Below are 118518 nucleotides of genomic sequence, written 5' to 3' on the forward strand. Positions count from 1 at the left end.
TGACCTGGTGAAACCAAAAATAACCTTAAGATTGAACATAACTTTGAAGTCTTAAGTGTGTATTGTTGGTATGAAACACACACACACACACACACACACACACACACACCTCAAATGAATAACTTTTGTTGACCAGAAATATTGAAACAGAATATTTGCACATATAACTGGAGGAGTGTGTGGAGATGAGGATACAACCTTGTCAGCAGCTGTTCAGCAGCTACCTGTGGTTCAGGTCTGGCTGGGATGACTCCAAGACTAAGGAAAAAAATAAGATATATATATATATATATATTAAGTTAAGAAAGTATCATGAAAGCACGTGTGTTCTCATGGTTTTGGTTTATTTTATATCTTGGATTATTATTATTTTCTTTATAGTTCATGCCATGTTTCACTGTCTGTCCCATGGCACTGAATAATCATATCTACCCACTGGCGAGACACACAGGGCACATCATCATTTTGATATCTGTCCTCACACAACATATTCTTCTACAATCTACTCTGGACTAATCTGATTAAAGAGATTAAACTTTTAGTCACAGAGCTGCATCTTATGACTCAGTGTTCATCATAATTTTCTTTTTTTTAACTCATTTTCCAATTCAAGGAATTTCTTAACATGATAGAAAATACACACACACGACAGCGTGTACTGTAAGTTCAGTATGTATTTTTTAAGTCAGGAGCCTACATGAACACTGACACAGGTTCCGCTTGCTGTAATCATTCCTCCTGTTCATACTGGACATATCTTTCTTTGGTGTCTTTGTTCCCTGGGGCTAACATGAGACGTCTGCAGTCTGAGCTAAATGAATCAAGTGGTTATCTTTCTTTAGAATGAAATCCCCTCTTTGTGTTCCTATCCTTCCACTACATCACAATTCCACAACATTTTGTACCGAAGAGACTGTAGCTTTTGGTGGAGCTAGCCTTTAAGTAAAATTGTATTTGCACTTTAAATAAAATGTCAAATTTGGTTTACCTGCACTCACACTGATAATGATTCTCTAAGCACATGTCCAGTCTTTTTTCATGCACCAGTTTTAATTCTATTATAACAACAGCCTTCACAATGACAAAAGTTAAGGACGAGATAACTGGACCAGAGGCAAAAGCAACACATCAGTTACCGCTTAGTGAAACCAACAGCAAGACAACAACATTGTTATGGCGCTATGTACAGGTGTCACTGTAAGGAGCTCTCCTAAAGTGTAAACAGGTGTTAAAGTCTTGAATGAAACTTTAGCTTTTGATGTTTGATGTTTTGTATTTGGCGAACTTTGTAATGAACAATTGATCTTTTAATTTTTATTTTCACATTTCTTTGGACATGAAGTTGCTCTTTCAGTCTGACAACAATGACAAGTTGTAGAAAGTTTTAACTTGCTCAAACTGTCGGTGCGCCCACACTCTCCTCTTAATCCCTGCTTTTTCTGCGCGCGTCTCTGCCAGACTTCAGCTCCATCAGCTCCACTTCGTGCTTTGCTGCAGTCTCCAGTACTTTCTGCTTGTTGTAGAAGACAACAAAGTTGTTAATGATGGGGTGGATGGGCAGAGCGATGGCTATCACGCCGCACAGAAAGCTCACGGCAGCGTTGCATTTGCCGAGCGTGGTTTTGGGGTAGATGTCTCCGTAGCCCACCGTCGTCATGGTGATGATGGCCCACCAAAAAGACTGCGGGATGCTCCTGAAAAGGGTCTCAGGGTGGCTCTGCTCCATGGTGTAGGCCAGCGCTGAGAACACGAAGATCCCCACGCTCATGTACATGAGGAGCAGCCCCAGCTCTTTGAGGCTCCTCTTCAGCGCGTAGGTCAGAGTCTGCAGTCCGGAGGAGTGGCGCGCCAGCTTGAAAATACGCGCGATGCGCATGATGCGGAGCGCCTGGACAGCCTGCTGGACGTTCGCCAGCTCCATCATGGATGAGGTACCGAGGTAGGTGAGGGACAGGACCACGTAGAAAGGCATGATGGCCATAAAGTCGATGACGTTCATGATGGAGAGCGCAAAGTGTAGCTTGTTCGGAGAGGAGGCGAGACGCAGCAAGTACTCCGCCGTGAACCACAACATGCACGCGGTCTCGATCGCTTCCAGGGTCGGGTGCTCCACGAGTTTCCCCTCGGAGTCTGTCACCTGGAGCTCCGGGATGGTTCCCACGCACATCACCACCGCCGAGACCAGGATGGAGAGGAAGGATGCGATGGCGATTATGCGCGCCGGTAGGGAGGAACCCGGCTTCTCCATCAGCCTCCACAGGAACCTCTGGCACCGCTGGGTGCGCGTAATGCACTGGTCCACCTCCAGATCCTCCAAAATTACTTTCACTTTGTTTGCAATCTCTTTCAGCTCATCCTCCTTCTCACTTAAGTAACTTTTGCAACATTCATCTAACACACTTTGGTCTATTTTCCAGAACTCCATCTCCTTGATGAAACAGATGGGGCAGATGCCGCGTTTGATGTGGATTTCATCGAAGTAGTAAACGTCGATGATGCACTTGAATGCATCAGGATCTCGGTCAAAGTAAAACTCTTTTCTTCCCGGATCAAAGTCATCACAGAGCGAAGAGATAACTTCAGAATTCTGAGTTGAGCAGTTGACCAGCTCCGCCAGTCTGCTCTCCGGGTATCGGTTCAAAACGTCCCCGAAAAGCACCACTCGGACTCCGCCGATGTTCACAGCAATCTCCCCCTCGGCGCAGAAACCAGTCCTGTAATTTGGCTTCGGAATTGTCCACATTTTACCAAATGTTTTTCTGAATCAGTGTTAATCCTGTAATGTAGAACTAAAGCGTGCTAACCAGAATTAATGTCCATTATCTCCGTGCGTAAAATGTTTCCTCTTCAGACTGTTTCATGCACTGAATGGCACAGCTTGAGCGGCCAGCTTTTCCTAACACTTCCCACCTCTCTCTCTCTCTCTCTCTCTCTCTCTCTCTCTCTCTCTCTCACATACACACACACACACACACACACACACAGTGGAAAGAAAGAAAGAAACACTGCAACATACACCCCTTAATTATTATAATTCGCAGTGTTGCTAACATACAGAGGAAATCTTCCAACATAAAACATAATTTATGACATCAGTGACAAATATGTAGTGTAGGACAGAGGTAGTGCACTCTCTGGTGATCATGTGATGCATAACAATCATTGGTACAAAGAGATACTTAACTGAGATACCTGAGATACTTGTACTACTTGTACTTCAATATTCCATTATCTGTCACTATACCTCTACTACATTTCTGAGGGAAATATGGTATTTTTTACTTCACTATATTTATCTGACATCTGAAGTTACTGCTTAGTTTTAAGATTAAGATTTTACTTAATCTTACTCTTGGCTGGTGATCCATCACATAAAAAAGCAGTGTATGTTGGACCTCCTGTCATGTTTCAGTGGAACAAATGAATTCAGTTTGGGAAGCAGTGGACTAAATTAACTGATTTACTGTTGCACTTCTTTGGGCCTATTTCCTGTCATTAAGTCTCTTTTCTTTCATTTAGGCAGTGAATCTACAATGCTCACATTCTCCAGTATCCAGAGGCTCCAGTAGAGGAGGTCATAGCCATAACAAACAGCCAGTGTCTCTGTGTCTCATGTTCAGCTAGCCTCTCTTGGTGGGACAGAAGTATTGAGCATGATACTTTGTTCAGAATTAGGTACGCAACAGAAACTTATGTATGACATAAGTTAAAAGCTTTTTACAATTTTATTTTCACTTATACAGTCATATTCCCTTAGTCCTGTAAACAGACTTTGATTGAATTCCACTTAGACCTTGCATGACCAGATCCTGATCAGCAATGGTTCAATGCAACTTCTTCACTGAAACATCAGTATCGAAGAATTTAATAATTTATAACAACCTATCACAGGAGGGGATTTTTCAGTATAATGACAACCTTAACTTTAGGTACAGTTTTCCGATGATGCTTGAATTTCTACTTAAAGTTACAGTATAGTCCTTCAGATTTCAGTGCTGGTTGATCTGGTGACACCTGGTTGCAGGTGGTGACAGCAGGTGCAGGAGTGACAGACCGCACCACTAACAATGAAAACTACAGATAAAGACTGAATGTAAATACACTGAATAAATATTATCAGAAATGATTTCTGATTTCATAAAAATGTTAAGAATTATAACTTTTGACTCTTTCAGCATTGATACCATCGCATTTGACAATATGTTTGATTAAATGAGTTATGAGAGAAGTGTTGTATACAGAGTCATGATATGCTTTACCTACAAAACATACTGTATGTGCTGAGAAATGTATTGTACAGGAAATCTGCTTCCTTATATTGTGATGGCTTTAAGATTTCTAGGAAGAACGGCCTCACTTAAAATGCTTGAGGCTGTACACTGACATTAAATGTTACAGTACATGTTCTTTCAGAAGAAAACACTGAACAACATTTTTAGATATTAAACGTATTTAAATGGTTCCACAATTCCATGGGCAGCATGTCACAAAGTGTAGTCCGTGTGCAGCTGGCGCTGTAGCGAAGAGAACCCAAATCCATCCACTGTTAACCTGACAGGATTATTTACATCACCGTCTGAAGCAGCCAGTTCTTTCTGACTGAGGAGAAATGTTGAGAAGACATTGAAGGATACATTCTTCATTAGATTTATTTTATTTTGGTGTTGAGGGTCTTTCTGCGCCTGGCTCTGAGCAACTGGCCTGGAACAACAGCTTCAGAATGAGCGACAGGGCCCTCATTGCTTGGTTATTGTGTGGGTTCTCTTTGCTGACTGCTAGCTGATCTCCAGCAAATTGGTGTTGATGTAAAAGCAGATGTAGGAGAAGTACTCCTGCTGAGAGAGTCCTGGGATGTCACAGTTTACCTGAGAGAGAAAGACACAAAAAACCCATCATTTTACTATAGGAGCATCTGTGCACCATGCAAATTCAGTTCACTTCACAGGCACGTCTGTGTGCATGTTATGCACCATAGTTATTGTGCCCTCATTTGCGTGCAGTAAATGTACGTGCAGCACTGTTAACCACAAATTCTCTTTTCTCACTGCAGTCTGACAAGGCCGTGGATACATTTGCATGTGACAGATGTCATTTCAAGTAGGCTGGACAGCAGATGGTTGCTCTTCTCTACTCTGACATCAACATGAAATCTTTACTTCACTTTACTCGCTGGTCATATGAAAATGGAAAATCATCTACAAATTCCCCCCAAATGATTCACTGCAATCAGTTTCTAAATATATTTGATTTCAGGTGTTTTTTTTTTTTGTTTGTTTTTTTTTTTTTTTTTTTGCCTGAGTAACAAATCTTGATAGCAAAGCCAAACACCAAATTTAAGACACAGGCTAAATGAAGAAGCTTTAATGAGCTGGCTTTGGGCAGAGGTGGAAGGTATATTCATACACCTTAATCTAAGTTTTCATATTAACAATGGATCAAATGACGACCATTTTGCAAATGTATTAAAACAAAAACTAAAATCTCACATTTACAAAAGTATGTTGTATGATACAAGCAAACAGGATGCACCTTTTGTAAATTCTAAATGACTAATGAATAAATTTGCAAAAACTTCTGAAAGTACGTTTTCACTTTGTCATGATGGGCTATTAAGTGTAGATTGATGGACAAAATTAGCAATTTTATCCATTTAGAATTAACAGTAAAGAGTGCAAACGGCGTCACCTAAGCCATTTCTGATTACTGATTAAGACTGTCAGATGTGGTTGAAAGCTACAGAGAAGCTTAGAGGACCTTAGACCTTAAGTTAAAAGTTTTATCGCTCATACAGATCACAAGGTCAGAAGTGAACTTCCATGCTCAAGAATTTTTATGTTTGTGTCTTTATGCCTTTTCGTCTGTGCTTTAGATGAAATATCAGTGTAACAATGTCATAATTATGAGTGACATTTGAAACAGTGAAGGTCAGCTTGACCTCTTACATCGGTCTTGCTGGCAGTGGCAGTGGGGTCAAGATGCATGAACAGTGAGGCGAGTTCTTCTCTGAGTTTCTTCGAGCGTTTCCGGTCGGTCTGCAGCAGAAGAGCCTGATAGTTCACAGGTAATCCATACCTGCCGGGATATAACATGAGTCTACTCACACATGAATCACATGCTATTTTTTATTAATGATGGGAGTTAATAAGAGAAAACCACTTATCTCATCAGCACTGACCTGAGGACTGATTCCACAAACACCCTCAGAGCTTTCAAGTGAATCCAGGCAATGAACACCTGACTGAAATTAACCTTCAGCCAGCGTACAAAGATTCCCTGTGGAGGAGGCATACACATTTAAAATACACAACAACACACACACTAAAAAACTAGCGAATATACATGATGTTTGACGCACATATTGTTCTTTCTTGTGGACACTTAGCTGCTTCATCTCCTGCTGCTTCTTCTCTTCCAGATCAAAGCTGTACTCACGCACAGTGAACCTGTGTGGATCATAGGCTACACTATGGTAACTGACACAGACAACACAGCTTTGACTTGATGGGGTCATTTTCTGGCAATCCATCCTGCTTACTTGCTCTCCTTGGCTTTGGCTTTGAATTCACACACAGCTCTTTTGAAAAGTGTAACTGAGAAAACTCCCGCCTCTCCATCTTCATACAGCTTCCTGATGGTAACACAAAATAATGAGAGAAAATTTGAGTAAAACATGGCGACATGCAACAGCAGGTCAAATTGAAAGACAACAAAAGAAAATAAAGTGAACAATTGTGCCATTGAAAGCTGGGTGATATTGACGTACTGTAATAGTGCAGCCTGATGGTTAAACTATATATCGTGCATTGTGACACGTACATGGTTTGATGATGTATCATCATATTTGCATTAGCAATGGATGTTGTTTGTTGCCGTTGTTTTTAGCTATGCTAGCTAGCTGACATTTATGTCCTCCTCAGGATGAATTGGGATACCCCTGGTAATCTGTTGATTTTACCTCTAGTGCCATCATCTGGTCAAAAATTCAATTTATGTCACACTTTATGATGAAATACCTACAAAACTAATAACATACAAATCATTCTATGTGTGCCTATGTCTAAATAAATGTAAAACACATCTTAGAAGGTAAAAGCTAAAAACAGTTATTTAGCTCTTTGTCTCATAACTGAATGACTTGTTTTTCGTTGGGAGTTTTCCATGCCATGTTGTCCAGCAGAGGGCAGCATAGACTTGCCAATTTTACAAAGCATTGTTGTCATTAGCTCATTCGTTTTCTTGAGGAGGTGTAAGGCATGTTTTTCTTTTTTGAGATGGAGACATATCATCAATGCCAAAATGGGGCCATAGGCAGGGGTTTATAATTAATGAAACGAGCTGATGGGAGCCGTGATAGCTTTTCATATTGCAGTTTCTTTTGTGTGAGCCTGTCCTCTGCTGGACAACACTGACATGCAGAATATCTCTTCTCTTGCTTCCTGTGTTGTAATTTGATTTTAACGTAGCATGGAAAATTCACAATGACAATCAATTCATTCAGTTATCAAGGACAAAAAGCTAAATAACCGTACTTTTAAACATTTGTTTTTCATTTAATTATAACACAGGGAATGCATACATAAAAAGGAAATATATTCTAATATGAATTGTGGTTCACCTTATTTATTTGAATGAATTTGTTTAAATTTAAACTTTTTGAATCTTCCATATTTAAATGCCCCTCACACTTGCAAAGGTGTTATCTTAGCTGATCGGATGAGTTGAATGGAACTGCAAATAACATGCGGTCACCAAACTCAGTGTCAGAATCCTAAGTAAGTAATGTATGTAAGTGGTTTAACCTTAACAGGTTGAGCAAAGTCTGAGTCCTGAGACCAGGAAAAGGTAAAAATACCTGTGGCGGTGAAGCATATGTAGGGTCTTTAAAGTTTAATTCCAAAACACTGTCATTATATAAAGAAACACTATGTAACTTTTGCTGAGCAGCAGCAACAGCACCCTCTGCTGTCACAAGTGGTAATTACAGGTCACTGGCACATTAAATTCTGTTGGGTTCTGTGCTCCTCAGTGATTTTGGGTACTGGAAGCAGCGCACCTCTAACAGCTCATGTACAGAAAACAACACCTACCAACTACTCAGGCAACACACAATTCATCAAAGGCGTTGAATGAATGAAAGAAAGAACAACCGGGCTCATGTCTTCTGTCGTGCGATGTAAAGCATTACACACTTTATGCAAGCATTACACACTTCTCACAGGAGATCGTACCCACCCAGCTGTCATTAGCTGTTTAACTATCTAACTTTGTCATTAGTCTTGGCACATTCATTACCTACAAGGCCCTGTTCACCCTCCCTGGTGTTCTCAGTTACCCTGGCTGGTTTGTCCTCTAGTCAGAGGGCAAGGTGGTGATGTTATTTATTAATATATCTTTTTCAAGGAAGTCCTGTGCTTTTCCTACACGTGCTTTTCACAGAAAAAAAAGCACAGGTGTAAGCAATACATGAGGGATGGAAAGTGATCTTATTAGTAACATCAATGTAACTTCTCATGCATCAAGGTCTGCTGTGATTTAATAAAACGTTAAAATATGAAATACTTCATCTGAACACATTTTTCCGTCGGAAAAAAGATTTACTTCCCTGCTACTGATCCAAGCTACACAGACTCTTACTTTCTGCTGGTAATGGAACACCTGTGGTTACTTAGCCTGACCTTTTGGATGCTGAGAACAGATACTCAGAGCTTTGCCAGTGCACTTGTACCTGGATCAAGTAGAATGGCTTGTCTCATAGCCAGAAGTGCATAAAGACAGCTTACCTGCTTGACCGCGGAACCACAAAATTTGACAAAGATTCATAGGTCCTTTCCCACTGCAGGTAGCTCCCTCTGTGACCAAAAACATATGCAGATACACATTTACACATGAAAAATATCACAAGAATATATACACGCACAAACATTGTAGCACTGACCTGGTGACCACTACCAGTAGAGTGGTGAGGTACTCTGACACCACCAGGTCTTCTTTTCTTACGATGTCATTCAAACTGCGAGTTTGCAAATTCCCACTGGAAAGACAGACATTCCAATTAATTGGAATGTTAATGGAATACATTTCCATTAATTAATACAATGATGTATTTTTACTTAATATGCATCTGATGTTACTCACTCTTGTTTGCGCTCAAGGCTTTGCAAGCTTGTTTTCACACTGTTGTACGCCGCAGCTTGAGATTTCAATTCTGTCTCCACCTGGGAAACTTCCTGGCACACATGCAGGCATCAACAGCACATGTAAAAATCACAACCTCAAAATTAGTATGAGAACTTGGAACTTTATACACTGTATATATATATATATATATATATAGATAGATAGATAGATAGATAGATAGATAGATATAGACATATATATAGCAAAAATATCCTTTTCAAATTCAATTGGATTTGCTAAATTCACCTCACAGTTTCTTTATATTCATGCTGGTTGGGCATTAAAGGGGCATTCTACTGATTTTACATATAAAAGTTTATTTACTAGTCCTGGTTAGTACAATTTTGCCTTTGAAAATATGTCTTCTGTGGCTCTGGAAGGAGCTCTCCATAGTCTGAAAAAGTCATGATGTCATCAGGGTTAATTTTTTCAAGCTACATTATGGATATGTAGGATCCAGTATTTTTGGACTAAAATGCTAAGACACAGCAAAATTGTAGTTACATTTTCCAAGTTCTTATCATGTATCCCTGTGTTAATTGTTCATTTATTTCTTGTTATGTTCTAGATATGTGTCACAAAATCATACCTAGCACCCAAATGTGATTTGGGATGCTAGCTAGTACTGCCAATCATATAAAAAAGTGCACTGTGACTGTTAGTTAAAGTAGCTAACAGAGCAATACATTTGGAAGTGAATGCTTGGATTTGAGTAATCAAAAACATATTTTTACATCTCCAAACAATGTGGTTATGGTCTAATTTTTCAGTTTAATCTTTATCCTCTTCCTGATCATTTAACATCATGGGTGTAGGCTGTGGGGGTGGAAGTGAACAGTCCTGGCCACCGCCCTCCATCAGGTTGTGTTTACTCAGCTATGCCAACAGAGGTCCAGTCAGATTTGAAGGATTTCATTTAAATCCCTCTAGTAACTGAACTGTTTCACTAAGTAACATGTCACATTACAGAAACTTAAGACTCTCTCATTCATGTTTCATTGTGACTTTAACTGTTTCTTTTGTTTCTCACAACTTTTTGAAAGTACAGTAATAAACTGATGGAGTACCCCTTTAAGGTGGTTTTGACTGTAACAACCATATTTACATGTCACTTATTATTAGCCTCATTTTCATTAGTCCATACCTTGTTGATGATATCTGCCAGGCTAGAGAGAGGCAGAGCTGTGGGATACTTGGCTTTGTCCCACTGAAACTTTGTCATATAGCTCATCAGGTCCACTGAGAAACACACACAGACATAGGTCATAAAGAAAGCAAAACTTGGGAGTTTGACAGGAGTGTCATTCAGAACACAAGAGAGCAAAAACACTGCAAAAATGCACACTGCGTCACACATCATTGCACTCCAGCTCAAAGAGCAAACTGCCAGCAGATAAAATACCCCTCAGAGACTTGAAGTAAGCTTTCAGGGGTGACAGGACGGCTCTCTGATTCATGCTGTGGTCTGATGGGGTAAAGTGATCAGAGACAGGGTTAGCCTGCTTTGTGCTGTGCAGCTGTTTCCCTGTCCTACTGCCCATAGGCAGGAGGCTATTACAAGGTAAAAGGGGTGAGTGCAGGCTGTGTCATCTCTGAGCGTGTATGTGGGAGTGGATGTTTGTGTGTACACATATGGAGCTTGGTTTAAGTAGCTCTTAGTCTCATTTGCAATGTGCATGTACCCTCAGGCTTCTATGCACTTACTTAATGAGTTTCTATACAATGTAATTAACACCCTCAGCATGTGTGTGTGTGTGTGTCTGTGTGTGTGTGACTCACCTCCATTGGCTAAGGCGTTTTCCAGCACTTTGTCAGTAGACTGCTCCATCACCTCCCTCATACACTGACATGTTTTTTTGACCACACTGACCAGGACGACAGGAAAAATAGCACTGTCATATGTTATTTATACATTTTCAATAATTTACAGCCCTCACTACTGGAAATCCAGGAAGGTTTGAATCGAGCAACTGGATTTGGTTGTAGATACTTGAGGACATTGTGTTGACTCATGTGTTTGTTTAACTATTACACAAACACATGGATCAATACAGGAGGTTACCTAACTAAACAACCATTTAACAAACGCATGGCTCAGCACAGGACTCAGCAGTTTACCTACACCTGAGGGGGTAAGTAACATTCCTTAGAAGATGACCATATACATATTTTAGATCATGTGATTCCAACGACTCTGGTGACTGTTGTTAAAACAGCCAAGAGCACTAATAAACCCAGACGGTTAAGTCCCTGGGTCTCCCTACCAGTCAGTTAGAACTGAAGAAGCCTCTTGGGCACTGGTCATACCTGGAATTAACATGCATACTGAGTGATCCGATCACAGGAGGACAGATCACAGTTCACAGGTGTGAATGTACAGGTGTAAATGCAACCAAGAAGCAATATCTCGAGAAGGACCCAAGGGGATTTCTACAAATTTGGCACATTTGTTTATTGCGACTCAAGGATATATAAGATTTTGGTTATAAAAGGTCAAAGGTCAAGGTCACTGTAACCTCATGTCTGTTCTATTCTTGTGAGTGAATAAATCAGGAATGCCTGTGTGTATGTGAGTTCAGATACACCAACAATGAATTTAAAATCAGGAGGGAAAACTAACCGTCAGCTGCCCCTGACTATCAATTAATCATGGTGCAGACCGCACACAAGCTCAGGGTTACTAGTCTTAATTAAGAACAAAGGTGCACATTAAGTTACAAACATGCAATGACCACAGAGACAAACAGGTTCCATGTGCATCAACAAAGCATGGGCAACATTTTCAGTTTGGTTTATCCGTCTTGGATGTGTTTACCTTTCAGTCAGTGTGTCGAGCCTGGAGAGATCATCTGACATACTGAGCAGACTGTCCAGTATTCCCACCTGAGGCCACAGCATAGACAACACCGTTAGTGCTACTGTGGATTATGCATCATCCACCTGACATCAGTGAGAGCTCAAATCATGAAACATGAGCAACAGCTCTGCATGTGTAATCATTTGTCAGCTTACTGGCTTTTAAGATTCAGCCTGGAGCTGCCAATATAACACATTCAATATGGGGATTTTCATGTTTGAGCTCTCGATAGAATTTTTTTTTAAAAAGCTGTTAAAATGTGCTTCCTGGCAGCCAAGGTGAACATTGATCACGTTGAGTGAAACGGGTCAGATGGAAATTTTGCCTCAAACTGTAGAGAGCAACCTGAGCCTTTATCCCTTCACCAGAGAAGGACACCAAACACCATCTTGCTCCTCAACTACACTCTACTGTACTGGTATAAACACAGAGCTAACATACACTTACAATTCTTCTTGCTCTTTGTTTGTTTCACAGGTCAAGAGGAGAGACTGTTTAATATCTGGTCCCTGTATTTATTTACTCTGTATGCTGTATTTGGCCCCATCAGGCTCTTCATTGGCCTTGGCGATAAACAGCCTCACCTTGAGATCTGGAATGGAGAACTTGCAGCAGGAGGCCAGGTTGGTTTTGGCAATGGTGCGCTTGAGTTTCTCTACACTGGTTAAACTGGTCTTGTCCAGTGGGACAGAAATCAACCATAAGTCTGTCATGACTCCCAGTGTTTCACATAGAGACGTCAAGTCAAAATCCCTCCCACAAGAACAGGCGTTTGGCACCAAATAAACTGTTATCCAGAACAAACAAACATACAGTAAGATTAACTCCATCATCATAAAAGAACATATGATCTTTTGTGCTAAGCTGACTAAAATTACATGTAATGATCTTACAGCTGTTTATATTATTTGATCTGTTTCCACGAAGTGTCCTGTGATTATATTAACATTTTCACTGGTATAGTTAAATAAAAGACACACAAAAAAATGAAAATAAACTTTCAAAGCAGGGACTCTTACCGTCAGGTCATCCTGTGTCAGTCCCACTGTGAGTGTTGGGAGAGTCTGTGCAGTGGCTCCACCTGAGACTGACTGACAGCCAGTCCACTTTTTTTTTTTTCTTCAGTGCACTGTCTTCTAGGATCACAAGAAGCTGTAACAGCACTCCAGGTGATTTGAGCAAATACAAATATACACTGGGTTGCCGAAAATAGCCTTTGGCGCTGCATGTACATTTACGAGCTGTTTTAAATTTTTCTAAACTTTGCATTGATGTGTGAGCAATTTAAAAACCATAGCAGCTGTAGCCCAAATATACTTAGCATATAATTTAAAGTAAAAATATGTATAAGTTTATCCTTATTTATCATCTAGATTGCATGGCAGGTTTAGTCTTGAAAACTGTCATTCTATTATACTATCATTCTCAGTAATTTGTTACATGCGACATACGGTTAACGTTACTGTGAGTTTGTTAATGTGGCTGCAGCTAGCTAACTCAGTTGACCTTATAAGTAACAGATACAATTACGCGTGACATGAAAATTCACCTTGTGCTGTGTTTTAACTTTATCAATTACATTATTTCTTTAATTGTTTAAACCTAGGATAACTTTAGCAGGGAAGGGGACCGTGTTCAGTCAGTGTGGTTTCTACTCGGACCTATTTCTGAAAAGCCACCTTCACTTCCTGTTTTTGCTTCGAGGCAACAACGTGGATTCAGTGCAGTTCGCCGGTGTGTAGTAATAGTGTTATGTGTCACCAGAGTCTTGTTCACTCTCTACAATGCAGATATCTAGTGTGAATGATGTGAAAATTTACAATTTAAGCCATGGAAAGTCTCTTCCAGAGGTAAGAAGCACAACTTAACGCTGTTACATTTCATAAGCTATGAGGTTACTGCTTATTTCTAACCAAGCTAGCTAGCTAACACAACTAGCTAGCTAACACAACTAACTAAGTCAGCTAACGTGACAAGAGCACCCCTAAACTATGTATTAAGACTCCTCAGCTCAGCCTTTCTTGAATTATATACGATACCACTAAATTCAGAAAAAGCTGTAGCTGTACCGGTAATGGTAATTGACCTAAGTTAAAATGAACTACAAACCAAAAAGTATTGCCACAACTAAGCACTGTATTGTATATGTATTCGCCAAATCCTAATCCCCTCTACTTTAATGCAGTGGCTGTCAGATCGGAAGAAAAGACAGCTACAAAAGAAAGATGTTGGTGAGTTTACAGCTACAATTTCAGTATTGCAGACTGGTGAATTTTCTTCAAAATACATGCCATTATCTTTAACCTGTGTTCCTGAGCATTATATATATATTTCCAGATATCCAGCGTAGGATTGAGCTTATCCAGGACTTTGAGATGCCCACAGTGTGCACCTCTATCAAAGTGTCGAGAGATGGGCAGTTCATCCTGGCAACAGGTAAGATGCAGCTGTGGCACGCAAACCTTCCTTATAAGTGAGACTGACAACAGTTGTCAGAACAGGCCTGCTGTTCAGATGGCCATTTAATTTCTTTTATTTTTTTCTATTCTAATGATTTACTTACAGGCACTTACAAGCCCAGGATTCGCTGTTATGACACCTATCAGCTGTCCCTGAAGTTTGAGCGCTGTCTGGATTCAGAAGGTAAGTCAGTAGACAGTTGTTCTTTGGCTTCTGTGTCATGGATGACTACATTTGATGAGTTTCTTTTTCTCCCTCGAAGTTGTGGCCTTTGACGTCCTGTCTGATGACTACTCGAAGGTAAGACATTACTGTACCAGTGCTGTTGGAATAGTTTGCTTTTTATATGGTCTTTGTTGTTATGTGTGTTTATGGTTTGTAAAAGCACACTATTGTCATGCCCTCATATTCAGGAACTGTGAGGTCAACAGAAACAGTGGCAGTGGCATTTGACTTACCTGAAACTTGATGAGATTATAGGCTTCAAAATCAAACCAAGTGTCCGAAGGGATCCCTAGTTGTAAGAGTAGTTATTAGAAGAGCAAACCTTTTTGTGCTTATAACATAGTATAAGCTTATACAGTTTGGGAAAAAGGCAATCACTCTGTATCACAGATGCAGACAGGTTATTTTTTATAGTCATATAGTTAGAGTAGTCATATTGATTAACTGTATATACACTCAGTGGCCACTTTATTAGATACACCTGTATAATCTAATACAATTCAATACAACAGCCCTGCTGTAACATCTGTCTTTACAAAGCTCTCAATATTCAGTTTTTCGTGACATTGTTGAAACTGTGTAAATGTAAGTAGATGTTTATCACTCAGTGTCCACTTTCTTGGGTCTAGCACAGAGGTCAGAGTTAGTGATGGTGTTGTACTGGACTGTATTATATCCAGACGTGCTCTCGCCTCCCTCATGTATATAAAGGTGAAGGGCAAAAAATGTGTAATACCTCTCATTATAATGTAGTCCAGTATGAAACCACCTTTACCTCTGTGCTAGACCCAAGAAAGTGGACAGTGAGTGTATATTAATCTTTACAATTTCCCAGCATCAGTCATATTCACGTCCTCTGAGAAAACACTCACTAATATACTAATAAGCACATGTCATCAATAGTACTGTTCTCACAAAACTGCCAGATTTGCACATATCAGTATATTTGACTACACTTTTAAATTTACTTTGTGTTTCTGTGTGTGTCTGTGCAGTTGGTGTTTCTGCACTGTGACCGTTATGTAGAGTTTCACTCCCAGCACGGACACTACTACAAGACCCGTATTCCTAAGTTTGGACGGGACTTTTCCTACCACTACCCCTCCTGTGACCTCTATTTTGTGGGGACAAGGTGAGAATATGATTAAATGATAGAAGTTGAGGCACTCTGTCATCCTGGTGTGTTTTTTAGATGTATCCTGTGCCTGTCTCCTGACTTAGCTGGTTTCATGACACTGTAATTGTTTTTGTTTTCAGTTCAGAGGTGTTCAGACTGAATCTGGAACAAGGGCGCTTCCTCAATTCACTCCAGACTGATGCTGTGTAAGTATTTTCTGTGATTGTTGATATGTGGAATGATACTTGTATGATCTAGTAGTAGCGGTGGTTAACTCCAAATTCAGCCAGGTGAAAGTTGTTGTACCACAGTTTGACAAGCTCTTTGCTGTCACCGCTCTCAGCTGATGGTCATGATGCCTCTTTTTCTTGACTTCTAAACCAGGGAGAACAATGTGTGCGACATCAACCCCGTCCATCATTTGTTTGCCACAGGAACCTCTGAGGTAAGTGCCATAGCAGGCTGTGTGTGAAATGAGGCACCAGTTCTTAGCAGACTCGAGTGAAACAGTGACTGTGTGTGGCTGTTTGTTGCTAATTGCATGCTAGAATATATTAAGACTTCAAAAAGTTAGTCTATTCTTCAAAATAAATTTCCTCAACAAGGATAAAAATGTATTTAGAGAAAATGTTAGAAGTTATTTTTGCATCTTGCAGTATCAGGGTTCATGAGTTACATGTGCTTAAAGTGAAACAGAGCAATTGCACAGTTTTATACATTAGCATTCTTTGTTTTTGGATCCCCTGATGGTAGATCTTTCTCCCTCCTCTCTCATTTCTTTGATATTGTTTGGCATAAAGCATCACGCACCAGCTGGGATGATAAAAATAAGCCTGTTACATGATTTCAGAGTGTTAAAGTTGAAGTTTTTCAAACCGTTACCTCTCACTTACATTAGGAGCTGCCAACACAAGAAGTTACCCACTGCAGCTTCTAGTGACTGGTCTTAAGGCTCTCTAGTTTTAGAGAGCCGTGAGCTGTAAGCTTGCTAAAATCTGCAGTTCGTGCTTTTAACTGACTCACTGACATTTCTTCCATTTGGTCGCCAGGGAAGGGTTGAATGCTGGGACCCTCGTGTCCGGAACAGAGTGGGCATGCTGGACTGCGCCCTGAGCAGCCTCACTGAAGGAACAGAGTAAGTACCAAGCTGTCACACCTGAGATGTCAAATGATTTCGGCTAATCTCAGCCTGACGATGCATATGTAGCCACATGGCACTTTTATTCAGCGCCTGTATCTGTGCTGCATAAAAACAAGCTGCAAGCTGTGCATCATTATGGTACAGTGTAGAAATATTCAGCTTTTATCTGATCACAGTGAGTTTATTGTCCTGTCACAATGAATCTACATTGTGTCCAGCATTATTACTTATTTTTGCCATTGGGTCTCACTTTGCCCTTTATTATTATTTATTATTCTGTTAATATTCTTATTGTGTTTTTCATGACAGAGTACAAGGTTTGCCCTCAATCAGTTCACTGAAGTTTAATGGCTCGCTGACGATGGCAGTAGGCACCAGCACAGGACAGGTGAGGGAAAACACTCACACAATATTCTGCTTTTTTTTTACTCCATTAACGTTGTTTTTGGCTGATTATTAAAAGAAATGCAGCACACAGTATTTTGAGGATGGCTGCCTGGACATCAGTCCTGTTTGAATCTGTTCAGCTGTCAAGCTGTGGTTAGAAACTCTCTAACACTGGTCTATGGCTACATGTTCTGCTTCCTCTCTGTTTGTTGTTGTTGTAAACTCTCAGCTGCCCACATGGCGTGACATTCTGCCTCTTCTTCCTGTGATTAGTCAACTCACAATGAATTGACTGATGTCAGGCATCCTTTCCTGAAAACTTACACTGTTTTCAAAAAGGGCTCAGTTTTGACTGAAAAGGTCAGGTGCAGCCAGGAGGCCATGTGAGGTTGTCTCCTTTGGTTAGATGTGCCCATTTTTGCTGTTGGTTTTGATGTAAAAGTGACAGTTGCAGTTGGGAATAATATGGTCTTGAACACAACCTTGTTTTTTTATATTGTTATAGCATTTGGTAGAAGCCTACTTCTAACAAAGTGGTGTTATCCACCCATTGCTTTGTCTTGAAGGTGCTGCTGTATGACCTGCGCTCCAGCCAGCCGCTGCTGGTTAAGGACCACTTCTACAACCTGCCAATCAAGTCACTCAACTTCCACGATCCACTGGACCTGGTTGTGTCTGCTGACTCCAAGATTATAAAAATCTGGAACAAAGACAATGTAAGACCCAGCTTACCTGACTTGCTCTGCATATGAATGATGATGTATTAAGTGTTGATTTTTTGCTTAAGTGAAGTCAGTGTTGGACTATCTGGATCTGTCTAGATTCTCTCTTGATTCTGTTCTTCTCTTATGTATTCTATCTGTTCACCACAGGGCAAGGTGTTCTCCTCCATACAGCCTCAGACCAACATTAATGATGTGTGCATCTACCCTAAGTCAGGTGAGAATAACTTCAACAAGATCAGAAGATAAGACGAAGTGTATTGGTCCTATGTAGAGAAATACCAGCATCACAGCAGCAGAACAAGTGCATAGAAAAGTAAATTTAAAAAACTTTTAATAAAAGTAGAGTACTATGTACACAGTGAACATTACAAATTACAAATTGTATATTCCATCATAATAAAAGTGTATTTGGACAAAAATCAGTCAGCTTAGTTAGCAGCTCATATTCTTCTATGCATTGTTGAATCAGCAAGATTTAAAGATGAATAGAAATTATTGCCTTATGTTAATGTGGCAACAAAATGGTTAGAACTTAGAAATTAGTTCATAAATGCACCCTTGACACAACCTGTAGATTTTCTGCAGTTCTTGTCTACCTCCAGGTGGCACCACCACCACACTTGTTCGACAGTTTGCAGTCATTTCATGCCAGCCAGTTTACACAAGATACAAAACTGAAGTTGACATTCACATTGAGGTCATCATTGAAATCATGATTTATTATTATTTAGTTTTTCATATTATCATCTTATTACTGTATTTAGTTTTGAATGTAACTGATGTTTTTATTAATATGCCCAACATTACTAGGCTCACAAATCTTTCATTTTTTTTCCTTTGTCACTTTTCAGCTGCCTAACAGCTTTTTAACAGTTTTCTAATTCCCTTCAAATGTACATGACTTTAACTGAATTGATTTGAACTACATTCAGTGTTCACACGACAGATAATCTGTCCTTTCATCTACATTGTTTTGCCTGCATCCTGTGTATTAGGTATGCTCTTCACTGCCAACGAAGATCCCAAGATGAACACATTCTACATCCCCGGTGAGTACATGGCCATTTACATTCCTTAGCTCTGACTTTACATGCAACGTCATCACACAGGTCACATTCACATTATATTCATTAGGTGCTCAGCTCACAGGCATACACAATGAATTCAGAAATTGTTCAGACTCCTTCACCTTTCTGATATTTTGTTATGTTATTGTTATATCCATATGCCCCCCCAAAATTAATCTACACTCAATACCCCAGAATAATAAAGCCAGTCTTCTCTGCAGATTCTCTCAAGCTCTCTCTGGTTGGTTAGGAACTGTCAGTGCTCTGCCATTTTCAGGTCTCTCTGGAGATGTTCATTTGGGTCATGTCAGGGCTGTCGTTGGCCCCCTCAAGGACATTCACTGAGTGTTCCCAAAGTCACTCCTGTGTTGTCTTGGCTGTGTCCTTACAGTCACTGACCTGTTTGAAGGTGAACCTTCAGCCCAGTTTGAGGTCCAGATTTTCATTAAGGATATCTTTGTACTTTGCTCAGTTTTCCCTCAACCCTGACCAGTGTCCCAGCCACACAGCATGATGCTGCCACCAACATACTTCACTAATGGGATGGACAGGTGATGAGTGGTACCTGGTTCCTCCAAACATGATTCTTAGAATTGATGCCAAACAGTTCAAGCTTGATTTCATCAGACCAGAAAATCTCACAGTCTTTGAATCCTTTAGGTGCTTTTTGCAAACTTGAATGGACTTTCATGTGTATGGCAGAGAGGCTCCACCATAAAGCCCAGATCAGTGGAATGTTGCAGTGATGGTTGTCCCTCTGGAAGCCTCACCATCCTCCACACAGGATATCTGAAGCTCAGCCAGAGTGACAGCAGCTCTAGGAAGAATCCTGATTGTTCCATATTCCCTCCATTTAAGAATTCTAGAGGCCACTGTGCTCTTGGGAACATTCAGTGCAGTAGAAAGTATTTTGTAGCCTTCACCCGATCTGGTGAAGGCTGGTGAGCTCTTCCTTCAACCTCATATCTTGGTTTTGACTCTGATATGTGTAGTCAGCTGGAAGACCTTATATAGATAAGAGAGTGTCTTTCCAAATCATGTCCCGATCAATCAAGCTAAATATAAAGCAAAGGGCAAAGACTTCTAAAATTCTGTTTTCCCTTTGTTATAATGGGGTATTGAGTGTAGATTAATGAAGAAAAAATAATTTCAATGATAAGATATATAAGAATAAGACTGAAAATACAGAACAAAAGTACTTCTTGTGTGCACTGTATCTGATACTTTTGCAATATACCAGCATACTTGTTGCCAAAGAGCAGCTGTGTGTACAAGCTTTGGTGACGTAGGTGATTGTTTAAGAACATTTGCAGGAGCTGGCAAGCAATAGGGTGTGTGAGCCCTTAACTTTCTCTATCATTAATCTCATGCTCACAAAGCTGCTGCATGATGAGTAAAGCTGGAGAAAGCTGCTTGTCATCAGCAGTTCATCCCATGACTCTGATATGATCTTCCAGAGTGTGTTAGTCCAGAGAATGTGTGTGTGTGTGTGTGTGTATACAGTAAACTAGACTTTGCTTTGTGTAAACTGGTAAATTCCAGACATGATGGACACGGATGTGCTGAACTTTGGCTCTTCTCTGCGTTAGAGAGAAGGGTTAGGTGAATACATCACTTAACTCTGTGAATACATGTCAGATCTCCAGCTGAAAAGACAGTTTGAATCATTGATTAATCGTTTGAGTCATTTAAAAGAAAAAAAGACTATTTCCAGCCTCTTTTTCTTTGTCTTATGTGATAATAAATTCAGTATCTCTAATCACATTGAGTAAAAATGACGGTAATTGTTAATTCCAGTCCTAGTTGGATAAGTGGATCAGAAAAATTTTTGTTTTGATAAGAAGAATTGTAAAGGAAAATGTACAATTTGTCTCAATTCTTAATCAGGAAGGAAATGTCTTCTGTGACCTGAGTTGACTGTTTTGTGGGTGTTGGCTCCATGTTTAAGCCACAAGTTTCTGAGAAATGCAGCCTTTGTGTAACTCTGATGTGAGCTGCACGTTCTGATTTGGCCAAGTACCTCCTGTCTTGAGAACTACGTTTTTTGTGATAGTTTATGGTGTCAGGAAACAGACTACTTGGAAAAATCATGACGTGCATTCAGACTTGTTAGGGCAACCTGCCATTTGTGTTTGTGCAGTATTCCTGTGTAAGGAAACCTGTTCTCAGTCCTCCACTCCTCACATCACACAGACTATCTCTGTCGGGCGACTTGGAGCTTTATCAGCTATGAGCTCAGTGGTGATGAGAGTAAAGAATGACAGGGTGCTGGACACTGAATTCTGTTGACTTTGGCCTCAGTGTATGACACCATGTGACGTCATCTCATATGTGGACTGAGCAGATTCCACAGAAACGCTTTAGTTTAGTCTCTTCCACAAGACTTCAGTCCACCCATCCACTGATTCCAACTGAGTGAAATGTCATGGTGTATGAGGGGATCTTTGATCTGCTCTACCTTCAACTTGTTAACCCTCACTTTGCTTTGTGTGTTTTTGTTCCGTGTTTTCTATTTCCACATATGGGTGAGACAAAAAAGATTTGAACATAAGAGATAGTGGCATAAAACAAAATACAAATTGGTATGATTTGACAGACATTACACTCCAACGTGGCCTTGTAGCGTACTGGATGACACAACAAATTGGAGAGTACATGGACATCTGCACAGAGCCTCATGCACAGAGCCTGATGACCAAACTTAAGCTTAGCTTAAGACAGTTTTTGTGAATCCTTAAAGGAGAAGCTTGGATTTTTTTCAAATCTGACTTAATACAGCAGTTACATGCCGTACGTACAACAATGTGCAATTCATATGTTAAAGATCCATGGTTATTGTTCTGAGTAACAATGTATTCTTCAGCTCAGTTGAAATTAATATGAGGCTTCAACAGACAAGTCAGACAAGTCAAGTGGTTTTCTTCTAGAGTCACTTCAGAATGAAGTTTTCTATTTTTATCTTCCAGTATAGTGTTTCCTTGGTGAGACTTGAAGGAGAGATTATTCCTGGTACTCACATCTACGTTTGCTGCACAGAACAAGAATTATGAATTTTAGCAGTCTCTTACAGTGACTAAGAATTTTTAATAGAATTTTCTCAATCAGTTACAGTTACATACAACATGTTAACAATCAATGTTTATTTTATTATTTAGCAAGTGATGCAATACAAAATGCACCTATTATCATAATAGAATTTATATGTTTTTTAAACTACTGGTGTGTTCGTAATCACCAAATTAAATAACCATATTTAAAACTATAGTGAGTAAAATTGCTTTTTGTTGCTAACAGATAGCCAGACGAGTTTGAAATATTAAATATAGCAAATATTGCTGTGCAACTTCCAGGACATAAATTGGATGAGACTAAAATGCTTTTCAGCGCTCACAGTGTTTCGATTGTGGAAGTTTGTATCATGGTTTCAGAGTTTTATATGCCTAGTGTTTCTAAACATGGGCATATTCCAGCATAGAAATGTAGCTGTGACAGTGTTATGAGAGTCAAATGCAACTGCTGCTTATTGCTGCTTCCTAAGAAGGAGGTGAAACTGTTGCTTTATCACCAGTGTTGAGTTACATGTCAACACAGCGCCACAGTACAAGGAAATAAAAGGATTGTGATTTTATTGGAATGGAAACAAAACCTTAGACTGTCCATCTAGTTTTGTGTCAACAAATATGTGACAGGTTTCATACTTACTCTGTGGTTTTAATCTGAACCAGGTGTGAGTGCGTGTGTGTGTTGTGGTGTTTTACAATGTGAAAAATGAGTCATTTTGCAACATACATGAAAATGTGCGTAGACATAGATAACAATGAGAATTTATTAGCTTTTCACTTAGAGAATGACTGACACACACACACACAAGCCTCAGGAAAACACACTTCCTGTCACATCACACATCACAAAACATTAAACCACATCAGGAAAATCTAAAGATATAACACAGTCAGAGATGACTGTGGATGAGAACATGTAGGCGAAATCAGCCTCAGTCATTAACTGTAAAGGAACAGCTCTGTAATCATCCAAGGACATTCATACCTGCAATCTCAGTGTTGAAGTTTGTTCCAGGTATTTGGCTGTGTTCCCTGCCATGTTTCATCAACACGAGGGAAAACAATTCTAGTTCATCTCTAAACTGGTAACTGAGGCATAAATGCAGAGGGATGAGTAGGCAGTACTGGGTCAAGTGGAGGATACCCAAATAACAGCTAACTCAGAAAGGCATCAGTACACACAGCTGGGGTATATACACAGGCTTATCATGGAGGCCAAAATTCAGGGGGTATAATTAGAGCAGGGAGCAATAATGACACAATTCTCTGCAGCTTGACATCTATATCTAAAGACGTTGGTGATGACTGTTTTAAAACTTGTGCCGTCACGGTTACTTAAAATGACTGTCACTCATTTGCTCACTTTTGTGCGAGCTTCTACACTGCTGTCACTGCTTCATCCAAAACTTAAATAAATTTACATAGAAAGACTATATCCTCCTATGCAAATGAAATTAATGAGCATAGATAATAAAGCCACAGATAAAAGGACCTGCTGACACGCTCACATGGAAGTTGCTTTGGACAAAAGAGTCTGCTAAACGAGTAAATGTAAATGGTAAAATGGGAGCAGCATGAGTTTAGGTGAAACGTGCTGACACTCTGATTTAACAAATATACATGGTCCCATATGTTCCCTGTTCTCACACAAGAAGTAGTTGACATTAGATGGAGAGACATCCATTCCAGGGAACTTGGAAACAGTTAAAGATGCTTAGACAGCCTCTGGAAAATAAATGGGAAGACCTCAGAGGAATGTGATGAAGTCCCTGCTCTGTGTGTGTGTGTGTGTGTGATTTCAGGCTCTGGGCCCTGCACCACGATGGTGCTCCTTCCTTGACAACCTGACAGAGGAGCTGGAGGAGAGCCCGGAGAGTACAGTGTACGATGACTACAAGTTTGTCACCCGAAAGGACCTGGAGAATCTGGGTGAGACCTTGTTGCTTCAATTTCTCCTCACAAATGTCATTGCATGTGCAAAAAAGAAAAAAACCCTTTGTCACAGGCAGTGCATGCAGTTAGTTAGTCATTTAGTTTTTGGTGTAAAAACACAGAGGGCTAAAGAGATCACTGTACAAAGAGGGGCTTTATCCCACCTCTGCAAATTAAACAGATCTGTCTGAGCACTTTGCCGTCTTGGGGGTTAGCACAGGTGGCTAGACTATAAGTAGAGACCTAGGGGATGATTGAGAGGCTTTAGGTAAGGAAAGTAGTGTGTGGGGGTGGGAGGAAGGAGGGTTGAGGGAGTGGACACTGGAAGGGTTGAATGAACATTGGAATGCAGGCTCAGCAGTAAAGAGATCAAATGACAAGAAGCAGAAAGGTGGTTGGCTGATGTGGAATAAACTGAGAGGAGGGGGCAGGCAGGGGAACAGGGGTGTTGATTTACAGGAGCCGCGTGGTTCGGCCCTGTTATGTAACCTTGAGGCAGCATGGGCGGACTAATGGAAGATCCCGGGAAGAGCAACTTACTCCACATTCTCTGTGTCCCTTCAACATGCACCCACATGCATGCAAGCTTTGACTCAACAAAAGTTTTTAAACAGTCAACACAACCCGTGCTAATGTGCTACTGTCAACTGACACCTGAGAATGAGTAATCTAGGGTGGAGATTCTCAGAGCACATTTTCTCTAAATTACTTGTTCATCTTGGTCTGTCATAGACATGATGTCATGAAACTAATGAAAATAAATATATAATTGACAATTGGAGAGGTGCTGGTATGACAGCACAGCTAATGGCAAGGTGTGCTGGATTTTGAAGAAAAACTCAAAATTAGAGAAGAATCTTCATTCTGTGTCAAATACACTATCTTTCAGATAGATTTTTTCTCACATATTCCTGTCTTTATCATTTCTCTATGTATGTAGTTATCTTGAATCTTGAAGTCAATCTTGGCTTTGTTTGTTTTCCTTCTTTGTGTCAGGTTTGTCTCACCTGGTGGGATCATCTCTCCTGAGAGCCTACATGCACGGCTTCTTCATGGACATTAGGCTTTATCACAAGGTATGGTGTTCATTGCCATATCAACCTTTTGTTGACATATCTTGAATATTTAGTTGTTAAATTAAGGCTGATCATTGTATAACAGACAAAGCTTTTTATAGAAGTGTTGTTCTGGAAGAGGACTGTTACGATTTGATCGTTGGTTTGGCCACAGGTGAAAAGCATGGCAAATCCTTTTGCATACGAGGAGTATCGAAAGGATAAGATCCGCCAGAAGATTGAGGAGTCCAGGACTCAGAGAGTACAGGTTAAGGTGAGAGGTCCTGACAAAAATATCTTGTCTTTCCACTCTTTCTGGAAATTCTTCTCTCTATTCTTGCTGTTGAATAGCAGTTATTTTCTTTATACTTTTTTCACTTTCTCTTACAGTTGTTGTATATTCCTGATTGTGTTGCATATCAGTTACATTAAGTAGAATTTCACGTTAAGTTTTTTTTCACATTCTTTCACACTCGTTTCAGAAGTGAAAAACAAATTACCTCTAGCAGCTGGTAGGCTTTTGTTGATGTGAATAAAAACTTGTGTATCGCTTCACAAATTAAGCTGATTATATCATATGGTCCACTTCCTGTGTTTGTAATCAAATGTACAATTTGTTCTGACTGAGACAGAAGTTGCCCAAGGTGAACAAGGAGCTGGCTCTCAAGCTGATGGAGGAGGGTGATGATGAAGCAGAGCTGGCTTCCAGGAAAAAGAAGGGCAAGGTAAGAGAACAGATAGATAACAAAATCAAGTTGTTTTGTGTCCATTTGTGCCTCCTAGGTCTCTTAAATTATGAACTCTGAAGATATTGTCTTCATTACAGGCAACTTTTCTTAAAACCTCACCTGGTCTCTCTGTTTTTGTTTAGTCTTTGCATCTTTCCCAAAGGAAAAGAAAAACAATCAGTATTGCATTTTCGGAATCTGTGTAAACTGTAACTTAACCATCAACCCAATTATTTCCACCATCTCAACTTTTCAAAACTGCAGGCTCTTCCCAGCATCTTGGGCGATGACCGCTTCAAGTTGATGTTCGAAAACCCCGACTACCAGGTAGACGAGCAGAGCGAGGAGTTCCGCCTGCTCAACCCCATCGTCTCCAAGGTCGGACAGAAGAGGAAGAAGAAGCTGCGTCTACTGGCTCAGCAGGCTGCAGCTTCCCAGCAGGTAATGCTTTGCTTAGCAGTGACATTTTGCTGCACAGGTGTGGAATCTTATGTTTGACTCCAGGCCTTTAGAAATGCAAGTATGAGTCCAGAACATCAGACTTGACTTTTAATTGGTTTGAGCCAGAGGAGAGTAGTATAACTAAATAGTGGCTTTTCACATTTAGTTCTTTTATTGCAAATAGTGTGTTAAGTGTAATATTAGCTTGCAGCGCTCTACAGTCCCTCCGGATATGGTCATTTGTTTCTCTAATGTTCACAGGCCTCTGGAAGCATGCTGTGTCGGGTCATACTGTATTTTCTAGACATGCTTTAGGATGAATGGTCAGGCCTGAGCCAAGGACAAATATTTTTCAAAACACATTTTTCAAAACTCTGTAATATATCTGTCCAGGCGGCTGAGGATGAGGAGGAGCCCGAGGGGCGAGCCAGCTCCGAGGAGGAGAGCTCGGACGATGACAAGAGCTGGGTGGAGGAGGTGAGGGAACAGCGGAGGTTACTACGGCAGGAGGACCGGGACCGACGGCGGCAGGAGAGGAAGGAGGCAGACCGCAACACTGTCCTGCTGAAGAGGGAACAGAATGGAGAGAAAACCTCAGACATGGCTGAGAGCAAGAAGACAAGTCAGCCTCAGTTTTATCAGATCAAAGCCGGGGAGGAGTTCAGAAGTTTTAATGACATGGCCCGCAAGCAGAAACTCCAGAAGTATGTCTATGGAAATGTATTATTGTATAATGAAACTCTTAGAGTACTGCCTTATTGAGTGGAACGCTCTTTGACACTCAGATTATTATTCACACTACTTTAGGGGTGCAGCTGTTGCAGGCAGATATTCAGCCTGTTTGTGTTGTTACACACGGAACTTTGTGATACATGTTTTTTCAAAATGAATACATTTACAAACTTAAAGAAATAATATACACAACCATACCTAAGGTGAAGGTCAGCACATTACAGAGCCATAATAATGACAAACTTAGTGTATATCTCTGTGCTAATACTATCTGACTGTGTTCTATACTAACTGTTTGATATATGGCATCTGACACGTGTGTGTTCTTCCAGGGCTTCTCTGGAGGATCGTCTTAAGTTGGAGGAGCAGTCTGGAACCAGCAACGTGTCTGACACTGCAGTGGGCAGTAAACAGCTAACGTTCACTCTCAAAAAGGTAAAACTGCTCATGTGATATACTGTAAATCATAAAAAAAAACCACAATTAACTGTAATAATATTTAGCAGAAATAAGAAATAATTCTGTCCTCCTTCGCAGTCGGAGCAGCAGAGGAAGCAGCAGCAGGCAGAGCGGGAACACCATCAGGAGAGGAAGAAGCTGAGGCGCTCAGCCGGACACCTGAGCAGTGGCCGTGGAAGAGGCTGGGGCGGCGGCAGAGGAAGAGGAGGAGAGGAGGAGGAAGAGGCCGGTACTGAGGAGGGAGGCCTAGGCCGCTCCCAGGGCCTGGGTTCTGAATGGACAGCAGAGGCATTTCTGGCAAAGTCCTCCTCTAAAAATCTTTTTGTACTTTTGTAGTTTCCATTGCCTCAGCCCTGAAAGATGTCTGCAAGTGTTGAGGAACACTGCTTTTAAGCTTTAGGGACATTCTGGAGCCATTCTGCACAAGACAGAGACTGACACCAGTGATCAGATTAGCCTGCCCCCACTCCTGGGTGGTCTGAGCCATGTGTTTAGCTGCTCTCTGCAAATTTAGAGGACATTAAAAAAAGTTTACTTATGTGGCATATAATGCTCATGCCATTATCCATTATTAAAGTAGCTTGACTGCATATTTTTTAGCAGGAATGGCCCCAGGAGGAATTAGCAATATGAAGAGCTGAAAGGACTTGACATGACCTGCCTTGTCTCAGGCATCTAGTTTCTTACTACTGCTCTTCAGTGGAGCCTACTGTTTCATTTAATGGATTGAAGAAAATGTGTGTGTGTGTAAAATCATTTTCTTACAATTGTATATTGTTAAGTCAATATTGAATTAACAACTCTTGTATAAACATTTGCTCTTCTACCTCGTTTTTATTGCTGACAGTTGTAATATACCATTTTCTTCTGAGTGCCACAATGGTTTTAAGATGTGTAAATACCCAATCAAACTAGAGCATGCTTCCTTTGCAGAAGATTACTACCTACTTGCGTCAGAAGTAAGAGGAGGGCCGGAAAAAAATGTGAATGAGGAAAGTTTTTTTTTTTTCCTTTCCCCCGCCAACAACTGCAGTTCTTGGAAATGGAAGGACTGCTTGGGTGTCCTTCCCATCCCCCAGTGTGCCGATGGTGTGAACCTCCTCTGCTCCTGCATTGGCCCATTTCAAATGGGAGGGGAGGTGCGCTTCAGCACTCGGCATGCCAAACTGGCCCCCAGGCTCATTTGAACTAATTTGATGTCACCATGCTTTTTCACCACCACCCATCTGCCATGTTTTGTGACAGCAAAGAACAACACTCCACTGAGGAGGAATCCAGCATGCACAAATTCCTCCCCGGGACATTTACCACAAGAGCCGAAGGTACTAACAAGTGTTGTAAGATTTAAAGGAACAGTTCAAAGTTTTAGGGAATATCTACTTTATTTTGCTTTCATGCAGAGTTAGATGTTGGATTTACATAACTCTCACATCTGTACGGTAAGTATGCAGCGAGAGCTGGCAGTTGGCTAACTGACAACTAATCTCATTTGTTTAAGACATATAAAATATAAAACTTTAAAAGGACATCATCATTTTACAGGTTAAGTTCCAAATCACACTCAATGGACAAAAGTATTGGACCACCTACACATTACACCTACAGGAGCTTTCATTACATCCCATTCTAAATCCAAAGGTTTTAATATAGGAGTTTGTGCAGCTGTAACAGCTTCCATTCTTCTGGAGAGGCTTTCTACAAGATTTTGGAAAGTCTCTGTGGGAATTTTGCCCTTTAAACCAGAAGAGCATTTGTGAGGTCAGACACATGTTCAAAAGGGCCTGGCTCACAATCTCCGTTCTAGTTCATCCCAAAGGTGTTTGATGAGGTTAAAGTCAGGGCTCTGTGTGGGCCAATCAAGTTCTTCCACACCAAACTCATCCAACCATGTCTTTATTAACCTTACTTTGTGAGACACAGTCATGCTGGAACAGACTAAAACTAAACTGTTCCCAGAGTTGGAAGCACAGAATTGATTTGAAGATTTCCCTTCACTTGAACTAAGGGGCCTAGGCCAACCCCAGAAAAACAACCCCATAACACTATCCCTCTTCCACCAAACTTTACATTTGGCACAACGCATTCAGACATGTAACATTCTCCTGGCATTAGGATAGTCATTTATACTAAATGTTACTCTGTTCCTTTGTGTATTTAACTTCCTGGCAAGACTGCAGAATGTCATTGTGCAGCTGCTGCAGGTTGTTTACTTGGCTCTGTTTCTGTTGGGCATATTATGTTCTGTCAACAATGAGCAATGATGAGTAATTAACCTAAGGTGTGAATGTTCAAATTTTTTTTTAAATTTTTTTTTTTAGTGAATACTGAAAAGACAAACAAAAGCAAGAGTGTCTCTTTTACTGATGGTAGTCAACCATTCATAAGAATACTGCACAGTGCAATAAAAAGGGTAAACAGTATCAAGAAAAAGTAAAGTGATCCTGTTTGGAATTATCTGCAATTATGTATACATTTGTCATAAGATATGGTCAAATCTTCATCTAAGTTACAATAATACCACTTACAGTTGGTCGTGGAAGAAATTTCACAAACTGACAATCGTGGCATCCAACCAGCTAAATAGATTAGGGTCAGGGTTTAACATATTTTTTTTAAAAAAATTAATTGGTACACACCTTTTCTTGGATGAACAAGTAAACCAAGTATTTGTTGAGAGACTTCTATCAGCATTATTGAGGCAAGATCAAGTCAAAAACAAACTCAATCCTAGGTTACTCCTTTGTGTTGGGAAACCAGTGGTCCTTCTATAGAAAAAAAAAAATCTTTTAGCAAAGTGTCATCTGGTATAGTCCTTTAATCTGGTTTCCAGGCAAATTGCCCCCATTTTCTCCCACGATGCTTTGACTTCACCATGACAACAGGCGATCAGGCTACTGGAAGTGGGTCAACCAAACCTGTCACAAAGAATAGGGAAACAAACCGAATTTCCACAAAAGCAAGGATGTGCTATTTGATATACAGTACCTTGTAGGCCAAACCATCACATAAACCCACTGTACGCCTCGTGGTTCTAAATTTCAAAGGAATTCTGTCTTGTAGAATTTATCAAGGCATTTTTTCACTTTGGAATGAACATAGATATTGCTTACTCAAATAAATGCATATCAAAGCTTGGTTGCAGTAGGACATTGGGACAGAACATAATAGCATATCAGTGTGTTTCACATTATAAACACAGACGAAGTGAAAACCAAGCATTCTTGAATGTGACTGAATCTAAGTGTACAGTATCTGATGACCATTCCCTGTTTCCGCTAGATAAAGTTTTGTGAGCAAGGGTTTGGAAGCAAGAGATTCAAGACTCAATTTAATTATCATTATGCAACACAAGATGGTATAACAAAATTACACATGCAGTCTCTTTGTACTACTCACAAAAAAATAAAGTTAGTTATATAACTGAGTGAATAAATAGTTAAATAATAAAAATAAAACTATTCTCATGGTGAAGTGTGGAGAATGAATTCAGTAGTCTCACAGCCTTAGGGAAGAAACTGCTCTAATGTCTGGTGGTCCAGCAGCGGGTACTTGTGTATTGCTTGTCAGATGGCAGTGGGGTGAATGGGCTGTGGCGGGGGCAGGTATTGTCTTTTAGTATCTTTTAAGCACTGCGCAGGCACCTCACCCCACCACATCACTTATGCTCAGCAGGTACTCATGATGTTCTGGGCGGTTTTAATCAATACTGTGAAAGCTCAAGGATACAGTGCCTGCAGAAATACACCGTATGGACAAAGGTATTGGGCCACACCTCTTAATCATTGAATTCAGTTGTTTCATTCAAACCCATTGTCACAGGTGTATAAAAACAACCACCTAGCCATGCGGTCTACCTTTACAAACATTTGTGAAAAGAATGTGCCGCTCTAAATAGCTCACTGAATTCGAGCGTGGCACTGTAGTAGTAGGTGTCCACCATTGCAACACGTCAGTTGAAGTCAGTGAAATTTCCTCCCTCCTGGATATTCCTTGATCAGCTCTAAGTGATACTACTGTAAAATGGAAGCCTTTAGGAACCACAACAACTCAGCCACGAAGTAGCAGACCACATAAAGTTACAGAGGAAGGTTGCTGAATGCTGAGGTGGCATAAAAGTCACCAAAGCTCTGTTGACTCAATAACTGCAATGTCCTGAACCTCCTCTGGCATTAGCATCAATACAAAAGCTGTGCACTGGGAGCTTCATGGTATGGGTTTCCATGGCTGAGCAGCTGCATGCAGGCCTTACATCACCAAGCACAATGCCAAGCATTGGAGAGAGTGGTGCCAAGCATGCTGCCACTGGACCTTGGAGCAGTGGAAACAAGTTCTGTAGAGTGACAAATCACGCTTCACTATCTGGCAGTCTGATGGAGGAGTCTGGGTGTGGAGAATGCCAGGAGAACATTACCTGAATGTGCTTTGCCAACTGTAAAGTTTGGTGGAAGAGGGATAGGGTTATGGGGTTGTTGTTTCTGGGGTTGGCCCAGGCCCCTTAGTTCAAGTGAAGGGAAATCTTAATGGTTCAGCTTACCATGACCTTTTGGACAATTCTATGCTTCAAACTCAACAGGGAAAGTTTGGGGAAGGCCGTTTTCGGTTCCAGCATGACTGTGTCCCAGTGCACAAAGCATGGTGCATGGTTGGACCTCTCATCCAACATTAGTGTCAGACCTCACAAATGCTTCTGGATGAATGAATAAAATTCCCACAGAGACTTTCCAAAATCTTGTACAAAGCCTTCCCAGAAGAATGGAAGCTGTTAAAACTGCAAAGGGTGGACCAACTCCCTATCAGTGCCTATTGGTTCAGGATGGGATGTGTCGAAAACTCCTGTAGGTGTAATGTGTAGGTGGTCCGGTACTTTTGTCCACTAGGTGTGATTTGGAACTTAACCTCCTGTAAAATGATGATGTCATTTTAAAGTTTTATATTTTATATGTCTTAAACAAATCAGATATATGGACCAAGCCAACTGTTTCCCCATTTCCAGTCTTAATACTAAGCTCAGTGGCCAACTGCCAGTCCATATAGTGTATCACTTATCATGGATGGATGTATTGGCATGAGAATCCTTGACAACATTACTGTATATGAGCTCATACAGTTTTCTCACAAATTCATGCCAACTTGCTGTGACTTGGCAGGTATCCAAAGGATGTCTAAGATGTACATGAAGTGATTCTTTCTTATGGTTCTCCTTTCCTCCTAAATTTCATTGTGTTAATGGCAGAACCATGACACCTAAATGTGAGGCAGTGAGCCTTCTCTTCAGCATTTTTTTCTTCAAAAGGATCAAAGGAGTGAAATGTGCTGATGTAGCCTGTCCTGCGTCAGGCCAATCCAGGAAAACACAAAAGATGTTCCAGTGAAAATATGATCACACTTTTTTTTTTTTTTTTTTTTTTTTTGCCTTGGTCTCCACACTGCAGGGCGGACTAACTCTGGGCAACTCAACCTTGAAAGAAAAAGAAATGATGAGTCAGCAGAGAGCTAGATTAAACAAACTCTCCCTTCATCACTCCAGGGACAGAGCTGACAAGTGGGCAAGTGGGGCAGCTACATGGTCAAAGGCTAATTTTGATACAATGACCTTTTGATAAAATTTAAACTGTAATTAGGCTCAGTTTAATGATTTTTTCAAGGAAATAAAGTATTTTGATAAATTGATTTGCATTTTTTAAAAATATTTTAGCATTTTAGTTACACATAGGATAGTCATTTATAATGGATAAATGTTCCTCTTTGTGTATTTAACTTCCTGGCAAGACTGCAGAATGTCACATTATGTGCCTGCTGCAGGTTATTTGCCTGGCTCTGGTTCTGTTGGGTATATTATGTTCTGCCAACAAAGACATAGCCAGCAGGGACAGTATAATGAGGGATTAACATTCACAGTTTAACCGTTTTCTTGGTGAGTGCTCAAACATTCACACTGTAAGTTGGGAAAAGTATATGAATCCAACAAAACCTTACTGGAGTCAGAAGTTAAAAAAAACCTGGAGTACAGTCAATGAAATAAGATTGGAGGTTTGAGTGATGCAAAATGCCCCAAGAACTGCAAAGAGATCTCAGAATACTTACGATCAAGAATTCTAGCATTGCATGGACATCTCAAAGAGTTTAGCTATTCATCAGTCTATAATCAGACAAACTGTCTATAAATGGAAACAATTTGGTCCTGTGGCTACTCTCACTAGAAGTGGACACCTAGCTTAGGTGACTCTTAATGATTAACCATCCATCCATTATCTATACTGCCTATCCGTAAGGGTCATGGGGGGCTGGAGTCAATCCAAGCTGCATTGGGTGAGACGGGGTACACTCTGGACAGATTCGCAGGGCCAGCATATATAGACAAACAAACACTCACAGTCACCTACAGGAAATTTAGTGTTATCAATTAGCCTAACTTGCATGTCTTTAGACTGTGGGAGGAAGCCAGAGTACCTGGAGAGAACACACGCAGGCACAGGGAGAACATGCAAACTCCACACAGAAAAGCTGCGGGCAAACTGGGGTATAAACCTGGAACCTTCTTGCTGTGAGATGACAGTGCTAACGCTGAAGAGTTCCTATACTTTATCTGGGTGTCGTTGTTCAAACAGGGCCCTTTGAACAATGTAATTTCTGCATGTGTGTGGTACAGAGATTGACTACATGTATCTAAAATTAGATTACCTAGACAAGATGTGAAGAAGGCAGCAGTAGTGTGCTTTGTGAATGAACTGACCATGGATTGAGTCCAGTCAGCAGAGACCCACAAGACCAAACATTCAATTTACTTTTTTTAAAGATATTGCGTTAACATGCCAGACACTACAGTGGGACCTGAATTACAAGCCACCTATTGTCTGTGTTTTTATGAAAATTCTGATCTTGACATTTACTCTTTCCTCGGAATGTCTTTGTCACAATAGTCTCATTCTTGTTTGATGTGTTGGATCTCTGTCTCCTTCCTTGCTGACCTGCACTGACATAACAAAACTGAGACCAGGTTTGTATCTAAATTCAGAGATTGCACCACAGTTTACAACAATGTGTTTCCTTTCTGTGGCTGGCAAGTGCTGGTTCAGTGGTTTTAACTCTACCCAGCTGTCTGGGTGTAGTCGTTGGCGTCATCAGAGCTTTAAGTTGATTAACCTATCTGTGTGTAAACATGCTGCTGGGAGTTTGCCACATCAAAGTCACCCTGTCTAATCTGTATTGACAAATTAAGTATAGCCAAAAGAGTAAAGAAACACCTCAGGTACCATCTGCTCACATGGGTCTAAGGTCATGCAGAGAAACAGTAAGATATCCAGTCTCATAAGTAGCTGTCTGGGCCAGTCAAACATCCTAAAGGTATATTGAGGCCAAGCCTTAACCTCTTATGAGGACTAAACACTTGCAATCCTCCACTGCTGACCCTACAGACACATGACTGTTTGAATGACTGGGTCAGTGAAAATGAATGAATTAATCAGGTGCAGTTGTTGGCACCAGGTTTATGCAGACTAACTAGGTGTGTAACTGCATGCCAGTTATTATGTAACTACTCTGCACCTTTTACAGAAAGCATATATCTTCACATGAAAGTTGAAAAATGTCAAGGGAAGTTGAGGTTTGTTTCATTTGCCTATTGTCTCAAGATGTGTTATGCACAGTGCACACTGAGCTGAACAGTACAGGAACATGAGTTAATAAAACAGAAAAACTGTGGCACTTCATTGTGCAACTATGAGTTGACAAAGAAGTGAAGAGAAATACAAAGCCAGATGCAGCAATACACATGACACACACAGTCACCAAGGCCCTTACACTGCACTATATCTTGTGGGTGGCCACTAACAATCATCATCCTTGTCTTTTGTGAAGCCTTGCAAATGTGGGGGTCAGGTCACAACGGTCCACAGTAACGATAACAGAAAGTCCACACAGAAGAGATAGACATTACAAGAGGAGGACAAGGAGAGGGGAGAAGGAGATGGTAGAAACACAGACATTTAGAGGAGGAGAGACAAAGACAGAAACAAAAGGACGTGCCTGGAGTGAAGAGAAACAATCTATTTGGTTTGCTATGTAATACATTTTAAGGGTTTTGTGATCTTGTGATTTTGATCTTTGAAAATGAATTAGTCCCCAAGCGTGATCCCACTTCCTGGCTTAGAGGCATGGGGTTGCATAGGAGGGGAGGCCTGCTTGAACTAGTTCGGGTTCACTGACAGTTTTCCCTATAGTTAAAGGGAAAGCAGTTATGCATGAAAATCACTGCAGATTATGTCATCATGCAAGTTTGCCACTCAACCTCATTTTAACTTTTTGAACAATTCAGAAAAGGGCTGTGCTTTTTACTTTTTGATAATTAAACTGTTTGGAAAAAATGATTTCATTCACCAACCTTGCAAAAGATTTGAATGGAAACCCTGCTGTGCAAAAAGTAGAATGCCATGTTGATTGTGGCCTCAAGACCTGGAAAAGAAATTAAGTTAAGCCCACAGATATGTGGTCCTCATGAAGCCCTAAAGTTTCCTGTTAGTGTCCTGGAACTGATGTCTGTGCAACATTTCCACATGTACTGTTGGGTCACGTTGACCAAATTCTTCATTTTCCTCCATTTGGTAATGTCTGCTTGCAAACCAAATGTCTATGAAAGCAACATTTGGACTGATTAGACTGTGCAGTGAGGGGGTGGGGTGGGGGAACTGGGGGACAGGAATTTGATGGGTCTGGGTGAAAAAGCATTTGACTACTTAGAAGCACTAGCAGCACGAGAGGCTTCTTTTTAATCCTGCACAACATTTTCAGTGTCATATGGATTTTTTACTTGTTGAAAACATTTATTAACTTGAACAGGATTATAGATCTTAAAGAAATGTACCACTTCCACAAGAAATACTCATGGGGGCATTAATTGTATATCTATATCTATATCTATAGAACTTGACTTTCCAGAGCTGGTGTGACATGTGTGCCTGTGTTGACACTTTGCCATCTCATGATCCCCTTTAATCTTATAAGACAGGTCAAGAGCTCAGAGTGAGACCGAGCACACTGTTTTCAAGTCAGGTCACATCACTGAGACCGTGCACAGACCAGCAGTCTGTTGCAGTCTGCCGGCGTGAGTGAGCACCTCTGGGATTAACACAAATGCTGTGCAGGTTTTTTTTTCCTTGCAGCTGGCCATGTTGTACCTGCACTGACAATCAACATCATCATTGTGAAGTCAGATGTAACCGTGAAATACACCTTTGAGAGCTGCAACTAATGAATGCTTTCATTATCAAATTATTTCTAAGTTATTTTCTTGATTGATCAAAACATGAATTTCAGAATGTGGAAGCAGAAAACTTGACATTTTGCTTGAAAAATGGCAATTATAGTCTAACGAGAATAGTCTAATCATCAGTTCTATTGTTTACTATAAAATTGTTCACTAATTCCCTACAAGGAATCAACAAAGGAATCTCGTTAGTTAGAGTTAAACATATAGTCAAAGATGAAGATTTTTAGTACTTATTACTTTTTCGGTGGAAACAATACAGGCCAAGTTTTAAGAGTGAGCAGTTGAAAAGCGTTCCAAGGTAATCTTGTGCTGACTAACCTCGTTAACTGGTGGGCCCTGTTTGTCTTGTTGGCTACAATGTTGCCCTGACAAGCTTAACGTTTATTAAGATAGAGGAGGTCAGTTTAAAGTGGCTGTAGTCTAGCGCGTAGTAGATGCCTTGCGGTCCCTATCTGCCTTTCCCACCATGTGGATGAGGTGACAAGACTAAACCGGTTCATACGTGGATGGGAGGCCGGTTTCAGCTGGCTGCGTTGCCTTAGCAACGAACTCTCTATAAATACTCCGCGATCCTCCGCCAGCTTCCACTCTAGTTACAGTCCAAGTAGAGAGGTAACACTTCCAGCAGCGGACTTCATTGTGAAGGAGAACTGCCTCATTTTTTTACCCTAGCATTTGGGTCTAATGGACAAACTCTTTGTAAATGCTTTTTAAGGTAAGTAAGAACTTTTCGATGCCATTTTACCGAGTACGTCACATTTTAGCTCAAATGGCTGTGAACTAACATTAGCAAACGTTAGCTAGTCGACTGGTTGAGGTTAGGCAGCTTAAGAAGAACAATGGAAACGGGAGTTATTAGGGCAGGATATTTCAGCTATTCGACCGTAACTGTAACGTCAGTTTAATACAAGATTGAATCGAGTGTTATCTAACATTACGACGTGGCTGGTGTGGCAGACGGTTGGTTAGTTAGCAACTATCCTATTTGTGTTAGCTAACCTCGGTAACCAACCGGCATAACGTAATCCTGATACGACAACTTTTCAGGGCCATAGTATTGATATTACAGTGAACAGGCTTTTGATTTGATTGTTTTAACTTGGATAAACCGCGTTTACAGTGACTTTCAATGCTAAAACGCCTCATGGCATGGAGAGCTCTAAGCGGAACCGGCATATTGACGTCGGCGTCATTTGTTGGTCACCGATTGGTTCATTTTCGTGCCGTTGGTCTAAGTTAAAGGCGGATCTTTTTTTTTCTTCTCTCTAATTGGGTTATATCTTGACTGGGCGGGGCTTAAGCATTTTGTCGTCTCAGGGACTTTTCTTCTGCATATGGTGTTAAGTTGTCATGAAGCATCTATAAAATGGAGCGCTGTTAAAGACAGGAAAACCACGGGTTTAATGACTGTTGACATGCGTATGTCTTCGGCATGCCTGAAAGCCTGTCACATATACTCTGTTTAATAGAACAATTTGTAACATTTTTTTTAATTTATAGAAATTGATTTCTGAAATAAAATATATGTATATTGGAATTTGTAGTCAGTATAATACTGAACCTTAAACTCACTAAAGTAGGGTCCATAAATAGTTTGGCAACTTATTTCCTGATTTTTTTTTTTTAGATTTATTTAATAATTTATTTAGATTACTTTTCATCTAATCTCCTCTTGTCTACAGAATCGTAACTTTTGGAAAAAACACACTGGCTACTCAGCAGGCCCTGGCCTTGAGTCTTATTTGAAGGGGTTTAATTTCACTGGTGAGCCACCTTGGCTTCTCTGCACGTGAGAAACAGCAACATTAAATTCCATCTCTTTCGTATTCAAGTAAGTGTATCATTGTTGTTTTCTGCTTGATTTGTCATCTTATACAGATAATACTGTAACAGAAGTTGTCATTCATTCCAAGTACAATGTTTGAGAATTGCTCACCTTTGCGCTGTTTGAAACCTTTCCTTGAGTGAGGAATAAAACAGACTTAAGTAATTAGAGACACAAAAGATGCTGTGTTCTTAAAGGTGAATGTAATCTCAATATGCCTCCCCATTCTCTTCCAGTTTACTAGTAACTAATCAAAAGGACTTCTTGTGACCATGAACACTGCTGCTCCCACTGAGTTTGAATTCCAATTCCTGGAGGAGGGTTTCTCTGCCCGGGATATTGTTGAGCAAAAGATCAATGAGTCATCTATGACGGTAAGTGTCATGTGCTGGCATTGTTAAGTGGACACACAGATGGTCCCATTTGTTAGGTAATGAATGTCAACAGGATACATCTGAAAGCAAACTGCTTAACAGAAATTTTACTCTCTTGGTCAGGTTTCTGATATTGCACTGTCTGGTTCTCTGTGGTGCAAAAAATTGACACTATTCTAATACTACGAACATAATGCAGTTTACTGTTGCAGTGTATTATGTATAGTATATTGAAAGCTTTTGTTAAATGCATGTGCCGCCCTTTTATCTGGTCTGTTACAGGATGACAGGGATGCCTTCTACGTCTGTGACTTGGGAGATGTGCGGAAGAAGCACCTGCGCTGGGTGAGGGCCCTGCCTCGTGTCACTCCCTTCTATGCTGTCAAATGCAATGACAGCCAGGCTGTAGTTACGACACTGGCATCCCTGGGAACTGGCTTCGATTGTGCAAGCAAGGTGCATGTTGAAAAATTTCCATAACACTAAATATTTGTAGAATCCAGAATATGAAAGTAAAAGCCCTCTTGTTGGTTAGCTGAAATTTCTTTGGCAGCTTGTGTTCTGAATCAGCACTTTTTTTTTTTTTTTTTTTTTTTTTTTCCTTTGCTGACTGTTGGTATTGTCCCCCTCTAGACGGAGATTCAGCTGGTTCAGTCTCTGGGAGTGGATCCAAGCAGAATAATCTATGCCAACCCCTGCAAGCAAGTTTCTCAGATCAAGTATGCGTCTGCCCATGGGGTCCAGATGATGACCTTTGATAGTGAGGTGGAACTCATGAAAGTGGCCCGCTGCCATGACAATGCCAAGTAAGAGTCTTTATCACCCATAATATAAAGAGTGTAGTGGTATTTTATTTTATTTAGATCTTACTTATCTGCCATCCCTGATTTTTTTTTTTTTTTTTTTTTTTTTTTTTTTTTTTTTTTTGTCCTTTTCACTGACCTTGTTTCTATTGTGTTCTCAGACTGGTGCTGCGTATTGCCACAGATGACTCAAAGGCAGTGTGTCGTTTGAGTGTGAAGTTTGGGGCCCCACTGAAAGCTTGTCGAGGTCTTCTGGAGCGGGCTAAAGAACTGGGGCTGGATGTGATCGGCGTCAGCTTCCATGTTGGCAGTGGCTGCACTGATGCCAACAGCTACACACAGGCTATCGCTGATGCCTGCTGTGTTTTTCACATGGGGGTGAGTTGTGACTGAAATACATGTACATCTGATTTTATGAGGTTTGTCATCCAGCAAATTAAATGAAAACTCTTCATTTTGTGTGACCTCTAGGATGAGCTTGGCTTCAACATGAATCTCTTGGACATTGGTGGTGGTTTTCCTGGCGTAGATGATGCTGAACTCAAATTTGAAGAGGTAAGATACTTCCTTTTTAAAATTATTATTATTATTTTTTTTTTATATCATTCATGTTTTGTTTTTGGACTTTGTTAAATACAACAGGGCAGTACAGCCTTCATTTAGCCAGAGTGCCAATAGTCCTGACACATGATCGTTGCTTTTGCAGTCTGGTTTATGTCTGGATACTTTTTATCCTTTCTAGATCACGGCTGTAGTCAACCCAGCCCTGGACAAGTATTTCCCTGCTGACTCTGGTGTTAAGATCATCGCTGAGCCAGGACGTTTTTACGTAGCTTCTGCTTACACACTGGTTGTCAACATCATTGCCAAGAAGGTCATTATGGATGAGGAATCAGCCTCTGATGGTAACAGGCTTGATTTTAGAAAAGTTATCACAGTTTACTAAAACAGTTTATTCTGAAGGCATATTTGTAACATTTCTCAGCAGTAAAATGATTTATGCTTTCTTCACAGAGGAGGACGAAGGGACCACTGACAGGACTCTGATGTACTACGTCAATGATGGGGTTTACGGTTCTTTCAACTGTATACTCTATGACCATGCTCACTGTTTGCCAACCCTACATAAGGTAAATGAAAATCAAGGTTTGAAATGGCAATGAGATGAGCTCATCATGCCTATTGCTCAGTTAAAGGTGAAACAAATGGTTAATGTCTTGTCTCTTCTCCCCTCCCCATTTCTTGATACTAATAGAAACCAAAGCCAGATGAGACCATGTACCCCTGCAGTATCTGGGGCCCAACTTGTGATGGCCTTGATCGCATTGTTGAGCAGTGTAACCTGCCTGACCTGCAGGTCGGTGATTGGCTGGTCTTCGAAAACATGGGTGCCTACACTGTGGCTGCCTCGTCCACCTTCAACGGCTTCCAAAGACCTGACATTCACTATGTCATGTCCCGCCCTTCCTGGTGAGTGGTGCCACGAAAGCCGAACGTGATAGTCAATAATAGCTGACTTAAAGTGCATCTTGTCTTCCAAGAGGATCTAACTTTTATCTGCATTGTCTTGTCCAGGCAACAGGTGCAGCAGATTTGTTCCCAGGGCATGCCAGCTCCTGTGGAGGAGTCTTGCCTGTTTGAAGTATCAGCCTGCTGTGGCCAAGAGAGCAACTTGGAGATGTCCACCAAGCCTTGCCAGGCCCGGGTGGTTTAAACACAGCAGTGCTCTCCAGATCTAGCATCCTCTGTTATTAAATATCAGAGAGGTTTTCTTAGTTTTTTTTATGTTTTGTTTTCTTTTCCTCCCTTCCCCTTCTCCCTAAATGTAGGTGAAATTTTCAAGGCCAGTTACTTGACAGGAGAATGAGAGGGACATGTTGTTGCACAAAATTTCTGTGTTCTGTATGGAGGCTGGGGATCAACCCTCAATGAAATGAGGCTGAATCACACCCTGAGTGTCTCTGGGTTCTAGGCAGAGTGTTACAGGGCAACTCTGTACTTGAATTTGTTAGTGCAGTCTTCCTGCCATAATCTGGGGTGGGGGGGTGGATGGATGTGTGAGAGACTGTAAGAACTGGAGTACTGTAGTTCATGAAGAACCTATTTGCTTAATTGGAATAGTATAGGGGAAAGAAATCAGTTGTTTGTAAACTAAAACACAAACTACTTTGCTAAAGACTTCCCATCACCATAGGACTCACAACACTTGAATCTGTAGCAATAGTCCAAGAGGTGAAGGGTCACTCATGCTATTAATTTAATGATATTTAAAAGAATAGTAGCAGGTAGCTTACAGCTTAGGCAATCACCAGTGCTGATTGCTGACTGCTGACCTATAAAATGTAAGAGGGGTTAGTAAATTAACTGCTGATCCTTCAAAGCCCTGCTAACAGCTGAAGTCACATGCCGAGCTCGTAACTCACAAAGAGGCGGTTGGAGGGGTGATTTAATTCCTCAACAATGGCTGCTATGATATTTATCTTTTCCATGATCTCCACTTCTGTACAGAACCCCCGTCAAGTGTTAATCCTCAAGATGTTAACATATCAAGAAATGCCATATTTATTCTTTTTTTTTCGTACTGTCATTTATATAATGGCTACTCAGTGTGTTTGTGTTCTGTAAATGCTTCTCTGTCTGCTGGTTATGGCCAGAGCTAGAATTTTCCATTCAAAATTTGAATATTTATACTCCCAGGAAATTTCACATGCATAAATCATCCTCTGTATGTCAAAGCAAGACATAATGTGACTGTCAACTTGTCAGATGGTAATGCAAATATATATGTTAAATAGACCTCTCAGCTATCTGTCACATAAACATCATTGTCTCGATCAACAGACACTACAGGTGCCACTGAAAACAGATCTTCAAGATTAACACTTAAAACACAGGGACTCAAGAAGCAGACTGCACCCCCTTCTCTTCTCCTCCGTATTTTATTTTTATGTTTTTTGACTTGTAGAAGGCAAGGTATCTATTCATGATATTAATAAGACGCAGCATTTAACCATACATTTGAAATTGATACGAAAGAGATGGGATTGCTAATTCATTATGCTTTCCTATGGAAACTTTTTGAAGTTTTGTATTTTTTTAATAAATAAAACATTAGGTGCAGAGCCGAATTATGGATGTTGTGTGTTTTGTACAAATGGAACCACAGGCAATAAAACTGTTTTACTTGTATAGGCACTACAGACCTTTAGAAAGATGTTCACAGGATGTTTCATGAGTCCCATCTGGTGGTTACAGAGGGGAATGACATTCTCAGCTACGCAGTTGAGTAGACTTTCAATAACTGCAGCTGTGACATGGATGAATTTTCCTGGTAGCCACTCTAAACACACACAGCGGAAAAGATTTTTCAGTGCCAGTGTAATGCCAGGTTTAAAGGAACGCTTGTATGAATCTCGAATATGAATTATATCTCAAGTCATTTCTGACCTCTATGGATATTACGCAAAGCATATGATGTCTAATCGTAAAGACAGCCAATCAACCTCATTCCAGAGAGCCACTTTCATCTACAAAACACTTTTCACAGCTGTTACCAGTGAACCTGAAGGATGAGTGCAAATATATTTTATGTGTGTGATTTGGGTGATCTGGCTCTTTATACAGGGAATTGTTGGCATTCTTACAATGATATGTTGATATATACAAATATTTATATGCTTATTATTCACTGCACCTTGATCTGCTTGAAGTCTATTTACAACATGTCTTATATTTAGGGATTCAAGTAACTATGTAATTAGTGATATTACATCCATGTCAGTAGGATTAGTACCAACAGTTCCTTTCCATGAAATTATTGACTTTTGTATTTTACTATATCGCTTTGTAGAACTTTTTTCAATAGTTGGAGTTCATTTATGCAACAAATTGTTTGGCCTTATATGCTTTAATTACAAATGGCAATCTTAAGTCTAACTGGTATTTTGTTACTTTGGTTTATTATATAAACATACACAGGAATGCATTTTTAGGATACATTTTAGTACATTTTAAGTAGTATATTACATGCAGTAAATGCATTTCTACACACTGATAAATAGTTCAGGGTGTATAAACATATCTAACCCCAGGTTAGATAGTTATTATTCAGAGTAACCTGTCAAAAGACAGCTCTCTGTGTTTTTCTTCCATTTTGGTGCATTGTATACACAGTGAACACTCCATGAACATTCTCTAATTTTTTTTAAAAAAAATCACATGACAAAATGAAAGTAATGTAGATCACAGTAGCAGAAAAACATATACTTAATTCTAAATATACAGTTGATTATAAAGATGTTCCCTTTAAGGTTACCGCATTCACTACTAATTTCATTTATCAGTTAATCAGTCATTCACACTTAATATACATCTCTGCATTCTGCAGCAGTGGTAATAACGAAGTAATAACGAAGGTAATAAGTGAAGAAGGAGTAGTGAAAAATACTTATACCTGACAGATTATGGCATAAATACATAATCTACACAGTGTGTGATGACACTCTAATTGTTAGAGTGTAAAACCAAATGGAGTTGGTCTCAGCTCAGCTCTAACTTTTAGTCAGAGAGATTTAACCACAGAGAAACAGATTTCTTTTGTTCACCATACTGTTACCCAGAACCTGAAAAGAATTCATGGATGTGTGTGTGAGATTATGATTTCACCACAGCCATGCCTCTCTGCTCATAATGTTTCCTGATGTATTCAGTGATAGCGTTCTCATTATTAATCTCTTTCCTGAACACCATAATGTAACACTTAGGAGCCAAGTGAAAACCCAGGATGCTGTAGCTGGAGATGAGTATGGCTGCACTTTCTATTGCTATTTTGTACTTCCCAATCAAATTGATATAAATCGGGATGAAGAGGATCCAAACAATTAAAAACAGCAGCATACTGGTGGTGATTAAACTTGCATTTTTATACAAATCTGGCAGCTGTTTACCTTTGAATGCAAACAGGAAACAAATAAGGGCTAAGAAAGCATTATAGGTTAACATGGCTATAAAGTACCCAGTGCAGCCTTTATTGCACTGATACAGGATGGTCTTTTCAAACATCTGTTTGTGTAGAAATGGGGGGCAATAGTACAGCCATAGCACACACAGAATAAGCTGGATCCCAGACACTATGGTCACCACAGCCACTGGCTGATTGAGCTTCTTCATCCAGGACCCTATCCTCAAATCAAAGCTGAAGCCCACTAAGATTTGGAGCAGGTTGGCCAGAATGCAGGATATGCAGAGGGAAAAGACCATGCCGAAGAGAGGCAGGCCTACCATGCAGGATAAATTAGTGGGTATTCCAACGAAGCTAAATGTAAGGCAGAAGCAGGCCAGCAGAGAAAAAAGCTCCAAGAAACACAAATAACCTCCAACTGCCTTCACAATGGGAGTGCTATGATAGATTAGAAACAGAATAGCAAACACAATGGAAATGATTATCCCAGAGACTCCTAAGACACATAAGAAGATAATGAAGGGATCTGTCCAGCCTAGGAATTCATCACTTTTGTTCCAACACTCATTCTTCTTTGGAGATGAATACTGGCCTTCACCACATCTCTCACACTTCGTACCTACAGATGGAAACAAAGACATAGAATTTAACTGCAGGGGGAAAATAAGAATACCACAGCAACTGATCACACTCACAACAGTGTGTAAAGTTACACAATATTTGCAAATAAATGTAAAACCGTATTCAATATAATATATGGGAGATTTTAAAGTTTGAAAGCATTTTTATTACTAGGACCTGAGCACTAGTGTGAAATTAGCAATTATTATTATTCCAGTGATGCTAAAATCGCATTTTTGAGGTTCTAACATGCTCAAAATCACAACTTGCACACATCAGACCTGGCGAAGATTGACATCTGATAGGGGTCTAGTTCATTGGCACTGTAAAATGGCTCCATAGCGCCTCCTTGGACATACTTAAAACCCCCTTGCCATTGGGCTTAGTTTGTCTGAGGTGAACGAAATTCGGAGGCCATGATGTAACAAGCCAAGATGCACCAAAAAGTCTCCTGACATTATGGCCTCAACCCTGAAGTCAGCTATTTTAATTCTAATTTGAAAATTTGGCTCTTTTTGGCCATTTTTTGCATTTGGCGTTGCGTTTAAGATGCTGTAACTCAGCCATGCTTTGGTCAATCAGCCCCAAATTTCACAGTGATGATGAGGGTCCCGACATGAACACACCCACACGTCAATATTCACAAAAAGTTATAGTGCCACCTACTGGCCACAGGAAATGACATGTTTTAGACTTTGATGTCCTGTTACTAGCAGGTTGATGTGATCCACTTTAGACATGGTCAGGAAAGCCTTAAGGACTTCATGATGCCTTATTGTGTCTTGATGTTCCATTGAAGGGTGTGTCTGTGGGGCCGTGGCAAATTTCAATGTTTCACCATTAATCAGGAAGTTGTTGTGACTCCCACATGCACTGTCCAATCTGCCTCAAACTTAAAATGTCATGACCTGAACACATCTACACGACAATATTCAGCCACTGTCTGCCACCTACTGGAAGCAGTTATGAAAACAATCACTTTCATTTCTCTGTTATGACATATAAATATGGTATTCTCAGTTAATGTACCCATGGTAGGGATCCTCTTACAGGACAGGATTTTTCATACAGGAATGGGGCCGTTCACTTGTCTGTAGAATTATGTTGCTTCAGATTTGTGGTAATACACTTACCATTTCCAGGGGAAAACTCGCCAGATGCACAAGGAGCACATTCTCTACAGCACCCTTTGTGTTGCAGTCTCAACTCTTGGCCTGGTTCACATGTTTTAGAGCAGTTGTAAACAGTTACCTTTGAAGGACAAAACAGAATCAGTGCAACATAATATTCATTAAATGATTCTGGGAAATAAAAAAAAGATGAAATCTTGACCTCACATTCACATTGCCCATTTTTTTGACAAGATAATGTGGGATTTTGATTCCTCCATTTGGCCAATATTCTCCAATGGTTTTTATGTCTGTGGAGTTATTCATGCTCCAGTATACAATATCATATCCTATACTGGGGTCTCCATTGGCGTCAAAGAATATATGAGTGGTGTTCACAGTAAAGTTGGCTTTCTTGACTGCCATGAGAAGCTGTGGAGACAAACATAAACAAAAGTATATTGCTGTAAAATTAAGAAAATTTGTTATAATTACTTCACTACTGTTGTAACTGACTCCTGCCAGCAGGTGGATAGTTTATTATAGCGTAAGAATTGGAAACGTGATGACACAGCCAGTCTGTCGCTAACCTCCTTTTAATTAACATGTTATGACTAACTTGTTAACCCATTCATAAACCACAGAGTAAAGACGACACATTGCAGTTTTACAACAAAGAAAGTGAATGTGGAGTAAAATATGAGAGTAAGATATCGTCACTGTACCTCAAAGGCTGTAAAGTTGGCGCTGCGTTCACACTTTTGGTTGTCACACTTAAGCAAGCGCCTGAGACCATCAACGATGACTTGAACAGCTAAGTATATATTGTATGATTCATCTTGGTCAATGTAATTGGCTAAGCAGCTTGAGGGCAGACATTGCTTGGACCCATCCTGGTTGTCTATTTGCGATGCAGGTTATTGAACTGTTCTCAGTCTCAGACTGATTAGAACAAATTGCACGGTGATTCAGATAATCCTGCAGAATGGTATTACTGGATCCATTGCCCATAGAGATGACGTAGTCTTTAAAACCAGGCACCTCATTCCTCTTCGAGATGAATCCAAAAACCTGCCCGGCCAACTTGATGCCCTGCATTGCAGAGATCCCTGAAGAGGTGGACCATGTATCACTTGCAATCCAGGTTCTGTTGAGTCTGTGTGTAATAGCTGCTTTCATGATCAGTTCAACATTGGAAGTCTTAGTAAACAAGATGATGGCCTCCGCTGAGGAATTAATGATTTTATCCAATAGATCAGTCAGGCATTTATGAGATTCAGAACTGTTATGGGAAAAGTAACCAGGCAGGATCTCAATAAATTCAATGCAGATTTTCATATTTTGGAAGTTGTACTCAAGGCGGTCACTACCGTACTTCCCATACTCATCATCACTTCCTACAATGGCAACAGATTTCCAGTTAAACTGCCTCACCAGCTCAGCGATGGCCTTTGTCTGATGTTCATCACTTGATATTGTTCGCAAAAATGTGGGAAACTTTAACTTCTTGCTGAGCTGCTCACTAGTTGATGCATAGCTAATCTGTAGCAAACAGGAACAAAAAGTATGTTGAAGTTGTTCCGCATGCGGTTTGCAACAAAGTTTACAACATTTAAATCCAAAGACAGGTTATATTTATTTATATTATTGCAATAAAGTTACAGAATATTAGATTTACATAAGGATTCTGTCATATTCTAATCATTAGCTTTGTGTATATTTCTAGCTATAAACAGGACATCAAGTACAAAAAGGACAAACCTGGGCAACTGATGACAGAGCAACAATTCGTGCAACAGCTATTGATACTTCAGAGTATCTCTCACCGATCACCACCTTTACTTTGGGTTCAGGTAAAGCAGACTGATCTTTTGCAGGTAGTAAACAGCACTGAGGGTCTGACTGGTTCCTCAGCAGCTCAAGTGTGGCTCTGATGGCAAGGCTGACATCTCCACAAGTGTCATAGATGTCATATCCTATAGTGAAGTTGGGTAGAACCTTAAGCTGGTTTATTTCTCTGATGGCGTATATCATCACTTGAGAGCGTAAGAAATTTTGGAAGTCATAGCTACAAAAATCAACAAAGTACAGATTAAATTTCCCAATTAATTCATTTTTATGAAATTAAATGATTAATTTCAAAGAGGCTGTACTTACGCACTACAGGAGAGTGGTCCAGGTGTTGTGGTTCTATTGGTTTTTGAGTGAAGAGGGAAAAGTCCTCCAATTATGATGTCCCCATTAGAGTATGCTCGTAGTAGACCATTCTCTCCCGAACAAGAGTGAAATACACTCATAATGCTGACAAAGAACCATGGCAAGAACATTGTGAATACACGGGGGTAAAATCAATGTATGTAATTCACTTGGTCTTCTCTCTGCAGTATGACTTGGTTTCTGGATAGCAGCGCTCTCAAACCTCTCATTATGGGATGTCAGACATGGTCATTTGCATTCTCTGAAATAATTTGTAACTTGATACTTAACGCTGTCTCTCTGCACATATTCCACCTGGCGTGAGAACAGTAAGGTCATTTGAATGGTTCATAAAAGAGGAGTCATTCCTGTTTCTGGGAAATTTTCATAATCACCTTATACAATCTCATTTGATAGACACCTGTGGAAAAAGCGGGTTTCTGTATTTCCTTGTATTTTGAATCCTGCGGTGTCTCTTTATTTTGAGGTCAGTGACCCCAAAAACACTAGGGCATTACAGGCCATGAGAGGGCAGCATAATACATACAAATTACAATCAGTCACCATGGCCAGAGTAATGTGGAGATAATGTTTTATTTACAGTATATTTAGCAAATTAATTCAAGCCCCCTATAAATAGTGAATTACTGGATAAGAAGTCCTAGAAGTGCTCACAACAGAGCAAAATTTGAACATCTATGTGAGAACTGAGTAAAGTCCATCAGTTGAGGAAGACACATCAAGCAAGTGGACCTTGTTGCTATTATTGTGTTGGCTGCTATTCTACAAAGTCACAAATGAACTGTCAAGCTCAAAGCCATGTCTTACATGATTATTGTTTATTATATCAGCAGAGGTCAGAAATCTTTAAGTAACATCACATCAAAAGAAAAAGCACATTAGCCACTGTCAGAGTATTATATTATTATAATATAGGATTAATACAGTATTACAGTCTGTAAAGGTGTAATTGTAGCTACTTTATATTCTGTTGGTAACTGATTCATTTATAACAGTGCATCATATTTAATATGCTGCTGTTGATGATGATGAGAACTTTTGATTTTCAAAGTAATTCTGGCTGTCAAATAAATATAAAGGAGTAAAAAGCACACATGATATTACAGTATTACATACATATTACAGTAGTAGAGCTGAAGAATAAAAGCTCCAAATTGTAATTAAGTAAATCTACTTTAAAATTGCTATAGCCTACAATGAAAATGGACATTGCATATTTTGATATTGTTATTAATAAATAATAAAACGACAAATTAGTATAGGATAACATACTGTGCATGTAATGTTAATATCAAGCCCTGGAACTCAAGGGCAAATGAACTAACTTCCAGTGTGGAATGAGAAAAGTATCAGCAACTGTTGCTGCTCTGGAACCAGCCCCGGATGAGTAACTCCTTCCCTCCAACTGTCTCTGGATTGGGCCTCGTGGTCCCCACGCCTCGTGGGCCGTGGGCCAGATCATATAAGTAGGCTACACTCAGCTGTAGTGTAGGAGACTGAGAGGGCAGATAGAGAAGGACTGTGTGCAGGAAACATGGCTTCATCGTTGTGGGGACTGGTCTGCTTAATTGGCGCTCTGGCATCGGGAACTCTGGGTATTTCCCCACACACACAGCAGCGACAGCCGGACTCAGGTGGTCCTTTAACCCCACGAGTGTCCCCGCAAATTCCCCCAAGGCTCTATCAGCGCTTTGAAGATGTCAGATCTATTGAACACACCTCTGACGAAGTACCAAGTGCTGGAAAGTTTTCAGGACTTTCATCTGGATGATTTCTCTGTCAGAGGCTTCCAGCAGCAGCAGAGCGCGCGTCCAGGTGCCAACAACCACCTGACGGAGAGGCGCAGAGCGGACAGGGGAGGTGGGTACATGATAGGAATAGCATTCGTATGCTTTGCATGATGTGCACGCTGCGTTGACTTCCTCAAAGTCAATCTACTTTCCATTAGTTTGGCATGGTTTGGTATCATTTACTGCGAATATAACACCTGATAGTGAGTTTTTTTTTGTTTTTTTATTTCCGTATTTAATTTGTTACTCCAGGGATTTGTATGATTTTGGAATACGTGCGCGGTAGTTTCTGCCTCACTCATGCATCACTTTTACATTCCAGTCACAGAGCTGTGCATCTGATTTTTCAGTTACAAATAACCTACGATCTGACTGTAGTAGTGAAGGTATTTCCACAATCAGTTCATCAAAAACACTTTTAGGCCTGATGATCTTCATTACATCTACTGCATGCTGCAATTTTCAACTTGTTTCTCTCAACTATAGTACTGTGCAAAAGTTTTAGGCACAGGTAAAGTGCCGTTAAAAAAATCCCCTGAGTAGTTTTTATTCTTCAACCATAACTGAATGCGATGTCAGTAAACAGAGAAAAACCTTAATCTGACCCCACACCCGCTCCTCCCTTTGCCTTTAAAACAGCTCCAGTTCTCCTCAGTACACCTGTACTCAGGTAGTTTGTTCCAGCATGTTGGAGAAGTTGTCTCAGTTCCTCTGTGGATTCAGGGTGTCTCAGTGTCTCTGTCTCTTCATGTAATCTCAGACTGACTCTGTGATGTTTAGATCAGGACTCCATGGGGGTCTGACCATCTACTGCAGGACTCCTTGTTCTTCTTGTCTCTGAGGACAGTTCTTTATGATGCTGACTGTGTGACTGGACTCATATAATCTGGGACTGATCAGACACCTTGCTGATGATACTGAAGAAGGACAAGAGTAAAATATCTAAAGTGCCTAAAGCTTTTGCGCAGATCTGTATATTTAATATCCAGGTATCTGGAAATTACATCTTCTTTCTCATTTTATACCAGACAAGAAATACAAACATGTTATTTTGTATGAAAATATATATATATTTAAAATGAAATGCAGTATCAATGTTATACAATTAATGATAACTAATGATGACTTTTCGATTTTGTTCCATGTCATATACATTGAGAACAGACATATACCATTTCCTGTAGTGTTTAGGTTATGAAACGCAGTGGCTCAACTTTAAAAATCTGTCATGCAGAAGATGGAATATTGTGAATGTGACAGGCACATTCTGTGGCTAAGTTTAACAACCTCCGCAGGAATAACCCCTTATAATCTAATTTACTGCAATGTGTTGTGTATATACTGTGTGCCGATCACAGAATATATGAGTGTATGTGTATATGATGTATTCAACAACAGCCATAAAAGCTTGTAGTGCATACTCTTTTCCCTCCAGTGACATTCACGTGGGAAGTGTTATTAAGTTATCATTCATGCATGCCTGCCATGTGGCATCTTCATTTGCTTGCCTTAAACCAAAATAACCACTCTAATGCTTTTCCCTCTGCCTTTTTCTTTCCCGTGGCAAAGCTGGTGACAGTAATTCCAGGCTTCCTCGCTATCAGCCTGCCCGTCAACCGCCACCAAAGAAAATCAAGCTGCCCTCACAGCTGCAACACAATGCTACACCATTTGCACCCTGGCAGCCTGCTAAGGACACAGGTGGCTCTCCTGTCATCCATCAGAGCGAGCACAGGTAGCCATAACTAACACAAGACAGCTATAGAATTGTGGATTGTCTTTGTGTTCTTACATGTAATTGATATATCCTCCTAACATACTGTATTTTCCCTATAAAGTTTGTTTCTCATTTATTAGGGCTAAAACATTTTTTCTGATGTAAGAAAAGGGTAAAAGTCCACTGATCTAACGTCTGGTCCACCATCTTTGCTTTCCAGTGGAAAGAAAAACAATTTTGTGAATGAATTTACCAACTAGGCAGACTGTGGAAGAAATGTTTGTGCTTTAAGCAAGACTTAGGAGGATAAATGGCAGAGTAGATACCTATCTATATTTCATAGTTTAGTGTCAGATTTCACCTGCTGTGTTTTCATAGTTTTGTTGGTTTGCCTTGTTTCATACTGATAATGGAGGAGAAGACTAACTAACCAATCACTGTTCTAGCAGTCCCCATATTGTATCTATATAGCTGCTGAAGCTCCAGTGTGTATCTAAAGTTTTATGGCACACTTAACCCACTGTGGGAACAACTTAACTGTGTGAATGCAGGCTATAGGAAGAGGACAGGAGATTCCGTTCTTGCTAATAACACTTTTCATATTGTTCCTTCCCATATTTAAATCCTTTTAAAACATGTATTTATTGTTTACAGCATCAAGATCCAACTGCAGAAATCGTCCTATAGACCTGGTCTTCATCATAGACAGCTCCCGCAGTGTTCGTCCTGCTGAGTTTGAGAAGGCCAAGGAGTTCCTGCAAGACATGGTGGATAGCCTGGAGATCGGGTCCGACGCCACACGAGTAGGCCTCGTCAATTATGCCAGCACAGTGCAGATCGAGTTTCTACTGAAGACGTATTCTGCCAAGTCCGCCCTGAGGCAGGCACTGGCCCGTGTTGAGCCCCTCGCCTCAGGCACCATGACGGGCATGGCCATTAAGACAGCTATGGAGAAAGCATTCACTGCTGAGGCAGGGGCCCGGACTAGTTCCATGAACATCGCAAAAGTGGCCATCATAGTGACGGACGGGAGGCCCCAGGACAAGGTGGAGGATGTGGCGGCAGCAGCTCGTGCATCTGGGATTGAGATCTACGCGGTTGGAGTAGACAGAGCTGATATGACGTCCCTCCGCCTCATGGCCAGCCACCCACACGATGACCATGTCTTCTATGTGGAGACCTATGGTGTTATAGAGAAGCTCACTTCCAAATTTAGGGAAACCTTGTGCGGTAAGGATGATGATAACGGGAGTGCGGAAATTCCAGTAAATGGTGGAATTGATGATTATGGAAAAGGCCTAGATGGCAGGCAAGACGGTTATGGAATAAATAATGAAAATGACGAAAAAGGAAACAATGGTATGTCAGATCCATCTTTTTCATTTACCTGTGATTATATGGGCAGCACCACAGAGGGAATCTCCATTCTAAAGTAAATGGTCCTCTTCTTTGGTCTTTAAGAAAAACAGCAAGGTAACTTGTGAGTTACTGCCACTTCCTGAGTTTGCATTTCCCACAATTGGTGTGTACTCACTGTTACCATGCAAATGGTGAAGAACTAGTTTTGTAGTAATACAGTCAGCAATAAAAGCTTACAGTTAGTCATGTACTAACCAACTTAAAGAAGAAGACAAACCTCTGATCACCGGTTGATCTGCTGACTCCATACTTGAATACTTTAAAATGGTTAAAACCTAAAATGATGCTGCCCATACTCTTCACAGGAAGCGCGCTGCTCTTTGCACTCTGCGCTGCAGGCTAATTTGTGCCTTATGCCATGCGCCCTGCTCAGTTATCTGAAGATGTGCTTGGCTGACCAGGTCCACAATTTGGGCTTCTTTCTGCCAACATTAATGGTGACTTATCCTGCAAGGCAAAAACTAATTTAGCTTGCGCTGAAAATGATTGAAATATAGGTCAGTGCTTAATTTTGTTTTATAATAAATTCTTAAGAAAACTAAGATTTGCATAATTGCTTAAGTTAGACTCTGAACATGCATAAACATTATGTTATCTTTAGATATTCTGATCAGAAGAAAAAGGCAATGGAAAGCTCATTCACTTTCTAGCACTAAAATTAGATGAGAAAGATTGATGCCACTCTCAGCAGCCATTTAGCTTAGCTTAGCACAAAAACTAGAAAACAGGAGGAAACAGCTAGCCTGCCCGCAGGCAACAGCCTACTAAATTTTCTAAATTTGTTCAATCTGCACAAAAAACCAAGTGTAAAAACAACAATTTGAGGGGTTATGTCTGAAACAATTTCTTGGCTTAGTGCAATGACTTTTCTAAATTCTGACAAAACAAAACAAAGCAATATATTTCATAGAGTGCAGAATTTCTAGGCGTTCACATATATGAAAAAAAAGAGTAATGATGGGATTATATTAACTGCTAAATGTACATTTATTTATATTTATTGTGGTACTTCATGCTTGTATGCTACAGGAATAGGCTAACTGCTAATTGCTATGATAGAATTGGGTGATGTCAAAGCTTAGAAAATAAGTAGGAATAATTCACAACATTTCTTACATCATTTCATCCAGAGCCCTCAAAAGTCACATTTAACTCCCTCATGATACATTTTGCAGTCTCTTGCAAAAGGTTTTGTGTTCCCTCTCAAATTCTATATTGTGTTACCTTGCAATACGTTTTGCATTCTGTCTGATCCATAGAGGAAGGTTAGCTGAGCTTTGTGCTGAAGCAATGGTGGAACTCCTGTAGTGTATACTGGTGTAGCATCTGTCATATGTGAAGCACAGGGTTCAAACCCTGAGTGCCTGACTTCACGATTCTTTCTCAGATAATGTGAATTCATTAGGAGATGTAACTGAAACAGCCACAGCGACAGCTGTAGCCCTATCAATAACCATATCCACAGTCACAGCCTCAGCCATGACTCAACCAACCAGCAAGCATGAGAAACCAGCTTGGCCTTCCTCCATAGATCAGGGAGAATGTGAAAAGATATTGAGAGAGAATGCAAAAATGTTCCAGAAAAACTAATTCCCCCATGACCTTCTGGAGGCTCTGTACCTTTACGTAATTTTACTTATGTAAAGAATGGATTTTAAAATGTCAGTATTTATATTTCTCCTTCCAACTTCCAACTTTCATGCAACATTCACCCTGGGGTCAAACTCACCACACCCTGTGTTAAAAGTCATAACTAGCTTCCAGTCACAGCAGTCCAGTCAGCTTTAACCTGAGTGTACTCAACCAGCCTCTGTATTTCACTGAGAACAGTGAAATCACTGCTAAAGACGTGAAAGAGCGTTGCTTGCATTCGCTGTTGTGTTTGCACGGTCACAGAGATCTAATCTACATGCTGCTATGTAGAATAAAAACTTGCACAATTAATCAATGTGTACTTACAAGTTACTAATATTCCTATAACAAACAATTATTGATTGATTATTTAGCTAGACTTAAGCCAATCAGACAATGGAATGTTTCTTTTCAGGTCTGGATGCATGTGCTCAGGGACACAATTGCCAGCACATTTGTGTCAACAATGGCAACTCATACAACTGCAAGTGTCGCTTGGGCTACGTCTTGAACCCGGACAAGAAAACATGCTCACGTAAGAATCTTTATCTTTGTAGCAATGTTTCTGTCCAGTGCAGCGCTGTCCCAGAATCCCTGTTTGTTTTTGCATGATTCACCATCTGAAAACCACTGCAGAAAAAAATATTTTTCAACTGAATTTTCCTTGAACATTGATTTGAAATTGGATGGGAAAAGCTTCATTAGGGGAAGAGATGTCTAACAAAACAAAATATTTAAGTAAGAATTTAGATAGTGCCTCGGAAGTATGTAAGCTGTTGGAACTCCTTTTGAACATCAGTTAGTGAGACGTTTTGTACTGTGGACACACTGCATACCATCTCTTGTTACCAATGTTTTGGGTTGCCCTAAATAGAGTAGGGCACACTATTCAGTGCAAATTAAACAAACAGGACATGGTGAAGGCCTAGATTGATGAGAGGCACAAATTCTAAAAGTATCGGGTGTGCAAAAGCCTCCTTAACTGTTATCTCTAGACTGAAAACTGTGTCAGTCAGATGTTAGGAGATGTGAGTGTTTCTTTTCAGTTTCAGATGCATGTACCCAGGGACATGACTGCCAACATATTTGTGTCAGCAACGGTGACTCATACACCTGCAAGTGTCGAGTGGGATATGTGTTGAATGCAGACGAGAAAACATGCTCACGTAAGACCATGAATTTTCTCAAAATATTAGAATGTTGGAGACAAATATATTGGTTGTCATGCTGCATCATATTTAAGTGAAAATGTCTTAGATATGAGATTTCCTTTGCTTGAAACAAGCAAATTTGGCTGCCTGTAATTTTAACCTGGTAAGATTTCTTTGTGCTGTTCTTGTTTCTAGATAACAAAACTGCACACATGTAATACCTGTACAAAGCCTTACCCAACTACAGTTTGAACCCTCAATCATCAAGTTGCATGCTAAGCGTAGCCATTGCAGTATCAATCAGTGCGACCACTTTGGTCCATCAGCTTTTGGATTGCCATGAAATTTTGTCCAGACATTCAAGCTCCCCAAATGATTTCTTTGAATGCCTTTGTTGAGCCCCTTACTTTTCTTCTAGCACCACTATGAGGCTGACCTTTTTGGTTTTGAGTGAGCTGTTTTGCCAACAATTGCCATGAATTTTTTTATTTTTTTATTTCAGTGATTCCCTGACTTACTTACTGACATAATTTAGCTTAAAGCACCTTTGTACCTGATATATGTTTATATTGTACTGAGAGGGATATAAACCATGTAAAGCACTATTTTTATCACTGGAAGGGGACAGATTGAAAACAAGTCAAACATGCAAACAAAACTCTAAACTGTTGACAGTGTACTGTTGTACAAGCCAATAGTCAAAAAATTTTGATATGTTGTTGCCTTGAAAATCCAGGTCTTAGACCACATGTCAAAGCATACTGGAGGTCCTGTAACAGATATGGTACCTGTATCTAGACTTTACTGGTTGGAGCCAGGTGACCTTACCAGCCAACACATGAACATGACAGCTCAGAACATCTGTTTGAAGTGACTAACATTTGTTGTTAAAAAGTCAATCAGATGACCACATAAGGACACAAAGCAATTACAAAGAGATTCAAAAAGACCACAGAGAGACATAAAATGACCACAAACTACAAGGAACCCACAGCAGCTACTTATTAATGCAATTAGAATATTTAAAGTTTATATAAAGTTTATAATATTATTTTATATTAAATTTAATTATCTATTAAATGTTCAGTTCCTGCATCTTGAGAGACGTGTAGTCAAAGCCAAGTTAGTGTTAATGCTGGGGGAGATACTATGTGTGTGTAGATTAAATACAGTTCCCTCATGGCTTCTTGATTTGTTGTTAGACCTGAGTTGGTTAGCTGTGAGAGTGTCTCTTTTCAGGTTCTGATCTATGTACCCTTGGACATGACTGCCAGCATATATGTGTTAACAGTGATGACTCGTACATCTGCAAGTGTCGAGTGGGATATGTGTTGAATGCTGACCAGAAAACATGCTCACGTAAGAACACAAATATTTCTGATAAAATCTGCTGTTTGGTTTTTGGCCAATTCCACAGGTGTAAGCTTTGAATAATTCAGGTTTTCTGAGTACAGCTATAACCTCCATGAATGCAAAGCAAGAGCTGGTCACCAGAAAACATGCTCACATAAAGGCCAGTTTACACTTTGAGGTTGAGCCATAGGTACAGTTTAGGTAGAACCTGGACCTTTCTAGTACACGTGATATTTGTATGTTCGCACAGATTTTCAACAAATTCTGTTTATTCTATTTTTTGATGTACTGAAACAAAATCAGCAGAAATACCTTGACCTAGGAACTGGTGAAATCATTTTGTATCACAACAGGAAAGTGGGGGGTTTTCACAGTCTTTTGGTGTTGAAGTTTTCTTGGAGCTATCATAGAGGCTATGAAAGGAACTGCACTTCCACACTGGCTTCATTTTCAGTTGTGACGGTTGCTGCTTGGATGTTGGTTATTCTGAAAAGTGGGAAGTGAATGCTCACTTCAGCATAAATTCATGCCAGGTCAGGCGCAAGTCAGCTCTTGGGACTACTTGTATATAAATACAAATACAACACAATGAATCATCATGCATATGCTAAGTAGTGTATTATGCCATCTACTGGCATTTAGCAATGTCATTTGTGTCCTTAGTTTTGCACATTGACCAGACAAGGTGTGGCCATATACTAGTTTTTGACCTATTCTTGTTTTATGATGTTCCCTGGAGTAGTGGACCACAGCTGGTTGCTGAACTTAGCTCTGATCAGTCTCGTGGTGGTGTGTCTCTTTTTCAGATTTGGATGCATGTGTCCAGGGTCATGGCTGCCAGCATATTTGTGTCACAAATGGCAATTCTTACCTCTGTATGTGTGAGGAGGGATATATGTTGAATGCAGACGAGAAAACATGCTCACGTAAGAACACTTACCAGAAGGTTACATGTTCATCTCCTGGTGCAGTGTCTTGAGTAAATGTATAATTGGTCTCTAGAGGACTGAAAGTATCCCTACAAGTTTGTTTTAGGGAATCTTTACAGCAAGGACTGAGTGCCCAGAGGTCAATATTGAATTTATTTGAAAAAGCATACCATTGGGAAACTTGCATTGACGCACAAATAGTCATGAGAACTGATGGCATTAAAGTCTTAGCTATAATGTGGTTAACTAATGTGATTTGATGTGTACATGTGGGAGTGTCTGTTTTCAGGTTCACCTACATGTCCCCAGGGCCATGACTGTCAGCATATTTGTATAAACACTGATGATTCTTACATCTGCAAATGTCATTTGGGATATGTATTGAATGCTGATGGGAAAACATGCTCACGTAAGCACCTCTATCTTTTCAATAGATTTAGAAGGTATTGTCAGATTGATTGTACACACAGACAACAATGCATGTCGTATCAGATTTGATGTTGAATGCAGATTATGTCTCAGAGCAATGCCTCTGGTTTATGGCAGTCATTACTGTTGTCGCTGATTAAACAGATTCCACCAGGTCTTGGTGGAGGAAACTTGTAATTCAAGTTAACATCAATATTAAAAAGAAGTGGCCAGATGGAGGTTCCAGTAGCCCAACCATCCTCACCTTGAATAATGTCATGAGATGTCAGTGACATGTGACCATGTTTCTTTTCAGGTTCTGATCCATGTGCTCATGGACATGATTGTCAGCACATTTGTGAAAACAATGGGGACTCTTATATCTGCAAATGCCGAGTGGGATATGTGTTAAATGCAGACGAGAAAACATGCTCACGTAAGAACTTAACAAAACAAAATGATGTGCATGTCATGTGCAGTGTCACTGGCTTTCAAGAAATGAAAGATGCACATGTTTGGATAAAAGCAGAAAAAGACTTAAAGCGTTTGGCCATGGGCATCATATTTTTTCAGTTAATACTGGCCTGTCCTGATGGTGATAGTATTAGCTATGGAAGTGTTTCATTTCAGGTTCACCTACATGTCCCCAGGGCCATGACTGTCAGCATATTTGTATAAACACAGATGATTCTTACATCTGCAAATGTCATTTGGGATATGTATTGAATGCTGATGGGAAAACATGCTCACGTAAGCACCTCTATCTTTTCAATAGATTTGAAAATTATTGTCAGATTGATTGCACATGCAGACAACAATGCTTGTCGTATCAGATCTGATATGCATCTCTTAGAGCAATGTTTCTGGTTTACAACAGTCATTACTGTTGTGGCTGATTAAATAAACCACCAGGTCTTGCTGATGAGCAAGCACATTGTAATGTGGGCTTGTGGATTTTACCAAATAAGAAAATAATGTAATTGTGAATGTGCAACCAAGAATTGAAAGGTATTTTGGAGAGAAAGACTTTCTTTATGCTTCTTGTGACTTATGATATGGATTGCCTTGAGCACTTCCATATAGTCAGCTCTTGAGCTCAGCCTAAATAAGTCAGAGACTTGAGAGACTGATTGATACAAACAGAGGAGCATGTAATCAAACATTAGTAATCAAAAGAAGTGCTCAGAAGGAGGCTTCAGCAGTCCAACCTGACCTTGACTGGTGTCTTGTCAGTGACATGTGACCATGTTTCTTTTCAGGTTCTGATCCATGTGCCCATGGACATGATTGTCAGCACATTTGTGAAAACAATGAGGACACTTATATCTGCAAGTGTCGACTGGGATATGTGTTAAATGCAGACCAAAAAACATGCTCACGTAAGAACTTATGATATGCATGTCATGTGCAGTGTCACTGGCTTTCAAAATTGAGAAATGCACGTTTGGATAAAGGCAGAAAAAGACCATGGGCATCATATTTTTTCTGTTAATACTGGCCTGTCCTGATGGTCATAGTATTAGCTGTGGAAGTGTCTCATTTCAGGTTCACCTACATGTGCCCAGGGACATGACTGTCAGCATATTTGTGTCACAAGTGGTGATTCCTACCTTTGCAAGTGTCGTGAGGGATATGTGTTGAATGCAGACCTGAAAACATGCTCACGTAAGAACCTGAATTTTACCTATATATTTCCTATGCATGTCAGGATGCAGTGTCATAGTGTATTTATTTTGAACGAGCAGGAAATTGGGAGACTTATGCATGTTAAAAGCTCCATCAGCTAAGTGCTTCTCGGCAAATGTAATGCAGCATCTACAAATATGAGCATCTCTTTTCAGGTTCAGATGCATGTGCCCAGGGACATGACTGCCAGCACATTTGTGTCAGCAGTGACAACTCATATATCTGCAGATGTCGAGAGGGATATGTGTTGAATGTAGATCAGAAAACATGCTCACGTAAGAACTTGGGCCCACACTGTCTGTTTTTCTCTTAAATGCAGAAAGAGGCATAGAGCAATTGGTCATGGCCTTTATATATTTTACTTAATTTTGACTAATCATGAGTTTCAGCAGAGGAGTTAGCTGTTGATTTAGCCATGGAAGTATCTCTTTTCAGGTTTGGATACGTGTGACCAAGGACATGACTGCCAGCACATTTGTGTCAAAAATCGTGATTCTTATCTTTGCAAATGTCATGAGGGATATGTGCTAAATACAGACCAGAAAACATGTTCACGTAAGAAGCACAGTTTTATGTACATATTGTATTTGATATGCATGTCTTTGTTGCAAAGTGTTAAGTGTTAGTTCCTACCAAATTCCAGTATTCAGCATGTGGTTTACAACAATCATTATTGCTGTAAAGCAAGATATCATTATCTTGATTACATACAGAGAGAGGCATAGATTTGACTATTCAAAAATGACTATTCTTAACTTTCTGCGTCTTCAGGGATATTTGTTGAATGCAGAAAAGAAAACATGCTGTTGCAGTTCTCCTTAACAGTTTACGACAGTCAATAGTAACTTAATTTCAGGCTAAAACACCCAGAGGTATAGTTTACATGTCTACAATCTAAATAAATTGTAAAGAAACTGGTGGTGGTCTCTTCAAAATTGGATACCTGACCGATGAACATGATTCCCAGGAAATTTGTGTTTGCCTGAATAAGTCAAACACTTAGACAGATAGTACTGAGTGAGTTATGGCCAGACAGATGCTCCAGCAGTCTAAGCCTTGCATGTACGATACTATGAGATGTCATATTATATGTGGACATTTGATGTCCATGTCTCTTTTCAGGTTCTGATCCATGTGCCCATGGACATGATTGTCAGCACATATGTATAAACAGAGATAACTCATACATCTGCAAGTGTCATGTGGGATATGTGTTGAACCCAGATAAGAAAACATGCTCACGTAAGATCTTAGACCTTTCTTTCAGAGGTGGTCAAGTAACAAGGGTTTGCTTCAAAATTCATTATTATAATCACTTGACCTCAATACCATCATAGGTTCTATTACTTACTAAGTGTTCTTTGATTGTTTTAGTTAGATGTGGGAATGTTTCTTTTCAGGTTCAGATACATGTGCCCGTGGACATGACTGCCAACATATTTGTGTCAGCACTGATGACTCATACATCTGCAAGTGTCGAATTGGATATGTGTTGAATGCTGATGGGAAAACATGCTCACGTAAGAACTTGGACCTCTCGAACAGATTTTCTCAGGATCTCACTTTTTTTTCTGAGTCTGAAACCAAGTATCTGCTGAGTCCTTGAGCTCATTCTGAACAACATCAGTGTAATACATTGAGAAAAACGTACCAAATGGCAACAGTCACAGAGTTCTCAGTGGATAAAAAGGTCCTTGACTGATAGACTAAGTCAGTCAAATGTGGAAGTGTTTCTTTTCAGGTTCAGATCCATGTGCCCAGGGACATGACTGCCAACATATTTGTGTCAACAGTGATGACTCGTATATCTGCAGATGTCGAGTGGGATATGTATTGAATGCAGACCAGAAAACATGCTCACGTAAGCTACTGAATTGTTTCATTATGCAGATTTAGTGACTGTGGTGTCTTGGAGTCTATCAGATATTCCACACAACACCACTTTTGGAGTTTCAAAGTGTCTCAACAGGACTGGGTCATCAAAATTCTAAAGCCTTTATCCAGATAGGAAGGAGCTGATGAGACAGTCCTGTCTTCTGGACACACCATATATTACCTCATATTTTCCATCATTCTAACCAGTTCAAAACTTAGGTCAGTGTGAAAGAGATATGGGAGACCGGGCGTGTTGAAATGTATGTGTCACATGGTAGTGGGATCCACTTCTTTCAAAGGGAACTCTAACCAAAGGCTATCCAAAAAACCAAGTGGTTGTTTTCAATGTTGTAAGACTATGTCACTGAGGTGTGAGCTTTTCTTTTCAGGTCCAGGTTTGGATGCATGTGCCCAGGGACATGACTGTCAGCACATATGTGTCAACAACAGAAACTCATACATCTGCAAATGTCGAGTGGGATATGTCCTGAACATGGATAGGAAAACATGCTCACGTAAGAAAATTCCTCCTTTCAACATTTTTATAACATCTGTTTTGTTTTATTCTACAACAGCTCCAAGATCTACTGAGATACTTGTATTATGCTATACACATGCATGTCATGGTTTGGCAGAGGATCCATGAATCTTAGGGGAATTATTGCCAAGGGTTTGTTGACTAAGTTACCAAGTCAGTCAGATATGGGAGTGTTTCTTTCCAGGCTCGGATGCATGTGCTCAGGGACATAACTGCCAGCATATATGTATCAACAACGGGGATTCTTACAACTGCAAGTGTCGAGTGGGATATGTGTTGAATGCAGACCAGAAAACATGCTTCACGTAAGAATTTCCTTTTTTTCAACATAACAGTTTCTGTGGTTAGACTGAATCCTGGGTTGTCTATATTGTACATTGCATGTTCTCATAGCCCAGCATTTCTCACCAAACCCTGAGCTTTAAAGTATTATTGTCTACTGCAATGAGTATTGAGCTCAGCCTGACTGAGCAAATGTGTCAGACTGGCTCTAACCTACCAAGAGCTGTGGCATACATGGCATGGTCCATGAGTCCAACAACTATATCACAGCTAGCCACAGGCTCCTTGAATGTGATTTCCCTATGATACATGAAGAGGCTTTATCAAAGATGGGCTAGTCCTTGTGCTTGACTTGACAAGAGCCATTCTCAAACCATCCTAATCTATGCAAGATGAATTCAAGGTGAGATCCCAGTTCTCCGAATGCTATGTGTTGTGTCTTTCTAGTTATCCACAATCCAGTATACTGTATATTTCTTGTATATCATGTCATATTTTACTTTTTCCCTCTTAAAGGGTCTACAGACTTGACCATTTTTCTACACAGACTACTACTGAAATTTGCATGTGTGGTTAGTTACTTTTGTATAAAAGCTGATTTGGCCATACATAACGCTACTGAGACTTTGACCCTCTACATCTAAAAACACAAATCTAGATTTAGAAGGGAAGAGTATCAGTCAAAGTTAACCTCTGCTTGCTGACTCCATGTAGTGTAGTACTTCTCTTACCCTGGCAGTTCATATTGCCTAGAGAGAACCGTTCAATCTCATGTCTTGGAAGATGGATAGCTTAAAGTTCATTCTGTCTGTATGACGTAGGTTTGGCTCAACATGACAGCTATTGTAGCACAGATTCAGTGCTAAGCCACAATTGTTGTGATAAATGGCTTTTATAGATCTGAAAATACAAATTTGTCCAGTGTTACAGAAAAGGTTCTTTGTGGTCTGCCTTATCAGAAAATATGACAATCACCAGGATCAGTAATCACAAAGCTGCTCAAATAGACCAGTGACATTTCTCGTGGTCACTGTAAAGGTCAGGCAGCTTGTGTGGGTACCTTTGACATTTTTGATTAGGTGACATCTGCTATAGCACAGCCCCCTGAGTGGAAACATAGTGACCATTGTTAGTCGGACACCACCTCACACCAGAGAAGATGCTTTAATTAACATAGTATAAAACCGAATGAGCAACAAGGATTGTTACCTTGTGACTACAGGTTAACTGATCTGTAACCATGTCACCCTACACACTTTAAGCAAGCAGACTGAGTCACAGCAAATACAGCCAACCTCCACTCTTTTTTGTCTATGTGCACAGGTAACTTTCAGTGCAATGCTCCATGTAGGAGGATGGTCAAGCCTGAAAACACTGATAAAGTGTTTCGCCTTTGTTTATAGATTCAGTTGCAATGTATAATTTCAACAGTTATCCTACCTTTTATGTCTTTCTTTTTGCGTTCTTCAGTTGTCTGTAGTTGACAGCACCCAGAGCTACTGTCTCCAGCAACAAACATAACAGCACTTCTACTGGACCAGCCACTTACAGCACCATGTATAGAGGATAAAAGTGTGCTGTTCTGGTGAAAGGAATGAGAGGCTGCTAAGGCACTGGAAGTTGTGCAGCGAGTTTGGTCCAAGTAAAGGCCAAAAACGAAACAATGAATTGTAATTTTTCTGTTGTCTTTTGTGATTGTATCTTTTTATTGATTCAGTGATTTGGTATATTACACATATGTGAGTATATTGCTCAGATGATTAACACATGTCTTAAAATTCTAGTTAAAGCTAACCACGCCTGACCTGTGTGAATTACTTTGTTTGCTTAGTTTGTGATTAACTAGTTGAAATGACTGAAACTAACCACCTAACTTTTGAAAGATTTTGTCAGCTTCAAAATGTATGGAACAAAGGCTCAAATTGAACATCAACATCGACTCTTCAGGGTTTCAAAAAAATGTTTGCCTGGATCCACAAAGAGAAACATTTGACAAGCTGTGTCACTTTTTTTCTACTAAGCAACCAAATGCAGTAATACAAAGAGAGGCTACACTAAACACGGTGAAACCCCACTCATATGCTTACACTCTCTTCATGTCTGTTCTCATTCTTTCAGAGGAACTGAGAAGTGAAATAACCCAAGATGCCTGCATGTGTGAAGCTCAGATTGTGTTCCAGAAAAAAGTACTGTTAACCATTCAGGAGCTGAGCAGAAAACATATCCTTTTGCCTCTCGCAAAGATGAAGCTTGGGAGGATCACAGATTGAGTTTGAATTTAAGATTTTAATTGTGAATTTTATGATGACAGAAATATCTGCTTTACATTTCATGTCCCTAAAAACAGGAGTCATAGGCACTCGTTTGGACAGTTGGAATGATATTTCTTTCCCATTTGTGTTTTTACATTGCAGTAAGTTCAATATGAATCTAAACTTTGAGTCTATTAATAGATGTATATTTTTATGATTGTCTGGTGTCATGATTAACCATAACATTACAACAATTTCCTTGACTGTCTGTTCACTTGATGAACTTTCAGACAAAGTGAATCTGATTGAAGGTCGTCAACAGCAGTATTAAGAACAGCAATGCCATCAGAAGACATCTTAAGGACTAGCAATGTATCCACTTTTCTTGACAAGCGGAAGTCATCTGTAACCCTCAAAATATCTTAATGTTTCATCTAATACGTGTCTAATATTTGGTAGAGGTCTGCATGGTTCTCATGCAATATACTGGTAGCATTATGGTTTTATATTATAAACCTGCATTTTTGCATTCATAACACTGTTATTACATCTTACAGTAAAGTCAGGTATAAGTGGTGTAAATGTTTACATATACCTGTGTATTTGTAAGAAAAAGTAACATTTCCCCCTAACAGTGTAAGCCATTGAGTTCAGCCACATGCACTGTAAGATAATTTAGGGAATTTATAGAGAAGGTAGCAGTGTTAACTTCTTAAAAACATTGTGTTGTACCATATCTTTGGTGTGTATTCACTGCTTGGAGAGCATTTCTTGGTCAGTGTTCTTGTGTTTTGTTCTTGGTAGAACACAAAGACTCCATCCATAACCATAACACAACAACTAATCTCTTATGCAACATTGTTGTTATCCCTCTGATTGCAGCATGGTTACGCAGAGAAAGACCAAAATAACACCTGATCCAACTGGTCCCTGGTAGTGTTAAATCACAGAATTACTATAATCCCTCTCTTTTAAACTGTTCAACAACTTTAGTGCACAACATTGACTGGTAATTATTGTTTGTAACAGACAGGTGTTTTTGGTGGAATAGGGGAAAAAATAGGGAGCTCAGACCGCTGCAGTACTTTGCACACATGGCAAGTCATGGACCAAAGTTTCTGGCAGCAGTCAGGGCAGGGCATTAAAGTCAGGGCATTAAAGTCAGGGCAGGGCCATTAAAGACTATTTTCAATGCAAGTTTTGAAACTGGGAGATTTTTAGTTTGTAATCAGTTTAAGTATTTCACTGTACAGTTATTTTCTTCACACACTATCCTTATGTACTGTATTTTCGATTCATATCCGGGGAATATGAGTGAATAAAGTAAAAGGAGAATTGTAATGAGGGCTTCTGTGCAAACTGAAGTTGAGTGCATTATGTGTTTCAAAGCTTTTGTGCTAGAAAACAATTTCTCTGTATATTTTCAATTGGGGTGAAAGTTGTACATGGAAAATAAAACATTCTGAAACAATGAATCCAATACACCTCATGTGTGTTTTATACTCTGTTACCAAGCAGATTTAAAAGTATAATATGGACCTTTAGCATCAGTCTTGAGATTGATTATGATTCTCTCAATGACCGGACTATTGTTTGTCAATATTGCTGTGCATTGTCCAACATAATTAAAGGCGACATTGTATTAAACATCTTTTTTCTCCAGTGCTGGATTATTAGAATTTTTTTCACGGTGGTTGTCATTTGGTGGGCCTATTACTATATTATTATTTTACTGTGGGCTAAAGCAAGTGCAAGGCAGCACAGTAGATCTGAATAAATAAAAGGGAACCAAATGAAATGGACGACTGTTCAAAAGTATCACTGGAGCGCGAACAGGAAAAACTACAACTACCAGAGACCCCAGTCCCAGTTCTTCTGGTTTACGGTTACCAGGGGAGACCGAGGGAAGCTACAGCCTCTGAGCACAGGAGCCTGAAAACACAAGCAATGAAACTACGATTTTGAACTGTTTTTCAAATACTTTTGCGGTGAACGTTTTTCACTATAATCGTAGTCAACCCTCGAATTTGTCAGGCTACACTTATTATTGAATATTAATTCTGTATAGCAACAGGTAACGTTGCGTTTGGCTGCTAGCTAACGAGCAAAGCTAACGGTAAAGGCTAACGTTACATTCACCGGGTTGAGGCTGCATGATTTAAGCTAGGCTGAAAATGTTAGCTCACTTTAGCTGTCTGGTTTGCTAACTAACGTTAGGTCAGTTTGTTGTCATGTTAATTAGTAAAACTCCACTATAAATAATTCGTCTCGGAGAGGTAGTGGTCTGTAACGTTATTACCACCACCACCATGTTTATCTATCTCAGTAAGAAGGTGAGTGTCTCGGGCATCCCCATGACCTCAGCCATCTAACTAACCACTCAGTACATCAGTTATGACACTGAGCGCTGGTTAACGTGTGGCTGCAATTTCTTTTGTCTTATAGATTGCTATCCCGAACAATATCCATCTAAAATGTGTCTCTTGGAACAAAGATCAGGGCTTTATTGCCTGTGGAGGAGACGACGGTCTCCTGAGAGTACTCAAACTTGAAACGCAGACAGGTAAGGTCAGGTTAACCTGCACCGCCCTTGTACACTCTGTCTTGATTTCCAGGCCATCTCATGGTACACCTGGCCATAGATGGGTTTAGATGGTAATGTAATGTGTGAGCATGAAAGCCTGGATAATCATAAACACAGTTTATATAAGTTTTAAATGCATGCAGGGCACTGCACATTCATAAGTTTTAAATCTTTAACAGCGTATATATATGGCACATAGTCAACAGAATTGGACTTCACTATCCCATTGTCCATATGTTACTCATGTGTCACTAGACTAACTCTGGCAAAGCTTGTTGAGTTGTTAAAGTCCTTCTCTAGTTTCTAAGGTTGGTGAGGTTTGATGAGTCTTCTACTGATTACCCATGTACTGATACTGACTTGGCTTGGCCTGATCTTAGGTGTTTTATGTCAGTTACACTGTGGGTCCTTGTTCACATTTAAATATTCTACATGTATTTATTCATATTTACTGTAATTTTGCTTTAGGGTAGAATAAAAGTGATGTTAAATGTTAAATGACACTGTGAGACCTAAATGTTTTTGCTATGATGAATGATGTCCTGTTCATTCAGCTATGTGTTAAAGTTTATTTGTTACAGTCAAAACCGTTATGTAGTACCCATGTGACTGAGATTTGAGGGCTATTGACAACAGCTCTTACAGTGTGTAAATAATCTTCCATAAGCCTTTTGGCTCTGTTCTGGTACCTAAGTGTCCTGTCACTGTAAGTAGACATGGTACTACCTCACCCGCTTTGCCCGTTGAACAGACATAATGTTATTATGTTAAGCAAATGTCTAAACCCGCCAATAGTAAAGTGGAAGAAACAATAAAAACTCTGTGCTGATATTTATCTAGACACTACTATACACGCTAGGGTCTGCTGTATAGAATATTTTCTATAAAATGTTTTCAACAATTTTCTCACTGAGAATTATATGTCGTTAATTATCTGCTGTTCTACATGTTAATCTCACTTTCGATGTGGTTTCTCAACAGATGATGCAAAACTTAAAGGTCTTGCTGCACCCAGTAATCTGTCAATGAACCAGACTCTAGAGGGACACAGTGGTAAGTTATATTTAGTCATTGCCAAGCCTGTTATCATTATAGTATGTTATAAACAGCCAGTGTGCACAAATGACACAGCTTAAGTGAGCTGCGTCATTGTTTGACACTTAACAATTATTACACTTGCAGGTGCAGTGCAGGTAGTCACCTGGAATGAACAGTATGAAAAGCTGACAACCAGTGACCAGAATGGACTCATCATTGTGTGGATGCTCTACAAAGGTGATTACTGCTGCAAAGTCAAAATATAAGTTGTAAGGAATTTGGCATGTATAGTTTGTTGTCTTTGTCCCTTCCGTAGGTGCGTGGTATGAGGAGATGATCAATAACAGGAACAAGTCAGTGGTGAGGAGCATGAGCTGGAACGCAGATGGTCAGAAGATCTGCATTGTGTATGAAGATGGAGCTGTCATTGTTGGATCTGTAGATGGTAAAAAGCTTTACAGTGTGATTACTCAAAATCTAATAAATGGTAATCACAATAGCCTTCCAAACATATTTAATTTAAAATCACCCCTGACAAGGAGTGCTTTGTTTACGTATATGAGTAGCTCATGAAGGCCTTGTTTTCGTAGGTAACCGGATTTGGGGAAAGGAGCTAAAGGGAAATCAGCTTGCGCATGTGGCATGGTCGCCAGACAGCAAGATCCTCCTGTTTGGCATGGCCAATGGAGAAGTACAAATCTATGACAACCAAGGAAACTTCATTGTGAGTGCACAGGTTTTAAGTAAAATAAAATTATCAGTTCATCTTACCGTGGACCCATGTAGCTTTCTGACTGTGAAGGTGCAGGCAGCTCCTTGACTTGTATCATGTACCCACATGAAATTGATTATAGAATAATACTTTAATTGCCTTAATAGAATTATGATCCTGAAAACTGAAAGTGATTCTCCCTTTGTTTTAAGCACATATGCTGTTTTATCTATTTTATATTGGTGTATGTTGACTTTTGATAATCTGTTATGTTTCAGATGAAAATGACCATAAGCTGCCTCACTAATGCCACTGGAGCTGTCAGTATAGCAGGTATCCACTGGTATGCAGGAACAGGAGGTTATGTTGAGCCAGACTGTCCATGTCTTGCTATCTGTTTCGACAATGGAAGATGCCAGATCATGCGCTATGAGAATGATGAAAGTAAGGAAATAAGCCTTCAAAGACTGCAGTATAATTTCCAGGTTGCACTTCAATGAAATGTTTACCAGTGGTGATGGGCTATGCTGCTACCTTGTTCTGCAGACCCAGTGTGTATTGACACTCTGATGAATGTGGTCAGTATCCAGTGGAATCATTGCGGCAGTGTTCTGGCAGTGGCTGGTTCTCTCAGAGCCTCAAATCTGGAGAAAGAGTTTAATGTTGTGCAGTTCTACACACCATTTGGAGAGGTGAGGGTGAAGCTTTTGTTCCCTTTCTTACAGAGTTTTATACGTGAAAATTAGATTATTATTACTTAGTAATGTACCATTCAGCGTTCTTGTCATTATCATATATGGGACAAAACAAAAAAATAAATAAATTGAGTATTTGCAATGCTATTTGTTGTTTAAACAGCATCTGAGAACTCTCAAAGTTCCTGGGAAGCAAATGACAGGCGTTGCCTGGGAGGGAGGAGGGCTACGTATTGGCCTGGCTGTGGACTCCTACATCTACTTTGCAAACATAAGACCAGATTACAAGGTAAATGTCAGCACCTTTGGTTTTCTTTTATATAACATTTTTGGAATCAAACAATTCCTCTTACACAGAGCAATGATGGCTGAAGCTCTTGGTAAGTAGACAGCTGATAATGTTAACATTGGCTTTGCAGTGATAGCAAAAACCTCACATATAGCATCTTTAATCAGAAATTCTGCTATATTGTCATTCAGAAGACCCTTGATTATGCCACCTTTGCTCAGTTACAGAGAACGAATCTAAACCAGCAATTTTTCTGAGCTTTCGCACAATGAGTAAAAGCATCAACCAATCACACAGACTGCCAGAGGCTCATGCTAGTCATCTTTTTGTTATTTTTATGAGGTTTATGAAGCAGCTGTCTTCTTCATCTGTGGAGCCAGTCTACTTCAAAGACAACACCTGGCTTGATGCATGTTCCTATCTTTCGAAATGTCTGTTTCCAAATCACACCTTCTTGTCACACAGGGTGACACGAATGAAGGTGGAATTAGTCATAGTAGAGTAATAAGATGTGGTCAGCTGATTTATAAATTAGTATGAGGATTATTAAGATTTACAGTAAAAATACTACTTGGGTGGAGTAGCTTTATCACTACACCACCAAGTGATCAAATATATTCCAACAAAGGAGTTATATGGTGGAAAAGAACGGAGACATTGAACCGAGGGTATACCAGAATAAAAAACATTGTCTCAAATTAAACTATGGGCGGTTTGGTTTTAGAGGTCTTTGGTCACACACTTCTCGGGGTTCACAAAGCCCACACAGTATGTGAATCTCACCAGCTCTTTCATGTTTTTCAACAGTGGGGCTACTGTTGCAGCACTGTGGTGTATGCCTACACAAAGCCAGAGAGGCAGGAGTACTGTGTGGTATTCTGGGACACCAAAAACAACGAGAAGTTTGTCAAATATGTCAAGAGCTTGATGTCCATCACAACCTCAGGGGACTTCTGTATCCTGGCCAGCAAGGCAGATGACACCCAGCCTCAGGTACAAACACAACCTTAGAAGGCAACAGTAGGAACAAAGCAAATAAATAAATAAAAATCAGGATCTGTAATAATCCTCAAAACATTACAGGTAAACTTGATATGCTAGTTACTACAATGTCTTAGACAAGATCTATATTAATACTCCACTGAGTAGACATGTGAAATAGTGAAATCCAATAGGGAAGATATATAGTAGATATAGAGTGAGCTAAGGATCACAATTGTTTCTCTGCTGTCTTGCCTCCTGTTCCTTTAATTCATGCCAGTATAGGAGGATGCTGAGTTAGAGTCTGGGAGTCATGCAAGGGTAAAGTACTAATTAAAACCACACTCACAAAATGAAGACTAATTGTTCTGATATAGAATTATAAATTGAGTTGTAGAATAATGTTGCTCCATTGTGTGTTTTTCAGTTTGTCCTGATTCTGTGCAATTCCATTGGGACTCCACTGGACTCCAAATACATTGACATTGGTGAGCGTATACAGTAAACAGAGATTACATTCACTAGTCAACACATCTTTAAATGTCTACCATTCCAAGGTTGCTTACAGTGACCATACCGTGAACTTACTGTAGCACAGCAACACGGGGCTGATACAAGTCCTCATTTACCATAAACCTGGTTAATTTTTTCAAGACACTGTGAGAAGTCACACCCTGTGTATAGATAGCTGTGAAATGGTGGTTGGCATTCTGCCACCTGCCACCCACACTTTCATCTTTCATGGCCTCACAGCATCCTATAGCAAATAGACAGTGAGTGCAGGGCGTCTTTGGCCAAATGTTTGCTGAGGAGCTCATGCCAAGATGGTTCAAAGTCCACAGGTTTGAAAGACTCAGTGGTCTGAATGGGTTTGTGATATCCCACCTTGGTAAATAATATGTGAATGAGTTCAAGTTTGCTCCTTTGCACCTTTCTCCTCTGGCTTTTTTCACTAGACTAGTCAGTGTATTTAACAACACACTGTATCATCTTCTCAGGACTTGCATGTTGGAATTTATGCACACTTAAAATGTGCACTGAATTTCACATTTTTATGTGAACACCTAGTTCCTACTCATTTATATACTGGCACTGAATCTTTTGAGATCAACAAGAACAAACAAAAAACTCTAAAGCTTTTTTATTAGTGATATTTGTAGCACACTCCTCTGCATTTGGAATCTGAGGCCAAGAGCTGAGCACACACACAATTCACCAAATTACAAAAATCAATAGTTTATACAAGTTAATTTGTTCTGAAATTACACAGTTATACACACTCTATCTTGATCTTCAATCAAGTAAGTCTGTTAAAGTCTGTTACTTGTTCATTTGTTCAGATCCATTGTTTGTCACCATGACCAAGACACATGTAATTGCTGCATCCAAGGAGGCTTTCTACCTGTGGCAGTACAGAGTGGCAAAGAAATTAACTGCCCTGGAAATCAACCAAGTGACCAGAACTAAGAAAGAGGGCAGAGAGAGGTGAGTTTTTCAGAAATTGGCATGAAACTTTACAGTGCAACTGCATCTAAACCTGATGTCATGAGAACTGTATTTAAGAAAGCCAGGTACAAGTGGATGGGGACAAAATAACCACATTAGAAATTACAGTACATATCAAGCAGACCATGGAAAGTTACAGGGAAGCAAGATAACCACAAGGCTACATTCTGAGAGTCAGTGGATGAAACCTTGGGATTATTGGCTCACTGTTACAGTGTAGAGTGTTGGTACTGACAGCACCATGAAAAGGATTCATTCATCTGAATCAAATGCCACTGAGGTTCCAGACAGGCTGGGCATGACCTAATGTTCTGCCAGGACTATCCTAGCATCAAAACCACAAGTCACCTCAGTGGAAAGGACATCTTTTCATCGTTTGTCTGTCTGGCTGTCTCTCAGGCTCTCTCTCATTTGTTTTCACTTCCTGCCACTTTAGGGTCTATCACATTGATAGCAATCCATCTGGAGCCAGTGACAGTGGTCCAGATTTTACAAAAGCCTTCACAGTAAGTGACAAAAAACATTTCTGAGGCATTTTAGTTCATAAGAACGTGATTTTTTTAATGTCACTGAAACAGCCTAAAGCATTGATGTTAAATTGTTTAAATTTCTATATAAAACAAATAAATTAACACATATATAATAATCTTTATAAAAATGACAAGGAATACATTTAAAGAGAAAGAAAAAACATTTTCCTACTAAGAAGAGAAATTGTCATGGTTCATGTATGTTTTTGGTCTGTTTCAGGCAACTCGAGATCCCATCTGCTGTATTACAGCAACAGATAAGACCCTGATTGTGGTATGTACATTTCTGTTTTTATCATCCAATTTTGAATTGTACAGTAAAATGCGTAGTAAAATTAAAGCAAAGTTTTGGGTGCATATGTGCTTATAGGGCCGTGAGTCTGGCACCATCCATAGATACAGCCTCCCAAATGTTGTTCTCATCCAGAAATACACTTTGAACAACAGAGCCTACTATTTGTCCTTGAACTGCAGTTCCAGGTAAGCATCAATTTGTGTTGTGGTGTCAAGAAATAAGACCGCGTCCACATATCTTTGGAATGATCAAAGCAGTTTGTTGAATCTGATGTTGTATTTTGGAACACTGCTGTCACATATAAGTCACATATAATCATCGTTTTCTTTAGTCGTCTGGCGATAATCGACATCGCAGGCGTGCTGACTTTGTTGGACCTGGAAGTTCGTTCCTTCACAGACGATAGCACTGGGAACCAGGCATCTGCAGGAGATCCATCCAAGTTTGAGCGCAAGGATGTCTGGGACATGAAATGGGCAAATGACAACCCTGATCTGTTCGCCATGATGGAGAAGACCAGAATGTATGTCTTTAGGAACTTAGACCCAGAGGTGAGTGCTTGGTCCTTGTGTGTTGGTCAGATAACATCAGATTTAAAGCTGTAACCTCATCTGCATTGTTGTATTGTTAGTAAATAAATATTTATCAAATGTCAAAATTGTTTATTATATCTTAAACAAACAGGAGCCCATCCAAACATCTGGATACATTTGTAACTTTGAGGACCTGGAAATCAAATCTGTCTTGCTTGATGAAATCATGAAGGTAAACATTCAAAGCAAGTGGCATTTGAGTTGCCTGAATTCCCAGCATAATTACACTGATATCACAGCCAGTTACTAACATCACTATACTTATTTTATCATGGTAAGAATTTATCACTTTGCTATACCTTTAAAGCTGACTTTGTATGTGTTTGTATTTTAATGAAACACACTTATGGGAGGTTTTCTTACAGGATCCAGAGAGGCCCAACAAAGACAACCTCATCAACTTTGAAATCCGCTCCCTGAGAGACAGTCGTGCACTGATTGAGAAAGTTGGAATTGAAGATGCCTCACAGTTCATTGAAGACAATCCTCACCCAAGACTCTGGTAAATGCAACACTTTGCTTTACTTTTTCGACTTTTACTTTTGATTTGACATGGAAGGGGGTTCTAAGAATAAATTGATTTGAATGATTTGAGTGATTTAAATGTATCCATTTAAGTGATTTAAGATTTTTTAAGGATGAGATTTTGGTGTTGGCAGTGTCTTCAGTGAGTAGCCATACAGTGTAGCCATACAACATTAAGTTAAGACTAAGACTAAGACTAATGTAGTTATGTTGACATAATTTTGTCCACCCATTTCAAATCAGTGAGGCTAGTATTAGCCTGCTGTATTCAACTGCATTAGTTTTAGTTATGTCTTCCTAATAAACTAACTGTAATAAACTAACTGTATTTTCTGTTGATGAAGTTTATGTTTCTGTGATCATAATAGCCATCACTACTCATGCCAGTTACCTAGGTTTTCTTTTGTTGGTGTTGTGTTTTTGTGCAAAGGAAAAACTTAATTTCTTTTACCATTCAGTCAGCAAATGCAAACGGTTATAATACACTTGGTATAATTGGTATAATTATTCAGTGATGGAAAGCAGTTTTTAAAGCTTTAAATTAATTCCTAGATTGGCTGTTTTTGAGGAAAAAACAGTCAACCTGAACAGGGTTCTCAGGTCAGGTTAGGACAAATAAAGAGCTGCTGTTACTACTGTTTTTCATCTGAGCATATGTGCTGGTGTGGGAGGTTGATGTGACAGAGTATTAGAGATTTATGGTAAGGTTTGAAGCAGCAGTGTGATCGCTGTTGCGTATGTGTGTTCTCTGGCTGGTGTGTCAGTTTTTGCAGGATCCCTCAAAATCTGGCAGTGTCAATAAATGACCCTTCCTGTTCTAACAGTCAGTTCCAGTCAGTTCAAAGTCATGGAATCATCAATATTATGAAGTACTGCTGATTATTTGGTTCCACTTAGATATTGATTTATAGTTACAAGTAACAATCTGAGACATGGATTGGTGAGTGACTTCATACAGATCTATTAATATCTCTGGTCCAGTTTATAACTAAATTAAACATATTACAGTGGATATAAGGACGTAGGCGTACACATCAGTCGTACTGATAGTAACTCACTGGCCCCCTTTCTTAATTTTCAACCTGTCAGGCGTCTGCTGGCTGAGGCAGCTCTGCAGAAGCTGGACCTGAAAACAGCTGAGCAGGCCTTTGTACGCTGCAAAGACTACCAGGGGATCGAGTTTGTCAAGCGCCTGGGCAACCTGCAGAGTGAGCCCATGAAACAAGCAGAGGTGGCAGCTTACTTCAGCAGGTTTGAGGAAGCTGAGCGGATGTACCTGGATATGGATCGCAGGTACATTTAGCCATTATTGTCTGGGCACATTTGATGGTGAAGTTAAAACTTACCCTCACATTATTGGATTAATTTTTTGTCTGTCATTTTTAAGCTCAACTTTACCTTATAAAATGAGTTGCCACTAGTTTTTGCAGGCATGATGGTAATGGCAGACAATGGACATGTGTTTCTCTGTAGGGACCTTGCCATCAGCCTCAGAATCAAACTGGGAGACTGGTTCAGGGTGCTTCAGCTACTCAAAACTGGCTCTGGAGACTGTGATGATGCTCTGCTAGAACAGGCGTACAATGCAATCGGAGATTACTTTGCTGACAGACAGAAGTGGTATGGGGATTTGGTTTTTCCCTTTTTTCTGATAAAAAAGTTTTTCTTAAGTGCATAAATACTGTATACTCTAGTTAGAAGTTTGTTTACAGTAACATGTTTCCCATTTATCATTTATAAGCAATAAATAAGTAATGCATGGTTTGTAGCGCACTGTAATGTAGATGTAAGAATACATGACGACATTTTGAAATGTGTATTTATGTATTTGTTAACACTTATGTTTTCTCCTTTGAAATAGCCATAACTGGTTTATAAACACTTAATGAATGATAAGATACGGTAACATAAAAAACATCTTTATTCAATAAATCCTTCACAGGTAGATTTAAAACACTTCATAAATGTGTTTTAAAACATATACAGGTTTTGAAGGTTCATTCTTGACCTGGGAAATAGAGGTTTGTCAAAGAAAATTCTTAACCCAAGGTCTACTTATTAAATTTCTTCTGGAGCATTTAGAAAAAACGATATTCACTTTAACAGTGAAAGAAGTTTGCTCAGATGCCTTGAAAGGAAAGAGGACATTTTTAGAGACAAGCAAATGATTGATAAATTTGATAAGTAGAATTATAGCTAGAATTATACTGTAGTAGTTGTCACTGACAAATAACATAAATAAAAAAATGCCCTTATCTGCTTATAACCACATTATAGTGTCATAGTGTGTTGCCATTCATCAGCTGTTTATATGGTGCTTATAAATGCAAAAGTAGGGGGTTAAAAATTAGGGGGGCAAAGTGATATCCAATAATTCAACAAGTGTGACAGTGTTATATGTTCTTTGTGTGGACGATAAGCATCACTGGAGTGGCAAAAAGCAACAGTAAATATACAAAATATACAACTATATAGACCCTAAAGTACTTGGTCTCAACACCACTTAATGTCATTTGTACTACTTTGTTATTTATTATATTCCAAGTACCTAAAAACAGACAATCAGGAAATGCTATCTCAAATGTCAGTATCTGTCAGCTATGGTATCATGATTGTTGTTAAAAACCAAATGAAAAACTGTTATTTTCTCCTGTTTCCAGGGTCAATGCAGTGCAGTACTACCTTCAGGGCCGTAACCAGGAGAGGCTTGCAGAGTGCTACTACATGTTAGAGGACTATGACGGCCTTGAGAGGCTGACCACTGTGCTGCCAGAGAATCATAAACTTTTACCAGTGAGCCAAATGTTGAAGACTTACTTAAAATAATTACTCTCTGATGTTCGCTTCTAGCTCTATGTGGAAGCTACAGGTCTCAGTGATTCTAAATCTGTACCCTTAAAGGAAACTAATTCTGCATCTGTTATCATTCTCTTAACTATGTTATAGGAAATTGGACAGATGTTTGCTACTGTGGGCATGTGTGAACAAGCTGTGAACGCCTACCTTAAGTGCAACCAGCCCAAAGCTGCTGTTGATACATGTGTCCATCTGAACCAGGTGAGAGACAAACAGAAAACTTGTGGTGCCTCTTGTGACACTCTGAATACATAAGGCATTCCCGCAGTGATTGACCACACAGTTTGACAGCTTTAGAGCACAGCAGTCACTCTGGCACCTGCTGTCCTCCCACTCCTGTTCTCATCCTGAGTGATATTTAACTCTGGAGTGTGAATGCTGCTCTCAAACTATGTTACTATGTTTTTCCAATGTAAATTTTCACATTTGGCTCAAGAAAAATGATTCAGGACAGGATGGACATTACATTAGACAGTAAATTTTAGCATTATGACAAGAATACAACCTCCAAATCATCTATGTAAGCTGAAACTGTTCTACTGTGTAAAAACTGTTCAGCCACAGCTGGCTGTGCTCTAAGTGCCGTAATTCACCCGTAATTTGGCTCATCCAAAAGGAGAAGTCATTACCACTCCCAGCTTCCTCTGTTCCAGGCACTTTCCCTGCTGTGTTAATGCCCTGTTTCTGACAGTGAAATGAAAGGAGTGTCACTTTTATTGTTTCCAAATCTTTTGCCACAGCATGGTTTAAAACTGTGTCTTCTAATGTTATCTGAGTGTTGTGCTCTTGCTGTTAGTAAGATATGCATATTCAGGTAATTTTAGGAGCATTTTATTACAGTTGATGACTGTTAAATTACAACAGATTAATTAAATAGATTTTACTGATTTTACTGTCTTATTTAAAGTAAATGCTGCATTTATAATATGCACTTTTTTCAGTATCATGTTCAAGAATCTACAGTTAAAAGTAATGATGATGTGATTATGTTTTCGAATGACTGTTCTCATTTTCCTTCAGTGGAACAAAGCAGTGGAACTTGCTAGAACCCACAACATGAAGGAGATTAAATCTCTTCTGTCCAAATATGCCTCACATCTTCTTGAGAAGAATAAAACTCTAGAGGCAGTGGAACTGTATCGGAAAGCCCACCATTTCCTTGATGCAGCCAAACTCATGTTTAAGGTAGGTTTGTTTTTTATGGTTGTGATTGTGAGTGACTCTTTAACTAACAGGACCTGGTAGAACAGCTTGTTTGTGGACACATCTGATGGAATTCGTGGCTGCTGTTTGCAGATAGCGGATGAGGAGGCGAAGAAAAGGACTCGACCGCTGCGGGTGAAGAAGCTCTATGTGCTGGCAGCACGTCTCGTTGAAAATTACCACGAGCAGGTGAAAACGTCACAGCAGAGCAAAGCCAAAGGGAAGAAGTCTGAGGTACCTAATATATACAATATACTTGATATAGATTTCAAATATTGTTTATGACCTATTTTAGAAACTATACAAAGTCAAGAGCATATTTTAACAGTATAGAAATTCATCATATACTCTTAATCATTATATTTTGCCGATGCTGAAATGCATTTTGACAGTGAACCATCATTTATTATAATTAGGCAACATTTGCACTTGCTGGGCTGCTCGAGGAAGATGCAACCTCTTCAGACAATCGTGTTGTGGACAACGCCTGGCGTGGAGCTGAGGCTTACCACTTCTTCCTCCTTGCTCAAAGACAGCTGTATGAAGGCTACATGGAGAACGCCATGCGCACAGGTACCAAATCACAGGACACCTCATCATATTAATAAATTAATAACAGCATCATCTAGGACTGAAACAATAATTGAATATTCAGTCAACAGAGAAGTAACCATCATTGAATAATCTTTTAAGATGGTAAACATTCAATGTTTCTTATTTTCAAAATGTGACAATTATATTATTGTTGCTTTGTAACACTACAACCTGCCTGTCTTTGGTTGTTGGACTGTTGTTCAAACAAAATATTGAAGACATCAATTATGGCTCTGAGAAACTGTGATGGGCATTTTTCACTATTTTCCAACATTTTTGTAGACCAAAAGATTGACTGTTAAATTGTAAAAATAATTAACAAAGTGTTACTAGTATTTTCCTCACCCTCTCAAAGATAGGATTGAAGTACATGAGCTGTTATTCACTTAAACTAACTACATTCATTCATCTTTGTCATTTGGAAACAAGGTTATGAATATTATTATTGCCCAGGTGCTGTCTGCACAGGTCTAGTCAGTTTTATTTATATAGGACCCGAATCACACCAGACGTTATCGCCAGGCAGGTCCAGACCGTACTCTATATCATTTACAGAGAGACTCAACAATTCCCACATATTAAGGTAGTCATGTGTAGCATTTGTAAACAACAACATTATCACATTAAGTTAGATACCCTTGTATGTTTACTGTATATAAATGAAACAATACTTAGTCATTAGATCAATCTTCTAGTTACAGACTATTAAAGCTATTAAAATACAGAACGTATCTGAACTCTGAACTAACATGTCAGAGAGTACAATATTTAGATTTTAAAATGATATAATCATATCAGTAAAAAGTTATTCCAAAATCAACTCAATTTCTGAGTCACTAAAATCATGGTCACTTATTGATCTCTAGAAATCCTGGAGCTGAGTATGGTGACTGACTGTATTTTATGTGAAGTAGTATTTATCTGATGAGGATGCACACATAATGAATGTATTTTTATCATGCAAAAAATGGCTCGGGTGTGTCTTGCATGTGAAGCCAGTAGACATATTTTAATTACACTACATTTGATGACCTCTCAAACAAAGGAAAACAGTTCAATTGGTTTGAAGTTGTTATGAATCTTTTGGCTTTGGTAGACTGACAGGACTGTACAAAAACAAATTAGTTCTCTATCACTGACTCAAACAGAGTGGAAGTCTCACTCTTCGCTCTTTACCTCCATTTTTAAAGCCATTCATCTGTGTGAGTATGAGGACATCATTCCAGCAGTGGAGATCTACTCTCTACTTGCCATTTGCTCCGCAGCCAACCGGGCGTTTGGCACATGCTCACAGGCCTTTATCAAACTGGAATCTCTACCTAGTCTGGAACCTGAACTGCGGCAGTTCTACGAGGACCTGGCCCTGGAGATCTTCACCAAGCATGCACCGAAGGACAGTCGCACGATGGAGCGGGAAAGATCATCAGAGGGGTGAGTTCAGATCAAGAGAGGCTCCAGACACTCATGAGAGGATCAGTTCCCTGGTCTGTAGGGATGCAAAATTAGTTTATCATGTTATTGTAATGTCTTTGAAGAAGAGAAAGTTTGCTCTTTTTTTTTTACCTTGTTGGATTAATTCCATGCATGTCATTATTTCAGTTTGAGTGGAGACTGATGGTTCACCATGAGCTTAGCTCAGCTCTAATGATTAATGTCCTCCTCTCAAAAGGATGTTAGAATTTCCTGTTCAACATAACTACTCATTTTCCACTGCCATAGTATCAAAGTAATTCCTGAAACCGTTTATATTAATTCTGTTTTTTGCCATTTTAGGGCAGAAGGAAAGTTACCCACATGCATCGTGACCGGTCTGCCGATCCAGGAGTACCAGTTCTGGATGTGCAGTGTGTGTAAACACTGTGCTCTGGAGCAGGAGATTGGAAAATATAACTGCTGCCCTCTGTGCCACACTCCTGTAGTATGAAGCAGAGGGACTTTTTTCAGACAGAAAACCACACTTCAAAACATTTAATGTACTTTACTCACATATTGTTTCTTTTTATGAATTTATGGAATATATTTGTTATTCTTATTTTGTTGTTGTCCTCTTTTTGTGGTTAAGTCTGTAATATTCAGTTATGAAGGTACAAACAGAACGAAGACCTAAACTGATATTGTCAAACAGCAAAATATATGTTCAGCAAGCTTCAGCTTATCCCTCTTTATATAATTGATTTAAATGTTGAGTTCTTTTACAGTGAATGTTGTAAAATACTTGAATGAATATAAATGCTTTGTTAACTATTTTTATATTGAGGTCCACAGTGAATAAACAGTGTATAAAATGTATTTTAATTGGAAATATTTTGCTGTCCATTTATACCAACTAGTTCATTTGAAAACTAAGCCTGTCCACAACACCCACCACCTAACAAGTGTCTGTGCAGACCATTTGTAAAGAGCTCTGAAGTACATTCAACCAGATAAAACACCATCTCAAAAACATTTGCCTGAATGTGGTTATGAAAAACTTGACCAACACTATTAATTATATGGTGAATAATTCACACAACACTAATGGTTACAGAAAATAACATCACTGATGTAAATATAAAACCATATTTACTTTAGTCTACTGAAGTAGCTCCTCCTTGTTTTATCTCAGGCTGATCTGTTTCTGATACAGTCTTCCTCTGCCATCTGCTGTCAGTAAATGGCAGCAGTGAGTAGACTGCGATCCCCAAACAGTCACTGCATAAAAGGTTCAAGGCTCGATCCAGTGTTCTGTTTTGCATATTTAAAGCATTTTTTCCATAATTTGGTACAGATGGTGATCATATTTCTGATGCTGTTATACTAAAGGCTCTTGGTGTGCCAATGCAGTGTGAGTTGTTGTGACCTAATTATTATTTACACTGATTAATCATTAGTTTATTTTTGCTTGGCTTTGGATGATTTCTTCAGACTTTGATGATGAGTGTTTCATTAAGGTTTTAAGTAACATGTATCACACTGGTGTTCTTCAGTTCATTTGAGTCATTGACTCAAAAAGGTGCACTGTGTATTTCTACTGAGGTTAGGCTTTTAAATGAACTTTTAATTTGTGTCTACCCAAAAGTATCAATACATGAATGTGTATCCTGCATGTCTGCAATCCCCAGCGGCTTCTAAACATGTAAATATTGAGTGTGTCAGCTCGGCTCTCACCGAAAACACAAAGAACATCAGTCTTGATTTTGTGCTATCTAATAATGTGGCATGTTTATACTGTAGGTGTTTGACAGTGGCAGTCTTACCCTATTACATTATTTACATCTTCCCTAGCTGTCTTGCACATGTTTATTCCTCCCTGCTGTTGTCAGGTCATCAAACATTGCATCAGTATTGCATGTGCATCTTGTCAAGAACTTTGCATAATGCACTTGCAAAGGCTGATAAACGACACTATAGCCTACTGCTGTATTTAAGCTTTTTTTTTTTTTTTTACTTCTCTTTCTGTTTTTATTTTGTTTTATTTCACTTGCAACATCGTTTATTTAAGATAAAAGAAAGACAGAAAGAAAAAGAAAAGAGCGACCAAATGCCACAGAAAATATCCACACCAAGATGAAAACAAATTAGAAAGAGCGAGCAGCCTCTAAAGAATAATGCACTTAGCCAAAAAGAATCATTAAATATTTACAGTGATAAATTTGGCTCACCCTCAGCACTGGTGACACATTACACGTCAAAGTTTACGTGTATTCTACATTACAGCCTGTTAGTGAGCATGATGTGCCAGCCATGTGATCTATCGTCCTGTTAGAGGCTGCGTCCCGCCCTGAGCTGGACTCAGAGACACCACACCGCTGCACCGACCTCTGAACACTCCGACCTGAGCGAAGCAGGCAGGAGCAGCACATGGCCAGGTAAGCTGCTCTCATCATTTCCTCCAGTTTCTGTGTCCGTGACGAGACGTCGAGCAGGAAATGTTAGTTTCTTGCTGAGCACTTGCTCTGTCCGCAGGTTTAGATTATTTAGAGTTATTTTAAACAGCGTAAAAGTGTTTGTTTTTTGTTTGGTTTTTTTTTTTTTCATTTCAGTGTTTCACTGTTAACGACTCATCGATTCCTTGTAACAACTTTTGTGGCTGTAGAAACGTGTCAAATCTGACCTTGGCTCGCCATTTACTGCAATTCGAAACGCTGCCAGTAATACAATACAAGTGAGACAGAGCTACTCGTTTTAGAGCTACAAGCAGGACAGACGGCAGGTATTGTTGACAAATACCAGCTCAGCGTTAGTAGGTAAATATTGGCCGCATTAGTTATCATAGCTTTACTGGAAATATACAGTGTGATTGTATTCACACTAGTTTTACTTTCTGAACCACTTCATGAGGCAGTTGTTCACGTATTAAGGCTTAGGTTAATTTCTGTTGCATTTGTAAAATATTTTACTGATCTTATTAATTATGTTCATTCATTGCAAGCAAATACATTCAGAATGCATGCAGGCATACTGTAGAATACTGTCATGATGTGTAACATAACCTGCAGACAAATAGATACTGTAACTGTATTTTCTTAACATCAGATGGAAACATTTTATCTCCAGATCGTACATTTAAAAAAGCACAGCAGGTGATGTTGTTATTTAACCATTCCATTACAGGGTGTCACAGAAACCTAGATGTTACTTGATACTAGATGGCACTGATGTAATGCTCTTCAGTGTGATAGAATGACATACAAGAAAGTGTGACCTGTACTAATTTCTGTGCGTTTCTGTGCAGGCAGCAAAGCCTCTGAGATTTAAACAGGATAACTGAACAGCGTCTCACAGCTGCTCCATCATGGTGTATGGACAGATCTTTCATCAGCGCAGCTCTGATGACTGCTTTATTAACGTCAACGTTGGAGGTTTCAAGCAACGAATGGAGCACACCGTTCTGAGACGATTCCCACAGACACGTCTTGGCCGTCTTCTATGTTGCAGCTCTAAGGAAGCGATCCTGGAGCTCTGTGATGACTTCAGTCCCTCTGATATGGAGTACTATTTTGATCGGAATCCTCGTTTTTTCTGTTATGTTCTCAACTTTTACTTTACAGGTAAAATCCACCTTGCAGACGGATTATGTGTAGTTTCATTCTTACAAGAGATTGAGTACTGGGGAATCAAAGAGCGTCATCTGGATTTATGCTGCAGCGACAAATTCTGTGAACTGATGGAGCTGGCTGAGGATAAGTGCTGTGATCAGAGGAGTGATGAAGTGCAGCTCAGCTCGGTCTCGTCTATTGAGGAGCTGTCAGCTTTGGAGGAGAACATAGAAATGTTTGAAGGTTCCTGGTGTGCAGATGTCCGCAGGAATATTTGGATTCGACTTGAGAATCCAGGTTACTCCACTTCAGCCAAAGCAATGGCTATAGCCTCCCTCAGTGTGGTTCTTGTCTCCATTGTAGCCATGTGTATTCACAGCATGTCAGACTTCCATCAGGTGGACGTCAATGAAAAAAAGATCGAAAATCCAGTGTTGACCTTCCTTGAGAACCTCTGTGTCCTGTTCTTCTCTGCAGAGTTCATTCTCCGTTTGGCTGCTGCACCGTCAGCAAAGAAGTTCTTGTGCAGCCCTCTCAATATTATTGATTTAATGTCAGTTATGCCTTTTTATGTCACTATATTCTATGACATAATGGATGAGGGTGAAAGCACAGAGCTGGAGAATGTAGGTAAAGTGGTTCAGATCTTGCGGTTGATGCGAGTGTTTCGCATCCTAAAACTTGCTCGCCATTCTGCTGGCCTTCGCTCTCTCGGTGCCACACTGCGACATAGCTCTCATGAGGTTGGGCAGCTAGTACTTTTCTTGTCTGTGGGGATTTCCATGTTCTCTGCTCTTATTTACTTTGTAGAAAAAGAATCTCAAGAGTCAGGGTTACAGACGATCCCTATTGCCTGGTGGTGGGCCACGATTAGCATGACTACAGTGGGCTACGGGGACACCTTCCCTGTTACATTTGGTGGGAAGCTGATAGCAACCCTGTGCATCATCAGTGGACTGCTGATTGTAGCTCTGCCCATTACTAACATCTTCAACAAGTTCTCCAAGTTCTACGCCAGGCAAAGATACATAGATCTCAGACGAAGCAAAAGCTGAACCTTCTCAAGCAAGTGTCCCAAAAAGTCTTGCAGTATGCAATACTGAATTTGTAAGTCCACAAACTCATTCATCACTTATAACTCAGGAGAAGGTGTATTAACAGACACATGAACTTCAAGTGGCAATGGACAACTTTCCCCCCCTAGTATTTCCAAGTGTTATTAATGTTGGTGTCACTGCAGAGGAATATAGGAAGTTTCACAACCTCTTGCTTTAGAAAGGTCACTGCCAAGACATGTGTTACTTGTCAAGATTATCAAATGGACAATGAATCATCTGTTTGTTTCTGGCTGCTAGCGTTAGCAGCATGGCTACCACTATCAGCCCAGCTGCTGTCCAAAGCAAGAAACAACCAGAGGAATTCCATTTGAACTAGAAACACTGATCTCAGTGCTATGATAAAGGCAGAGTATAACAGCCACTTGTACTGATAGATAAGTAACAAGACTGTCAGTTTTGAACCTTCTCAAGCACTGGAGCTCTCTCTGTAGTCAGACTGGCCATATGGACCTACCAAATCCCTGTGGGCCAGTAGATGGTAAAAAATCATAAAGTCAGTCTCAGAGGATGTTTCCACAGTCACTCCATTTTTCTTCCACTGACAGCCATTTCCCTTACCTGGGGAAACCTACTGATAGCTACCAAGGAAGACAAAAAGCACTGTCCTCTTTCTGTTTTGGTTGCATAGTGGCAGGCGTACTTTATTTGTGCCATAATTTGAGCCTTAATTTTTCCAAAAAAATTCATGCCAGGTGGCAGACAGAGTTGCATAGTGAAAGCAAGGCTTATGGGGAACCAATCTAAAATTTGATAGTGTCATTATTTTTTATTACTTTTTTGTGCAATCCACATTTACTTCATGATGATAAGTTAAAACAAAAAAGGTTGTCCATTGCCACACTGAATATCAATGATCAAGCAAGTAAGTGAGTGTGTTTTGTCCAACCAACAGTCCAAATACCAAAGATGTTCAATTTACTAGTGTAAAACTAACACTAAGACAACCAGCACATTTTCGCATTTGAGGAGGTGGAGCCAGAAAGTGCTGAAAGTGAGACAGATAATGTTAAATGTTAAAACATATAGTAACAGTTTCACAAGTAAAGAAGAGTATTCCAACAGCACCCTGACTCAGTAAAGCCAGTTACATAGCAATATCTATTCCTATGAAATAATAATAGATTTAAACTAAAACTAAACTGTAGAGTGCAATGACACAAAAGTTAATTGATTATCAGAAATTTTACCCAGTTATTTTCTTTCAGTTGTCTGTTAATTCATGAACTGATGAGCATTGTGTAAGTTTGACAGTAAAAGACTAGCCAGTTTTATATATATATATATATATATATATATATATATATATATATATATATATATATATATATATATATATATATATGTATGTATGAATGTATGTATGTATATATTGTATGACACAGCATTCTGTAGTTATTAATGTCCTTTGTCTAAGCCTGTCTCCATTCTTACCATGCAGTCCTCATCTGTTATTGATCCATGAGTCTTGATGTGTTGTCTCTGTTGTATTTTGTTTCAAACAGCTTTTAATTGCTCAATGACAGGCCTCTTGCTGTTTGCTGGTTCATCAGTATAATGAGTTCATTGCAAATGTTCCTGGGTCAACAACAGTTAAAATCAATACAAATCCTTAAAAGGTGCTGAATTCACAATTCATCCTATGATGAGGATTAATAGTCTTTAAACAGAGGAGAATAAAGCTAACAATAAAGTTATTGTTTGTGTGTTTGTGTTTTTTAATTACTATTAGCAGGATTTTTATGTCTGATTGAGTTGTTTACAAGTTATATTTCACATCTCTGTTGAATCTATATATGAGTAAACAATCATGCTGAGGTTGGATATTCTTGCTCTTGCCGCAGTCACCTTCATCAACAGTATCTATGCGTTTATCTGTGTTGTCTCCTCCATAGATAAGAATGTGCCAGTGAAATCAGACCAAATATCCCAACTGTCCTCTGAAGGATGCTAATACTATAGACATATGTATCTCAACTCAGTTTATTTGAATATAAATCTCTTGGTGATCTTACGTCAGATTGGCCTTACTGGCAGCTGATGCCTACAACATAGTACTTTGCAGCCATCAGCTCAGGGAATTGTTAAGTAGCTTGGCTTCAACCCTTAACATCTACATTAGCGCTCAGGGGTATGGTCACCTTTAATGCCTGGGTCCCTCCTCCTGTTTCCATCCTTTATGCTCAAAGTCACACAGCATTGCACTCTGATTTAGTTCATTGCTTTAGTCTTTATAAGTGAAAGTCACTGTCAGCAATATCTGTGGTCATCTCAGTGCTGAAGGACAGTCAGGTAGTTTCTACACAGGAACAATGAGATTCTATCTGTGCTGCTGAAGTACTGCAATGTGTCAGCATATATCACCTTTTGTGAGGATTTGGTAATCTCCTGGAAACTAGTTTCCATTTATTCAATTAATCACCCCTGGGTCTCTGCCTGTCAAAAACATTTATCCAGCGAAATATCAGTTTTAACTAAGGGTGTGTGAGTCTGTACAGGGAACTACAGAAGCAAGTTAAGCTGGCATTTAGCTGGCTAAGTGTACATACAAGGACAAAGCAGAAAACATGCTCAGTACTGGTCACTCACGCCCCGCATGGGAGGTTGTCTATCTATGATGGGTATTCATCAATGACAAGCCTGACCTTGACCTTTGTAATAGACTGAACACTTTTTAAAATAATATTCCGTCACTGTACCTGTGCCAAAAAACAATGTTCCAAAGTCACTCAGTAACTATAGGCTTGTTACACTCACCTCTCCTGTTATGAAATCACTTGAGAAGATTGTGAAGGATGCACGTAGGAAAATTTGGACCTGCTCCATTTTGCTGAGGAGTCAAGCATGCTGAGGGGTGTTGCCGATACAACAGGCAGCCTATTAAAAATCATTCTGGCATGCCTTGAGGGTGCAAAGACTTTTTTGTGACCAGTTTTTATTGACCTCTCCTCAGCTTTTAACTGTATCCGGCCAAGGCCAGAGAGCATCCACAACATTGATCCTGGCCAGATATGTTGGCCGATGGATGTCTTAACTGCTAGGTCGTAATGTGTGAAGGTTAATGATGTCTTATCAGAAGTTTTTTCTTTTTTCTTTTTTCCTCCACCTAATTGCCCTAGGGAAGCATCCGCATCCGCTTCCCTCTCTTATTTGTGTTGTACATTAAGGAGTGCCAAAGCCAATATTGGAGGCAGCAAATCATCAAGTTTGCCAACAATTCGGTGATTGTGTCTCTGGTCAGCAGTGATGACCCTGATCATGGCCCTGTACTGGCAGAATTCACATCAACTGGACATCAATGTGTCTAAAACTAAAGAGTTGACAGCAGATTTCAGGAAAAATCTCCTGTAATGATTAATGATCAGACTGTTGAGTTTAAAATCTTTGCACTGCACTTGATGACAAGCTGAGCCTCGGGCTTTAGATGGATGCTGTGTGATGCTGCAGAAATACATAAGTAAGCATCATATGCTTGTTACTGTCTCGTGTCATCATTCTATCCTTATATGCCTTTAATTTCCTTTTACTCTGGATCTTAACTGACTCTTCTATAACTCATCCTCTGACCAACTGACCGCCTCCCTTCTTGGTAACATAGTTCGTTGCAATTAATGGCCCTATTGCATTTGGATATGTGTTCTCTAGATGCTGTAATCTGCTGACTAATAGCCTTGGCCTACTTTTCTTCTGAAAGTTATAAAAAAGCATTGAGACCATTTTTATCTATTACATATGTAACTGAAAACACTTCAGTGTTTCAGTTTTCTAAAGGTAGGATATCACATGGCACCTAAGAATACATTTTGCTGCCTCATCTTGAGTGCTCCAGCAGCAAATAATAGCTGCTACACAGCATTTAACTGACTATCAAATCAGACTTGAGCCACATATCTCAATATCACCATGTTTAATGTTAATTAGTACTGTTGTCAGGCTTTTACAGTTTTATTAGTTTCACAGTGGCTTCACAAGAAATCAATTTCCTTTTAATTACTCTTGCGGGGTTATCAGCTGCTCTGCTTACTCAGCACATACATGTTCACTCACTGTGAACGCGTTGTGATCTAATGGAGGCTGTGTTCTTGAAATGCAGTTCTAATAGTAAAGGGGAAAAAGTCTGTACTCTCTGTTGTTGACACATCACCTGAAAAAGAAAGGGGCCAAGAAAAAAAAAAATAAAGGTCACAAATATGTTCATTAATATTAAATTCACTGTGAGCTGTAATCAGATCTCAGGGCAGAAATCGATTTAATCCAAGCACACAAGAGTGACAGGAAAGGAAAGGGAGAGAACGGAGAAATCAGTACAATCAGGTTATATCAGTTGTTGCATGTGGTCAGCATTCGGTTTGGCTTGATTTTTTCAGCTGTAAGTGTGTGTGTGCATCATAGAATATTTCCATAAGGTGATAAATAACAACAAGTGCATAGTTCAGTCTATAACATGCTCTTGGTTGTCACAGCTGACTTTGAAAACCAAGCAAATACATTTGTAATGATTAAATTACACAATGTCTCTGTGCCAACCATCTGACTCAGCTCAAACAGGCACAAAGATCCCAGATAGTGTCTGATTTCAAGAAAAGTGCCCATTCTAGGATTTCAGCTATTGATATCTGAACGGTGCTGATCCACAAATACAGTCATATTAGACATTTTATGACATTTAAAATGATTAAACAGTGTCAGTATGTTGCTGGACACGGGCAACTGAGCACAGCTACACTGTGGTGTCCTAGAGGTTGGGATCAAATTTTCTGTATCACATGAAAACTGATTTGTGTTTGTGTGTGTGTATGTGTCATCGAGAAGGATGAAAAAGAAGTAGAATGAAACTGACATCCACATGACTTAGAAACACTGATAAGAAAAAGGAGGCCGATGCAAGCATTAATAATCATTCTAAAACTAGGCATATACAACATGGCAACAGCACGAGTAAACATGTTGAAGGAGACAGAGAATGAGGAGAAGCTCAGGTTCATTTTTACACAGCAGGGTAGCGGTACAGGTCATAACCGTATTCAGCAGCTGTGTTCAGCACTTGCTGTCTAACTTCAGAAGAAGCTACTTTCAGTGATGTGATTGATTTAGAGGAATAACACTCACTTGTTGACCTGTCTTCGTAGTATCAGATTGCAAGTTGCTGTTGCTGAGATTTGTAAAAAATGTAAAAACTGCTCTGGAGGTCCTGCTCTGGAGGTCCTGGTCTGCTGCTTAGCTTCCTATACAAGTGATGAAAGACACCACATTAATCACCTCACAGCTTTATTACTACTGAATCCAAACTTATTTCTGATTTGTAAAAAATCTCAGCAACAGCCTTTACATTATGTATGCTGATGAAGACCGATTAATTGATTAATTGATTAATATCACTATGGCAAGAAATAACCAACAGATTCCAACCAACTCTATCTATACTATAGTTTATGAGCAGGTGATATGATTTAATATATGGCTAAATCTGGCTACTGTGAAGTTAATAATAATAATGACAAATGTAGAGACTAAAAATGTGAAGAAATTAAATAAATAGCCTACTATAATGACTGGTATGTGTCAGCCATACTACATTCATGATGTCAGCGCGTCTTTTTTATTTTATTAACTTCTTTTTATTTGTGTGTGTGTGTGTGTGTGTGTGTGTGTTAGAACGTCAGACGCAAAGAGTCAGGATTCTGTGGTTGCTATGGATCGCATATATAAATCCAACCATCTAATCATCGTCATCATTTCACTCCTGTACTCAGAGAGATACTGGCACAGAGCGAACTGAACTTTTTGGAAAGTGACTTTGCAAGCGAGGATCTACAACAACCACCAAGAAAAAGACTAAGAACCCGAGAGGACTGACCCCACCAACGCCTCACCATGGGAAAGGTAAAAATAATAATCTTTTAAAATCATTTTAATGTCTTTTTTTGTTTTGTTTTGTTTTGTTTTAAATAGTTGCCCCATCTGTTTTTTTTTCTTTTTTTTTGGACGATTAGCTTGTCAGGTAGCTAAACTAACTTGTCAGCTAGCTTAATTAGCTTGCTAGTTAGAATATTAGCCTGAGAATTAAAAGTTCCAACTCATGAATTTAAAAATAAACTACTTGTTGATATTTAATTTTATACATATAAGACGAACGTATTAATTTAAAATAATGTGGAAGTCTTTTGAGGCATTTTTGAAGGTGGAAAGCTTGAATTCACACATTTAATACAAGTTGCTAAAATTGCAGTGACCGTAATTTTTTAGTGACCATAATTTTTTTAAACCAAAACAACCTTGTAAAATAAGTACCTGGATGAATCAAACCGATAGTGTTTATTTATTTAAACATAGTTTAAATAAATAAACACTATCATGTATAAACTGCACAATCATGTATTTTACGTAGGTTTACATCTTCAGAACTTAAAATAATATGATTAACACTTGGGATCTGAATCGACTCATCAGCCCTTGTCATTTTAATGTAATATCACACCTTGTTTTAATTGGAAAAAAATCAAATAAGTGATAGAAAGGAAATTCCTCTGCAAAGTTTGAAAACAATGAACAGTTTTATCCAGCAGCAACATTAAACATTTGTTTTTTTTTAAATGAAAATAACATGAAGTGGAAAAGCAGAGCTTGATGTTTGTGTATTTTTTTTCTGTGATTCTGGGAAATGTAACTGAGGCAGTCTGTCCACCACAGAAATAACTTCTGGAGTACTGTGAACGTTTTTTTATGATTTTAGTTTATTTTCTTTTAACTATTCTACCTCGATGATCTGTTCACTTCAACACCAAACACAGTTTACAGCATTAGTCTGAAATCAGTTCAGTTGAACAAGTTTGATTTTATTCCTTCCTGTTTTACCTCTCTTTAACAGAAAAAGAACAAGAGGAAGAGGGAGGAGAAGGAGAGCGACCCTGGATGCTTTCAGGAGCCTCTGTCAAAGACTTCCCGCAGCAGCGCTGCTCAGCAGGAGAGGAGCTCCAGCCCCCAGCCCTCCACCTCTGGTTCACAGTGGTTCCCTGTCGAGCCAGAGAGGAGCTCCAGCCCCCTGCCATCCACCTCTGGTTCACAGGTGTTCCCTGTCGAGCCAGAGAGGAGCCTCAGCCCCCTGCCATCCACCTCTGGTCTACAGCAGGAGGTGAGTAGTCCACCGGACACACTCTGATTAAATGTACACACACAGGCAACTGACTTCTGTGGAGGTTTCCTACACTAAGTCTTAGAAATACATCTTAAAAAATTACTAACTAAAGAATCCTGTTAGACATTGTGAGAACATAGCATTAAATAGTAAAAGACTAATGTGGATGGACTTTTTTCATCAAGAAAATATGATTTGACTTGTGAATAGTCTTGGTCTTTCTGTTGGCAGAATGACCTCCAAAATGACCTTTTGTCGTTTGACTTGTTCCTTCCTTCCTTTCCTCAAACAGCAGAACTTTGCTTGGCCAGAGAGGAGCCCAGCCCCCAGCCCTCCACCTCTGGTTCACAGCAGGAGGTGAGTAGTCCACTGGACACACTCTGATTAAATGTACACACACAGGCAGCTGCCTTCTGAGGAGGTTTCCTACAGTAAATCTTAAAAATGCATCTTAAAAAATGACTAACTGAAGAATCCTGTTAGACATTGTGAGAGCATGGCATTAAACAGTAAAAGGTTAATGTGGATGGATTTTTTCTCGTCTCATTTTTCTCATTTGACTTGTTCCCTCCTTCCTTTCCTCAAACAGCTGAACGTTGTCCGGCCAGAGAGGAGCCCCAGCCCCCAGCCGTCCACCTCTGGCCAACAACGTAGAGAGCAGGAGGATGCAGAGGAGGAGGTGAGTAATCCACCCTAAAAACTCTGCTGAAATGTACACACACAGAGAACTGGCTTCTGTGGTGCCCTGTACTCATTTTTCATAATACAGAAATTTCCATCTTAAGAATACCATCAGGTATTTTAAGAGCACAGTGCTCAATAAGTCACATGAATGGTGTTAGTTGTCGTCGTCTTTTTCCTACTGAACTGAGTTGACTTGTTTCTTCCTAACAGGATGAGGAGGGGATGAGGAGGAGACGGAGGAATGAGCGAATACAAGCAGTCATGAACTCCACTGCGAGATTAGTGTTCATCTTCCGGCTGGCTGTGATGCTCAACCCTTCTTTTGGGCTCACTGATTCGCCGTACAGGCCGGAGCTGTGAGCTCCCTCTTAGGTAAGGGGCCATCAGGTAAAGTATACTTAGTGGCAATTCCACCGCCACACACACATTTTTTAGTCTTTGTATTCCACTGTTTTTTAATCCTTTTGAAAAAAAGCAAAAAAAAAAATCTTTAGAACATAAGTAATTATTAGTTGTATATATACGTAAGTAGTGATAAGTTTAAGATATAGTTGTGATAAGTTAAGACATAGGTGTGTAAGTTTTGATAAGTTTAGTGTTTAAGTTAGGATGTAGATATAGTATAAGTCAGAAAGTGTGGAAGATTACCAACTTTATTTTTCCTCCACACTTTCTCTTTAGAGTTAAAAACTGTTTTAAGAATTGTAAAGAAGGAAAAGCTTTAAGAGGGTCTTCAGGAAATGTTCCATTCAAATCCATTTCTAAAGCTGTGTTTTAGTTTCCATAATGATTCAAGAACACAAGACAAAATATACTTCCATAATCATAATTTATAATGTCTATCTGTTTACATGTCAGTTCACAAACTGATGAGAAATTTAAACAAATTGTAAGAATTGATAAAGCAGTTTTATATTGTTATTGGTTTATTATATTATATGGAACATTTCCTGAGGGTTAGGGTTAGGGTGGGTTGACCCTCTTAAAGCTTTTTCTTCTCTTACTCCTGTTGCTCTTAATTATTGTTTCATTTTATTCTAAGTTTCCTTCAAAAAAAAAACAAAAAAAAAAAACAAAAAAAAAACATTTTTACATCCCTTGTAATTCATCTAAAACACATAAAAAGTTAAGGATATCTATTAGTAATGATAAGTCCTCTATCTTTATCTATATACTTTATATGATATAAATAAAGTGTAAAAGATGGAAAAAGCTTTAAGAGGGTCTTTTAGCAATGTTCCATTCAAATACTTTAATAATTAGTATTAATGCAGTTAACCCAGTGTCATTATTATCATATATTATATATCTGATTGATTTCACACACCTAAGTGTTTGAAGTGATTAATTTCCAGGATCTATACAACACTGTTAGTTTGTTACACCAGTGTGTGAACAACAGGAAGTAGATATTTGGATGGAACATTTCCAGTGGGTTTAGGGTTAGGGAGGATTAGACCCTCTTAAAGCTCTTTCCTTTGTAACATGAAAACTTTGTTTTGAGAAGGATCCACTATACAGAAGAATATTATCAACATATAGATATTTACATATAGATAAGTATTGATAAGTTTAGTGTTTAAGTTAGGATGTAGATATAGTAGAAGTCAGAAAGTGTGGAAGATTACCAACTTTATTTTTCCTCCACACTTTCTCTTTAGAGTTAAAAACTGTTTTAAGAATTGTAAAAGAAGGAAAAGCTTTAAGAGGGTCTTCAGGAAATGTTCCATTCAAATCCATTTCTAAAGCTGTGTTTTAGTTTCCATAATGATTCAAGAACACAAGACAAAATATACTTCCATAATCATAATTTATAATGTCTATCTGTTTACATGTCAGTTCACAAACTGATGAGAAATTTAAACAAATTGTAAGAATTGATAAAGCAGTTTTATATTGTTATTATTGGTTTATTATATTATATGGAACATTTCCTGAGGGTTAGGGTTAGGGTGGGTTGACCCTCTTAAAGCTTTTTCTTCTCTTACTCCTGTTGCTCTTAATTATTGTTTCATTTTATAAGTTTCCTTCAAAAAAAAAAAAAAAAACAAAAAAAAAAAAAAAAAAAAAAAACATTTTTACATCCCTTGTAATTCATCTAAAACACATAAAAAGTTAAGGATATCTATTAGTAATGATAAGTCCTCTATCTTTATCTATATACTTTATATGATATAAATAAGTGTAAAAGATGGAAAAAGCTTTAAGAGGGTCTTTTGGCAATGTTCCATTCAAATACTTTAATAATTAGTATTAATGCAGTTAACCCAGTGTCATTATTATCATATATTATATATCTGATTGATTTCACACACCTAAGTGTTTGAAGTGATTAATTTCCAGGATCTATACAACACTGTTAGTTTGTTACACCAGTGTGTGAACAACAGGAAGTAGATATTTGGATGGAACATTTCCAGTGGGTTTAGGGTTAGGGAGGATTAGACCCTCTTAAAGCTCTTTCCTTTTGTAACATGAAAACTTTGTTTTGAGAAGGATCCACTATACAGAAGAATATTATCACATATAGATATTTACATATAGATAAGTATTGATAAGTTTAGTGTTTAAGTTAGGATGTAGATATAGTAGAAGTCAGAAAGTGTGGAAGATTACCAACTTTATTTTTCCTCCACACTTTCTCTTTAGAGTTAAAAACTGTTTTAAGAATTGTAAAGAAGGAAAAGCTTTAAGAGGGTCTTCAGGAAATGTTCCATTCAAATCCATTTCTAAAGCTGTGTTTTAGTTTCTATAATGATTCAAGAACACAAGACAAAATATACTTCCATAATCATAATTTATAATGTCTATCTGTTTACATGTCAGTTCACAAACTGATGAGAAATTTAAACAAATTGTAAGAATTGATAAAGCAGTTTTATATTGTTATTATTGGTTTATTATATTATATGGAACATTTCCTGAGGGTTAGGGTTAGGGTGGGTTGACCCTCTTAAAGCTTTTCTTCTCTTACTCCTGTTGCTCTTAATTATTGTTTCATTTTATTCTTAGTTTCCTTCAAAAAAAAAAAAAAAAAAAAAAAAAAAACATTTTTTACCATCCCTTGTAATTCACCTAAAACACATAAAAAGTTAAGGATATCTATTAGTAATGATAAGTCCTCTATCTTATCTATATACTTTATATGATATAAATAAAGTGTAAAAGATGGAAAAAGCTTTAAGAGGGTCTTTTGGCAATGTTCCATTCAAATACTTTAATAATTAGTATTAATGCAGTTAACCCAGTGTCATTATTCATATATTATATATCTGATTGATTTCTTGAGTGTTTGAAGTGATTAATTTCCAGGATCTATACAACACTGTTACTTTGTTACACCAGTGTGTGAACAACAGGAAGGTAGATATTTGGATGGAACATTTCCAGAGGGTTAGGGTTAGGGAGGGTTAGACCCTCCTCACCACCTTTTCATCTGCTACCTCAAAGTGCTGAGTTAGTTTGTCATTAGCAGTTGCACTGACTCACCGTCTCACCAATTAAAATGACACTGATGCTATTTGATTCAAATTCTGTGAGTAACTTGATGACCAGCAGAAATGAAATGTGACTGTTTCCCTGAGCTGCTGGTAATTGTCAGGCCTCCACGTATAAGGCTGTAAGTGATGAGGAGCAGGTGGTCAGGTTTAGGAGGTTTCCTTCCACAGGAATTAGTCTCTCTGAAGCTGGAACAGTCCAGCTCCAAGACAGAAGAAATGATCTCTATCACAAGGTAAAACTGTTCCCTTCAAGTCCAGTTATAGCAAACACTTTGTGGCTGGTGTATATGAATTTGGTGTTGCAGCTGGATTTGTCTTGCAGATTTAGAAGAGTCGGCTCCAGCACAGAGAGCAGATGTCTCTGTTTGGAGGAACACAGAGCTGTGTGTGGATTTCATTTTGCAAAGGTACGGACATATTTGTTTGACTGACATGATGTTCAAATAATGGTACTGTGATGAATTCTCATTCTCTGTATTTTATTATTCAGTAGTTTAGGAGTGGTGAATACATTCATTGATTCTAGCTTCTATTGGTTTTAATTTTACCTGAAACTAATTTTGAATTGTTGTTCTAAAAACAGTAACTCCAGTTTTACTCTATATTATTTTCTTAGTGAGACTCGGAGCGACACACGGTGGTGCTGCATATCAAACCTTCAGGTGTCAGGTCAGGTCAGTACCATCACTGGCCTGTGGCAACACCTGCTGCCTCACAACCAGCAGCGTGTGATCTCTGCTGTTCAGCATCAGGACAGGCTGACTACAGGGAGGTCTCCAACAAACAAACCAGTTCATCAGCTGAGCCTCAGCAGTTCACAACAGTATCCACACAGCCAGGACAAGAACACAGCATACTTTTCTAATTCAGACACTTTGCTTCTGTTACTGACTCATTATAATGAGTTCACCACAGGAGAGTCAACAGATGATTTTCATCAAATGTCAAATGTTTGTCCTTAAATCATCTTAAATAATAAAATGTATCTGTCATATTAAAATACACCTTTGTGTTATGTTCTATATTTATATTTTACAGTTTCAGATACAGTGATATGAATACATGAATACAGATGGGATTAAACTTTCTCTGGGTCCCATACTTTCATATAATGTCCTAGAAATTAATTAAATGTGTAAATTCTTTGGAAAGTACTCAGATTTTTTGAAAACTTTTTCTAATTGTTGGAAATATTTTCATTTGGTTATGGCAAGTTAAATTGTTATAGTATAACTTAGAGTCAGTCAGCTGAACATACAAAAATGAAAAACAAAAAACTCCTGTTGACAAAAAACTTTGTCAACAGGAGTACATACAATCACCTATATAGAGAAACATTTGGAATGAAATAAAACTGATCTACATTTTGTGAAGAGAAAATTGAGGAATGTTGATAAAACATTTGTTGAGAAGTGACAGAACAGACTTTCCACACTGTATCTTTAGCAGGAATTTAAAGTAAGTTATTCCAGTCATTATTCAGGTGATAAACAGTGACAGTTCAGTCTGTCCTTTAGACTTTAGTTTTAGTTGACATTGTGTGTTTCAGCCCTATTTAGGTTTAGAGCTATTGTTTAAAGCACAGTTCAGTACAGAAAGCTGCAATTAAATCTCCATGTGCAAAATTAACTGAATTGTGTTTAGGGATTCAGAATCAGTATTGCTTTTATTGTCATTGTAGGTGCATACAACAAAATTAGAATATCCACCCTGTGGTGCAAACATAAAAACACAGTACACTGACTAAAACCTGAGACACAGAATATGAGCAGCCAGATGATAAACTTTGAATAATTAATAGAATGAATAAAGTAAAAACAATAGCACATCACTAGTTAAAGTGTAGGTACATAGCAGCATGGGTGGGTGTGTTTTTTCTTGTTTACTGTACAAATTGGTTGGGGAAACTCCCTGATTCTGAAGGTGTGTGTCTTAAGTCAACCTGAAATGCCTGCCAGAGGGCAACAGTTCAAAGAGGCGATAGCCAGGTGAGTAGCATGTTGTGTTTCCTCCTGAAGTCCAGTATTAACTCCTTTGTCTTTGTGGTGTTCAGTGTAAGGTTATTCACTGAGAACCACTCTGACAGTCTCTGAATCTCATCAGTGTACACTGACTCATCTCCCCTGTGATGAGCCGGACGATGACTGTGTCATCAGCACAGCACACAACCTTGGGGTGCACCTGTGGTTTATGTGATGGAGGAGGAGAGGTGGGGGCCAGTTTTGACAGGAAGTCTTTGATGTGCAGGAGCGGATGGAGAGGCCTAAATCTTGTAGTTTGCTGACAAGAATGTCCAGGATGATTGTACTGAATGCGGAGCTACAGTTAACATAGAGCATCCTCACGTAGCTCTCTCTGTGTTCAAGCTGGTTCAGTGTAGTGTGAGTTGCAATAGCATCTTCACTGGGTCTATAAGCAAACTGATGTGGGTTGAAGGTGGGAGGGAGGCTAGTTGTCATGTAATGCAGGACTAGTTTCTCGAAGCACTTAATCACTGAAATCAAATTGTTGTATAATCATTCAGCTCTACACTGTGCTTCAGTTCATGCAATCTCTTCATCAAGAGAGAACATACAGCAACAGGAAGAGCTACCTGGGAAGATGTTCCCATTGTGGCACACCTGTCTTTGCACTTTTTGTTGTAGCTCTCCACTTAATTCTGTAGCACTGCAAACATGGTTGGACCACTCAGAGTGCCATTAACTCAGTTGATATGGGTTTTACTTACATAATGCAGAAAATTGTAACTCCATTCACTGAAGACATTATTCTATTTCACTGCATTGTTCCAAATATGACCACGTTGCCCAGTGTGATGCACACCTTTGCACACAGGGCAGGTTGGGGAAAATCTCCCTGTTGGCTGTTCATATTCCATTTGGAGGTTGTGTTTAAGTACCACCAGAGCAGATGTGGGGATGTGGCCAGTTTCAAATACTGTAGCTCCTTCAGGACTACTGCCTTTCCCCCAACATCTCAGTGGTGGATGGCATCTGCAACATACAGGTGGTGATTGTTTACTGTCCATGCCTTAAATAGAAAGTCAGACATACATGGGTCTTTGGTCCTACAACACAGATCAATATCAATAGTATGTCTGTAAAACAATGCAATTATGAGTAAGTGGATCAGTAAACTCACTTACTCTTTTCCCCACCAGTACTCTGTAGCGTCAGAAGCAGTTTAGCTTGACGGCAGGTGTTCTTCAATGTTCTGCTGCTGCTTGCAGCTTTCACATTCACCCTAATAGTTCTAAGTTGCCTGAGCCTCAAGTATATACATGTATATGCACATATAACCCATCTACAGCAGTATGGGCTAAAGGAAAAATGGTCACCAGTAAGTTGCTTTAAGAAATTCTGATATCACAATACAACTTACCTTGAATAACACACAATGCCCCAACCTTGGCCGGGTAACATCTACCCTCCACATCACCCCTAACTTCAACAGCTTCACCCGCTCCTTGGCCTGTATCACTGTGTGAACATCCACTCACACAGTGGCATCAAAATTAGTGGTCACCCAATGAAGCCATCTCTTCATACCGGCAGACATGATATTTAAACTGATTTGGTAGCTAACCCTACAAGCAGGAAACAGACTCCCATTAATTAAAATCCACTCACACACAGTAACTTAAGAGATATCGTTTTGCCACTTTATTTTTCTAACTTAAAACCGCAGCGATTTAACACGAACAGATTAACTATCTCAGCTCCGAGTAATTGTTTTATAGAAGTGGGCGTGGTCTGATCTAAACTGGGTTGGATAAAACTTTTATGATGAAACTAATTTTCCGCGTGCCCACAGTCAGACCCGAGGGATGACCGTGAGTGGGATGCGTGCGTTGACTTGTGTCGTGTTTTGTGAGTTATGCCTCATTTAAATTATTATTTGAAATCGAAGCCTGTGAGCTGCATTGCAAAGAGTAAATGCTATGGTGTTAAACGTTTGTCAAAAGTTAGTCTGTTAATTCAGCTAGCGAGTCAGAGATTTGTGTTGCGTCACTCGGTGCGAGTCCTACCTCCACTCAGCGCGTTTTATCAAAGTGTAAAAGATATTCAAGTCTTGTCTTAGAGGGAAGATTGTCATAGCGATGTTATTGACGATGCCTGTCACGTGCAGACACTAAGTATGTGGACCACGTATCAACAATACATTAGCATTTAAAGTGTTCTCTATCCATGTAGCCGATCTCTATTTCATTCATACTACGTTAATATTTCATTTGTCTTTGTGATTTGATGTTTTCACTGAGTTGTTTAACAGCGTTCACTCATAGGCGTGCTAGGAGTAGCATACATGTAGCGGCTTACCTTCCTGCTCTAACAGCGCACATGCTGGCAGAGCGACAGGAGGAGGGTGGAAGGGGAATACCAATGGATAACTACCTCGACTACACCCCGCAGTTGTTGACAAATTCGAAGTAAACTCCTCTAAACTTATTTATTACCTGATAACGCCTGTGATTTAGCGGGAGCAGAGAATGGAAGTTACAACATTCAGCAAAGGAGATGGAGTTTATAGCTGTGTGCTGGTATTCCTAAACATTCTGTGTGAGTTGGTGGTGGAGTCCTCTGTGTATTAAGGCGCCTTTCTAGTGTAGAGAAATACAGAAATGACACGTGCCCTCCTGAAACCAGATTATTTGAGCAGCAGCGTTAGAAAGAGCCACCTGTACTCTGTGTATCAGCACTGCCAGTTTAATAGTAATATTCTGTGAAATAATTGTATTATTACCGTCTATCATCTCATAACCAGATCTTGGCTCTGGTGATGTATTTATCTTTTTTTCCTCCCTAGTGTGCTCTCAACCTTACAGTGCACAAAACATCACCTGCACTGTCACTCAGGACGCAGAGCAAACTACTTACAGAGTTCAACATGTTGAGGGTTTTAACAGCACTGATGAGTACTCGTGGACCAATGCAAATGGCACACATGTAAGTGAAATAAACCACTTCTCTAACACAATTTGTCTCAGTGAGAGAAACACAATACTGTACTGTTATTATTATTATCATTATTACATGATAATGTTACAGTAGGTCAGCATGTGCCATATAGTAGGATACACCAGAAGGGAGTGCAGCCATTGTTGATGTTATTGATGTTATCTACTGTGAAAAGGCAGATCAGCTGGTAAAACGTAAAACAGTACATCACTCCTATGTCCATTTGTAGTTTGAGCTACAAATGTTTGAGCTTATTTTGACAGGCATTACTTTGCATCCACATGTGCCTGGGTGTTTTTATTATATTGGGTTGTGTAATGGACTGACTTTTTTTTCTTCTGTATGTTGACTTTAGCCCTATGTGATTGCACATCACAAGGAGAGAACTGACAAATGTGTGAAGAGTAAGAACATCAGCACTCTCATCACGACAAAATGCTTTGAAACAGTCGACTACAAACTAAAGTTCATCCAAGAGGTACTACAGTTTTAATGTGAAAAATATTACAGAACACTGACTAACACAAAAGGGAAATACAGTGAAGAATAATATTCTTTGATTTTTTTTTTTTTAAAGAAATCTGTTTTAGTACAAATAATGTTGTGTGCTCAGGAGACTGAAGAGTTTAGTTTCTCTCAGGAATCAGATGAAGAGAACAAGGATAATCTTTGATCACCACAAAAGTATTTGATTGTAAAGAGTTTAAGAGATTAATTTAAACATGCCATTATTCAGACAACAATCATTTCAATGTATTGTCCCTTTGTTCTTCTGCATAGGATGGATTTGTGATGATTACATCTATGTGTAACAGTAAGTATCATTTCCTGTCATATCTAACTCTGTATGTGAGGGCCATTACAAATGATACTGAATTTAATTCCATTGTCACTGAAAACATTTTGTTCTGTCACTTTTCTTTGATTTTAATTTTAAGTTTTCTCCTAATTTATTTTAAAATGAAATGTGTTTCTCCATTGATCCAATCTTCTAATGTATGAATACCTTCTTTTTACAGCCACCTGCAATAAACATGCTTTGCTTAAGCAGAAAGACAAAGGTAGGGAACCTAAAGTCATAAATTACAGTACAGTTATCTTTGTATTTGTAACAGTTAACCAAACAAAGAGATATGAATCTGATATTAGAAATGATCTGAAGTGAGCAGAAAAGACAGCAGTGTTTCTGTTTGCTCTTTCATGCTTTGATAATGCAAGGTTATATCATGTACCAGTGCTTCCTGTGACTGACCACAGGCTTTTTTCTCAGGGCAGTTTTCATTCATAAGTAGCAAAAAAAAAAAAAAAAATGGCTGTTGCCATTAGATTTCTATTTAAAATATGCAAGGATTGCAGTATATAAAAATGTTTTGGCCTTTTGAGGGGAAATAAAAATGTGTTGGTAGATTAACTGTTTTCTCCTGACAGAGACGTCCTGGATTGTTGCTGCTGTTATTATCTTGCTGCTTGTTGCTGGTTGTATCCTCTGCTACATATACAGAGATACAATTCTCAAGTGAGTTTTTTTTTTTTGTGAAGTCAGTTTATAAAATGACATGTATTGGCCTCATCTGGAATATTCTGAAAAATGGTCTCTTGTTGTTGGTTGTTTCTGCAGCTGTACCGGACAAGATTACACTCCTGGAAGGAAGGAAGGTGCCCCTAAACAGTTGTTTACGTGGGGAAAAAAGTGAAAGACACTCTTCTTTTAGAAAGGGATGTAATGACTTTCTATCCAATTTACCTTTCCATTTGATCTGTTACGGTGTTATGATTCGACATACTTTCAGCACTTAAGAATGTGCCTTCCATTTTAAATTTGTTGTGTTTAGAGTAGTTTCTCAGCAAATATACCCTTGAAATCTATTTCCACTGCTGAGAACTACATGTTTGTTTTTAACTGTATTGCTTACAGTTAGTAAGTAGGACTGTGCTTTTGTTATCTCTGCCACTTCTGCAAGAAAACGCTTCAGGAAAACACAGATGTTATAGATATGTATACGTAAATTTAGCTTTTATATTAATTATTATACATATTTAGCGAATTATGTGGATTATGCCAGACTCAAACAGAAGATTTCTCTCATCAAATTTAGCCACATATAGCCCTACATCAGTCTTATGTTTTAGTAAAAAAGATTTTCAGCATTTTCATCTCCCAATTTCTCAGGGTAAAATTATGTTTGCCAAAGCAGCATCTCAGCTCAGTTGCAGGGTTTGTGTTGCAAAACAAAACACAAACAGTATTTGAATAGCCTCGGCCTTAATAAAAGTTGCACAGCCAGAGTAGTTAGTCATGATGTATTAGTGCAGCAATGAAAAGTTCTTGAGGCTGTGGAAGCTGACAAACTCTTTGCTGCACCAGCGAGTGCACTTTGAGGACCAAAGCCCAGTAGCGATACAGCGACCTCCCCATGACCAGTCAGGACTCAGTAGTGGTGTTAACATGGACCAAAGCTGTGGAAGCTAGGAGACTTGTAATGCAGCACCAGGGAGTGCCCTTTCAGTGTCCTGTAGCATTACAGCAACCCCTCTTTATGAAGCCTTAACACACACACACACACACACACACACTGCACAGACACACACAGATGGCTTTAAATATAATAGTCAAAGGGTGGACCACATCTAAGTTAGTATGGTGTTCAAATATTTCTAGTGAAGATATATACATATACACATATTGCATTTTTAGAAATATATGTATATCCATACTGTTGGATAATACACTAAATGTATTTATAAAATATCAAGTGATACCTTATATTTATACACAGATATAATATGCTAAGATTTGTTATATTTACAGTTGTTATATTTAGTATTAACATAATGATTCCTTAAATTAACTTATGAAATCTGTATTTTGTATAATTAATCAAATCATGTTACGATTTCTGCTCCAGCTGTTTTGCTTCTCGTGTCAAATGCATTAAAAATGAAACATGAAAATGAGAGTTGCTTTTGTTTTGGTTGTTGTAATTATAGTGTGCAGAGCACAGCAACAGGGGTGTGTTTTTATCATCTGGTGGTTTTTTTTCAGCCAGTCAAAGTGAGTGAAGTGGAGTGGGGTGAGGGAACTGCTAACAGGAAATGACTTGAGTTTTTGCTCTATCACAGCTCCTCCACAGACTGACACTACAACTAAAACTGCCCCATTTATTCTCTCTGTCTAAATCTTTGTAGTTTAAAGACACATTTTGTACACATTTTACACGTGAAAAATAAATATGCTAAGTATATTAAATTTGAGCAAACTTGAGTGTCTTTGCAGTCAGACTAAACATCAGTATACTTCAGGTGTGTTAATGATTAATTTGAAGTTTGAAACAACCAGTTTTTTACTAAACATATGCTCATATGCCTAAGTTTTTTAAAGTATACTTAGCACACTTAAGTACTTAAGTATGTACTTATATACATGCTTGATTAGAGAGAATAAAGTTTACATTGTATAATTGGAATATTTAAAAAATGTGTGAGTCTCTCTAACATACCATGAATATATTCTTATTGTAGTAATAGAATGCTTAGTTATACTTTTGGCTTAGTCCAATTAATAAAAAAAATACACTTTGTAGTTAATTACTAATATACTTTGTTATGACTTAACTACTTCGTACATAACATGCTCTTGCTAACTAAAAAATGTATAACCAGTATACTAAAGGCTGAATTACTTATGTGACTATACCTTGTAGCAGGAGGAAAAGGTTGGGTGGGTTTTTTGGGCTGATGAGTGTATATCAGACATTAGTGAATTTAGACAAATCCTACTTTTGTGACATAATTGAAATAATTGTAACATGTAGTAAATAAAGAAGAATGGCTATATCTATATAAATCTATGAGGCTGTAGGTGATGAGGAGCAGGTGGTCAGGTTTAGGAGGTTTGCTTCCACAGGAATTAGTCTCTCTGAAGCTGAGAACAGTCCAGCTCCAAGACAGAAAAATGTTTTTTCTTTGAATGTTTGGAGCAACACATTGTCAGGGAACTTTTATCAAACTGATTATAATAGGCAGGAGGTTTATCTGATCTGCTGCAGAACAAAAAGCACTAAGTCTTAGGACTTTTTATATTTTCAAAGCTTGTAGAAAGTTTTCCAGCTACATGTCAGATAAGTAACAAACATCTGAATTCAAATGTGTTGACTACAGCAGGTGTTGAGACAAGATCCAGTGCTCTTATCTGAAATGTGGCTCACCATGTATTAGACTAAATATTTTACTGTTAGTGTGAAATAATGGCTGAAATTATTGCAAGACCTATTAACCCTTAAATACACACCTCAGGTCTTAGACGACCTGGGACTACACTGTACTACACTCTAATTCATTAACTAGCATTAATTAGCTCCCTGGTATTCCCCTAATAATTAATGTTTATTTAATGTATAATGTTCTAGTGTCAAAATGTTAAGAGTGATAAAAAGCATTGTTTGTTTTCCTCTAAAAGTCTATGAAATGTGTAGGAGTGTAACTTTTTTCATGTGATGCTGGCTTCAAGTGACAGGGGTTAATATTGTGTCTACTCCGGTTTGACCTCATGATGGCGCTGTTGTCTCACTGGAAGCTGTCAACAGCTCCTTAAATTAACATGAACCTGAAGCTACTTATGATAAGGATTTAATGTTGACTCAGATCCTCAAGCAGCTGCTGTCAACACACAAGTAGTTTTCCAGGACAAATGTCCAATTTGTGAAGTTAGAAAATCTCACACATACTTTAAATAAAATATCTGGATACAACAACAATAAAATAAAACAAACAAATGATTTGACCTAAAATGTGAGATGGGTGTAAACAAGAGGAATCATTATCACAGCTACCACCAGTGTGCTGGATATCAGTAGTAACAGTAGACACACCTGCACAATAAACTAACCATCTCTAAAACAGAGCAATAACACAAGGCATTCTCTAATCATACACAGGATTGCTCACTTTCATCACATCTCTTCAGTCGAAACGCAACAATCCACACAGTGTCACAATAGACACCTTGTTATTCCTGTTTGGCAGATGAGACAGTTCTGTTTACACAGTATTAACTCATATCTTAAATTTCCACTCATGCTTGCATTTGGTAAACTGTTCATTCAGTCATGTGTTGCCCACTAATAAAATCTTCAAGTCTTTCTCTGTAAGCTGTGATGGCAGGAGAGAAATTTAAAATTCCTCACGCAACACAACCTGAGCCTGTGTCTAACCCCTCATCCCTTACCTAAATCATAACTGTGGCCTCATTGGATGAGATATACACCCTGATGTTCTTCATAATCTATTATTTATCTCTGGTCATTGTTGACATTCTCATGAGCTGGTAAATATTAGTCTAGAAAGATACTTTCTTCAAAACAAAATAATTATGACTGATTGTGCAACAGTCTGTATTCTTGGTGATGAGCCATCTACAGTTGTGTCTATTTACTCATTTATTGACAGAGCTCTACACTTTTGTTCTAAACAACACAGCCTATGCTTTTCTTTTGAAGTAGTTGTCTACCTTCTTCTGTGTTGGGGCAATGATGAAAAGAATTAGTTGCGTGCCTGCAGTCAGACCAGAGGGAGCTACATTGCAAAGACTTTGGTGTTAAACGTCTGTTAACTCAGAGCAAATGAGTCAGAGATGTGTGTTGCATCACAGCATGTGTCCAGCTTGTTTCTTGGCGTGTTAATCGCCTTCACTGAGCTTACAACATACTAACGCTAACGCTGAGAAGGTTCAAAATAACAATATATAATGATTAATATAATTATAATTAGTCAATTAATTGATCAATTATTCTGTGTAAATACATAAATAAAATCATAAATATAAAAATATAATTCCCACCTAAATAAATTTTTGTAATTCTTTTCTGTGACCACTTGAGGGCAGTAAACAGTCATGGTATTAAACCTCATGCTCTTAGACATCCACGTATGCTCATGATGGCAGACACAGATATAGGCCTAAATACTTCCGGTGACCTTCAGAGTAAAGCAGTTCAACTGTACCGTGGGAATGCTCAGATCCTGGGACAAAACATTCACAATAACAACTCAGGGATGTTTTATTACAGTTCACATGTTGTCAGTGATACAGCAGCAGCTGAGAAAACTGTATAATGTGTAGAGGAACAGTACTGTACTGTCCTCTTGATGAATGTATAGTGCATCAAAGTGTTTTGAAATATCTATACCAATTACATTTTACAATGAGGGAGATGGGAACTGTATATAACTACACACTTAATTTGATTGAAGTCTTCAGATGTCATTTAATATTATGGCTTTTATTTTAAGTAACCTTTTGCATATATGAATGGTAAAATTAACAGAGCAAATGTAAAATTAATAAATAAAAATGAAAGAATAAATCAATGATTAAAGCCTATTGTCTTCTAGTATTTTAATATCAGCATTACACTGTAAAATGAATGCCTTCTGTGCTGTATTCTAGTGATCCCATTTGTTTTGACATTGGATAATGTTTCTTTATATTACTTACATATACTCATCAGAGTTACATATTTTTGCCATGGAAACAATTATTACATTTCTCTGGAAATAATTAAACAATAACCCTATACTGAACATGTAAATATCAAGTAGTACATTGTTGACAACATTATCATGTTCTGTGTCATTGAAGAGGTCATATTATTTACATTTTCCATTTTTTCAATTCTGCCAGTCAAGGATAGTGTCAGATAGTCTTTGTTATTTTGGAATGATGATAGGGTGATGATATTTTGAATACTAGATGGAATCACAGACCTTTGGACAAAGTGTGATGTCAGTGAATTACTGTAAGTGCACTCCCATGTACAAAAAAGGACAATTCCAAGTCGAAAATGATTTTTTATTATTATTCATTTAAATTAACAAACACTGCTATACATATTGCTGTTTTTATTAATTTTGAATCATTTTAAACAGTTAAAGCATTTGGAAAATAAGTAATAGAAGTTGAAAACAGGCGACAGACAGTAGATGACATGTACAGTAGAAGATCTACAGTCAATGGCTTTCCTATGTGTGTCGAGGGGCTTCAGAATATTTCAACATACAGACATATCAGACTTGCCCACAGTAATGTTTTTGGTTATCATTTCACCTCTTTATGTTGTCAAACAGGATCAAATGTGTCCTGATGCATCACTTGATATTATAGCCAGTGATGTTAAACCCCAACATCAGTGAAATATAAATAGCCGACATGGTTTTTCCAAACAAGTAGCAGCAGCTTGTATTGAATTTCAAAGTCTGTTTTCTGCATCCAGCGCAACAAAAGTCTTCCAACCACAACTTTTACTCCTCTGATAACAAAAAGGGTTCAAACAAAGATGACACCCCCCTTTAACCCCTGACATTATACCCATTAGGAATGTTTGAAGTAAACCAAAAAATCACCCAAATATCGCTGTTGTGTCCTTCTCAGTGCACAGTATTGAAATCCCTCATCCCTTTAAGATACACATGTAAAAATAACAAAAAAAAAAAGAAGTGCTTCATAGAACTCCAGAAATATTACATCTTCCCAAGGTGTCCCCTCTTTCATCTCAGGCCAGCTGTAGAGAGAGTCTTCTTATCCCTTCCTTATAGTCAAAAAGTGACCCGTGTCTGGCCCTTGTTTAAAGCCAATAAGACTTCCACTAAGTTTCTTGCCGAGTACCTCCATGTTGGCATATGTTCATACACCCATAAATCAGCACATCTGAGTTGAATTTAAACATCATTTCTTTACTAAAAGTGACAGATTTACAAACACAGTATAAACAGGGTTGACATCATTGGCAGCTGGCGACAGTCTAGACCACAGTGGCTTTTTTTCAAATTTGAGCAAAATCCCTCCTTTCAGACAAAGACGGACGAATTACAGGATTACATGTGTCATACAGACCTTTTTGGCTTTTTGAAACCTGACCTGCCCTGAGAGGCAGTGTTGAAAAAGGTAAGACCTTTATTTAGAGAATGCAAGAAACAAAGAAGTACGGAATCCAGTGGAGGAGGGTTTTGCTCAAACCTTTAAGTCTGAGCGAAAAGACAAAACCTTTCTCGATGTGACGCGATGAAGTGATGAAGTTTATCGTCCCTACACTTCTAGTACCAACACTTTGGCTAGACCGTTCGACAGCCCGCGGTCCTGCAATGCTCTTCACGATGGGGTTCTACTACACCAGAGAGATATCCCTGACATCAATGTAAATCACATACACTTTGTCATAAACAGGTTGTAAAGTTCAGGTACAGAATCACTGAGGAAAAGCACACCAATACTACTGTAAAGTCAAGCCACTATGGCAAAATAGAAGGTATAGAGTATTGAGGAACTAGTCATTGATTGAAAGTTGGCTCGTATCGTTTGCAACGCTGAGGAGTGCTTTGCAGTCACCCCGCGGATGACAAGTTTGCTTTTCTACAGGCATATTAAGGAGAGGACAATGTCTCAACAAAACACTTTGTAAAATTTAATCAGCACAGTCCATAAATACAATTAAAGAGATGGAAATAACATCAGAAATGTGTACACACTCTTGGTAGCAATTCCTGAATCAAGGTCCAAGTTATGAAAGGACAAATCTAAATGGAAAAAAGACGAGAGGAAGTCTTTGCTCATAGTCTCATTCTCTCCTCAGAAATTCCAGTAAAATGCTGACCTCGTTGAGTGAATTATTGATTCGTCTTGGCGGAGTGCAAGTGTCTGCATGGCTTTTTAAACAGATTCAAAAAAATATATTAAGAACACGCTCTTTAGTTGTAGTCACACCAACTCACAACTGCCACATTTAGGCATGTCTTTCTACAGAATTGTCTGCCCAGTAAACAAGTTGACACTCGAGTTGAAATGGCGAAGGGATGACACTTGTTTTAGGATTGGTGCACACACTTTTACAAGTAAAAAATTTTACACTGAAGCAGAACAAGAAGAAACACACGGCGTAGCCCTTGTGGGTCTCCCCTCCGCGGAGGGGAAACGGCTCACATGGTCAGCTTGGTCTGGACTTTTGAATGTGCTCTTGGGTCTTTAAAAGACGCTGGAGGGGGCGGGGAGGGGGTGCACGCAGTCGATCCTCACGCTTGCCTTCAGCCACAGTGTTTGTTTTTCTCAGCTGCGCCGAGCCGAGCCCTCGCTCAGAGGGCCAGGAGGGTGGGTGAGTTGAGGGAGTCTGAGGACTGGTCGCCGCTGCTGCTGCTGCGCCGGTGGGCCTTGGAGCAGGACTCGGAGGAGGGCGAGGGGCTCTCGGGCTCCAGCATGCTCGGGTAGGTGAATATGAGGCTTGGGGCGTTGGGTGTGGCGGCTGGGGTGGATGCCGCCACCACCGGTGTGTTCAGGCTGTCTCCATCTGTGCAGTACATCCCGCCGCCGACACCACCGCCACCCAGGCAGATGGGCTTGATGACGGAGCGCTGAGTCTTGCCCACGCCCTCCTCGTCGTCCTCTGGCTCTTGCTTCACCACCACCTGGTTCATCTGAGCCCGAGGGCCCATGTTGGGGCGCATGGTCAGGGGGAGTGGAGTACACTGCTGCTGCTGCTGCTGGTGCCCCGATGACTGGTGGCGTTCCTCCATGGGCAGCTTGCACACGGGATTGTGAGCAACCAGCATGAACTCCAGCTTGTCCTTCTCCTTCTGCAGGCTCTCAATCTCCTTCTGCAGGTCCGCTTTCTCCTCCTCCAGCTTCTCAGTCTCCTGTTGGCAGAGAAATAGGAAATGAGGGTGAGCGCTTGAGCTTCAGTATGAGCAGGTTTGTTTTTGTTACCAATATTTAGGGCATTTTTACCATTTATTTGACACTGACAAAAGAGAGATGATTGCGAGGGGGAACAACATGCAAGCCAGACATGAACCAGGGTTAGTGCAGTTTATGGCACCTTTACCACAAGGCCACCAAGCTACACTAAGCACCTTTGTTTTAAGTTGATAAAAACAAATACTGGGTAATCAGTAACAAAATTCATAGCTGTAAAAATGACTTTCAGCTCAGTTCAAACTTTATGATGCCAGAGTTTCTTCAACAATAAGGTAGTACGACTGTGAATGCTTCTCCAGCACACCAAAAGAGGGCACTGTTTGTTTGCTGCTGTTCCTCAAACATGGAAAGTAGCACAAGCAACACATTAAATCAAGAATTTGTCACGGGCAATTTAGACCTACAACGTGTAATCTCAAAGCCTTCTGCTTGAATTTGAGCTTCACATAAATGACAGTGCATTGTTTGCGTCTCAGAGATATGCGATCTGCATCAACAATGTCTCATTAATATGCCACATGAAAGACAAAGACAGATCCCGTAAAAGCTGTTTGTCAGTCATAGACATCAGGTGGATAATGATAAGGTGACATGCAGTCTGAGAACTTTGACTCATGGGCAAAGGTATGAGGAAGTCGTACACAAGAAGTCAAGCGAGGCGGTGCCCAGTGAGACACTTCGATGAACGGTATCAAAGAGGAGCTATTGTAGGAATATTGCTCCTTCTTTTCACTGGAAAGCGACACTTCCTTATTTGGAAGTTTAAAAAACAGGCATGTAAAGGAGGAAGTGCTTTTTTTTCCCCTGGAAGCATTGGCTGTGGTGTGTGTGTGTGTGTGTGCAAGCAGCATGTCTCTATGTGGGATTGTGAGACAAGCAATTTGCCCCTTTTACAAAATGTCCTGCATTCATGGAGACAGCTGCCTACAGCAAATTCCATTCCTGGGGGTTTTTTAAGGCCTTGACAAGCTCAACCTCACTGTAATTCGGCTAATTAGTCCATTTAGATGCCGTTACTGTCTGCCAGGCAGGGCCGCGAAACAGCCCTACCTCTGTCTACAGCTGCCCGAGACAAAAACCTTTTCATCGCCTGTCATCTTTTCACTCAGACCTTGCACTCAGAGACACAGCAAGAGTCAAACCAGTAATGCAAGGTTGTAAATTTAGGTGTGGAGTTCAATCACTCCTCAAAAAGTGGACTCCTGCCAGATTGCTGAACAAGTCTGACTTTTTCTGTGGATTCTTTTGTTGCTTTTTGGACATTTTTGATTTCCTGCATTGACAATTAACATGAGGAATTTAGCCAAAAAAAAAAAAAAAAAAAAACCCAAACAAAACAACAAAACAAAAACAGGAAGTTGGGTGTTTATTAGCTAGAGCTGTTCGCCACACAAGGAAACAAGGAACAAGATACTCCAGCACTTACACTGATTTGTGGTTGTTTTATACGATTACAGCGGAACCCACTGGAAGATTCTGATCTTCTCTGGTGGCTCCAGGTTTCGAGATTTCTACTCACCCCTTGCAGCATCTCGGTGAGCTCCCGTCTGCGGTTGCGGCATTTGGCGGCGGCTAACTTATTCCTCTCACGCCTCACCCTCCTTTTTTCCTCTTCCTCCGGGGTGAGCTGAGGGTAAAGCAAAGAGCACGGCAGGTAAAATAAGCTGCTTGACAGACGCGCACAATCAATATGATGTGAGGAGCAAGAATATAAACAAGAGCTGGATGATGCTACCTCCTGACTGTGAGCAGAATAACAATGATAGTTTATTCAGTGATTTGCAATGATAGGAATGAAATCTTTTGCTTTAGTGTCAGAGCAAACACACTTCAAAAGCATTGCAGAAAGCAACAACTTCACATAAAATCCTATCCTAAAAAAAATCCTCTTTGTAGTCCTGTGGCTCCCACTCTGTCACCCCAGGTCCCTCACCTGCTCATCCCTCTTGCGTCGGCCTCTGGCATCCCCGATGGAGCGGATGACCCCGGGCCGAGCCAGCGTGTTGTGAGCCAGCAGCCCCGGTCCGTTGGTCAGGTGATGGCCGTACGGGTGGGATCTGGAGTAAGGGTTTGACATGGAGGTGATGACAGTGGGCTGCACCATCCACTGTAGGTCTTGGCTGGTTGTGATTGCATTGATGGTGGGTATGAAGGCACTGTTGGAGCCGGGCATGTCGACCCTGTACTTCTGTAAAGACAAGGAAGAGGAGAGACATGATGAGAGGGGATGCATGATGAAAGAAAGATTCTCCAGAAAAGTGGGGGTGGGAAACAACATGTAGGGGAGCAGGCCTATATGCTGGTGTGGTTCCAATGCTTGCAACTTAACAACAACAACTTAAGCTTATAAGCATCTTAGTTTGTGTCTGTGAGCCTTGCTTTGTTTGGCTGACAGCACAATCGAGACCCACACCACCACCCACCATTATTAAAGTCACACTTTTTTCCACATTTCAAGCATATAGTAATGATTCAATCCACATAGGCAAAATGCTGTGTATGTAACTCCTGGAGTGGAACAGTGACACATGCTGTGAATCATGTGGGAAAGCCCAAGGTGTCCAGCGCATCTCTCTTTACTACAATAACCGTGAGACACAAAGCCTGAGCTGGGGAGGTGTTACACAGGTCTGGACAGGAAGGGGGGTTAATATGGATCTTAGCTGCACATTTGGCAGAGGAGATCTAAAATGCAAAAGGTTTTATGATGGAAAAAAAAACTTCATTTGTCTGGAAGATAAATTATTCCACAAGGATTTATTTTCAAATATGAAATCTCATCTGTGACAGAAACAATTATTTAATTGTTGGAATTAGCCTTTTCTTCTAAAAACATATTTGTGGTGCATTTGCCTGTAGTTGTGAGGCATACCACGATGCAGAATGGTATGCTGCTGGTCCAGAGACAAGAATATATCTTCATCTTCTGGCACACCACTCAAACAGAAAGACACTCCTTTTCAAATCCCCATGTAACCCCAAACCTAAATATATAATTATCTACAGTCTATGTTCACATGAGTTCATATGACTTGCATAATAATCACCAGCATGAGAACCGATGTCAGATCAGTATTACTTCATGTCTCTGGAGCCCTCAAACAGACGGGCTGCCTGCCTGCCTGTGTGCGTAATTTACGCACGTCCCCATATCCCCGTTATTCCCGACTTTCCGTCGGATATCCCGGCAGTCTATTGGAACTTTGTTTATCTGGTGAGTCATTGTGTATGGGATTTGTTAAGCACATGTGAAACGCAGTCAGTTCCAGTAAGGGGGAAGCAGCCAGCTGTAACAAGCCAAATAGTTAGCCAGAATTATGTGAGAGGAATTTTTGGAGAGCTTGGCTTCGATATAAGGGAATTAATATTCCCTTCAAGTAAAAACAACGATTGAATAAATTGTATAAAACGCAGTGTGAAAGGCATAAACATTCAGCAGAGACACTAAATATGGATAAGTTCGCTGAAACTTCTGGTCTGATAAAAAAATGTTATCGGTCTCATAAAAAAGAAAAATGCCTTGTTTTGATACGTCTCAATAAACCTAACAAAGAGGTCATGTTCCAGCCCGCTGTAATGGGAAACAGGCAGCCAGTGTGTGATTACAGGGAACCAGAGCAATGATAGATACGGGCCAAAAGTCGTTTACCGTAATGTTCCGTGAGACCTGACGGGGCTTTTCCACAGAATTGCGCTAAATGTAAGAGTTGGGTGCGGGCAAACAACATGCCACTTCCCGGATTTCTGTCCTATTATTTCTGAATGTAAGGACACGGCGTCCTCAAAACCCTACACTGGCACACCGACAGTGTATGTGGAGTATATCTCACTGAGAGCGTATGAGAGCAAAACCTCTGATGAAATCCAGGGTATACATGCAGGGATCGGCGTTTTAAGAGCAATAAACGCAATTGTTGGCATTTTGTCGGGTGAGGAAATGAAAGGCTTTTGAGAGTTCTGCCATGTGCAACCCGAGACCCGACTGATCAAATCAGCCTACAGTCTGATCCAGAACCACCTTATTTCTGATAGTCCACTAAAGAAATATTTGCCACAAATAGCAACTTTAACCGATCTCAGATCTCATTCTGCAGCGACACATTCCCTCGATGGATGTCCAAAATGCCTCAACTCCTGACCAAGACAAATTAGACATCTCCTAACCCTCAGCGTTACTGCCTGTTGCACTCTCCACTGTAAGCTTCAGCCATGCCCGTTCATTTCCAGACTAACGCACAGTATATACAGCTAAGAATAAAGTGTGTATGTGCTCCGAAGATTTATCTTTCGCGCAAAACGCGGCTCCAGTTGGGTCCAGCAGAAATGTTGTAGTTTTACGCACGGACAGGAGAGATGGCAACACCAACAGAAATCGTGGACCTGAAACTGACATCTGGAAATCACAGACTCTAATTCATGTCAGCGTGTCCCCCTTCTCTTACACCGAACAGCGCACAGATCACCCTCATCTGTCAGTGTATGTACTGCTGCACTTTTGTTTTATTACAGGGACCGACTCAAGAATAAATGTTTTTATTAATTCATATGCGCGTGGCTTCGCCATTTCATGTACGCACTAACCAAGGCGTAAATTTGGAATCTGATCAGAGTAAATCATCAGACTGTGTCTAGATAGCTTATGACAGATTTTAAATGGTATGAGTCCGAAATACTTGTGCATAGATCGAGTGTTGCATCTGTTGAGTCACCGATGCAATCTGTGTCATTGGGTTCATCCGTTTTTTTCCCAAGCGACCTGGAGGATTCCTTAAAGTCAATTAATGGATGGAAGCGCGGTCCCATGATAAAACAGGGATAAAACTAGCAGGGATTCTCAGAGGCTCTGCACTTCAAATTAAATTCAAAACACACATGCATATCAGGATGTTACTACAGATGCTGTCGATGCGTTTCCTTGTTACCTGGTAGCTTGAGGTAGAGATCGGACTTCCGATCGTGCTGCTGCCGCTTGTGAAGGACTCTGGCTGGGCCGGAGAGGTGCTGCTGCCGCGGGACGAGGTGTCGTAGTTCCCGGAGTAGTCCTGGTACATGATCCAGGAAAGAGGAAGATTTCAGTAGACTGTTTGAACTCTGAAACCTCTTTTTTTAAAAAAAAAAATCCTCGCAGATAAAAGGCACCAACAGAAAAATCCTCTGACTCGAGACGTTGTAAATTTGGGAAATCCAGAGAAGAGTTGGCAAAGACAAAGTGCAATAATGCTCCTCTAAACTAACCTAAAACATCTTACAGATATTGCAAATTAGAATAAATATTTTCTTGTATGTTAGCGTTGCTTTTAAAAGGCTACTTCTTATTGTGCTTGAATAATTCTTGAGCCGCAGGTAAACCTACACTACACTGTTAAAGATCCTCTCAGGTGCGCAAACTTCAACCTTAAGTCAGTGGCACACCTTCAGCAGTCAAATCCAGTTGAGACAAGTGAACCTGTAGTTACAGAGTGACTCACGCAGGTTAACATTCGCTTTAAAGCCTATTGCCTGTCTAACCTTCTGAATATTTTCCGTCGGCTTGCCTACTACACACACTCTCTGAGCTCTCTGCTGTTCACGGAACACTTCGAAGTTTTTTTTTCTTTTCCTTTTCACCACACTACCTAAAGATGACTCACTTCAATGGCACTATGAACAAACTGCAACGGCTTTTCAACACCAACGAAACAGCCTACGTCACGCCTGGGCGTTGCGACTCCGTCCAGGGAGGGGTCGACTCTGCATAAGGCAGTGAAAAAGAAAGATCCGCCGCGACCATCGTTCGCCCAGCGGACACAGGAGATGTAATCGAACAGCACGGATGCAGTAAAAGTAGCAAAAATATGTCTCGAGAGATGTATTTTTTGTTACGGACGTCAGCGCCCGCTGCGGAGTTCACTATTTGCCTGACTTGCTTCGGTCCATTGACGCATGTTTCCTGAAATGGGCAGTTGCGTCAGAGAGCGCGTGTGGGTTTCCTTGGTAAAGGAAGCGTCAGACACTGGAGGGATTCCCTCCCCTCGCGCACTGCACTCCGGACTCGAAGCTCACAGCGCGCGGGTCCCGGTCCGGTTACTCATGAGGTGTAGGGAAGCGAAGATATTAAAGCTTTTAAAGGTATAGATGAATAGAGTGTGGACGCGTGACAGTCTCGTGTTGCGCAGCTCACGTGCACACTCACACACACGTACACACACAGTGAGAGT

General features: G+C 39.6%; 10 protein-coding genes and 1 long non-coding RNA gene across 19 annotated transcripts; 6 read left to right on the forward strand and 5 right to left on the reverse strand.

The window, feature by feature from the left end:
* Positions 1-1029: 1029 nt before the first annotated feature.
* On the reverse strand, positions 1030-2855 carry LOC108896087 (potassium voltage-gated channel subfamily F member 1). Its single transcript, XM_018695084.2, has one exon. It carries the CDS (start codon positions 2741-2743, stop codon positions 1424-1426), a length of 1320 nt encoding a protein of 439 aa, XP_018550600.1. The 5' UTR covers positions 2744-2855; the 3' UTR covers positions 1030-1423.
* Positions 2856-4409: 1554 nt separating this feature from the next.
* atp6v1c2 (ATPase H+ transporting V1 subunit C2) lies at positions 4410-13112 on the reverse strand. Its single transcript, XM_051078166.1, has 13 exons — positions 13054-13112; positions 12619-12821; positions 11993-12060; positions 10957-11042; positions 10322-10416; positions 9136-9227; positions 8936-9031; positions 8781-8849; positions 6536-6628; positions 6356-6443; positions 6176-6273; positions 5943-6072; positions 4410-4865 (listed from the first exon to the last, which is right to left on the reverse strand). Exons 2-13 carry the CDS (start codon positions 12745-12747, stop codon positions 4776-4778), a joined length of 1134 nt encoding a protein of 377 aa, XP_050934123.1. The 5' UTR covers positions 12748-12821; positions 13054-13112; the 3' UTR covers positions 4410-4775.
* Positions 13113-13716: 604 nt separating this feature from the next.
* nol10 (nucleolar protein 10) lies at positions 13717-28391 on the forward strand. Its single transcript, XM_051077940.1, has 21 exons — positions 13717-13884; positions 14220-14265; positions 14372-14470; positions 14600-14677; positions 14757-14794; positions 15715-15851; positions 15977-16042; positions 16221-16281; positions 16886-16971; positions 17287-17365; positions 17931-18080; positions 18237-18303; positions 19085-19137; positions 24021-24147; positions 25147-25226; positions 25381-25479; positions 25838-25930; positions 26198-26374; positions 26768-27078; positions 27439-27541; positions 27644-28391. The coding sequence occupies exons 1-21, from the start codon at positions 13819-13821 to the stop codon at positions 27899-27901; spliced, it is 2274 nt and encodes a 757-aa protein (XP_050933897.1). The 5' UTR covers positions 13717-13818; the 3' UTR covers positions 27902-28391.
* A 127-nt stretch (positions 28392-28518) lies between these two features.
* Positions 28519-38896, reverse strand: LOC108896112 (uncharacterized). Its single transcript, XR_007815123.1, has 3 exons — positions 38767-38896; positions 35946-36016; positions 28519-30480 (listed from the first exon to the last, which is right to left on the reverse strand). It is a non-coding gene; the product is annotated as an uncharacterized LOC108896112 (long non-coding RNA).
* odc1 (ornithine decarboxylase 1) lies at positions 37382-42960 on the forward strand. Its single transcript, XM_018695117.2, has 11 exons — positions 37382-37545; positions 38513-38661; positions 38892-39029; positions 39312-39485; positions 39663-39835; positions 39994-40210; positions 40304-40387; positions 40575-40737; positions 40847-40962; positions 41088-41302; positions 41408-42960. Exons 3-11 carry the CDS (start codon positions 38928-38930, stop codon positions 41544-41546), a joined length of 1383 nt encoding a protein of 460 aa, XP_018550633.1. The 5' UTR covers positions 37382-37545; positions 38513-38661; positions 38892-38927; the 3' UTR covers positions 41547-42960.
* An 802-nt stretch (positions 42961-43762) lies between these two features.
* On the reverse strand, positions 43763-48857 carry LOC108896121 (G-protein coupled receptor family C group 6 member A-like). The gene is made up of 7 exons (XM_051077941.1): positions 48680-48857; positions 48284-48590; positions 47485-48064; positions 47248-47423; positions 46751-46954; positions 46547-46664; positions 43763-45411 (listed from the first exon to the last, which is right to left on the reverse strand). Exons 1-7 carry the CDS (start codon positions 48847-48849, stop codon positions 44486-44488), a joined length of 2481 nt encoding a protein of 826 aa, XP_050933898.1. The 5' UTR covers positions 48850-48857; the 3' UTR covers positions 43763-44485.
* A 1292-nt stretch (positions 48858-50149) lies between these two features.
* LOC108896120 (matrilin-3) lies at positions 50150-67112 on the forward strand. Of its 8 annotated transcripts, XM_051077933.1 has the most exons (20): positions 50150-50599; positions 52099-52264; positions 52901-53605; positions 55713-55832; positions 56344-56463; positions 57688-57807; positions 58608-58727; positions 59020-59139; positions 59455-59574; positions 59769-59888; positions 60398-60517; positions 60684-60803; positions 60980-61099; positions 61260-61379; positions 61947-62066; positions 62225-62344; positions 62566-62685; positions 63089-63214; positions 65638-65737; positions 66045-67112. In XM_051077933.1, exons 2-20 carry the CDS (start codon positions 52189-52191, stop codon positions 66100-66102), a joined length of 2745 nt encoding a protein of 914 aa, XP_050933890.1. In that variant the 5' UTR covers positions 50150-50599; positions 52099-52188; the 3' UTR covers positions 66103-67112. The 8 variants fall into 8 exon arrangements, with proteins under 8 accessions (XP_050933890.1, XP_050933891.1, XP_018550645.2 ...); XM_051077934.1 differs by lacking the exon at positions 63089-63214; XM_018695129.2 differs by lacking the exons at positions 65638-65737; positions 66045-67112 and adding an exon at positions 63422-63751.
* Positions 67113-67655: 543 nt separating this feature from the next.
* wdr35 (WD repeat domain 35) lies at positions 67656-82461 on the forward strand. 2 transcript variants are annotated; one of them, XM_018695132.2, is made up of 28 exons: positions 67656-68104; positions 68217-68334; positions 69337-69408; positions 69538-69630; positions 69710-69838; positions 69984-70117; positions 70384-70549; positions 70652-70797; positions 70964-71089; positions 71897-72082; positions 72356-72391; positions 72498-72558; positions 73411-73555; positions 74013-74082; positions 74327-74380; positions 74477-74586; positions 74733-74952; positions 75086-75166; positions 75360-75496; positions 76609-76812; positions 76993-77139; positions 78180-78312; positions 78466-78576; positions 79396-79560; positions 79672-79812; positions 79995-80151; positions 81363-81603; positions 81946-82461. In XM_018695132.2, the coding sequence occupies exons 1-28, from the start codon at positions 68081-68083 to the stop codon at positions 82094-82096; spliced, it is 3558 nt and encodes a 1185-aa protein (XP_018550648.1). In that variant the 5' UTR covers positions 67656-68080; the 3' UTR covers positions 82097-82461. The 2 variants fall into 2 exon arrangements, with proteins under 2 accessions (XP_018550648.1, XP_018550649.1); XM_018695133.2 differs by lacking the exon at positions 72356-72391.
* Positions 82462-84905: 2444 nt separating this feature from the next.
* Positions 84906-86388, forward strand: LOC108896091 (potassium voltage-gated channel subfamily S member 3-like). The gene has a single exon (XM_018695088.2). The coding sequence runs from the start codon at positions 84947-84949 to the stop codon at positions 86243-86245; it is 1299 nt and encodes a 432-aa protein (XP_018550604.1). The 5' UTR covers positions 84906-84946; the 3' UTR covers positions 86246-86388.
* A 5585-nt stretch (positions 86389-91973) lies between these two features.
* On the forward strand, positions 91974-95178 carry LOC127143639 (uncharacterized). The gene is made up of 5 exons (XM_051078338.1): positions 91974-92188; positions 93174-93437; positions 93672-93797; positions 94030-94119; positions 94335-95178. The coding sequence occupies exons 1-5, from the start codon at positions 92180-92182 to the stop codon at positions 94482-94484; spliced, it is 639 nt and encodes a 212-aa protein (XP_050934295.1). The 5' UTR covers positions 91974-92179; the 3' UTR covers positions 94485-95178.
* A 14230-nt stretch (positions 95179-109408) lies between these two features.
* Positions 109409-117985, reverse strand: fosl2 (FOS like 2, AP-1 transcription factor subunit). The gene is made up of 4 exons (XM_018695205.2): positions 117244-117985; positions 114255-114509; positions 113841-113948; positions 109409-112260 (listed from the first exon to the last, which is right to left on the reverse strand). The coding sequence occupies exons 1-4, from the start codon at positions 117370-117372 to the stop codon at positions 111703-111705; spliced, it is 1050 nt and encodes a 349-aa protein (XP_018550721.1). The 5' UTR covers positions 117373-117985; the 3' UTR covers positions 109409-111702.
* Between the last annotated feature and the right edge of the window lie 533 nt (positions 117986-118518).

The sequence above is a fragment of the Lates calcarifer genome, linkage group LG19 (assembly GCF_001640805.2).
Source record: "Lates calcarifer isolate ASB-BC8 linkage group LG19, TLL_Latcal_v3, whole genome shotgun sequence".
In the NCBI taxonomy this organism is placed as follows: Eukaryota; Metazoa; Chordata; class Actinopteri; family Centropomidae; genus Lates; species Lates calcarifer.

What these genes read in the sequence shown, in the direction of transcription:
- LOC108896087 (XM_018695084.2), bottom strand. Translation starts at nt 2,743, where the DNA reads ATGTGGACAATTCCGAAGCCAAATTACAGGACTGGTTTCTGCGCCGAG.
- atp6v1c2 (XM_051078166.1), bottom strand. Translation starts at nt 12,747, where the DNA reads ATGACAGACTTATGGTTGATTTCTGTCCCACTGGACAAGACCAGTTTA. An exon ending in CTCGACACACTGACTGAAAG is followed by an intron (nt 11,043 to 11,992) that starts GTAAACACATCC and finishes CGTCCTGGTCAG; the next exon opens with TGTGGTCAAAAAAACATGTC. An exon ending in TGGCAGATATCATCAACAAG is followed by an intron (nt 9,228 to 10,321) that starts GTATGGACTAAT and finishes CATGTGTGCCAG; the next exon opens with GAAGTTTCCCAGGTGGAGAC.
- nol10 (XM_051077940.1), top strand. Translation starts at nt 13,819, where the DNA reads ATGCAGATATCTAGTGTGAATGATGTGAAAATTTACAATTTAAGCCAT. An exon ending in ATGGAAAGTCTCTTCCAGAG is followed by an intron (nt 13,885 to 14,219) that starts GTAAGAAGCACA and finishes ACTTTAATGCAG; the next exon opens with TGGCTGTCAGATCGGAAGAA. An exon ending in CGCAAGCAGAAACTCCAGAA is followed by an intron (nt 27,079 to 27,438) that starts GTATGTCTATGG and finishes GTGTTCTTCCAG; the next exon opens with GGCTTCTCTGGAGGATCGTC.
- odc1 (XM_018695117.2), top strand. Translation starts at nt 38,928, where the DNA reads ATGAACACTGCTGCTCCCACTGAGTTTGAATTCCAATTCCTGGAGGAG. An exon ending in GCTGTGTTTTTCACATGGGG is followed by an intron (nt 40,211 to 40,303) that starts GTGAGTTGTGAC and finishes TGTGACCTCTAG; the next exon opens with GATGAGCTTGGCTTCAACAT. An exon ending in CTGAACTCAAATTTGAAGAG is followed by an intron (nt 40,388 to 40,574) that starts GTAAGATACTTC and finishes TATCCTTTCTAG; the next exon opens with ATCACGGCTGTAGTCAACCC.
- LOC108896121 (XM_051077941.1), bottom strand. Translation starts at nt 48,849, where the DNA reads ATGTTCTTGCCATGGTTCTTTGTCAGCATTATGAGTGTATTTCACTCT. An exon ending in CCAACTTTACAGCCTTTGAG is followed by an intron (nt 46,955 to 47,247) that starts GTACAGTGACGA and finishes TTGTCTCCACAG; the next exon opens with CTTCTCATGGCAGTCAAGAA. An exon ending in CGAGTTTTCCCCTGGAAATG is followed by an intron (nt 45,412 to 46,546) that starts GTAAGTGTATTA and finishes TTCCATCTGTAG; the next exon opens with GTACGAAGTGTGAGAGATGT.
- LOC108896120 (XM_051077933.1), top strand. Translation starts at nt 52,189, where the DNA reads ATGCTACACCATTTGCACCCTGGCAGCCTGCTAAGGACACAGGTGGCT. An exon ending in AGACGAGAAAACATGCTCAC is followed by an intron (nt 59,575 to 59,768) that starts GTAAGAACTTAA and finishes GTTTCATTTCAG; the next exon opens with GTTCACCTACATGTCCCCAG. An exon ending in TGATGGGAAAACATGCTCAC is followed by an intron (nt 59,889 to 60,397) that starts GTAAGCACCTCT and finishes GTTTCTTTTCAG; the next exon opens with GTTCTGATCCATGTGCCCAT.
- wdr35 (XM_018695132.2), top strand. Translation starts at nt 68,081, where the DNA reads ATGTTTATCTATCTCAGTAAGAAG. An exon ending in ACAACCAAGGAAACTTCATT is followed by an intron (nt 70,118 to 70,383) that starts GTGAGTGCACAG and finishes GTTATGTTTCAG; the next exon opens with ATGAAAATGACCATAAGCTG. An exon ending in CTCCAAATACATTGACATTG is followed by an intron (nt 72,559 to 73,410) that starts GTGAGCGTATAC and finishes TCATTTGTTCAG; the next exon opens with ATCCATTGTTTGTCACCATG.
- LOC108896091 (XM_018695088.2), top strand. Translation starts at nt 84,947, where the DNA reads ATGGTGTATGGACAGATCTTTCATCAGCGCAGCTCTGATGACTGCTTT.
- LOC127143639 (XM_051078338.1), top strand. An exon ending in CCTCTGGTTCACAGCAGGAG is followed by an intron (nt 93,798 to 94,029) that starts GTGAGTAGTCCA and finishes TTCCTCAAACAG; the next exon opens with CTGAACGTTGTCCGGCCAGA. An exon ending in AGGAGGATGCAGAGGAGGAG is followed by an intron (nt 94,120 to 94,334) that starts GTGAGTAATCCA and finishes TCTTCCTAACAG; the next exon opens with GATGAGGAGGGGATGAGGAG.
- fosl2 (XM_018695205.2), bottom strand. Translation starts at nt 117,372, where the DNA reads ATGTACCAGGACTACTCCGGGAACTACGACACCTCGTCCCGCGGCAGC. An exon ending in TCTCTACCTCAAGCTACCAG is followed by an intron (nt 114,510 to 117,243) that starts GTAACAAGGAAA and finishes TTGTCTTTACAG; the next exon opens with AAGTACAGGGTCGACATGCC. An exon ending in TCACCGAGATGCTGCAAGGG is followed by an intron (nt 112,261 to 113,840) that starts GTGAGTAGAAAT and finishes CTCTGCCAACAG; the next exon opens with GAGACTGAGAAGCTGGAGGA.